General features: G+C 41.0%; 2 protein-coding genes across 2 annotated transcripts in view; one reads left to right on the top strand and one right to left on the bottom strand.

The window, feature by feature from the left end:
• T265_12580 (hypothetical protein) overlaps positions 1-5,894 on the bottom strand; it is a gene marked incomplete at both ends in the record, with an annotated part of 18,269 nt that extends 12,375 nt beyond the window's left edge. The window contains one exon of the mRNA XM_009164404.1: positions 5,574-5,894. Within this exon, the coding sequence (XP_009162668.1) occupies positions 5,574-5,894 (321 nt within the window). The remainder of the gene's footprint in view (positions 1-5,573) is intronic.
• A 9,874-nt stretch (positions 5,895-15,768) lies between these two features.
• On the top strand, positions 15,769-91,018 carry T265_00575 (hypothetical protein; the record flags this gene model as incomplete). The annotated part of the gene is made up of 6 exons (XM_009164379.1): positions 15,769-16,789; positions 74,483-74,748; positions 78,930-79,092; positions 80,977-81,381; positions 84,893-85,231; positions 89,823-91,018. 6 exons carry the CDS (start codon positions 15,914-15,916, stop codon positions 90,876-90,878), a joined length of 3,105 nt encoding a protein of 1,034 aa, XP_009162643.1.
• Between the last annotated feature and the right edge of the window lie 25,182 nt (positions 91,019-116,200).

The following is a 116,200-nucleotide window of genomic DNA, read 5'->3' as shown; positions in this document are numbered from 1 at the left end:
TTGGCGCGGTTTAACCGGAAGAGTGTCTCAGCGAGGCCATCGTTTGACATCTTGCTATGCTTAATCCACGTGCTCACTGCCTGTACAGTTTTGTCTCACTGTAGAGTCGTTGAGGGAGCTCTGGTCGATACCGTTGAGCTGCGGTAGGACTTAAAAGAAGGGGGATTAGCTTGTTTCTTATTGAATTGTGAGGGCTCGAAAAGAAATTCAAGGTGACCAGGAAGAGACTAGGATGTGACCCAACTGTGTTCTTTCCCAGTCTCCAACGTTGATTGGATCGCGCTTTGCGAGGACTAGGTGCAGTGTCTCGCCAGCAGCTGCTGCCTGACCAGTTTTCCAGAAGTGCTTTACTTGACCCTAGCCATTTACTCAACCGCCCAAGGTCACCCATGGCCAGTAATGGTTTACAGTTTCAGTTCATGCCAGCCGAACTCACCATTGAACTAGTCGTACCTCATGCCAATTTTCCCTGTTCTTTTCGGTCACAGAACCACGCTGACCTTTCACCTAATAAGCATGTCACATTAGTCGCACCGTCCTCCCCGATGTTTTGTTGCCTGCCTCAAGTGGAATGTTCCTCACAAGTTGGGAAACAACCTATTATTATTATTTATTACGAACTGTCAGTGTTTTATATCGAGAGGTAGTGAGCTGGGTTGAGCTGGATAACTGGAAGGCGCGAAGATGGTTGTTCACTGGGATCCAGCAAAGTATTCAGCTCTGGGGTTGAATGCAACTATCAAGCGGTATACTCCGCAACCCATCGCATATGTGTCACCAGAAACGCAGAGGGAGAAATGTGAAAGAACTGAACTAGTCCCTAGCGTTTTGGGATGCACCACAACAGTCTGATTTTGTTAGCATGTTTTTGAGACAGTGTAAAGCAGTTTTAGTGATGCACGACGTCTCACTGAGGAATGACTGTTTGCCAATTTGATATGGGGTGCAGACGCCAAAAGATCATATGTAGAAAAGATCTCATAAATTGAGGGGGATTTTATTTTATTTATTCTTATTGGGAAGCCGGTTGCATGAGGCTCAACGGTTGAAATTGCGACTACAAAGCGACCCAACAACGTTTACTTCCTTTGTGGGAAGTGGTAAAAAGGGACATCAATGGACAGAGAAATGTGCGGCCAAGTGACACTTCTCGGTTGCCCCGGCCGTGGAAGGATGTTCGGGTGAGGGACCTCACGTTGAAAACGACTGAGTTATAGTATTTCGACCGTACTGAATAATGCTTTGGTGGTCACGGTCAAATATTGTGCGACCGGAGTGTGCGGTTTTGGAGCCGGCCTTTTCTAATCCGTCATTCCTAGGGGGAGGAAGATCCGCTGAGTTGAGAACACCTCGTAGCTAAGGCCTTATTGCTCTTGGTCTGGTTGCTCTCCTTTCGCCTTCCTGGTATGGGTGAACTTGATGGAACTAATTTGGGTCAATCCACTGTAGCCCCCGAAATCAAAACAGCAATTAATCCCCACCAGCTTGTAAAGGTGATACTATTAGGCTGAGCCACAGGGAACTAGCCCACCGAACAAATGTTGGTGGGCACATAAGAGAGTAGTATAGCCATGCTACTATTGGCAGCTCAGCTATTTTGGAGACTTTCGTGGAGTAAAGCACTTAAGTTAACCATACATTATATTTGTGAGACAGAACTAAAGAGGATCAAGCTAGCGCTCAATGTTAATATACTGCTGAAAGAAAAAGGCACCCCAAATTACATGAGAACTCCACAACGGTTGCCTTAGATAAATTAAGCGCTGAAGGCAAAAAGAGAGATCGCCAAATCAGAATCGCTAAGCAATTATTTTCATTCCTGTCATCGGTTTGATTCCTACTAATCAGTTGCAGCCTCGCCTGAAGCCAGCGCGTAAAACAGTATGCAAAACACATGGACAAATGGGTCTTTGGCAGCAACTAGCCCAAAAGTGTATAGTAAGCGGGTGTTTGGTTGTGCGGCAGCATACAACACCATCGACTACGATGGCCCACCCATGTTATACATACGAAGAAATACCGTCTACCGAGATGAGTGTTCTTATCCGTCCATCCTTCACAATGGCGCGAACCGCGAGGTGTGCAACTTGGGCTTGAGAGAAAGACATGAAAGATCTTATGAGAGGATTCTGAGTTGTTGATTTTGTATGACTTCAAGGATGAGGTCCCCGTGATCCCGATTGCGCTTGGTGGAGGTATTGAAATTAATACAGGCCGATCAGTATAAGCATTGTTCGTGTTTTCATGCTGTCTGATTTAACGCTCAGATGTGAAAGGAACTCATAATGCTTGATGTAGCCCAGCACTAGTTCGCCTCCCCCATCCAACTGTTTCTCTGCTCACCTCTCCAAGGCTTTAAATATGAGTAGACGAACTTTGTGGTTGTACGGCAGCAGAAGATTAGTGGCAACATTCTAGTTTATGTCCATGATGAATATGATATAAGCGCTGTCGGTTGAGTAACGTCCAGTAGCGTCAGTCACCACAGCCATCGCAAAGGTGCCAAAAAATTCATTTCCAGCCGGGCTTATATACACATGAAACGCGGTGTAACAAGAAGTTTTGGTCGACAACAAGTTTCAGTGAGTTTGTTTATTTGGAACCACAGGGAGGCTTGGCAGGTGACTGGGAGCAAAACTGCTGATAGTAAGCAGATCATCACGTGCTATACCGTCAGTAAATGACAGAATATTGGCTCTCCGACCTCGAAGGAGACACAAACATAGGCTTCAAGATAGACTTCTAGTTCTTGCATTAGAATGGCCACCCAAACGAGGCTGAAGAACACGCTTCCGCTTCTCAGGAGTGAACACCACATCATTGTGGGTACATCTATGTGATATTCCCGAATGGACCTTCAACTAGTCAATTTTACCGAATTCGCTCCATATTAAGAGGCTGTAGATGTTTGAGCGCACACTGAAACGCGTACAAAGCAAGGAATGGTTTCCCAAACGTTTGCTCAACGACAGGTAGATGTTGGTCGCCCGATCGTTTGGTGTTGAGCACAATTACGGGTTCAAATAATCTCGATACAACGGGAGATTACCACATACGTTTGAAAGCGTTTTCCTGGCGTCGAAGAATGCTTCGACGTATTCAGGAAAGCCCACTTGAGTGACGCGCGAAATCACAAGCCGGAAATTATGAAATCTTGATATTCATCAACAGATGCGGTACTACATGTATAAAATACGTAATGAAAGGGGCACGAAGCTCAAATTATGGGAGCTTCCGTCTAAACTGTTGCACGAAGTAATGCGAGTCCAAGAAAGCCCCAAGAAAATGACAAATCGATATTAGTTTTCGACACACGCCCGAGCACAACACGTGGTAACGCAAAATGGTCAAAAGGCGCGCGTAAAAAATGGTTGACCGAATTGGTTCGACAAGTCAAGGGTTACGAGTTCATGAGGGATTACAAATACATATGGAGTCCATGAGGTCGACACACTAAACAGCAGCAAACAAGGGGAGTGTTCGACCGAGGAAAAAGAAGTATAGACGCAATCAGGAAAAGGGCTCCAAAGCAGGAGGTTGATGAAGACCCAAGTGCAGTGCCTATAGAGGGGATCATGAAGGATGGGATACTGTCAGATTGCTCAAGCCCACACCAAGGGAGGTTGAGAGATACAAGAGGGGTTTGAGCCGCGGACATTCTGGTCAGTACATTTTCGCCCTAACCACTGGGCCAGTCCGCCCCTGCATAGTATAGCAGTAGTTGAATTTTTCGACGAAGAGCTGCGAGATGATCTCGTCAATGAAGTTGCGGCTACATCCGAAGATTCAAATACATTCTCTTGATTAACGGTGCCACGACATCCTGATTGGTTTTTTAAGGGACTCAACTGGCGGCAGTTTTGAAAACAATCTAATTTGTGGAGCCTGGACTCGACGGGCAAAATTGGGCAGTTTAATAGCTACTTGTTCTGCGTTTCGTATTGACGAGCACTGAGACTCTAAAAATCTACGCGCCTAGTAAACGGACGAAGCAGCACAGTTCGCCACAATCTCGAAAGTAACCCTTCCAGTGTGTGTCCCGGGCGATTCATCTCTCACGGGTTAAACGGATTGATACCCACGATCCTAGGAATTGCCCCAGCTTTCCGGGTCGAGTTTGCGCTTGTCATCCAGTGACTTAAGCCAAAAAAGGCTAAAAGAAACTGCTCTTTAGGTTTTTAGAGCACGGCGGTAATGACGCCAGCACGAGGACCCAACCAAAATGGCAATAAATGTACTTAGAGCCGGGCACTCGATGCAACGTGGACAACCGACAAAAGAAGGTTATTCCGCAAGTTATCTACCTGAAACAAAGTTATTGCCTTATAAGAGTGCGCGCTCTGAGCTTGAAAATCTTTTAGCCATGTTCCTGCCGAGTGCCGGCTGGGCCACAGTTGGGAAGCATTTTGGCCACAACTTGTTGGAATAAGGCACAAGCAAATATTGGATCACCTCGGAGGTGAAGATACTCCAGTTTAAATATGCCGATCACCGAGGGACGTGTTTCAAAACCAACGGATTGAGCTCCAAGAAACACGCCCGTAGCAGCTTGTTGGACACGATCAACGAGAGCCACGTTTTATTGCATCCTGAGAGACGGCGTATTCAAGAAGGGGTCTGACAAAGGCCCCATAAAGTATCCAGCCAGCCCTTATATATTTGATTCCCATACCACGCTTCTGCGCGCTTTTTACTAGATCCCTTGTAATACGATATCGTATGTTTGCAAACTCAACCCCTTGGTCCCTATCTTACTAAATAAAAAGCTGTCTATTTCCCACTCCATATAATCGCTTGTTATCACCATAGTTGCAGCGGGTGTCAAATGTTCCTTTCTGTGTATATAATAATGCATATTATCCCACTTTATATGCCCTGAAACTCACTATGTTTTGCGAATCTCCTCCAGTCCCCTCATCTTCCCTAGCTTTGAGCTTGGGAAGTACCCGTTTTGGATGACCCAGTTAGTTGATATCCACTCCACCTGGCCTGTGATCTGAAACTCCGGGATCACCAGGTGGAGGAAGAAAACCTACAATATCATATCGGCTTTGTTCCAGCTCAGTTCCGCTGCTCGAACAGACCAAGTCTCACAGCTGGCACTGTAGCTTGAAGCACACGTCTCTTGAGATTCAGGGATATATGACTTTGACGCCATAGGTGTCTCAAATTAGCAAACACGACCCAGGGCTTACAGATTCGTCTCATCTGTCGCGCTACAATTAGAACTAATACAAATTCCAAGATAAGTGAAACGCTCCACCATTTCTAGTGCCTCTCCGTGGATTGTACGTGGCATGTCCAGTGATTGACTAATGGTACTGCTCATACAACTGAAGTACCTAGAGAAAACATCAAAGGCACTGGCATTTTAGGATATTCCAAAATTCCGCAGCATGTAGCTGTGCTATTCAGTGAGGCAACTTAAAGCTATCAGTGAACAACTGAAGAATAAACAGTTCCGTAAAATTAGATAGTCATCGAAGCTATTTTACAATGGCACCACTTGGAAAAAACGGGGAATACCTCATCCACAGTTATACAAACTTCAGATATTCATTGACAAAACTCACCGGAACAGGCTTGCGTCGAAGGATGACGAAATCTTCGGCGCGCATCATCATAAAACGAGTGAACTTGCGACATAAAAGCCGTTCGATTTCATCCGACTGTTTGATGGAAATACTCACACGAACAGAGTTGATAGAACCCTCAATCAGCACGCGTTCTTTCTCATTTCGGCTGATGACAACCGGCTGTAGGAGCAGTTCCTTGGAGGTTTTCACTTCGATCTCCGGTTTATTATGTCGTTCAACTACTTGCGAAGGAAAATTTTGCACACAGAGTGCAGCATGTAGTGTATGCCTTACGGCCGTAAGATAGGGTTTTAGGGCCTAAAACCAAATGGAACGAGTTAGAAAAATGGTGCGACACAATCATACTCACGTTTGGAAGCATGGAGTTTCATCGCCAATTCACCAAGGTCTGTTAAATTACACTAAAGTATGCACAGAATGTTTAGGAATATATATTGTGAGACGTGGTGGATGGAAAGTCCGAGGAAAGAATGACGGCAGGACCATCCGAGTCACTACCAATCGGAGTGGTATCATCAGTGAGTAGTGGGGAAGCAATGCGTCCAAGCAGGCAAACCCACCAGTTATTCCAGAGACGTTCTCTTATGTGTGCAGTCAGAAACATCAGACCCCTGAGAACAAACACAACAAACCAAGGAAATCACCTCTGTTCTTCTGGACGAGCATGAGCCAAATATAGGAGACCCCGTCTTGGAATTTCACATAGTCTTTCAGAATTTCCGCAATTCGCTTTACGCCCACCTTCCAATATACACGTTACCTGCCTCGTGGTGAGCAGGCGTCTAAGACGTCGCCGCCGTCACCCTCCTTCCAATGCTAACATCCACCAGCTACAATCCCGAGTCGTAAATGTTTGAAAATATTAAAAAGTTGAAACCTACTACTCCTTTTGATGCATCGCAATGACAGTAACACAACCCGCAACATGGCGTGGTAACGGTGACCCCAATAGTCCAGTGATATGCTCTTGAGCACCACAAACAGCACAAAGTAGTGAGCGGGATATGAGTCATCAGGATTCGCGTACCGTCCCATCGATTTGGTAGACATTATGCTGAGGGGTGACGAGTCTTGAGACTCATAAGGAAGATGTTGGCCTCTCTGCAATTCATAAAGCAACGATGGAAATGATTGAGACGTAAGTGGCCTGACATGTTCCGTCGTTTCTGCAGCATCTGCGTAGGCAAGAACACTGAATAAGCCGCTAGCCCATGATGTCGGTGGTTGAAGTTTACGAAGCTATTATTCCAACGTCCTTAACTGAAGGTGACGAAGTCTCAAAATAGCCAAATGCTTCAGGCGTACTGAGTAACTCTTGCGGGGGACAACAGATTCATCATCTTCTCATGGTCGTGCTTTCACTTAGGTAAAGGGAGGAACGTGTCCGGCATCATAGCCTGGTTGTCCGTCCAAGTGAGCTCGCTAAACCCTGACTTAGAACAGATTGCAGGAAACAGAAGGATCAACCATAAGCAATGATGGGTGAAAGAGCCTTCAAAATCCGAAGATCATGATGGCGCGCTGTCCAACAGCTCCTTGGTTGCGTGTGTACACCCTCGAGCTAAAACCTGATGGCAACCAGGACGCGACCCGTGACACATTGTGCCGTTACGGGAGCTCCTCTTCTCTAACACTGTTCCCGGGAAACCACATTTCCTACTGAATCAGTGAATTAAGTAATCGAAACGAAAATTGAGGTCCCTAATATGCGAATGAAGTGGTTCTGTCACAAATGTTTGTCTTCTTATTGCTGTCGACTAAATTGACAATAGACAGTTTGTACGACTATCGAATAGATTTCGGCTGTATTTTATAGACTCGAATGGCTCACTCTGGTATCATGCGAATCCGGGAACAGGCCCTTCTTACTGGCTCCATCACAATAAGTCAGTACATAACTCAGGCCTGCATCTTGTTGTCCATGTCATTAGTAATGGTGTCCGGGTCAATTTGAAGGACTCTACTGTGATGACCACTTATATCACTCAAAACAAGTGTCGTGAATGGTTAAATCAGGTGGCCAGCATCTTGATGCATCTTGGTAGTCCAGATTTAGAGCTCCCACGTTAACATGACTGTTGAACTTGGTAGTTGCCGTGTTACCACGGACTAAGCTGCACTCAAGATCGGACCAGGCCAGTAGGTATATTCACGGAACATAGTACATAACATTGGATCCACGTGTCACGCGACGAGATGGCCCAAGTGGTTGGAGCACGAAGGAAGGTCCATGGTTCGAACCCGACGTCTGCCTCTGGGCTTCCTCGTCTAGGCTTGGGCAACCTGGCAGTATCCCAGCCCTCGTGCTTCTTTCGGGTGGCATGGCAGCTAGGCACCGGAAGGGTGCTACAGCTGAACGCTTTCTTTTTTTCACGCGACGTCAAACAATAAAATATACAGTGTGGAAAAAGGACGGGTATAGAAGCTTTGGGACGAATATGTCACCCACGCAACTATGCCATTCTCCTACTTCTCGGAATCCCAGGAGATGAAATGAACATGTGTTAGTAAGGACTTCGCATCCCACATTTCCTATATATCCATACTTTAATTCACGTCGTCCGCGAAATGACGCTACCTTTTACCGCTTCCACCTGGTCTAGTGAATGAACCTTTTTCGAGATAGGTGAAGGTGAGCCCAGTAGTGAGAGCATGAATTTACTGACAGGAAGGTCCATGGTTCGAACCCGACGTCTGCCTCTGGGCTTCCTCGTCTAGGCTTGGGCAACCTGGCAGTATCCCAGCCCTCATGCCTCCCTCTAATGGCATGGAAGTTAGGCACCGAAAGGGTGGTACAGCTGAACGAAAGTGCGCGGACATCCTAGGAATGTGACTCAACAATCGAAGCTTGTGTGCTATGGTCAGTAAGCGGATTGCTACGTCTGTGTACTTTGCCGTTACTCATATGTTTTTCCACCATACACACGCCATACCGCCAGCTATCCAAGTTACTCATCCCACATCTGTGAAGAGCAGATGGTTCTCCGTCTGGTACGAAGCTGTATCAACCATATTTTCATTACGCGGCGATGATAAGGACCGCAATACGTCTACTATCTGCCTAACTTCCTTGTTTTCCTTGGAGAAAGGGGCTTTCGTTTCTCGAAAGGGTGTTTTGTGGAAATATCTTATCGAAAGCGATGTAACTAAAACGCATGAAAAGATCACTTTAACATCAGACACGGATATCTTAGATCAAGTATCAGTTTATGGTCGCCTATCGTGCATTTGCATATAGAGCCGTGTAAAACAGAGCCGTCCACCATAGCCATCCGTTTCCTAATTCGATATTTGTGACACACTTGGGGGAATTCATCGTAGGGAGGTCTGAAGCCAACCACAGTAATAGACTATGAGGTATGCTACACCACCTAGGCAGCAAAACGTACCCTGGACAACCTGAGTATCTGTCCAAACCTTCGGAACGCGACTTCTAAATACGAGGCAAGATTATTTGATCGACAGAACAAAACTTCGCGGCCCGCTCTTAGAAAATATAGATTACAGATCGTTGACTAGTTTGTATGGCTTAGCAGACCCTAACTCTTATGGTGTCACTGAAGAAGTAAAGATGGTAGCGCTTTTGCACACCAACAAATTGGCTACCACGAGGACACCAGCATCAGACTGAACGGTCGCGTGCATGACACCCCCTCTTCATTACCAACAAACACAGATGTGTTGAGCATTAACGTCTCCACTTCAATGGGGACCTCGAGACAGGATATGTCAATGATTGCCCATTACCAAGCATGATCTAGTCCCGCACACGCATCATCATCATCATCATCAATGACAGCAACATCAGTGTTGGCACTGATGCTTTCACTGCCGTACAACCATAAAGTTCGTTATATATATATATATATATATAATTGTATTAAAAGCCCTACAGAGAATATAAGAGGAAAAGATTGGGTGAGGGATGGGACCTGGTGCTGGCCTATGTCAAGCATACTGAGGTGCCTACACCTCCAACCGCTCAATCAGACAATCTGGAAAGAAACTGACTGCACGAACGCCACTGACATCGATTAGCCGCCATTTCTTGCAACGTCTCCAGCCAAGCACAGACGGGGTCACGGGAACCCCATCCTGGAAGACTCACCACACCAACAACACGCATCCACTCTGTTACCTTCAATGCATGGCTTCTCCTCACGATTTTCCTAATGGAAATTCATTGTACTGACGCATCAATTACATCCGTTACCGCCTTCAATACATAGCTATATACACCTCCCACCAAAAAGTTATCGGTGAACGACATTGTATTAGCTATAACCACTTTACAAGTAATCAGTTTTTGCAGCTGATGATCATGATCAGGCCCCCTAGACAGTCAGTGAGTTTCTGTCTTTCTCATGTACGGTCTCCATGAACGCCATTTGTCTTCAGTTAGATTCCATGATCGAGCGTTATCTGCTGCATCGGGATTGTTGAACTCAGACTTGTTGTTGTTTGCCGGCGTCGATGTAGCTGATCGGGATGTCCTTCGGTAGACCTAGCCAGCCACGAATATATTGCCTGATGTAGTTGTCTAATCTTTTGAGCGTGTTTCGGTGAACTTGGCCGAGCACGAGCAAATATGTCAGCCTCGGTATCAGGTATTTCCTCGTGATCTCCATTCTTTGATGCGGCTTCAACGGGGCACGCATCACCTCATCGAGCAGTTTGAGCAGGTGCCGTCGGTGGTTGAAGACCCCTTTCCCCTTGGAAGTAAAGCGAATGCCCAAATATGTTACGGTGTCTGTCGAACCCAGAAGAGTGATGAGTTCCTTGGCGAAGCAAAATGGTTCGACTAAGACTGCTGTCGCCCGATGTTTCCTGTCCCCCACAAATCGCCATCATTGTCGTCTTTTGGGCGTTTGTTTTCATGCCAGCTCTTCCCAACTCGACTGCAGCAGCTCCAAGCTTCTGTTTAAGGCGAGCCTGACTTTCTGCACACACGACCCAGTCGTCAGCGAAGGCAAACAATCCGCTGAGGTGTCATGGAACTGGTACCCCATTTGCGGCATTGACAATCTCATCAATTGCCATGATGAACAATAATGGAGAGAGTGGATCCCCTTGCCTCACACCTCTGTGGCAGTGAGCCTCGGAAATGGGGAGAACTGCTACAGGATTCTCACAGGACTGTGTGATGTATCGAACTAGAGGTGACGGTGCTCCAAATGTCTTGGCAGATCTGACGATTGTGTCATGCGAAACCGAATCAAACACTTCCGAATTATCAACAAACGCCAAGCTGACGTAAGTAGTCGCAGAAGAGTGAAGAAGCAGGGTATGTAACAGCTATATGGCTTCCAAACAGCCGTCTTGATGCAGAAATGTAAACTGAAGTGAGGGTAGTTGCAATCTACGACTCCAGCCATCAGCAAACACCTCATGAAAGCAACGAGCAAGAACGGACGACACGGAGATCGGTCTCAGTTGATCCGGTGAAGCCTAATTTGGGACCTGCGGAACTAGGGTAATACGGGCACGACATAGATGTGGGGGACAACCCCCAGATAACAAGAGTAAGTTAAAATACCCGGCGGGCACGTTAGCATTGAACCGGCGGAGAATCCTGGGTGTGAGCTTGCCCAGCCCCGGGGACGAATCGCCTATTAAATGGATCGTACGACCTACTTTCTCTCTTGTAATTGCTCGATCAAGCTCGTCGGATGTCACTACTACGCGACTTGGCCGGCTATCCAAGTGCTTTGGAGCTGAGAGCACCTGTCTCCAATACTGCTCGTCCATAATATATTGGTTGGGACAGGGGGCCAAGCACCAATTGTGTTACGCGACCATTCAAAAGGCACGGCAACTGAATACAGCCCGAACCTACGATGCCAAGTTAAGCATAGTAACTCCAATTAAGCCTACAGCAGCAACAGAAGCAGTTCGAATAAGCTCAAACGAAGCCTTCTGAATCTCTGTATGTCGATGAATGCGGAAAAACAGTTGGGTTTGTGATCGCCACAATTTCAGCCCAACCGGAGACCAGAGGGAGTATACGCGATGCAGCGACTATTCTGCTCCTGGCGTCCGGCACAGGCAACCCTCTCATGTTACCCCTCATTTTGATGTAACCCGTCAGCAGCCTGCAACGCTACACGCGCGATCCAAACCCTTCATTGTACAGTTCCAGGTTCATGCGGTTTGTTTCACTGCTATCCAGAATGTCAAGAAATGGACAGCCGGCAGAAGGGACGCCACAACAGTCACACTGAGGCCAAATACTGCTTCGAGGACATGTGGAATGTTCTCCATGGTAGACGCAGGTTCGAAAAAGACATGGAGGAAGGGATTAAAATAAGAACAAAAGCACGGCCCTTCGGGAAACCAACTTTTAACAACAGACTGTGGCTCCGTAAGGGAACCACGTCGCAAGAGACAACAGCCGTGATATACCGTCGAAATGGTAACTAACAGATAACGGATCGGCATAAATACAGTCCCAGGAATGGGCAACACGTAACAGCACCTCCATGAGTCTTCACGGTTGAGACTAGGCGGTACGTCGCAAGAGACAACAGCCGTGATATACCGTCGAAATGGGGGGTAACAGATAACGGATCGGCATAAATACAGTCCCAGGAATGGGCAACACGTAACAGCACCTCCATGAGTCTTCACGGTTGAGTTCGACTAGGCGGTCGGCTGAACAGCCTTCCCAAGTGTCAGGTGTCCGATAGCCAGCCGCCTCTAATAACCGCATATCACATAAATTGAAGAGATGCGTCACGTTCGAGCTACGGACTTAGCCAGCACATGACCTAATTTGTCGAAATGTCAGCCAAACTGGATCGAGCATCTTTAGCCCGACGCTCCTTCTCCACGAAGATTCCACCAGGATCTTATGGAACATTTGTGATGATCCTTTAAATACGGGCGTGATAATATTCCTTTGTCTGTGAAGCTACCGTGCGTTTTGACATACAATAGTGGACGGAGCAGGGGGCAAAGACAGACACAGAGCGACACAACCGTTCAGAAAACACAACACTTCGGCTCTTCACTATTTTTTATTTGAAGGATTCGCGAGCACAGTCGTACTCGCTGCCTGCTTGCGTGGATTTCTTAGCATTGGTCCTAGCGATCTTTACGGCATCAGGTGGTCGTTCGATTTCATCGGACAGGGGGCGCTGAGCGCCGCTAGCGAGGCTCGTTTCACGGATTCACGGATGGATACACAGGATCGAGGCTTTTGCCCAAGTCTCCCGGGTCGGTTTTGTTCTTGTCGGTCAGTGGCTGTCGTTCACCTGAAAGGCACAAGTGAAAAAAGGGTGTAGCACTGCTCTTTATGTTCTCAGCGCGGGGCAGTATGCTCGCCAGCGCGAGGATTCGCATAAATAAATGTCTAATAGTGCTTTAAATTGGGTTCGAGAAGGAGCGTGTACAACCGTCGGAGGAAGGTCATTCGACGAACCTACTACCCGAAATGAGAAAAAATTTTGTCTAATGAATGTGTGTGCTCTGAGCTTCAAAATTTTCTTACTATGTCCCCGCCGTGTGTTTGCTGGGTCAATGGTAAAAACCTGTTTTCTAAGCTCTGTTCAAGCAGGGCATAATTAAGCATTAGGTTCCCCTGGTCCTTTCTTGGGTTAAGCTGTCCATAAACACGAGCATGTTTGTCACGCAAGAGCGGTGTGGGAGAAATCCGTGTTGAGCTGGAGATATCAGATTGCTGGAAGTAAGGTGATNGAGCTGGAGATATCAGGTTGCTGGAAGTAAGGTGATCTAGGATAGCTTGCTTCAGAATGCGTTCCATCACGTTACATGGTACGCTAGTGAGGCTTATAGGCCTATAGCTGCCAGGCGACAGTCAGTCACCAGTTTTGTATATTGGCATGACAATCGCCTCCTTCTAAGCAGAGGGATGGCGGCCTTCGTCAAGCGACTGACGAAACACTAGGCGTAAATTATTTGCCAGCGTGGAGCACGTTTCTTTCAGGTTCCTTGAATGAACCTTTTCGGGCCCCAACGCGCAGAATGGGTTGACTTTATGCAAGAGTTGACGAACGTCCTCCACCGTGAAGACCAAGTCGGTTAGAGGCTGTTTGTAGTTTCTCCTTGACAAGAGTGGATGTGACGAGGACGCTGGGGCTGAGTATAGACAGGCATAGTGTTCTCTGTAAGCCTCGGATACCACTGTTGGGTCATTTGTCGGTTCTCCGTTTCTGTCCCTCAAGGAGAACGCGGATGGCTCGTTTCTGCGGCGATGTCTCATGTACTTGAACAGTACGTTTTTGTTTTTTCGAGCGACGTCCAGAATGGCGGCTTGTTTTTGTATGTTCCATTGGCGGATTTCCGATTTACAGCGGTTCCGCATTTTACGAAATGCCAGCTCATCTTCTGTGTCCCCCGCGGTCAACTTTCTGAAAAACAGTTGGGATTTTTTCCAGAAGTCGCCGAATCCTTTTTGGCAGCCCGCGGTTCATCCGAGTGCGCGCGGGTTTTTTTGGGACGAACGTTGCGTCCAAGCTTCTTGCCGAATTACTCCGGTCAGCGCCGACGCAGGTTTTTCATCACAGAGGACAGTCGGGATGCACAGGGCCTCATGCAAGTGTGATGCAACCGCACATGCACTCCCACGTATCGATTCGGCTCAGAAAACGCAGCGGCTGCGTATGCAGATTTCAGCGTCAGAGAAATCTGGTGTGAGCCAGGACGTGCAATTTCGTCCACCTTTCAGGAAAATCTGACTGTTTGATATCGCAAAGCTTGTTGAAAAGAATGAGGTGGCTTTTGGATATGCATTTTGGTAATAATAATGACAGTAATAATATTAAAAATTTTCACATGGCTAGTGGCATACCGTCAAGCAGTCAGAATAAAAGAATGACTGGCGGGATTTGCGAGTAATGAATATTTCACCGCTCCGTCTTTGTCATCCGGTAAGGGAATAAGCGATGAGGTTTCCATATTCACTGTATGCTGTGTTCACTTGAGGCGTGTCTCCACATGGGTATCACTTTCGTCGGTGGTTTAGGGATATCGGTGGCTGATTGGAAACTGCACTCCGGAGAAGCTGCCGGCTGAGCTTTTAAGACTACATGGGTCTACACGGGTGGGTCAGAAGTTTGGGGTTGGTTGAACTGAAGCCAAGCGAAATTTTGTAAGGCACCTTCTTCAAGGACTGTTGTGGCCCAGTGTTTGCGCAATACAGGGCGATCCCCGGCTACAATTTTTTACCTTTGAATGCATCTGCTGAAAGGTGACAGTCCGTGCCAAGTTCCCGTGTAAGGCAGTTGGCTAGTAAAGGGTGACTAGAAACCTAAATGGTCCCTTGCTTCCATTTCCGCGTAATCACCGCGTGACGAGATCCATTTTCAGTTTACGTGACTAGCCCACCAAGTAGCGATCGCTCTGATCTTTTTTGGCATGACTGGTCCGGAGAACGCTCCTGAAATGATTAGCTTGCTCTCCTCAATTCACTAGGTACGCCCTGAGGTTTTTGACGACCACACCAGACTTACACCAGGCTTGGTCAGCGTAACATTTCATTACACGACTAAAACTCTATCTAAAGCTATTTCATCCACATCTGCGGTTCATCGACAGCAGCATGCAATAACCTGGCTCATGAGTGGAAGATGGCGAACCACAGGGCTGGGGTGTATTCTGACAGAGGACTTTACACACGGATAGTGTAAGAGTGAAAAACAAAATATAACGACGCGTGGTAATTCTATATATAGATTAGACAAAAAGTTTTCTTCCATAAATTTGCACGAGCTAGAACAAAACCAATTTCGAACTTACCGCCACACTCAACCGTAGCCATCAAGTCTGAGAAAGCCTGGAAGAGTTGCCAAAAAATAACCATGATTCGGGTCTTCTTGGCCGTTCACCTCGATCATTGCCATCGCTAGCTTAATCGCATGATTTGCCTTAAGTTGCACCATCTTTTATCAAGTTACACTATTTGCGGGTTATGCCACCAGGTGTATCACATCTGTTCGCATCCCGAGAACATGGTAATAGTTTGTGACTCATACCCAGCTTTCATCTTCCGTTTTTATCCTTAAATCTGCGACATACTCGTGAAACGCATGGATTGTTGTTTGCCTGAAGCAAACCGTCAAGGTTACGACCTGCAGAGTGAAGCCCCGCTTAGATTAAGGAGATTCTTTTACAGCGTTGATGAGCGGACTTTTCGAAACATAATGAAAACTGCGGAAAACTAAGCGTTCATATATACGATTTACACTTTTCCTGCTTGGACATTCTGTATGAAATCTGACCAGTCTTGTCTCAACCCATTTTGGGAGCATCAGTTGAAGCCACGAAATTCCACATTGGGGTAACGCCAAGTTATTGAAATGTCACAAGTATGTGACTTGGTGCATGCAACGGCCTGGCTACCACTAATTCGGGCCACTGCAATAGGATGGATTCCCTTGGCACACAACCCACTGCCAAAACCCATCAGTTTGAAAGAGGGTTCACAAGTAGTGCTAACTCGTGGCATCGAGCATAAAGCAGTAATAAATGTAAGTGGACAGAGGTTCGAGGTTTCAAAGAGCAGTCTTAACCGTTACCCACATACTTTATTGGGATCTGATGAACGGGACTATTTCTTTGATGAATCAGCCGGAGAATATTATTTTGATCGTGACCCAGAAATATTTCGACATATCCTAACGTATTACCGCTGTGGCCACCTTCATTATCCCAAAAAAGAGTGTGTCATACAATATGAGGACGAGTTGGCGTATTTCCGCATAGCACCGGAGGCATTGGGAGACTGTTGTTATGAAGATTATCACGATTGCAAGCGAGAAAATTCGGAGCGTCTGTTGGAGGAAAAGTCTGTGGCGAAGGAAGCCGCAGACGTTCCCAAAAGCTTCCGAGAGCGCCTTTGGCAAGCCTTCGAAAATCCAGCCTTCTCCACTACAGCCATTGTAATTTATTATGTCACCGGCTTTTTTATCGCGGTTTCGGTCTTTGCAAACATCACTGAAACAATTCCCTGCGGACTAGAGCCAGGACTGAACAAAGCCCGCGCATGTGGTGACAAGTATAATGCTGCATTTTCCTGTTTGGATACTGCTTGTGTTATCATTTTCACCGTGGAATATTGTGCTCGCATGTATGCTGCTCCTAACCGATGGAAGTTTTTTATTACCGTAATGAGCATAATTGACGTAGTTGCAATATTGCCCTTCTATATTGGACTACTGATGCCGGACAACAAAGTAAGTCATCCATTATGATTTATGGAAGTGAGTCCCATAAAGACGAATCCAGTTTATTATAATTTCGATGCATCGAATAGGTCTCGATAGTTGTTTTTTTAAATTGTGGGGCGAGTTAGGCATAATAGCTAGATATGTATATTTTTTGCTCTGATTTGAGTTGATACACTGTGAAGAAAAACAAGCAAACGCAGGATATAAATCACAAATGTTATGGAGCTACCTGACAGAACTAGTTGGCACAGTCACCGTAGGTCATTAGACAAGCACAGCGACTGTGTTCTCTGGCTAGTCACTCAACTTCATCCCAGAAAGACATGAAGCAACAAGCGAAACCTGAATTGATGTTCCCTCTTGGCCACGGTTATGGAGATATAGTTCATAATGAGCAGAATGTAAATAATGTTTCTTGTGCAGTGTGGGGTGAAAAAAGATAGGAAGGCTCATCCGGTTACTTTTCACCTCGCTCTCCATTTTCAACAATAAGCATTCCATCGCAGCTGGATTAATGGGTTATTTTTGAGTACAGCTAATCAAGGACTTCACACGTGAACCATATGAAAGATGCAGTGGTTGTTCAGTTTGCAAAAGAAAATTGACTACAGTTCATGTTTTGCAGAAAAGTTTGGTTTAATACATTTTGAATAGGAATATGATCGGCTCTTGATAAACGAATATGAAATTAAGAATCATTTTAAAATTTCCTTCACATTTGTATGTAAAACGATATTAGTACAATAAGAGACATAAAAATCTAAATTTATCGCCCAAATTTGTGCGTTACCGAGAAAGAACTCGAATTGTTCTGGCAGCGAAAACGGAAAGTTTTGAGATCGGTTGGACCTCAAATAATTCAACAATACTGGTGCCTGTTGATAACTCAAATTAAACCGTCAATGGATTAGATATTTTCGCAGCTTTGAATGCACAAATGAGCAAATATTGACAAACACGTCATAAAAGTTAACGAGTTTTCGTATTCCTCCCGTTTATAAAGATAAAGCATCTGGAATATTAACATATATGTCAACTGCAGTCAACCTTAAGCTTAAGGGGTTTCGCCACTCCAAGACATATTTACTTTATGGGCTGTGTTTAGTCTTATTAAAGGAGTACGGTTTTTTTCAGACTCAGGATCTATACGTAAACCAAATTTTGTGTAGAAAATAGGACGAGAAGACGATATGAAACATTTGAAAAAACATCTTTTGTTAAAGGCTTATTTACTGCCCTAAAAGAGTTACAGTCAACAAAGTATAAGAAGTGCGTTGTTATCAGTCTCTGCAGACTGAGATATGAATTACACAAGGTCTGTGGTTATTGTCAGTTGAAAACTATTACAGCGTTCGTGAACATGAAAAGAAAGGTTTATTTGTTTACTTATCTTGCGATCTCTTTTGTTTTTCGCTTGCTCACTTCTCACTAAAAACAAAGCGGTTCTGCTAGGCTAAGAGTAAATTTTGAAAATAAACAAGAAAAAGACTTCACTTAAGAAATTTTGGCAAAAGGTCATTTGATAAAATGCAAAAGTGCGTCTGGTTGGAGCACTGAACCGTCACTTTTTAATAGGGCTCGCACTACTTCTCATATTGGTCGTCGCATAATAGTCGTCCATGCTTGACCGGTAATATTGTTAACTATACACTTTACAGCGATCTGCAAATATAGGCCTTGGGACTTGTTCAGGAACCAACTTCAGTTTATGCAGATTAGTTTTCGTAGCAACTATGCACAGCCCATGCTCTTCGCTGATAAAAATGGGGACAATCAGGTCTGCAGTGCACTATAATTATCATATTTTTTTAACTTCGTCTGGATCCAGATTTGTCAGCCTTTCGACAGTCGATTTATCTTCTGCAGTTACATCTGAAATATTCGTCTCCGTAATTAATTTGGAGACTAGCTTAGAAAGCAGCCTTCGATCACGTGACGTATTTATTGCTGCTCCTTATCCTATAAGCATGTTACTGGAGAAGGCCACAAAATGAATGGCACTTCGGAATATGCTTGGAGTGCTCACAACTTAAAACAGGAAATTCATAGTAAAATAGGACGCAGAAAACTTCACTGCGGTTTATCCACATAATAGCCCAATCCTAGAAAGGACTGTCCTCAGGAAGAGTTCTATACCGGCATTTTAACTGGAAGTCTTTCATATCTCTGAATTAGTGTTTACTCCAACAGTGGTTCTACGTTTTGTCCGTTTTGTTCTGTCTGTTGCGGGGAATTTTTCCTTTCCTCTGAAGTTTGCATAAAGAATTCACTAGAATAGCATTCCATTCACTTTGGGCTCATGTACGGCAAAGCCAGTGATCATGTCGGGACACAAATCGTAAAACTCGACTTCAAACTGCTACTGCGTCCATGGTGGTGCACAATAAAGCGCAAAAATTACTGTCTAACCAAATGGACTTGTTTACCATTTTTTAGTCATGTCTAGAGCGTGGAATAACGAACCACTAAGTGTCCTTGTTTTGCCAATCGATAGATAATCCACTCATGCAGCGCCAGAGATGCCAGAAACCTGTACAAGTTTTTTTATGGTCTATAAGCAGTAGGCGAGCCAGTATAATATGTCCATCATTGGGGGTTACCATGGAAGACGTTTTGGGATCCAACCACTTCCACCACTGGCACACATTTCCGCCTGTTGAAGCGTGACCGTCCACGGGAATTTAGCAAGCTATAATGGATTATTGATAGGAGGCTTACCTTGTGTGTCAGTTGCACAACGTTGGACTGCTGGCGCGTTCAGTGATGTGCAGAGCTACTGACGTCTAACGGGATCAAAACAAATGTCCGGTGCTTACCAGCTCCAGTGCCGACGGAACCCGTACGGGGATAGGAGGACTAAACAGATGACAAATGTGTAAAGAGAAATCCTTTAAAAAGTAGATAACGGACGACAGAAAAATGGTAAATGGGGCAGGATTACTCGAATTTGGATCCTTACCTTAGTGCACCAACCTCCGTGTATTAATACTCAATGATTGAGACTTCATAGCTGTGCAGTAGGGCAAAGGCTGTCGAATTTAAGCAATCAGTGGTGATGTAGTTTGTATATCAAACTTACCACCAGGACGTTGTTACTGCAGAAAAGCCCGATCGCAGAGGTATTTTTATTTTTGCAGACTGTGCTGTTTGTCAAGCAAAGCCAAAAGTCGACAAGTCTTCATTGTCTCACGTCACTTCATTGTCTACACACGTCAGTGTAACTGCATGCAATGAGAAGAAAGGGGGAGTTTACAAAGAGCTTATAACGGGATAAAAAGATAAAATGTGCTTTCTGTTAGCACTCGCAATCATCAGGCTTCCTAGATAAGAATGCGACACTTCAAGGGTCCTAAGCCTAATTGCCTCAGCAAGGAAACTTGATTGGCACGTCCTTACTCACCTCAATGTTTTGTATAGTCTACTCAGTGCATATTTATAATTTATAATTATTATCTCAACCTAAAAGCCGCTTATACTTTAAAATTCTGATAAAAAAAATGTGATTTGCTTCATTAATTTGCTTCATTGTGGTATCATTCAAAACGAACCCAGTTATCCTTTCATCATTGTGAACGAACATATGTCTTGGAACAACGGGATGTTCCATTTTATGTTATCGAGTGTATAAGGTATTAAAGCTTGCACAAATCTGTAATTGTCTGCTGCTGGAGAGATGCTTTAGTGTTTTGTTTTATGCTACGCCACGGTAACCCTAAATATTGGGTTCATATAGCTTCTTAACTGAGTGGTTACGGAGTGCACATGAATGAACTCAACTTAGTCAGGCCGGGAGAGCCTCGGATGGGCATATTCTTTGTAAACCCACCTGAGTATTTGAAAAATAAACTTTTCCACTGAGTCCGACTGCTAGGTGGAGATATTTTTTGTAAATTATGGAACCGTCATGCACAAAACATTATTCGGTAAAGAAATAAATCTCTATATATAGGGCACATGAAAGTTCGAAACTCATCAACCAATAACACGTAATGAGAAAGCTTAGAGTAAATAATATGCGTGGAAAGTTTAAAGAAGTCTAATAAATTTGGGCAACAAAGAAGATAAAAACACTTTCTACTATAAGATTGCCGTGCAAAAAACCCCAAAACCCCTACATTAGGGGTAGACCGACGACCTACATTCTGCGAAGAGCTAGTTACTTTCACCGATCTCTGAACGGTGCTTCTTATTGTATACGGTTTTCTCACCATATTTGTGCATTCTAAATGCAAAGTTTCCAACCGTGGGAAACGCATATCATGTAGTACAATTTGTTAAAACGGATGTGATCATTGATAAAACGTTCCGGTGTTTCTGACATACAAAATCACTAGTTGTCGCTGGCTTGATCTCTTACATGTGTGGTCAAATTGCCTAGTGTCATGTTGAAGTCTTGGTGCAGGTGTAATTCGAAGTGATTTTCTACTGGGAAAATCGTTAGGGCAGTTTCTACTCTTTGTACAGTCCGTTAAAAAGTTTAATTTTGCTTGTGGTTTTAACAACTGCCTCCAACAATTTCTGCGTGTGTACACTAGACAAATAAAACGGAGGCATAAACTTAGTTTTATATTTTAAGAATTGAGGGACTGATAGATAATGAGGTATTTAAAAAAGTAAATTAAGCTTGAGACGCTTTAGGCTCAAAGGGAGGGCTAAAAGATTTTAGGGACAATCCAAAACCATTTGCTACTCACGGAGGATGACATCGGTGGTCTCGTATGGGGAGTAAATTCATCGAGATTAGGTTTGACACGCTATTTGTTAAACTACCCAGGAGTCTTTGTCAGCATGAGCTGTGCTGGTCCTAAAACCCGGTGAATAATAATATGGAATCCATATAATAAATACTATTGACCTTGCTATGTGTATGCACTTTCGCATTCCTCATTGGGTTTCCAAAAATGCTGGAGTACCGTAGACGATTATATTATTGCAGTAACGTTGTCCACTACTGTTAAATCGATGTTTGTTTGCTACTTCATATTTCAATGAAGTCCAATCTGCGCACATTCTGGAGTGAGTTTTTGAGGGAAGTAGTGAGAATGAGCAGTATGGCATGACGTAAAATCAAGTTTTCTTGCAAAATATATGTTACTAAGGGGCCAAATCAGTCGCTAGTTTAGGGCTAAGCTGGTCGCTTGACACTAAATCAATCGCCAAATGTATAGCTGAAGATCTTATTTACACACCAACTTAGGCTGTGATCCGATTTCAGCGGATTTTCCCATACCAGTTTGGCATCCATCTATATATGATTTTTCACGCTTTGGAATGTCTCTCTTTTGGCCACAAATTCAAAGAGATTTTTTAAAAAAAAATGGGACACAAACTGTACATCAATTTCTGACGCAGCATCTCTGTTCTCAAGTCTGAAAAGTGATGCACAACACTATTTTAGCAAAAATTAACAGACCAAATAAAGTGGACAATGTCCGCCAAGTTAGCTGGAAAAGCCACGGGCCTACCAGGCAAGAAAAGAGAAGACGGGTATGTTCGGCTTGACAGGCGTCGATGGTACTTGTCAAGCGGTTGCTATGACGGTCGCTTTGGCGACGGGAGAGATAAATAAATCGTGCCCCAGCAACGCGACAAAGAAGTTGACAGATCGTATCTGGATGAAAAAAGTGATTTAGTCCGACGCGACTACGGCTTTTAGGAGGCTGCCTTTCTTGGAAGAATGGGTAATAACAGAACAGTACGACTCTTCATGTTCGTTTAATTAGATTGGTTTCGGTGTTTGTATTTAACGGTACCATAACCACAGGTTTTTGATTGGTACTGGATTCAGAGGTCCAGGATTATAGAGAACTATACAACGGTTATTTCTGTAAGTGGAAAATACTGATCTCCAAAGACGCAAAAGTGATAGCGAATCACAGTTATGACGGCATTTTTCTGGGGTGAGTGATACATAATTTATTAAACTCTAGCTGTAGCGAGTGTCATGAGGTCTTCCAAAGTGTCATTTGGCTGTCACAGGTTTGCAGCAGATCGCTTGATGTAAAGTGGTATACTCATTGCTATTGTGATCGACTTCATTCAGAACACGGAGACACCTACTTTAGCATAGAATCGTTTTTAGACACCTCGCCTTTAGTTCGATCAAGAGGTAAAACAGTTCCATCCGGCCATTATTAACCTCGACTGTTTTAAAACAAAATGGTTATACTGGGGAACTACGTTTATAGACGATGAATCAACTACTTAAGTGAGCTGATGAAGTTACTATGTAGTAACACCAATTTTTTGTTTGAGATGACAGGTGTTAACGGGAACTTGTTCCTTGGCATACTGTTCAACATCTCACTGCCAGTTTCACTGCTTTGTGGCTCATCAGGTGGGCGTAGTCTTCGGATATTCACTAAATCTGTGTTCTACTTGAACAGTAATTTGTAAGCAAGTTGCAAAAAACACATATGTGACTTAAATTAGTGTTAAAAGGGACGCACTTGAATACCAGCTAAATTCCTGTCTTGGTTTCCTCAAGTGAATGGTCTGCGCCGATGTCGTCTCGTGTTTCAATTGGTACGATAACCGCGATATCGGAGTTACCATGAGTTCGTTCCACTTTATTCACTTTACTCAGTCGCTATTTAGTGAGCCAGTTACAAGTAAATCCCAACCAAATCGTAGTTCAATAATCGGAAGGATTGGTAGCTTTTCTGTTTGTGGAAACAACTGTCCGGGGCATTCTACTACCTCCCTTTAGGAAACTACACACTACTACACTATGACTAATAAATATGTTCGGAAAGGCGTTGTAAATTTGCATTATTTTCCCTGATGATGGACCCGCTGCCGTACACCAAGCTGGAAGAAGAATTCGAAATAACCTATTTTATTCCATTCTAGCTGAAAAGATACATAAAGTTTTGGCGCTGCGCAAAAGCGAGCATATGCAGCTCAGTTCGCGGTCAATTTATCTGCTGAGCGTGGCAACTTTGTTGCAAAAATTCTCGTCATCAATGGAGATGACGTCACAACCAAGTCGTTGCGAGGCGAAGGTTCTAGCTAGCTTGTTTGTTCAACTATTAGCAAGTGGATTTTTCTACAGATATGCAGCTGTATGAATTTGTAATAGATGAAGATCTAGTGAAAAGCATAAAACAGTTCAAAGCTAGAAACCGTGAAGAATAGGACTTTCGCATTCGAAATCATTGCTCCTGCCTGCTATGATTTTGGAGAGTCTGGGTGGGATCAGATCGGCGCAGGAGTTAGCCAAACGCGAAGCGTAGCTGAGATTACGTAGACTCTCATCCACACAAAAAATTTGAGGGAGAGAAAGAGAGGAAAATAGAAAACATGAAGCATTTGAGTCCTCTTATTATGAGACTACAGACCACGATACGAGTATTTTCCGTGGATAAGCACAAGTTTTCGAATGATCCGGGAATCTGACCTTTTTATATCAGTTCAAACGAATACCAACTCCTCATCTACGTCTTTAGTCCTATAAGGTTGATTAGTTTTCTACTTTTTTTTAGCTTGCTTTATATTGATTTACACTGTGGATCCGAAACGGCATGCCTAAACTGAATCTAGACAGTGTCATTTGACTATTCTAATGCGTAAGCCGACCACTTAATCCCTACTGAAACAGGAAGTTGTGCGGTTCGGGCGGAAGCAAACAAACAAACCCGATAATAGAACCGTCGAATGCAATCTGAAAAAAAACAGGGATTGCGTGCACAGATGGAATGAGAAACACCGCTCGTCAACAACCAAAGCACTTTATTTTGTGAGTAAGACTACTTGAATTACAAGTTACGTGAGCTGTTTCTGGGAGTGTTTGGATCTGACGAATGTGTAAACCAAAAATGTCTGTTCCGTTTTAGATCTGTTTTAGATCTTCGGTTAGATCAAATTCAGACGACTACTGATGTTGTTCACACAGGCTATTGTGTTATAACGTGATAAACATGAGCGCATTTAATTTCGGATGTATTTGCCATACGAGTAGATGGTCTTGCTGCAGCGCTTTCGTTTAAAGGGCGTAGTAGGATGAACTTGCTGCTTTCTTGTTGTATTCCGGCCAGCTGAGCGACCTGCGACAATCTGGAATACCGGAGGGCATCTAGTGGTTTTCCATGCCTAGTAAGTCTATGCTGGTATTTTTTACTAGCTGAAGAGGGCATTAAGCATTTGTCGCCGTTTTATTATTCATTTTGGGGTTGATGCATGGCATAAGCTAGATGAGTGTAAGCAATGTGCAGGGATATTGGTCCGCAAATGTTTGCCACAACCATAGGATATGACGAATTAATATCGCCATCAATAAGGAACGTACCGATTAGATATTCGAGCTTTTCAGTTAGATCCCCAAGTTTACTGGTTGGTACCAGAATTTTTTACAACTCCGTTTTCTCCAACCGCATTCGATCAATTCTCGGCGCACGTGAATACATTCTACATTGTAGCATTTCATTTTTTGGCTTGAACATTATCGGTTTCCGTTGTATTTTCGTTTGGACATGGCAAATTTGGAAATAACGTGTAATCAGATCGATGCAATCTTTTTGCTTGATTGGGATGTTCACAGTTGGCCCATTGGACCACATATCTACCCAATGAAAGACTCTGCCATCCATCTCAGTAAACCTAATAGACCTCATTTTTGTAACTCACGTCTCGTCAAATTTTAATCCAGTGAAACAAGCGGGAATTTGTCTGAATGTCAAATTCTGGAAGGCAAAATGCCATTATGTTAAATAAGGAGTAGTTGAGCGGGGCGAAACCTTGCATACTTTACTCGTAAAGGCCAATAAACAATTACATTTTGTTACGAAGCAAAAAGTTTTGTACAGACAAACTTAAAGTACATTACCAGACAGGATTTGGTTTCCAACGAAAGGCGCTCCAACCGAAACCTCCTGATAGACACTTCACCCAGAATTTGGTAGAAAATTTTTGCCAAAATAAGTTTTTTTCGATTGACTGCCGTTTTTATTATTCTGCACTAGGCTGCTGGAAGTGTCCGAACAAAACACAGACATCCTTGGAAGCCTTTGAACCTGTGTTCTCTTGCTTACCAACCGGGTGACCCACTAGTTTGTCTTTCCTATATACTCTCTTATAAGCTGCCCAAGTTGCATGTCTACATACATGCATGGATATTTGGACCATACACTATGAACATGCTGTGTTATCTTCAATGAGTAGTCACGCGTATTATTACGGCCTTATTCTATTTTTGCACAGACGTACTTTGAGTGTTATGATATGGGTAAATTTTACTTAAAGTTTCATCACGAAAGATTACCTTCAGAACCAACTCCCTATGTTACTTTTTATTCAATCTTAACGTAAGCAGCTTTCCTTCTCTTGGCATTTTTAGGTATGTCGTTTCACTGCGCTCAGATATATAAACTTCTCTTAGATTGGAAAACTAGAAAGCTGATTTTGTCCCACAGTAGGTGGAATCTGTCGGGATTGACAAACCACAAGTTCTTGATGATGTCATGGAAGGAGACGTGTCCGCTTGAAGTGAAAAATCATCGTTCTTTAGAACAAATTCTTCCCGTAATCATAGGATACCCTTTGAAGAAATGCCCACAAAATGAGCGAAGCCTGATAACACCAGAAGAAAAGTAACAGCTGCAAATGAAGCGGTTTTCAGTAATGAAGCACTCGAATTGATCGCTCTGAGAACTAGCTATTTGGACTGCAAATGTTTGTGACGAATGCTTTGTCAGAGGTACTACATTCTGTTGAATCCATTCACCGAAGCACTGTCAAGGGACCCTCTTTTGTGAACCGATAACCGCTGATTGGCGTCAACCACAATCCAGGTTGTTTGTTCAACTTACCTCAACTTTAAGTTTTTACCGAACGGCGTGGTGCCTAAGTATGTAGAAAATGCTTCACAGTATGATAACATTAATTCACCTTTTGCCTGTATCTATATCAATAACAGGTCTACTAGCGGACTATCGCCACATCAAAAACACATTAGATTACTCAGTTATTTTCTTTTTGGTGCAAAAGGTAACACTTTCGACGGCCCAATGAGACAGAAAGATGCTCTAATCTATAAATGTCAGAGCGACTGTACTGAAACAAGAAAAAGCAATTATCACTATAAGCGACTGCATTTTAATCCAGTGAACCAAGTTACAACCAATAAACAAGGTTGACGTTACTCATCAATGGGTCTCGACGGTTTCTGACTCTGAAAGATTCAAACAAAAGGCCAAGATAAGTCAAAAACAAATTCAAAAGCGATTTCTCATATTGATTTAACTGGCAGTTTCAATGCGTTATTCTACACTTGTCTCTCCAAGTGCAAGCATAATCCACTTCCGGCGGCCTTTCCATCGATAGATCATTCCCCTGTGTGTATTATCCGATTTTGCTTCAGACGAATCAATAAAATCACATGCAACCCCATCCAATGTTTCCACTTTGTTCGTGAGGAGAATGTCTCCGACAAGTTCATTCCATTAAGATTTGAGTGGATGACATATATGCGCACTATTCAAGGAGACCATCATCGTAAGTGAAAATGAATGCGGAATTTAGAAAACAACTTGGTGAAACATACTTTTGTGTTGTATCACCGTTACTATTAAGCAACGGAGTAAATTATTTCTTTACCGGTAGCATTGGTTTTGTGATAAACCTACCAGTAACCGACGTGGCAAATTCAATTCAAGCGCGTGTCTTATTCGGCAATTATTAGCCAGCTATCAAACAGGAAAACAACTTATACGTTCATCACATCGAGGGATGAAATAAAATTTTTTTTCAGTCACTATGAGCCATTACCTTCACGTGATTCTTTCCCATTTTTGCCAATGCATGTTCCAAAAACTGAGTGGGCATTTTCGGGTAAACTGGTACTGATACCGTGGGTTCCCAACCTCTCATTGTCAGTTTCCGTACATGAATTAATTGCGAAAATATTTGGTATTTGTCTGTCCCCATGTTCATCTACTTCCTTGGTCCACAAATCTCACGTCTTTACCCATCCCCTTAAACTCAGTAGTTCGAAAACGCCAAGTTGACCAGATTCACAGTAAGGAAGCCGGTTGTTTTTGTCTGACGGGTGGTCCTTGGCATAATACAGAGCAGTCAGAACAACAAGACCTCTTAGTGCATCAAAGGTACAAGCCTTTCACAGCATCGACATAATCCCATTAAGCACGTTGCTTTTGGCCAATGACAGCAAACCTATTCAGATGAGTCATATATAGCACCACCGGCTGGCTATGTCTAGGTGGCGTTATGCTGTGGAAGTTAACCCGTTCCAATCTTTTTAGACGCTAAGAGTGTTACCTGTCTGTATACTTTGTCCTGAAGTGCTCGTGAGCTACGGTTTGGGCAACCCAGGTAATAATCGATTTTCTCAGATTAAGGAATTAGGGATCGGAACAGCAAAGTTTCTGCGGCAAATGTGTTGTGGCGTTTATATTGGAAGAACAGATGCTGATAAACGCGAAGTGTGGACAGTGCTTCGGTTGGCAGATTTTGGACTGTCAGGAAAGTTGGCATAAATAGTGTCACAGCGGAAAACATTTTTCTTAAGTCCGAGGGCTTCGGTATGGGGTAGTTTCCTAATGAATAGGCTTAGTTGGTGGCTCCAGAAATCAATATGGACGGAAGCATTTACAGCAACTAGACAACAAAGCATTCTAAAGTTTGTGGTATATTTATTCCTTCGAACATATCAGTTTGGGTATTTTATGCTTCTTATCTACCCGTAAGTGGTCTGGGTTTCTCTGCATCTGACTGTCTGAGATTTTGTTTGGATCACGAACGTCTGGCATGAGAAACATCCGCACACGAGAATTATGAAATAATGAATTATGTAGGTTTCTGATCGTCTGTAAACCGTAGGCACCGAAAATAAGGTTCCGCGAAATAGTTCAAGGCCGGCACGAATTCTGATATTTTAAAATAACGAAAGCAGTCATGTGACGGGATTGTACGGCATGCATGATTGCCTTGTTCTCGCAGTGTGGCGGCAAGCAGAGTCATTAGCAAAAATGTTGTTTGTGTGGCTTTGCCTTTCAAATCATGCAGACAAATGCGTTGAATAAGTGCGCAACAACATGTACGAGGTTATATTATTGACCTGTTTACGGAAAACACCCTATATCAAGTCTTTGTTGGTCATAGGCCATGGAATACAAAATGGCACAACCACTAACCCACCGCTAGGCACAACTACGCTCCCCAATAACACACTGATGATGTCACCTTGATTGGTGATGAAACCTTTGCAATCAAATTGCCCAGCTCAACGAACAAGCCAACGAGTACAAAATGTCCCATTAGCATAAGTCAAACTTGTCCCTATTGCGGGGCGTGAGTGGTACATTTCAACTTATGTAGGCCAAGGAGTATGGGCAAAATTCATCTTTCTCTTGATGACTCCTCTGACCTCATCGGACGAAGGCGAAAATGCCACATTACAACAAATGTCTAAGCACACATTACTACTCCTGACTAACAAGGAAACTATTTTTTCGGCCAGTTTATTCACATCGTCGAGAGAGAGGGAGGTGAACTTTTTATTACGACGAGGTTTTAGTATTTACAACTGGTATGATAGATTTTTAGAAACGTTTATCTTAACTGTGTTAGACAAAGGTATCCATGCCAAAGCAAGGAATAGCCCAACGCAATAGTTTCGAGCACGGTCGAAAAGGAATTTTGTCACAGAAAGCGACTTTAGAGCTGTGTTGCGAGTATGTTAGTTTGTTGGTGGTTCTTTCGCCGAACTTGCCAGTTGGATTGTAAACGCCTCATCCGCAATCGGGCCAACATCGTCAGTGGAAGGTTGAGTGGGTAAATTCCTCCTCTTCTATATGAGCTGCTTTCTAAACAGTATGTGGATAACTCTAAAGTGCCAGAATGGCTTGCAAGTAATTTGTTTGGTCAACTTATAATTGAATTTGTAGTATGGTTTTATTTCCTCGTATCAGGTTGGTTCGTTGGTTGCCTTCAATTCAATAGTTCTGTCTCCCCGTTGCTACTGGGCCGTTTTTTCTCGCCTCATGGTTTAGTTTTGTTCAACTTGTTGATTGCATAACCATCATTTTAGTAGTTATCTCTCTTTGATTCAATTGGTCCTCTGATTTCTTGATTTCCCAAATAATTTAGGGTTTCGCGACAATGTAATTCGTTTGTTCGTAGCGACTGGGACGATACAGATGTGCTTACTGTTTGGTTTCCGTGTGGTGTGACATGCCTTGGCAGACTCCTGTTCCCGTTTTGTCCTTCCGTGAGCAAGTAATTGGAGGTTATTAAAATTGAATTAATGTCCATCTTTGTCTTCTTGAACTGAAACATGTGATATTGTGTCACATCTTCTTCTAGCAAGTTTTTCCGTTTGTGTACTCTACTGGAATGTTTTTGTTAAGTCTGACCAATTAAGTGTTTTCCACAATTGTGACATTGAAGTTTGTAGATCACATTCGTCTTCTGAATTGCTTCCAATTTCCCTTTGCTTTATGGAGGATGTTTATAGACTTGGAGTCGATGGTTATTTCACCTTGACATAAATGTCACTCAGCCCCTTTTCTTGATGTTTTATAAATACGAAAGCGGTCTTATATGTTCCAGCTGTGTTAACGAAGTAGCCTGGCGTTGATTTCGTAAGCAACTCCGTATACAGTTCCCCGGATAGTCATTATTTTTGAGTACCTTATAAAACTGTCGTTCCTTTGTCTTTGACCCTGTTGTGATTCACTGGTTCCTGATTGGCTTGTATCGGTTCCGAACAGAACTTCTTTTGCGAGGATTCGGATGGATGTAACCATCCCAAGGGAAGATTTAGAACAAAAGTTTTGATGCTTGATTGGGCTTGAAAATTTTAAATTTGGGGGTAAATCGTTTGACGTTCTTCGTCTCTTGAACGCATGGCACGTCAGTTAGCCATGGTAAGCCACATCAGCCAAGAACGCTCTCATAATTTGCAGGAAACAAGGGAAGTTCTTGTGCAAATGCTCATTGTTCTACTATGAAATGTGTTCAAAAACCATGGCTGGATATGAACTGCTGCTCCCATGATCACATGGCTTCGGGAGGTGTGAACACTGAAGCTTTTTCCATAATTCAATAATTCGACCGGAAAATCTGATAATTATAAAGCTGCTGGCCCATATTTTAAGGCTATTTAGCCGTGAACTCTTCTACAAGAAACTTCGTGATACTTGATCCTGGTTAATGGGTTAACATATCCGGTCGAATGGTGCATTTTACCAGCGCAGAGCGCCTGATTCAGAATGGCATCCGCTATCCATCGAAGTAATTTCCTGTCGGTCCTAAGTAAACGTTTCTTAAGTGAATCGATAAACAGCGTCAGGATTGTTGGACCGAATGTTGTCCGCCAGTAGTTTTGGGTTTGAGTATACTCAAAAGCATAAATTGAAAAGCCGGTAGTCACCGAATACAGTTGATCGATGTCACTTGCTTACCGAGTGTTGTATCATCTTACTTAAATAATGAAGCCAAAAGCAGGCTTCTTCACCACTACTACTTTTTGGTGACCAGTGGTCGCACTTTTCCAGGTTGATCACCTGATACGATTGACTTTCGTGAGACTGAAATATGGTTTTTGATTTGTAACACGCTTTAAATGATTATTTAATTAATATACCAATGTCTGGGTTGCCGTGGTTGAGATGCACATCGTACGAGTGTCGCCCAAAGTGACCCGGTGGTTGGCAATAATAAAATCCTGCATTTACGCTGTGTTGTGACTCAAATACTATATCTTATGAAATACATGACCCTAAGCCTGCTCCAAACGATCGGCACCATTCTGTGTCCATATATCCTAGGCTTTGTTTTCTGAGTATCTATTAGCTATAGAGTAAGCTTAGGGATCAGTCACTTAGCTTCGTGCTGATAGCTCTGGGGTGCATATTTTTTGTGCTGCAATAAATGGAGCCATTACTAACATTTGTAAGGAACCGCTACTAAGCTCATCAAATGACGGTGCAACAAAAGTTTATTAGCATTTGAATATCCGAGATAAGACTATCTAATAGGCCGAACTAGTGGGCTTTTGGCAGCTTTTAAAGAACTTATCAATACAATGAAATCCAAAATCGCCAAAGCCAGATGATGCTAGAGGTGTTTTCACTAAAAATAAAGCATCGGTGCTGTTTCATCCACCATTTGAAAGTTAATACTTCAAACATGAATCTGTCAAGTGCACCAATAGCCTCTTGATAACTATCGTATACAAGTGTTATGTTCATCATTTTTTCACATGTGCGTTTGCTTTTTGTGAAAAGTGTCTTGCAAGTGAAATTTGTTGAAGTTTTCTCGCAAACTAACTTATTTTCTCACCACTTAGCGCGTTGTTCCGACAATATTTTCGTTAATTTGTGAATAATTGAATAAAAACTATACCAGTGAACCGACTTTTCGGCAATGGAGAATTTAATTTGGATTCCTTGGCAAAAAACAAATCCAGGTATACCCGAACAAGCTAGAATTTTCTGCAATAAGGAACAGCTAGATTCAACACTTGTTCATGGGTGTTTTACCCATTTTACTGGTTCTCGGCGCCCAACATTGAGTTCATTGATCTGATGCGCATGAGTACCTGTCTGGCCATCAATCAGTTAGAGTTCCGGTCTATCAGTCACGAACAATTTAGCATTACTCCAAACAAGTCGAAATCTGGCCACCATATTGTTGTTGGTTTAGTGTACAAAATATAAAGTGTGATTGACTTTGCGGCCCACGAATAGGCAGACTTAGTGTTGTCCAGTAATACTTGAAGTTAAATTCAGGCTACTGAGGTTTTGGCGTTGAGATTAAGGGTGGTTTTTCACGGTTGTATAATCCGCCACTGCTGTAACATCAAACATTGCCATCATGATTCATCTTCCAGGGACACAAGTCATTCACGATAGACTTCTTGAGCGACCCTGTCGAAAACTGTTTGACATTACTGACCTGAGCTTTCCAGACAAACGACAGTCTCGGCTGACTCTCTGACCCTTACTGGCATACCTCTAACTAAAGGAAATAGCGCATCCGTCACATAAAATCAGACTCCTTTTAAAAATTTGAAATAATATTTATTTTGTGCAACAGAGTGCAGTAGGGCCCAATAATCCTATTATATTCACGCTTTAAAATTGAGGTATTTTATCCCAGTTGGCATGAAATTTTGTAAAGACATGTTCAGAGGCTTAATGAACAAGTGCGTAGGTTAAGTGACGTTAACGTTCATACTGTTGAAAACGTTTGAGCACAAACCATTGAACGCGTGATTTTTCGTTGGCAAGCGCCGGTTTTATGTGTGAAAAAATCGGTTGGCGAATTTTCTGGAAGTCAGTCCGCAGTGGCAAACCAAATTAGAAACCTTGGCAAAACGCCTCTCTGAACATGAGTAGAATGGGTCACAGGATGCCCAGTTTCGGATGCTCAAATTGGGTAGCATAAAGTGGGCTCATGAATGTAAGTGGCTGAATTTCGTCGTTTGGGTTCCAGAGGTTGGACATTCAGTCGAACCCGGATGGCTACTCGGAATAGCAGATTTAAGCCTTAAGCCTTAAACATCGCAGTGATATTTCCCTAAGCCAGTGAAATGAGGTAGCAAGAATGCTGTTGACGTAATACAGTCGGGTATATCTGACTAAACCTGTCCGATAATATGCCCTATTATATACTTGACATCCTTTTCTGAAAAATACTGAGTGAAGTGTCGAAGTCCTGATAAAGGATTGGGCGAATCATCAACAAATGACATTGTGCGGGCATAGGTGTTGATTATAAAACGTCCTTTTTTACTTTGCATTCAGAAGCAGCCGGTTGTCGCAAAACGAACTACATGGTGCGTTTGGACTCAAAATTCACAAAATGAGACGGAGCACATTAGTTAAAGCAAAATTTCATAACACTGCAGCATATATTATACTCATAGGTAAAAGACAGCTTCAAGTATATGAAACGTCTGATCTAGAAGAGAAAATTTTCATTGAAAACCTACACGGTTGGTTTAAAAATAAACGGAACCTGGTAATAGGATGGAAATGTAATCTAGGTTGCTATAGGTTGAGAGTATAACACTTTCCTTATCTGTCACCCTCACTAGGCCATAAATGTAATGAGGGGTTAATTTGTTTCGCCCAAGGATCAATGTTCTATTACATAGCTGGCCGCTTTTTCGAAACAGGGGCCACGTTTCTTCCAAGTCGTTCACAGAGACATTTGTTTGTATTGCAAAATGCATTAAAATTAGAATGGGCAGATCGAAAGACTGTAAGCTAATGTTGAACTACACTAATTTGTTGTTAATAATTAAGCGAAAAACAGTTGGCACAATTCCAAGAATTAATTTCAAGTTGGTACGACTCTTTGGAATGCGGCGCATGTACTACCTAGCCATATTTTTGTTCAAAGAAGCGAACAGATTGCTTTGAAGTGTTGTGCTACGCATAACTGACTTTTATGGACGTAAGTTTATGTGACCAAAAGAAACTCCGTATAATCCGTCATGGACTAACTACCTTATCGGATACATAATTCCTTTTGACTTATTGCGCATAACCAGATGAGTGGAGATAAATCGCTTATCTCAACCTCCACGATGGTTGCTGTATTTGTTGTTGTTGTTTACTCCTTAACGCTCGACATAAAGACTCTCCATAAACAACGGTTGTGTTTGTGATAACGGTTATTTTCACAATCCGGTTAGTTAACCGCCCTCAATGATATTGTTTGCACATCACAAAACGCAGTGTTAAACACGAGCTTAGAAAGGAATCGATTTAGACTTAAGCTACATAAAAACAGGACTGTTCCTTGCCTAGTATAATATTTTACTACTTGTATATTGCGCTGTGTACGTGACTGAAGCAATGTAAATACTATGCTCAAAGGTGGTTACAATTGATTTATGGTTTAAAAATTATACAACGCAGAATAAAATGGTACTCTGGTTCAGCATATTTCTACACCACTGTTTGAAACCTAGAGAAATCTTTTCTTGGTGTGTGAAGCAAACTCAGCCTTTAGTCTTATTGATATATGTTGAAATGTGGACCAACTTATTTGTTGGTTGTCCCTAAATTGACATATCTTGAAGGATATAAACATGCTTGCTCTTTATCTGGGTACAATAACTTCAATAGATTCTTCAAAGCTTTGCAAATCCAATTTTGCCATCGTCTGAATACTTCTGACTTAATTTATTCATTGCATCCCCTACTCTGAGTCCAATTGGCTGACCTGAAAACTTCCTGTAATTCGGAAATTAGTCCAAATTATGTCAATAATATTGTTTTTACGACTGCCTCATTAGGGTGTATGTTTTTTAGCTTGCTTTTATGACTGTAGACAGTCAACTGGGATCTCACGAATGGCATTAATTGGAAAAACTTCCAATAACATTGACTGTTTTATGCTTGTCTCAAAATATTAGATGCGCTTATTCGGCCTGTATGACCGACACCAGAGAGTATTAAACTTCAAGCGCTCTCCAAAAAGAATAAGCTCACTTATTTTTCCCCTAGTGACACAAACAACAGGCACAAGTAAACATATTTAGGCGTACCAACGGGAGGATTTAATAGCAAAAGTCCGGAATTACAAGGAGAAACTATCCAAGCAATCCAAAGAAGGTAAGGTTCTGCTACGTATTATTACCAAAAAAGTAAAAACCTTAGTGTCGAGGACAGTGACATCTTGAAATAACTGTCTTACTACTCTTTGAGCACATCAAAAATGAACATACAACCCTCGAAACGGCAATTTTTTTACTTCTGGCATGGTAGAGGAGATTTTTTGGCGTGCCTAAGTAACATCTCATAAAGTGACGCCAAAGAAGCTTCCTTCTAATGATTGTTAACTTACAAGTAACAATTTGGTTTTTAGTCTTCGGAATCTTGCCAAGCAGGAAAATCCCAGATTGTGACAGGATTGCCTGTCATCTTAAGAGCAAGTGCAACAATAACGCGTTCATTATGCTGTTTATCAAAACAGAAAATAAATTCTAGGTTTGGTCGTCAGCTTAGTCTTCTACACAGCATTTGGCCCATTTTTTTTACCCATTTTTGACACGGCATGACCGGAAACACCAAAAATAAAATGATTGGCGACAACCTAAACTGAGTTTTACTGGATTCCAAATGGATACGGCTTTTCTCGTTGCTACGTTAGAATATCCTTTTTTGCACAGTTGTGTTCTTCTTGTTCTCTTATTTTGGCCTAAGCTTCTTAGCCATGCATTGTGAATTTCACCACGATTAGGAATTAAGCGTTTACTTTGTCCTGCAAAAGGATTTACGGCTGTTTATGCACATCACTTATTAAATTTTCGCTCAAAACGTGTCGGGGTAGCGTAGCAGTTGGTTAAGGAGTAGTTTCAAATAGAGATAAATCGATGAAGAACAATATAAATAGGTATTCACTTAAGTAATATTTTGCTATTTTTCTAAACGATTCCAGCAACATACTTTTTTGCTTTTATTTCATTTATTTGGCGTGAATAAAAGAGAAAATGAGCTGATTAATGTTTGGCGAAAGAAGCATCGTGTGGGATCAACGCTGAGAAGAGAAATGCTTCATTGGACTATAACTATTTTTCTGCATGATCGTATCAGATTGCACTTTATATCCGTCTTGTTTCTTAGTCGAATGCTACGTCGGTTGTCTTCGCCGATGAGCTGCGTCATCATTAAATTCACCCTTTTAAGTGACTGTTTAGCGCCATTTCAGAGGACTTCCCATAGTCAAACTAGCATTGATCTTCTCAGCAGTAAGTGACTACTATGAGGGAAGTGTGGACTGGATACGTAAGTTTTCTGTTTCAGATGACCATCGTGTAAATAGAAGCGAAAAAGATATTCTTGCTGTCGCTGTTCGATTTTGACCGTGTGTTTGTCCTAATCAATACCACCTGTGTCCTGGTAAAGGGATTTGATGCGTGACCCTATTTAGCCACAAATGTAGGGCAAGTTGGCATTCGATGCTCCAGTTAACGCTTCAATAAAGGCTTCCAAGCATAAGCTCAGAAGTATGGTATTTAAAACCAAAGCACGTATTGTACATTCTAAGGGTCTTTTTACCACCCATATATTTTATGTTTACTTTGCTGACACAGAAGAATGTACAGAGGTGCATAAATACAAGCATTATACGCAAGTTTTATGTTCTGATAGACATATTCGTATTTTTTGACTTGGCACGTATGAATTTCACCAGGCTTAGAATTTCCGCAGTTCCAGGTTGGTGATTCCCGTTTTCTGAATATCTTACAGACTGTGCTTTTTCAGTCAGTTGTACCTGGCATTAGCTATTGTCTAAATTAGACACGTGGGAATTTGATAAAAATTGTTACTTGTTATTACGGTTTTTTATTGAACAGATAGTTTAGGATTGAAATACTTCTCTACGTTTTCATACCACTCCGGTTATCTACCTCAGTAGACAAAACGACAATAAAAGTTTGCACTTATTTTGGAAGAGCACAGTCACAGACATAAGAAGTAAAAGCGAGTGATAGATGCGAAGGGCTACAGGAGAATATTAGATAAAACGCGCGAGGAATTTCGATCAAAGTCCTGCCAACAACAGTTGCATTCGGCCGAGATGTAAGATGTTTGGTTTGAGAACATGCTTTCTTCAGTCAAATTTACTCCTTAACTGGTTGGGTCATCTAAAGGTCGAATGACGATGGATAGGTTGAATGCATACTTACAAGTAGCATTTACAAAACACATTTTTTGCCGTAAAAGCTGCTCCTGACCTCAATGCGGCCTGAAATCCTTTAATATGCTAACGTTTCATCTATGAGGTTTTTGGTGTAACAGCTACGAGTAACATCGGGAGCAACTAAAGACCTGAAAATGAGCCGGTTAGCATTGCTTATTCCAGAAACGGGCACCCAGCCAAAACTATACTTTCGAAATAACAGTCCGCAGACCCTAGACTCCATGCATTAGTTAATCTCGGCCTTATTTGCCACCAACGTAAAGACGGCAAGATCAGTGGAGCAACAATTTACTGTCTGCGTTGGTTGCTTTATCAACCAATTGAATGTATTGATTTGGCATTACTGCAAGCTTATTCAGTCGATACCCGATAGCAATAGAGTACCGTCTAATTGATTCATCCACATTCATCCTCTTGGTATAGAATACATAGTGAATATTATTGTGGTCCCCAACGCAACTCTCAGGTGGCAGCTGAATACCGTGGAAATTATCACCAAGAGCACAACGAGTAATGTGGTTTTCTCACAATAGGACACGATATACTTTCACTTTCCTCACAACGCTGTTCATTCCACATGGTTTGGGAGTGGGTGTCCCAAAACTGAATTAATACTTATTGAGTGCCAGTGACTACCAATTATGTTGCACCATAAGTTATTTCTGTCCGCTCTTCGCTCGGTGCGCTGCTTTTCCATCTCATGTTAATTTTTTAAGCTCATAGCCGTTGCATATAAGTTCAGCTAGCTGGTTGATAAAAATACACTGCGACAGATTACCCAACAAACCCAGTGACACTGAAAATTCTACTGTTGCTGTTATGTTCACAGGAGTATCAAACCTATGTGCATAAAAATCTTTGTTCAACGGTGCATTCTTTGTTGGCCGCTTATTGTTAGGTAACAGAATAGAAAGAATAGGGTAAATAAGGGTTGACAGATATCAGACGAGTAGACAAGATGCCGTGTGTTTTAATCCAAGGCGGTGTCCAGATGATGCGGAATTCCGAATCGTTCTCTAACACTTTGATTGGTCTCAGATCTGATCAAAATAAGGGCCATTCGATGATTTCTCATCCAAATAAAGAGTTGACTTCGTTTCGTTTGACGGAGAATTATCCATACCCCACTAAACTGAATCGTATCAAAACGGAACAAAATTATCTTTTTCAATTGTTTTATAATTCCACATGTTCAGCAATTCAAATTTCAGCAGGTTCATCTTGGTCATCAGCTGAAAAATCCTAGGCCAGAGGGCTGTTGAGACGATCAACTGATGGTAACATTCAATGATGTTTTCCCCCGTCAAGACATAAGGTAAACTTTAAAGTTTAGCCAGGATTAGAAGTTTAGTTTCACCCATAATACCCTGTGAGTAATCACTTAATGTTGTAACTAGAGGGCAAACTGCCAATCTATGGTGTCCATCACTTAGCTACATGAAGATCCACACTGACAAGGAAGTATAGTACTCTCAACGAAGACAGTGTGAGAGGCATAGCTGAACATATACATATTGCCAAATATTCTTTTCATACAAATGTGGTAAAAGACTATCCTCAGAGCATCCCGGACTGGCAGAAAACGTCGTTAAAATGAAATAGTAATAATATGATATATGTCTCACCAGACAAATGCTACATTCGGCATAAATATAATCGGCATTTCAACTAAACACGGGTTTTGGCCGATTTAACACCTTAGAGACAACAACGTTTTTTCGGTTTTTCGTCAATTGCTTCCTCTGATAATTCCAATATAATTTGCATTTTAGTTACATGTTATTAACCGAGGCTAGGTAAAATTTATTGATGCATAGAAGCAGCTGGAAAGCCGTCTAAACTCATGGTGTTCTATACCATTACTTGTCGGAAGCACTGCATGTTCACAGTCTATTTAAATTTATCAACCGTAGATATTAGTTTCAAGCGATAATAAGTGGATTTTCGATCGTAAATTGTCCGAGAATATGACTACAGTGAACCATCGGGGTTTTATTCCCATTTATGAAGTCGAGCAAACGGTAAACAAACGAGCTCCATAAAGCGCGAAAAGTACACATTGAATGATCGTGCAAGGTGCCCGTACTGTGAAATCAATAACATATTTTCATCTATGACCTCATCTGAATCTCATATGTTGGACACGCCCATACGTCCTCACATTGTGGACGCATTCTCATTGCTACAAATCAAGTGACTTTCCTACTGAGGACGACCGACTGCATAATTTACACGGACTCCAGCTAAAATGTCACGAATATTATTCATTACGCTCGCACAAGGACTAACTCGATGATTCTCTGTATTGTTGGGGCGCTCTCCATAGTTCGGATTATTTCTGAGAAACAGCTGAGTCAATTCTAAATTTTGCTGTTCGGAAGTTCTGAAATGTTCCGTGACGGTGGTTAATCGATAAAATGAGAATTTAACATCAAAGCCCTGACATTTCTATCAGGCTTTCTGGAATGCGAGCGTCAGTTGGACAGCTGATCTGTCAGCACCGAGCATGAGGACATTTTTTGAAATAGTAGTTTTCATCTTTCTGCGTAAACAGTAAGGCGTCTATATCTACAAAGGTGATCTATCATTCTTGCCGATAAAACGTGTTAGACTACTTGCAGCGTTCCTCTACAGGCTTTCTGGAATGCGAGCGTCAGTTGGACAGCTGATCTGTCAGCACCGAGCATGAGGACATTTTTTGAAATAGTAGTTTTCATCTTTCTGCGTAAACAGTAAGGCGTCTATATCTACAAAGGTGGTCTATCATTCTTGCCGATAAAACGTATTAGACTACTTGCAGACGTTCCTCTACCACAATCACTGTGCATTTATTCAATGTATAGGTGACTGACAAAGAGCACCAGCCTACTAATTTTTACGTTACCCTTTTGTAAGATAAACACAACTTAGGAGGGGCGTAAGTTTTAGTTAAACTCTGTCACACACACAACAACTTGATATGCCAGAAAGATGAATGGAACTATTGTTTGCTCCACCCCTTATTTGCACACATCCAAAAGTGTCTTTTGTCTCAGTAGTGATAGAACACAATATTCAGGAAATGAAGGTAGATTTTGAAACCTTGTTGGCGGCGCAGGCTCATTCTGAGTTGCGAACATTTGACAGTATTTTTTGTTTACCACTTCATTGATTTCCTTAGTGCCTGGTTCAGGCAAACTTTAAACACTATTTTCGGTGTTTTCATAAATATTTGGGATACTGTAGCTAGGCAACTGAGTCCCCAAACAAATGTTTAAAAATGCTTTGCATAATGATTTGATATTCTGAGGTTAGGCAACACTTTACGCGCAGTGAATTGGGGGCTAGAAATAACGACCAATATTTGACCCGATTGGTCGCGGTTTATGCAGTTTTGTGTCACCTTATTCAATTGTGTGCCGTATGCATATGACGATACGGAATAACTATATCAACGGATTGGACAGGAGTTCAAAAATCACGAAAAGTATAAAGCTTGGAATTGATGTTTCAAGAAACGGAAAAGTTCCACGTACACTGCTTTTACCCCAAGGAGCTGGATTGGAAGGGGAGAACCAAGACCAAAAAAGCACCCTGCTGAAAGGGTTTGGGTCTTCGGCCACCTTTCATTTGGAATAAATAAGACAAGATCGTCTCAGAATTATGTTTATTTACATTTATTTAACATGTTTTATCAACGCAGAAGTATTTTTCACCAAGATGGTTTGTTCGGTTTACAACGTCTGTTGCCCTCGTTATTCTTGATGTGAAACAAAAAAGGTCTGCAAGAAAAGTGGCTTCCTCACCGACCTTCTAGTCTCTGACCAACAGCGCTACTACAGATGGAACCTATAGTTTACTGTCGGTGTTTCAGTGCTGCTTCCTAAGCGGGAGCCAATTCTTGAAGAATTTCACGCACGCCATCGCTTTATGATGGAATGACTTATCCCGCATGGTCTGCTGCAGTGACAATGACTGCGTGGCTGTGAGTGATAAGACAGATGTTTGAATACGTGCAACGTTGCCATAGGCATCATACAAAACGGTCATCCCGACAGACTATTCACAGACTATAAATAACAAACTAGTCCTTCATAGCAATAAATTCTGTAATAAAGCGTGCTCACAGCGTTTTTGTTTATAGTTTACCTGTGCATTTTTTTGTCTTTCCTCTCCCTGGATTTAGCCTAAGATAAACGGATTTATTTATTATATTTTCCGAGGGACTTCCGTTTTTCGAACAATTAGAGTGACTGTTTCAATGTGTTGCTTTGCTCTAGCCTATTAATTGTGCACTTATTGTACGTTGTGTCATTGAGAGGAGGTAAAAATTAATAATCATGGACAAAATCTAAGACTACGGCGCTCCTATTCAGCATATGCACTGAGAAGCCCCTTGAGATTCTACCGAAGTAAAATGTTGATGCACACTAAATTCACCGAGAATCACTTTCTGCTTCATTACTTGTAGGATGAAATTTATTCCATTCAATACATACATATGATCGATTCAAAAATTAAATTCATACAATGTGTTATTTCTAACGATACCTTGGTATGCCTTAAAAATAACGGCTGGATTCCAGCAGGCAGCTAGATTTTCGACCAATAGCGTGCCACCTCATTGGATTGATTACTCCTACACAATGTTTTCCTTGCTTCTGCGGTGGGTCGTTTCCCATATGACGTCTCACCTTCCGTCTCTTTCCCAACAAGCACGTGTTCTCTCCAGTTGATACGGAGCGTCTAAAACCCACATCACATATTCTGTCTAAGTAAACTTGCAGTATGTTAGCGACTGATTCAAGGTAAACAACGCAAACGGACGAGCGTTATCCCACTGATAAATTGTTTGTTCTTACCTTTCTAAAACTTTCTTAGGGAACACCACGTAACGAGGCTGGTTAGTCAGTAGAGGATTACTTTGTAAGCCACTGCTTATTGCTACATCATACATAATTACAATCAGATCAAAGACTAGAATTTTTGACCAAACATAATTACCTCTCCAGTCAGCCATTCCTACGCCTTCGAGCAAGCACCGAGGGTAAGAAGCTACTCACAACACGCGTCTTCTGTCTTGAGCCAGTACTGTTCATTCTTATTTCATAGCAAATGTCTTTCTATGGATTTGTCCTGTCTGTCCATCATGTTATCAGCGCATATAACGTCAAATGATTGTGATAAAATCTTCAATCTTTAATTGAAATGAGCTCCAGTTGGTTGGCTCTAATCTGCCAAGGAACGTAACGTACACTCGGTTTCTGTTCTTATGATTGTTTGGTGCTGGCAAAATTTACGAATCTTTACTTTCTTATTTACTCCAAGGAATGCAAACCCTAAAAATTTAATTGCCATTGATAAAATGAAAACCACGGACTGGATCTCGTTGTTTCTGCTTGCTAACTGCCCCTACAGACGGAAGAAGATAGAACAGTTGCATTCTCATACATGACATGCCTTCAACTAACCTCCAAATGTGCTATATGTGCCACCTAAGCGCTAAAGTCAGAACAAACATCAAAACAATACAAACACGCTACAATGATCCACAGATTTTGAGCCTTTCCTGTGAATCAGAACATTATACTACGAACAAAGGATCCGGCTTGATAGCATAAGAGAGTACTCACAAAAAGCAATGTTACCTGTATTGACTATCATGAGGCACAGGAACTAGGCTGTGATCAACGTGCTAATTTTCCCTTGGCGGAACAAGCCTACCTTTCGTAGTGGACGTTAAGCACAAAGGTACATGAATAGGGTGCCTATGATTTCCAGAATTGCTTTCGAGCTTCCAACTATTTATCTTCTTTCACATGAAGATCTTGAATCTTTCAATAAGATTGATTAAGTTCTCTGGAAGATTCCGCTGGAATCCTAAAACATTTTGACAGGAGTCAAGTGACTGGCAAGTGTGTTTTTACACCTTCATACAGGAATTCCTCTCCGTTCTGAGATCAAAATTGCTGAAGTTTAGTTGAAAAAGTGAAGATATCTAACAAAGTGAATAGCTTTCAACTGTAAAGAATAAGCCTCGTTGGACCGGCTATTAGTTATAGCATAGTATGTATAACAATTGTGACCGGAAAGAGAACCCTTCAGTGAGCTGTGGCCAGTGTGCGTGCAACAACGCTACTTGCTTCCAATCGTGGTGTTACTACGCACATGTAAAATTGTTCTAGACTCAAGCGGCGGAATATACCAGTGGTTGTCATGAGAACGAAGAAGGTAGCGAACAAAGCTTGTTTTCTGTGATTGTTCATCCTGGCTAATACATCGCAAATTTATGTTAGCAGAAATCACGTGGAAAAGGTCAAGAAAGGGGCTACATACACTTTAGAGAAATAGGAATCAAAGGAAGGGTGTTGGGGAAGCGATAGGTCAATGGGTCAAGGAATCAGGTAAGTGACGTCAATGTCAGACAGACTTGTGGGACCGGATGTTTCGTATGCCAGTTCAAGTTCAGAAGTCGCACAAGTTTCTTTTGGATGCAAAGTTGTGGATCCAGCAGTCGGATTCCAATTGCCTCTACAATCGATAGTAGTTTGGATCGTACTAGTCGTGATCGGTTCAGAGATACCCGGTAAATGATGGTGAAGGCTTGCTCCTTGTCTATGACATGACAAATTTCGGACAAATGTGATGCAATCGCGCTTGAGCCTGGTTACTTCCCACCAACACTCAGAGATACGAGATTGTGTTCTCGTATTCTGTCCAACAAATGCCTTGTTGCACGACCAACGTATGATGCTCGGCACGAGCGTACAATTGAGTACACACAAAAGCTGGCGGTAGAACGTGTTCTAGCATCAGAGAGACATAGCCTGTTACCGATATAAGAGTGAATCACTTAGGTGTCGTTGTTAAACACAAAATTGCTTTATGGTCAAGATGACATCAGTACCACGAAAGGTGGTTTATTCCCCTGAAAGCTTCAAGGTCATTTAGGTGTATCTGTAGTCACAACTAGTAGTTATAGCTGTAAGACCTTACCACTTAAAATTACAGACTCGTTTCTGATTTAAGCTTATTCTACATAGAAAAAAGGGTGTCCTATGTCAATTTTGTGTCACATTTGCGTTTAAAAGGCAGGAAGTGGGGTCTAGCGGCAAGAACATTCTACTTCCAAACCTGATCAGTTATCATCAGTCTATGTATCCTAAAAGGATTACTAAAATCTTATTTATCACACCGGATCTTTTTGTAAGCAATGCTGCTCCCTTCTGACGTATCAGATTTGGCAAGAGGCGGTCATCATTATCATCACCCTCGACAACATGACATCGGTAGCAATAGACCAGAATAATTTGGGCGCAGCTGTTCTGAGTCTTCGTTAGAAGCGAATTTCAATTACATCAGCATCGTATGCGTTGGTGTCGATTTTTTAAAATACATTTTCGTCACTTCTGGCATCGTCCCGGCAATCAAGATTTTTGGCAATAGGCCAAGCACTAAATACGATTATTTGAATCCTATTTGATTGTAGAATTTAGGAAAAAACTGTCTACTAAAAAAGAACAGGCATCCACGTGTGCAGTAGTTAAGTAACATACGTGACTATAAACAAAGATCAAGTCCCAAAGTGAAAGTAGCGTTTTGGCCTGCTTATGACAGCGACGACAGCAATGTGGACCACGGGAACATCAATGTAGCTGAACAGTTAGGAACCACACGAATTTGTACATGTGAATACAAGTTCGAATACCTTTCTGCCGAGCCTCAATGTTACACATAATTTGACCTAATAAATTTTAGCTTACTCAGGAGAATAAATCTATCAAGCTCGTGCACATATAGTGCATCACTAGGTCTCATTTAGTGGCACTTAAGTCATCCTCAATTAATGTCATCTACACCTTTATAAACCCGGTAGATACATACTCGAACGCACCATAGACCACATGAGAGGTGGGTAAACTGAGAAAACAGTACTGTATAAAATCATGCGCGGGATATCGTGGCGGGATGGTCTCGACAGACTACACGACTTAAAGTGTTAGGGAAACTCTTGATAGACCACAACCAGTTTCACCATACTTGTCGTTCTCATAAGGTGAGCTCAGTATACAAGTTTCTACAGGCCTTATATTCCACTTGAACACGAGACTGTACACACTTGGTGGGATGAACTCGCTTAAAAATTTGTTGTTGGAATAAAACGCGAAGTCGATGGGAACTGCACCTACCTATATGAGTCTCAGATGGGTGAATCCGGTCGTGGGACATCAGAAAGGTCCGTATCAGAAATATAGTTCAGTATTTTCACTAGCATTCACATTAAAACGTGGGTCGGGTTTTGTGCAGATTGGTGCAAATTGGTATACTTCACTGGATGTTCGCCTCTGTGCGCAACCAGGCCAAGCTTTGCTTGTCCTAACGAACGAAGGATAAGGAGAATAACAGCATTTGGATCATGAATATTGTCTAATCAGCTTTCATCAAGGAGCATAAGCTCACCATTTTTGGGTCGCTGTTTTATCCATGTTTCGGATATTGGGCTCCTGATTGAGGTAACCAAAAATTAGTCACAGCGGAAGTGTTGTGGGGGAACGAAAATCATTGTCAAACAGTGGTGAGCGAGCAACGTTTAATATTCAGAACAGATATAAAGTTGAAGCAGTAAAGTATCCATTCGTTTTTGCTGACAGAGTCTTCATTTAAGCCAAGCAGCAAGATCTGATCAACAGTATGAAACGATCACTCGTAATCGATCTATTTTCGAAAGCTTTTCGAAAGCTTTCTAGTTTACGACGTGGACTTTGTTGATACTACAGTGCGTGTTAATCAGCTGGTTTTTGATCTACTCGTCAAGACTGGTGACAATTCAGAAGTGTCATCATCCTTCGAGGAGGAGATGTGCACACTGATTATGTCTCCAATGTTGACAGACCGTCTGCATGTCAGCTGTGAAGCTCGGCGAACAGATTGTCAGTCGCCTGATCAACTACTAACCAGTGCACTCGAGCTGCCAATTTTCAAAAGCATTACCAACGGTAGTAAATGTTACTAGCTTATTTAATAGATTGGTGGAATCAAAGTGCTAGTATGGCAATTTGTATACCTCCTTTGTTCCACCCGTTTGTATGGTACCTAATATTGACACGGTCGCCAATTTGTTACCATTCAGTATCTCAACCCTTTTCCTCTGACAGTGACGGTTGCCGCCAACTTTAGTTCAGCCTAATGAAAGTATGCTCGAGTCCTCGCACTCATGCAAGTGGTACCGCACCCTAGCTCAACAGTAAGACCGTCTATAGGCACTTAGCATTATGCTCTCACGTTCAAGGAATCTGAATGTGTAGGTCGGTACACTTCATTTCCTCGATGATGCAACTTGTTCTGCAAAATCACAGTTTGTTCGGCTTCTCAGATTGCATTTGTGGAGTTACTTGATCTGATATTCCTATAAACAGTTTTGTGATGTGCTTGCGTTAGCTTTAGTGCACTTACGTTACCATTTTATGCTGCATTTACTTAGCCGTAAACCGATACAACCATTCGGTAAGCATGGAGAGCACGAAAGAAAATTAGCCATTCTGGAAAGCATCAGCTAAATTTCTGGCCCCTTCAGGACCCTTCCTTATATCTATTCAATGGCTATTTGGGTTTACTTTGCCTCATATACAATTCGCGGGCAAAATTAAAAGCTCCATCTACCGGTTTACTTCAGCCGTGCTTTGGAATAGTGAATATCATTCGCTGTTGGTACCAGGGGTTTGAGATCAAAAACGGTTTTGTCCTCCCAGTTGTCTAGGGTCCATCTCATGGTAACTTACTAGTATGTTTTTCAAACAACAGGTCTGTTGCTGTTAGCTAGAACATGGAAATGAAACGGGTTACCATGCTTCAGGTCTTAGGGGAATCGGGCCGCTTTAGCATAGCTTTGTTCAAACATCGTAAACTTAACTTTGTTAGTATAGCTGTGATATTCCGTTCTCCGAAACACTAGGTGTTTGGCCCTCACTGCAGTTAACATCTGGAGTAGTGAAATTTGCATTTGAGTTACCAGCATCCCGGTGCAATGACACCGAAGATTATAAGCAGTAGCATCGCATATCCTCTTGTTAGACATCAGCAACAATCCCAAGAGACATGTGAGGCGAACAGGTTGAAGCTACTCACTCGAACTACTTCCCGGCCCAACTTGAGCCATTAAACTTTATGCAATCACATTTCGCAGTAAATATGTTGTATTGCATGTAAGTTTGCGTTTGGTGACAAGAATTTCTGAGTAAACGATGGGGTATAGCTTTCTATTTCTGGAATGCTTCCTTCAAACGCACACTATCAGTAAAAAAATCGATCAAAAGACCCATAACTTTTTGACGCTTGTAAATATTTACTAGGTTATTTGTTAGAATGCCGTGTTCTTCATAGGCGCCGGAAGAAAAACGTGGATCATTTGAGGTACAAGCATAGACCAAGGTACGCCTTAGGCATTGTGGGGTAAAACAGAACTTCATGTGACCCAGAACCGAATATCATCCATTCTTAGTGCACTTTTGCATTTGTTATGTGTGACTGGGTGCCAAAATCTTTAGGGGCTCGAGCACCATCACGTAAACTCTCTTCAATGGTGCTGGAGATGCAAACTTAAAATTGTTTTTTTTTGAGAATATAGAAACAGTGTAAAATCACCAATTCAGTACTACGCCTTAGGCATTGTGGGGTAAAACAGAACTTCATGTGACCCAGAACCGAATATCATCCATTCTTAGTGCACTTTTGCATTTGTTATGTGTGACTGGGTGCCAAAATCTTTAGGGGCTCGAGCACCATCACGTAAACTCTCTTCAATGGTGCTGGAGATGCAAACTTAAAATTGTTTTTTTTTTGAGAATATAGAAACAGTGTAAAATCACCACATTCAGTACTGTTCTAAGAAAAATGATTCACCATTGTCGGTCAAGATATACCCTGTTGATGCTTTTTGGTTCAAAAACAGGTAACATATCTGTGCAGATGAAGTCTATAAGCCTTTTTTAAGAAAAACAATTAAAAAACCTAGGGGACAGTTGTATGAAAGGTAGTCTACTCAGGTAGAAATTCTTAGGCCAATTGTTTGATACTTTCGTGGTAGACTCTGCGTTTGTTTTGAGCTTCCCTAAAAGTATCTAACTTTGCATAACAAGATAAGTAAAGATGCACCAGATGGTAAGGCGTAGCGAGAATTGTACTATTTTTTAAACATGATTTTTGTGCGTCTCAAAATAGCCTGACACTGCAGCACATCAGCGTGTCTCCCTTCTGAAACATGTCAGTACCTATAACGTTGCTCGTCACATGGCGGCTTTAAAATTTCTGTGACTTATTAACGTCCCCAGAGTCCTTCATGCCAAGTTGTCAAGGGATAAAGTTCTGTCGCAAGGCAGTCCCCTGGTCCCTCAGGTCATGTGTTGACATATTCTTGGCACAATCAGTCTTACAAAAGCCTTCTTACCAAATGCATATACAAAAAGAATGCCCATACTCCATTTTTATTCAGCTTATTTTTTATTAAATAACGGAGAGCCTTCAAAATCTCGGTCTTTCAAATCATGCTGATGAAAACCTTGTCGATATGTAAAACGCATAATAAACCATCCATTATCTTAAAATACAATGTTGATGTTGAATAAACTGACCACGATTATATCATCTATTGATATGTGCCTTGCGCCCATAAAATGCAAAGTTTAGAAGTTCAGCTCGGTTGCTTTATTGGCTCTGATGGAGGTACATCAGTGAAAAAAAATGAAAGGTTGGAGTCACGTCTGTAAATTTGCCTTGTGGAGTCAAAGAGGTACAGCAATGGGTCACAAGAATCGAGTCTACCAGGCTAAAGTAAGAGATGTATTGTTGTATGGTTTTTGGGAATGACTTCTGCAGATGATATCGGCAAATGGCAGCGAGTTAATAAGAAGAACCGTTTTGGTTGGGTATCAGGTACTTCGTTCGCGGAGGCTCTGGAATCCGATATGCATACCAAATCACCTTGCATGAGAAAAACAAATGGTGACGGGTGTAGGTTCAAGCCATGTAAGATTATATTTAAGTGCGAATCAGTTTATCAAACGAATTGCAAAACAGTGCTGTGAGAATACGAGATCATAATTCGGTGCCATATTTTGCTATCAAAATGACACTGTTCGTTTCACGTTTTTGAATGGATGAGCAAGCAACTAAACTTAAAGCAAATTAAATTAAATTCTCCTTTGGGTTGTTATGACTTTTACTATAGGTGAAGAAATACGAGTGAAACATTAAGACGACTTAGAGATAGAAAGGCTCATTTCCCAGAGAGTTGTTCTTTGCGGCAAATTAGACGGCACTTACCGCATTAGTATTCTAGTGCCCTAAGTTACCGAAGAATATTAGCAGTGTGCAACGCGTTTGAACTAGTTATAGCTTACGGAAGTTTCATGTATTGTAGGTATTTAAATAAAACGAAAATGGTACAAAACTGGGATATATTTGTCTATTGCATTACAGCTTCGTGAAAATTCACTGATGAACTTATGTCGCTTTAAGTAAATTAACTGAATGATTTGTAACCGAATAGCTGCAAAGTCGCGCAGAGGAAAAGTTCACCTTGCTTATTGTGGATCTGGAGATCACTCTGCAGGAAAACTATTGTGTCAGCTGTCTTAATTAGTTAAGAGATGGGAGGCGTTCTGCGTTTCTGCAGATACAAATAACTAAACACCAACCAACTTCTGAAGGCTGGTGCGAAAACATGTAGGTCATCAATATGGGTATTACTGTAGGGTCGTTACACTGAGAGATTCGCCTGATTTATTCTGGTCGAATTGCCCCGAAACCTGTCATTCACTTTGGATTCTTTAGATTTTGTGGTCCGCGATGATTGATGCTACCTTTACGTGAGTGGAGATAAAAATTCGTTTCCCATACTCACTTTTGTCTCTCAAAGATAGCAATCGACATGCTTGTTCAATATGCTGAAGGTAAGACTGTTAGAAATAGATGAGGCACAAATAAGAGCTATTGGACAATTGTGCTGTAGGATAATCAGTTTCAGCAATGAGCATTGGGTCGTTCGGTGAAATTTTAATATAAGTGAAGGATTTGGAGCTAAGTGTATAATTCCAACATCGACCAAGTGTCTTCATCACTACACGAAATATTATGTTGGAAAGGAAACGACGCAGTGAATCTGATATGAGAAGTTTGATAAACTTTATTTCACTACTCTTGAAAGGCTTTCTACTTAAAAAGCACCACTAGGTCCATGTTTCTTTTAACCAACGCTCTCCTCGTGAGAGAAGATAGTAATTCCGGATCCTTTCAGTCACTCAAGGATGCGTCATCTGACTGTTCTTTTTTATCATAGTTTGATTGAATGGTGTTCATATGTATCACTGTGCTCACCCAACAAATGTTTCTCGAGAAACAAAGAAGACATTACTGAATACATTTTCAACAGAAAGTTGACACAGTTTGCGTGCTGCATAGAGTGGTAAAGAATATCAATACGTTATTGGCCACGAGGGACTACATCGAGCCTCTAGTAACAGCTACTTTATTGAGCTTAAATGAGTTAAAGGAGAAGTCATATTTTTGCTTGCACAGTGCCTAGGTTTACACAGGCGAGCACCAACAAACTGGGTGGCTGAATGGGGAATAATTAATCATCTACTGGCGTTTTATATGGAAGGAATGCATAAGTAAAGTGCTTATTTTTTATTATTGTTATCTTGTGTCTTTCTTGGAAGCATGTAGAAATAAATCTTTGGGAGCAGGTTGGACAGAAGCGATCATTTATCTTGATCAGTATATTAAGTGCCTATCTTTCTTGCTGTTCCTGCTAGGTAACCAACAGGATTTTGTTCTCGTCTGAGTAAAACGAACCTAGCGGAATGGATGTATGGGTTGTTCTGCATCCCCAGACTGAACGCTTCCATCTTCACTGGCCCTCATATTATTTTATTAAGCAAAACATCCAATAACGATATGGACCCTTTCCAATGTGAATTTCATGTTTATGTGCACAGTGTTGAAAATGTTCTGAATTCCATTCTCTTTGTAACTGGTTTCGTCCAGATAAAAGATATTGCCTGTATGTTTGTGCCGATTACAACCTACAGAATAAGATACCCTCAGAACCTACATATAAACATAAGAGCGAGTAATTGGCCGAGTGACTAACCCACTGCTGCAACATCATTCTAGCGGCCTAATAATAATAATGGTCAAATAGAAATTTTGCATTCCACAAAAGCATCAGAAGCGGTTTATGTAGACCTGATTATGTATCCCCACATCTGTCTGATATTTGTGCATATATTTGTGAATGTACCCGACTGTCTGTCCTCGGGTGTTTCTGGAATGTTGAACATCATAAATTGAGTAGATTTGTCAGGTTTGATGGTGTACATGCTTTCGAGGCCCAATTGGCCGTATCAAACAGCAACTAATGAGTGGAATAAGCTGGGTATTTAATCCAGTGGCAGATGAAGGACTGCATGGTTAATTGCGAGAACAGATGCAAGTCGAATTTATCGAGTCATCAATGTGTAAGTGCCTTGTCTACACATTAGACGTACACTTCAGTCGAAGGCATCAGATTTTGCCCGTAGAAGTTGGCAGCATATGGACAGATGACAATGACCTTTGAAACAAGTTTTACCGGGTAGCGGGTTGACGACACCAATCATTGGTATTCAAGCAATGAAGGGCCAAGAAATAGCAAGCCAGTGGCGTATTCGTCGGTTTTCCAATGATTTGATTCCAGGCTAGGACGGTGAGAAGCTAAGGTTGCTTCATGGACATAGCACGGAGAGATCAGATCTAAAAGTAAGACAAATCCACGAAAAAAATATAAATCAGCATTCTGTTTGGCAAAATGTTACTTCAAACTGGCAACTTTCTCAGAATAAACTGACTTAAGAGTAACATGTATCGACGGTACGTATCAGAAAGCTTTCATCAAAAGACAGACCCAAGTGGAAGTCGGAATGTCAGTGCCTCTTCCGGTAGGGCAAACTTCCTGTCAATGGTTGACACTGAAAACGCTCGATCTAATCATCGGACGTTGGCGAATTTCTGTCCGAGCTTATGGATTACATTTTCTACCAGAATTTTCATCAGCAGTAGGACCAGCCTAATTAATACTTCAACACGTGCTACAGCTGCGTATGTTCCACCGCTAACTGAGGGCGCTTCAACTTCGAGTTATTTTTAGCTTTCATACAAGTTTGTTTTTTGCATGGCATTCTGTACAGTACATGAATAGACAATCTTACGTGCTCTAGATCTGGACATCGTTTGAAGAACTGCTTTCGTATGAACCGGTTAATCAACCACACATGGGGTATTGGCCGAAAAAATGTCAACCAACTGTGTACACGTAGAGTCGGACTAAACGAGTCCGCTGGGATCTCAGCCACTGTCTATCTGTGTACTTTACTTCATCAGTTCACCAGAAAATTGACACCAACCTGCCAAGCCTGAAAATGTGTGCGTAAAAAATTGGGCGCAGTTTGTGCTTTGAGTGACCGATTCAACCCAGATTGCCATGCGATTTTCATCTTGTTACCAAACGTCAGTTTGTCATACAATAACCTACACCATGTAGAATATAAGCAATCACGTGGGCAGCTAAAATTTAGATTGTAAACGCTTTCCAAAATTTACCCATTGGTTTGACCGAAACTTCAGCTTAAAAAAACCGGATCCATCCTACTTTTAAAATTTATCGTCGGATTTCGGCGAATCACAGTGGTTTCAACTCCTCACTCGTGTATCTGTCAAAATCTCAGCGTTACTTTCTTAATTAGCCGCTATTTAAAACTTATGGTACTGTAGGTTTGCCTGTTGACATTCAAAAGTAAGGACAAACTCTCCTATTTTGATCAACCTGGTTACCACATACCAACAGTGTGTACTAAAAATCTTTACCAAGCAATTTCTTGCCGCAGAACAAGCTTTTTTCGGTTGGCCTGAATGGTCCAAATAGTTGTATCTTTAGTTAGCCCCGCAGTTTATTTAAAACGATATTACATATGATGGTCGGTTTTGATCACTTGGCTTCATGCTGTTGTTTGTAAGAACAAATAGTATGACTGTGCAGCTCAACAAATTGTGCTTTCATTGCTCTCCTTTTCTAGGTGTAATCTAAATGAATTCAGCTTAACCTGGTTAATGCTATCTCAGCTACCAGAAATAAATGACTTCAGTCAGTGGACCAGTATTAGTTGGTTATTAACGAGTCTTTCTCTGATGTGTACGCTTAAACAACCCAAAGTACGGATGAACCGACAACATAAGCATCACCAACACCACCGATAATAAATGTGACAACTATTTGATGCAAAACTGAAAGTTGACTAAGTTTGCTACTGTATTAAGGCTCTATTAAAAGTAAAATCTTCTTTCGGTGTTGAGTGACGGCGTGTCAGAAGCTTCTAGGACGGGAAGCTGTACAGAGAGTTCTACAAGAATGAGCCTAGAATAGTTCTGGGTTATAATCCACTCCATGTCTATTGCATAGAAAGGATATGTTCACGGATGGTTGCGCAGTCTTAAAATCATCGTTTCTTATACGGAAATAAATGAGAGGAATATACAGGAGAAAAACAGACAAAACCATTTTGTTACAAGCCTGCAAATGTGAGTGCGCACAGTTTAGCGGCATTCTTTTTATTCCATAGAATAACTGCTGGCAGTGTGATCCATGAAAGAACACCTCAGGAAACCGATCCAGTGGAATAAGCTCTTGTTTGAGTAAGTATACCGATAAAATTTACTTTGAAGTACAACAAAAAATTTTCTTCTTTGGCATGCTTGTTTCCCCAGAATTACTCCTTGGAGTACAATCACCTAATGTTCCATCATCAGCTCAGCTTCAAATTTGATTACCAAATTTGTTCCCAAGAGTTAAATTAGGACATTTACAAAACTGATTTCAAAAGTTGTAATAACAACTCCGTAACAAAAGAAACCAGTTTTATTAAGTACTTCGGCGTTGTCCACCACAATCTGAAAAACCTTATCCAGTCTTAGAGAAAGAGCATGCGCACGAGCGCTAGACCGGCTCCGCACTTTCATCACCCATAATCGGTACGAGTAATCTTTGTAGTACAAATGCCCACAGCCTACGTTTTACCCAGTCAAACTATTGATTTCTTGTAAGCAAAAATTTTCCGTACGTTTTATTCCATAGTACTTGTCCTTCAAGTCTCCGTTTTAAGCTCGGTGGGAAATACATTCAAATTATTTGACGAATTTCCCCGTACTTGTCAAAAGAGCTATCAAGTCAAGTGGTTTATAAACCTGTTACTCGGAAAAATCGACGTGATTGGACACGCTTTGTGAATGTCTAGGCAGGTGTGTTTCTCTCTCCCACTCGAGCCAGATGGTCCACGCAGTTTAGCACTGCCAATGTGACTTATCTCTTCCATGTATCCTTAGCCCAGTCGAGCGTCTAAGTGAAGGGTTTTGTATATACATCTTATCATTAGCTGCATATGTGCACACTAAATTGGAAGAAAGCGCTAAATAATGGTAAAATAGGGAAAGAAAAAGCAACATCTTCCGGTTTACTGAGCATTCATGATAACAGTAACATTTTCAGGCCCGTGAGAATAAATATTGCAAGTAGATGTTTTTTTCTGAACAACAGCGTATATCAAAAGAAACAATTAGGCGTATTCATCATGGCATGGCTGGGTGCTGCCAGGCAGTGCATAATTTTTGTTTCAGACTATTCGAAAATTCTCAGGATAATGTTTTAAACAGTGAAATTCTTATGCTTATAACGGTATAAAATACACAGATTGGTGAATGCAGTGAACTTCTACATCCAACATTCCATTTACACTTGGTTATAGGGTCCCTGGGTAATGCGCTTGAAAATAAAACCATTTCTTGAATATTTTCTCTGAACTAGGGAAGAGGAAATAACGAGGTATGCCCTATTCAACTGATTTACGATAAAACCGTGCGAAAATAGGTATGTACGTGAGGAGATCGTATCAGATACACAGCTGTATATGGGGTATAACACAGCTCAAACGGTTTGTAGTTAGCTTAATTGGTCTAAACTTGCAACAGACAGAATGAAAGCCACGTCGCAAATCCTCATTTCAGACAGCTGCTCTGCTAAGCCTGCCCTCCACAACAAGACAAATCACTACATAGCATCACTACCTGACAAGTTGGTTAAGTCTCTTGAAGTTGCGCTGGAACAGACAGGGGCAGGACAGATTAGAGCTTAGGCGAACGCACTGCGGATTAGTTATCTTATCGTCTGATTAAGTGACCGGACAAAATATTTAACACCAAGCCTATCTCGTCAGTCGCAAAACAGTGCTAACTGCGATTCATACCAAGACATTTGGAGCTCATTTCCGTCATGTCAGCCTGAAACTGCAAGTGGTCAGCAGTGCGATGTTGCCTGAATGGCTTTAACTTAGTTGGTGAGTCGACACAAAAGCGTGTGAACTCACAGGATTAACTGCACCAAGGCTGGAATTCTACTGTTCAAAGGAGCAATCTGAACACAAATTTTACAAATCCCACAACCACCTACAACTGAACGGTAAACCTAGATACCATCTGTCAAACTGTCTTAGGTTAATGGAAAGGTGTGACAGTTTTCGGACTTGATTGACTTCTTCCGACTGCATCATTTATATAAATATATATATATATACATTGAAAACAGACTGTTTTTAATACTGCTGCAGGTGTGACTTAGACCGAGTATTCCCAAAGTGCCCTTTCACTGTCTCACTTAAACCCACGCAATATCTTCAGGATTTTTATGGCTTGCACGTCCATTTTCTGTTTGACTACCGCAGTTATCATTGTAATGAAAATTTGTTTAACTAAGTGTTGACACAACAGGTATCAGATGAGAGGGTACAACTGATAAAGTACCACGCAAATTTTTCCGTAACCTCAGTTTGGACCTGGCTTTCACCAGAAGACTTCGTTTTTATGTATGATTAACGTATAAACTAATTGTAAAAAAGGTATGCAGTATTTAGCGCCATGAGTTGTGATTTTCAAACACACGACTAAGTCCTCTCGAGAGTGGCATTTTCCATCCCTATTTTTAGGTTACGAGAGCTTGGAAACGAATAAGTATGCCAAAAAGTATTTCCTTAGCAGGCACTTTTTGAGCGATCTCAAAGTATGTCACCTTGCCGAAAATTTTCTGTCTTAAATTCGGCTCAATAGGAATACACCTGTGTAATACTCTTGATTCGGCACTGTGTTCTGTTTGAAGATGATTGGCTAACGTTCCACATCAAAATATGAACTGAGGGTATCCTTTCGTTACCCAGAACACTCTGCTGTGCTCTCATAATGCTGGCAAGTAGGGTTAGTACCGATGATAATTCCTAAGAGAAATAAACTGACACCAAATTACTTCTCTAATAAGTGACAAAACGTATTGATGGTTAACAGGACTAAACGAATGCATGTAGATGACCGTTTTATTGGGTTTTCCATTGAAGCTTGATGAGCAACAGCTATAATTCAGGAGGTTTTATTCAAATTCAATTTACTTTATGCAAATATACTTCAGAGCGATTAGATCAGTGCTTGTTGATGGTACAAATTTAGTATCCAGAGGACCAGTGCATACATTATGCTCAAAGAATCTCGGTCACGTTTTAAGAAGCACATCTGAATCTTTATCTAACATCAACGTCACAGTATGAAATTGCGCATGTTCACAGATCCATTAAATCTAACAAGAAAAGTACAGGTTATTATCTCTTAAACCGCAAAACATTGGTTTAAACAGTAGTAGTGATAAAAGTAAAGCGCAAGGGCCTGCCGGATTATATTGAAATATAGCATCAATTCATCTTTCACTTGTAACTGGCTCTATTCGTTGTCCACAAAGTCCACATCACAAATTCTTCTTTCACCCACCGTCTAGAGATTCACAAAAAGGCTACAAACCGTAACCAGAAGCAGCTGCGTCTTTTGCGCTAGTAAATAAATCCACTTGTCTACGATGATTTAAGTTCCTTTTTGTGAGTCCTGGTAGATGGAAAGGTAATACATTTCTCCCAATCGCCTGAAGTAATCAATTACCTTGCATGGAATAATTCACCAGTTTCGAGGTTTTCCGGCTGCACTATCCCTTATGAACAGTCAATCAAGTAGATCAAAACAATAAGATAAAGTAGGAAATCAATTTGTTTTTAGATATTCAACGATGAATCACGCAAAATATGTGCTGGATTTTCAGGTTTCGTCTTCTCACCACTGCTGTCCGAACAGTCCACTTACCGTCCTGGCATGATTAATCTGCTTCTACACTGTCACTTACTTATTTAGTATTTACAAATACTTATAATATTCGTATCAATTTAAGGTGGCATTTTTTCACTACCCTTGCGATTTCACCTTAGGGTATACAACGAAGAATATGGGAGGATTAGATTGATGACCGTAATACCATTTGGATGTTCCCCAATGAATAAACCTGAGGTGATCTAACGTTGACTGGTAGCGCGCGTATGTGACGTAGTTGGCTGTTGTGCTTGCACAGTTAAGGCTACAGATAATGAGGTGTTGTTTTGTTATGTGAACGTGAAATGTTTTTCCACAAAAGTATGTGCATTGATCTGTGGTTTATTTTAAGCCTCAAGTATGCATTGTCCACCAAACCTGGAAGATTCCGTCGTGATGTTGGAAAGTTCGCGGGCATTGTTGGATGTTACTGAACCCTTCTGTTAATTACATTTTCATGTGCTACTCGGAACAAATATGCGATATTTTATTTGAATTCTTCAATAAGCACCCTATTATGGCGAAACATTAAACGAAACATCAAAGCGAGACATCATTAAACGCAGTGTAGACAGTCCACAGCCTGATCCTGTGCTTTGGTCTTCGACAATGTCAACGATTATACATAAAAATGTTTTCCATATGGAGCTGCTGACAGGATAAGGTCAGACAGGCATATAAGTAAGAGTATATCGACAGCCTCACGTCATTTCCGTCCATTCTGATAAAGTTTGGTATTCGGGCACGACATAATTGCTCGCTTCGCATGCTTGCAGGGCTTGTGCAGTTGTGCTACATTATAGCCCGTTTTGTCTTTCACACAGTCGCGACTGACAACACACACCTAGATGACAAATAATTTGTGAACCGCCAACATATTACCTTCCTCGTTCAGAAGTGCGTTCAGAAGTGAGCGTGAATTATGTTGCTTCGTGAAACTTGAGTGAATTGAAATGTTAACGAATTCACGCAAATAGTAGGATCCTATCTTGGAAGGGTCATTGCCAAGACAAAGTTGTGAAATTGCATGTTTTGGGAAAAAGCAATCCTAGGTAAAATTTGGGTGGATAACAGATTGAACTAGAAGTTCATTGATGTCCCTTTGAGATGCCATAAATTTGTACAAAACTCCTGTAGAGATACTACTCGCCGAGGCGGTGGAGCTCATTCGACGTTGTGTTTTTCCAATTTTGTCTTGCTAAATAAGAAACGAGCCAAAAAGTTGATGCACACCGTCGGAAGTAAGTGTGGCCACCATGTCCGCTCAGTAGATCATGATGATTTTCATTTTCTTGGCAGTCAAATTCACAATAAAGCCCCTTGCATGGGCAGTGCATTGCCAATGCACCAAAATGCAATAATTAAGGAAAACCTAATTAACTTTTTTCAACCTTGATCTATTTTGCAAAATGTTTTAGGCTTGAACGTTGCACTGGATATGTTAAACCAAAACTGTTGCCTATACCCTTCACTCAATTTGGGTAGGCTGTTACTTGGACCAGCCATTTATTGCGCTTTCAACTGGCAAATATGTGCTCGAACCCAGGGGGAGCGCAACCGTTGCATTTTGTTTTGAAACTCATAGATTGCTTTGGGATCCATGCTGTAATGTGTGATGCTGTTGAAGCTGCTTCCTTGGTGAAATTGCAGTGAAATAAATTTCACTTTGGGCGATGTGCACGTAGTTGTAAATTTAATTGATGTCAATAGAAGACAACTGAATCCCAGACGAAGAATAGCATAAACGTGAGATGCTGCTGAGATTCATTTGACTTCTACATGTACGCCAAAATAACTTGTAAGTGACTGCAAGTTGCGTGTCACTTGATGCACAAGAATGACAAAAACCTTGCATCTGTCCAAAAAAGACCAAGACCAGATTTTGACTGTGGTAGAGCTTTCAAGATCCTTATGGACGACACGTTCCGACATGTTCATTTTAATTTCGTCTCATTGAAAAGATTTCTGTAAGTAAATGTGCATAATTCCCACACACGTGTGGATGTGCTGAGTACAAATCCCCGCCATTTGAATATAATACAGTTTTCTGCAATTTTACTTGTGCTTTAGTTCAGCGACCCATGCGGTAGCTTAATGCGATCAATTTGTTCTCAGAATTTACCCCTCTTAAGGTACACAACTGCAGGATACCGGGAAGCACCGTTCCTACTTTTGACCCCAGTCAGCCGGGGGCATAGCTTGGTTTGCTTGTCTGGCACTTGTCAGTATAGGAGATATTCATCGCGTCTTTTAATTACTTCGTTCTGAACTTTGACACAATGAGGCCGCAAGTTGATTTTTGCACAAACTACTAAATTTTTTCTTGAAATTACCTTAGATATTCAAAGTGAGCGACACAGAAAATGGAACTTTGGTTATTTGTGATGGATTAACCGTCTTGAGGGAGATTTTGGGATGAACCATGGGTGAAATTGCATGTTTCCCATCGAATGAGTTTTTCTTTTAGTTGGTACTTTCTGTGAGACTGTTTGAGGGTGTGTTCAAATATAAATAATATACAGGAATGTCTGCTTACCTTGAATCGACTAGTAACGATCTCAAGCTTGATGTGTCTTATTCACTTCGGTTGAGTCAACCGCCAATTCAGCCAAGCTAAACACCGCCTCGAAAATCTCAATAGTTTCTAATTACAAATTGCGGACTCGTCGTGAACGCTTTTCCTGCCCCTCTAAATTTGAACATATGTGTATACCTGTTTGATACTTATTTTTAAATGTTTATTGCCAAGTAAATTGTTGATTCGAGGGACTCTGCTGCTTTAAGCACATGGTGTAAAGCTTTACATACTAGAAGGTAACCGGTCAAAGTTAGTTCTGAGTATTGTGGAGAATGGACACAAAATGCCCGAGGGAAATAAAAGTTACAAATTGCCCTGAAATGATGCTGATTAAAACGCAGTTTTGCGAAGAAATATGGTTTTAATCTCACGGAACTATTTATCGAGCATCTCTACGTCCAGTAATGTGTGATTTATATGGTTAGGGAACGTAAACAATGAGACTAATATGAGCAAATGTAGAAACGCGTGGGGCTGCGTGAGGCCTTCCGTTGGATTGTGAAAGTGCCCCTCAACTGAAAATCTTGAACGCAGTCGAATCATCTAGTATTTCAGTCGGTGCGGATGACTTTCCCTCCAAAGACTGCTAAATAGATTAAACCTGAAACCGCACTTCATGTGGCCTTGAATTCGGGTAGCATGGTTCAGATTATAGCGAATATTCCAAAGGCTCTAAATTAGACCATCTCACAATATGCCTAGATATGATCCATATGTCCTTTAAATCATTTGAATATGTGTTTATGGATGCAAGAAAGCTTGTTGGTCACGCGTCATCTGTTAATTTCTCATGTAGTCGTATTAGTCCAAATCCTTAAAATGTGGATGTCTCTGCGGCATTATAAACACGGAAAGCAACTTAAATTTTTTGCAAAGAGTAGAGTGGCATGACGCACGCTTAGTGTATAAGCTTAACCAAAAGACCAGAACGTTAGAACTTGTTTCAATGTGGGAAAAGAGGACAAACAAAAAAGCCTTTTGTCTCTTTTCTGGCACTGTCTCGGTTGAACTAACCCGAGTTTCTGTTGACCTGATTTTTTGAAATGCAAACAAAAGCAGTGACAATAGACTGGGAACGTGCATGATGTGGTTTAAACAAGCTGATGAATTTTCTTCATCTCCATACTGGCGATTCGAACCTCAAGATAGGCAACACCAATAAAAACGCCCAAACAGATTGATTTCAATGCTGGTTTTTCATTTTTTATTCGGCCTTTATTCGAGGGGAAACAGTAATGTTTTTAAATGTAAAAGTAATATTTGTGGAACTAAGGTTCCCGTCGTCTCTGACGCAAACGTTTTGTGACCCTGTGAACTTTTTAAAAAAAATCGGTTTTTTAGCTCATTACGTCACAGAAAATGTTCTTCACGAGACGTCTGTATAACTTAGGGTTAGTTGAACACTGCTTTTCGGTGACGTACATAGCTTATTAGATGTAGCTCATGCTAATTTACAGTTTCTTGAAATCTAGGTATTTTTGAACATGTTATTTATATGAAAGTAGAGATCTGATAGCTGAGACTACCCACAGTGTTGTTCCACAACAAGAATATCAGCAATTTAGCAACTTGCTAAATTCTATCACACCTTTTGAATATAACGGCAAACAATGAGTGCTACTGATTCAACAGTTCATAAGCTACGATATTCCACAAAGCACTTAGGGAATCGTTCTTCTAACTTTTGGAGAAAGCGTTTTCATATGGTCTATTTTAAGTCAATGGAGGATCAGGTGTTTTGAAAAAAATGAAGGCCCTCTTTCTGTCTTTACCGAACAATTGGCCGATCGATTGCATTGAACGAAACACAAACAAAACTAAACTGTACTTGGGTAAATTTGCGGTATACAATGAAGGCGTTTGATGCCAAGTCTTTGGAAATGTATCTGTTTTATTTGGTTCTTTAGAGACGGGTTCAAAACCAACCAAAAACATCAAATATATGATTATGTCATACTGTGCACATTCAACAACTATAAACATATTCGTGAATGTAGATGCGAAATTTTTCTTTCAAAAGTTAGACCACTGAATTCTAAGTACACAAATTTGTCTCACTTTTTACTCATGCAAGTGGGTTCATTTATCATCACTAAGTATGATCCGTCTACTCTTACCCCGCGTAAATTTGCGCCATCAGGAGATTTTTTATTCGAAAAAGTGAATATATCCTCCATGTGGCTTTTTCGAATGAAGAGATATGCTGATCGTATCACATGCTTTTTGGTTGCATCGAATTTATTATGCCACAAGTGTCGACTGTAGTCACCTTATATTTGTTCAGGAGGCTCTAGAATTCCAGGAAGACCGTGCAACGAGCCGTTGTAATTCTTCATATGGTCATATCCACGTTACGCCTGTTTTTCACGCAGGTGTATTTTCATTAGACAAGACTAACTGAACACATTCAGAATTAATTGCTACTACGTGGTACAAATACAACCTAAATACCATCCAGAGAGATGATGGTGCACGCACAGAGTTTCCTGGAAAGGCAATTCATGCAAAATCACGTCAAAATGACCTCCGGCTGTCAATGCTGGTCGAGCACTTGTGTCTCTAGGTTGATGAGGGATGAAAAACGTCCTCTAAATTTTCACTTTGAATGATTTTGTTTTGCTTTTTCATCGGAAAGCTTGCCTTATACGCTGGGTTTCAATAAGGATAAATGATGTTTACCGTTATTACGTTTTGGTATTCACGAAATGGCTTCGTCGGTTTTCTTTCATCTTGTAAGTTGAACCCATTTTTGTAGTCAATTGTTCAGTTGAATTAACTTGCCGCTTCTGTGATTCTTGAAAGTTCTTGTTGTAAATGGTGTCACATCTTACATATAGCATCAGCGGTAGAAGTACGCTAGGGCTGTCTAACGAATGTCTGGAACTTTTGGTGAAAACTTCCACACCTCGGATCGGATGTTTACATTTGCCAAAATACTACAGCCAAGCGTCGAGTGAAGCTTTACCAGACATCACTGCGTTTTTTGGTTCCTTTACGGCATATTGCAAACTTTTAAAACTGTGTGGCGTGATATTTCACGTGCTTGCATTTTTTGGTTAATGTCAACCTCCCCACGTGGCAAGCTGCAAGTCGTTTGAAGCTATGTAGTCTTCCTTGCTTATCTGAGTTTTTTGTCTCTGGTCGAAACTAACTATATATATTAATCGGTTCACCTGACTTCTTTTCAGCGTTCCTTGGTGTAAGCAGACGACAACCTTACTTGGCCAGACGGCTGATTAATTTTCCTCGCATACCTGGCTTTCTTTATGGTGCACCTTTTCAAAATATTTTCACGTGTAGTTAAAAAATCGTCTGCATGTTCACGTAATTACGCTCGCTTAAAAGCGTTAAATACTTGGTTTCGGTTTCACATTTTCTTCGTATCCGCTACCACAAGGTATCTTTTCTGGCCTAAATACTCCCACACCCAAGTTGACTTTTTCAGGTCACCCTACTGTGAAAGTTCGTCCAAGAAAGGAAAACGTTTCCCATCAGGTGTATGTCACTAAATCCATGACAACAACTGACTCAACTACCTGCGTGTAGTTTTTAAGATTGACATTAACTTGTCGCCTCCTAAAAACTTTTTTTCGGCAAAAATTTTAACGTCTATTTAAAGATATGTCCCATCCAGCTTAGTCAGACCATTCATCAGCCGAAGCTTGCAGCTGCACTATGGGTGATATCCAACACCGACATGCTAGTTCTCCCATATAAAAAATTTAATAACTCCTTTTCAAAAACATCAATAATAAAGATTTCTGAAGATTCCATCTTAAACCTAAACAAATTTCTGGCGTCAAACCTTACCTCATTTACGTTGTTCATAATTCAAAGATGACCAGTAATATTGAGTCTTTCTGGTCCAGATACTGATGAAAACTTGACAGAAATTTCTGGAACATTATGGTCAAGTATTGCCGTTTGGTGTGGTCACAAAAACGGCTACTCCTCAATGGCGTTATTTGATTAGTTGGCCTAGAGTATTCGTTACGAAAAGTTAATTATTGTTTGATAACTCAGTCGTACTGTTAAGTTTATCAAAAATTAAGCTAATGGATCTGTAGTCTCTAGAACGCCACACTGCGCGTCGTGTGAAGATTTTTAGAGGCGAATGAACACAGAGTCAACTGAAGGCTTAGGTCAGTTGATACCTGTTATCCTTCCATTTAGCTGTTTTAGAATCCTACCATATGTTTGAATGTCCTGAGGCGTTAGCCTATCCACCAAATTTTGTTCATCAAATGCATCGGCTGACGCAAGCAACCTCTGTGGCGTCCAACCATATTTATTGGAACCATGAGGAGATCGATACAACTAGGCAACTGGCAGACAAATAGCAAAATAAAATATTGGTGCAACTTCGATTTGGATACTATTAGCCATTAAGAATGTCATTTGTTACCAGTCCGTTTTTACGAGCGTCGTCCAAAAAATGAAAAATATGTGAAAACCATCAGGCATAGAAAATGACCATTTCTAAGAAGTATAGAACACACTTTTTCAAGTGCCATCTTAAGATGCCGCCGGTGTGAAAATTCCGTTTATCTCAGCTGTTAAACTGTTCCGACAACTACCTGACAAGCAGTAAGTACTCATTTCGTTCCAGCTGAATTCACCTGGTTTCCGAATTATCGTGACAATATCCAACCCAAAATCGTTAGCTAATACCGTTAAAAGATCCCACGATAAATATTTCAGGGCATGCCAAAAAGAAATTTGTTCCAAAATATGAAGAGCGTTTTAGCAGCATAGCTTGAGCATATGTACTTAATAAAATTGGCCACATTCGCTCAGTTAAGTTCTTTCACTACTGAAAAATTTTTATAGGTGTCCCGAGATGAACCTAGACATGAAATTGTGCACCACATCAAACCTCTTCTATAATTTGAACTAAAATTTAATTTGATCGAAAAACTTCGGGAACTCCTTGTCATTTCATCAGATATTACCTGATAGCAACTTTCACTGGATCGCGCGAAACTTTAGCGAATGACATTTTTTCGAATTCTATTAGGTCAGAAAAATTGATTCAGAAAGTGGACCCATCAGTAGCGACAATCAATGAGGATGAGTAAACAACGATGTTGTAAGCTAAGTATACATGCTGACGGTCACATAATGATGTCATTATTTTGTTCACAATACAGTATTTTTTTCACTGTCCGGTTAGAGTGGACGGAACCTCGAGAGAGTACTACGTGCGACTAGTAATGTAAAAACTTTCTCTCAGATTTGTGTTCACACCAGATTTTGCGCCGATTCAATAAATCAGTCTGCAGATAATCACGCCAGAATTGTAAACTCAAATTATAGTTTCTGATACACAGTGCGTCAACTCTAAGCCCCGTAATTTACACTACGCTGTTGTTGACATAAAGCCCATCATATGCTTTTCAATGGTTTTGAATGTCTACAAAATTTACACTAAAACTGTGTGATCTACTCGAGCAGATTATCACCATCCAGCTTCCTTTCTATTACGAGTTTTGTATGTGTTCTGGAATCTTACCTTGTGATTGCTATTTGACTTGTTTAACGATTTCTTGTTTTCTATATTATAGTCAAGGATATTGAGGGTGAAAACTATCTTGTCGTAATTTTCAGATAAATGTTTTAAACGTCCCAGAAGCTCGACACAAACGCGAGTACAGAAGAGCCAGCGGTATCCCATCAGGTTTTAAATTTTCAATCCAGCTGCTAAATCTTGGACGGCTGAATTTCACTTAAGGTAATTCAAAGGCTTTATATACACATTCTTTATGCAGGCGGCCAAAATACAGATAAACTATGACAATAAATTGAATCCCACTTTCTTTATTAAATGGCTACATTTGGATCGATCTAACCACATACTTGGATTGGCTAACTAAGAACACCGCATATTTCAGTAAATTGAAGTTACCCGCAGCTGTTCGTTGATTTGTGCGCAAATGCTGATCATGCACAGAAACAAATCTAAAGGTTTCTGAAGATTTTTTGTACAAAGGTGTTGTTCTGAACAATTGCAGTTGCTTGGAGTTTGTTTAAGTAGTTGATTACATAAAAACTGTTATAACTTGTCTCATTATTGATACCATATGTGAACAAATGCTCTCTTCAACCTACGGAATTCCTAGACGTTCCCTACACCAAATCCGTAATCATTATGTCGACCGAAGCGATGAACAGCACTTAGGTGAACGCGCTAATAAAGAGGAAATTGTGACATTTGTTTCACTTTGAATCGTTTTGTTTTGAGCGAACGACGCGATGTAAGTTGTGTGATGTGAAATTTTGGTCTTGCGTTGAAAAATGGTTAAAGCACTTTAAAATGGCCAGTTCTCCCCCAACAGATTTGTTGCGTTTTATTTTACCGACAATTCGATTGATTGGACAGCGGACGCACTTCAGCTATTTGCACACGAAATCTTACAGTAAAGATTAAGCTTTATTTAGTGAGGCGATCCCCTGTCAATTTCAATGTAAGCTAATAAGAGAAAGTGCGAACTTACAGATATATATCCTGTACGGAGTGACTTATTTGTGACCGTTACGTTACCGATAGAGGTTACAAAGCACTCAAAAATAAACTGACCAACGTACCGGTCAAGCCAACGACCATCCGGCTGCTCTATATAGGACAGTATACTATTTTTGCAGTGTCGGTATAGATTGGTAGTGCTGAAAAGTAAGTATTCGAATCTCCGCGACTCATATTAAGGCTTTACGACATGGAACTTCACCAACATTTTTTACTCCTTTCAACCATTTGGGTGAACTCGACTTGCACTTGTGATTTTGAAAGAAGTATTGTGATAATGGCGTTGCAGTTACTGTAGTTTCATACAGAATAAAGTTGATAGCACTATTGGCATCGCCAAATGCACATCAATTCTTCGTAGGATATTTTTAAAAGACCATTAAGGCTAAATCTTCATGGCGTAAAAATAATCCGTTGAACAGTTTCCCAACTCTGTCTATCACCTTATTGGTATAATGTTTTACTTTGTCCTGAGCTTACATAAACGGGGGGGGGGGAAAACATAAGAGTGATAAAAGTTGGTTAACTAAACATTTTTACTGAACAACCAGGCTTCTCTCTCGATGTGTAATCTTTGAAAGCTTATGAAACTGCAAGCATTAGTTCCGGAAATGGTATACCTCTTGCTAGTTTGAGGTGTCAGTTTGTCTCTAAGTATCCGGCGTATGTAAAAACATTTTGCGGCTGATCGCTATCTGCCGCAAGATGTGTCTACCTGGGTTGACTTAAGGCAAAGAAAAAGAAATTTAGATGATGTGAAAAGCAGTAGGCGTTTCTCGAAGTACCGTTCAGTAAGGAACTTCACGACCACTTCTTTGAGCTCTCAATTCCTAACTCACTTTTTCACCTGTGGTGGAGGACGGAATGCAAACGTTTCGTTTAAAAGTACTTTAGTGTTTCATGTTACTGCTATTTCACCCGGTTTAAAACATCTAATAAGTCCGTTTTGATGGCGTCCAACACACTTTTTCCTGAGTGTGCACTGGAGAAATTTCACTCATTTGCATGGAAACAAACATAGTTTACCTCTGAGGGCTTACTAGATAATGCCTGCTAATCGATCCTTCGTGTAGGTATTAACTACTTTCAAAATCTGTGAAATTATTTAGTTGCCAACACAAACTGGAGAAAATCAATCAAGAATAACGGTCTATAAGCAAGAAACTACATATTGGCGGACTCGCTTTTTATTTGGGTCACGATTAAGAGTGGTGGGATATCTTGAACTACGTGATACAATATTTTGCCCGGCAAAAATGTTGCCACTAGTATTTCTTCTTTGGAGCTCGTTAACCGGACACTTTAAGTGATGTTCGAACAACTATTTGAGCTTCAAGTCAGCATTGCATGAGCTCACGAAGCTAGCTCTAATTCTAGTCGTGTCCCAATTTCTTGTTTAAACACGGCAACCGTTTGAGAGAATCTCGCGGGTTCCTCATAACTGATGTCATACAACGGGAAAATAACAACGGGCTTTGAAATAGCTTCATACATTTGATTACGCGGCGTTTTGACAATCCAGTGAATACCGGGTAATGTTGCAGCTCAACGTATAAGTTACGATTCGCGCCAGATTTCAAGTTTGTCGCGTTTATAAGCTATTAAATATGGCTTATCAAATCTCGCGCCTGTTTGAAGTGAGATCGTAGCCCTCTGAGGTGCAGTGTAGGCAAGTTTAAAAACCATATCACTCCACTTTTCGGAAAGTTGCGGAAATGTGTTTACTATAGCTTGCAAAATGTAACATATACCGCCTGTCTTGAAGAGTTGCTGAAAACCCTTCATCAGGCCACTAGAGGTTCAGCTGGAATTCAGTTGGTTTCAGTAGAAACCAATTTTTTTGCAAAGGGTTAGGTTTTGCGCAACATATGATACTTTTGTTCTGGTAGTTAACCGTGTGCAAACTACTGGCCAATGGTTGTGAAAATGTCGGAGGAGATGCAGATAAAACTATTGGATTATGTAGAATCTGGTTGCATTCTCAAGAGATTAGGGGATCAGTTTTTCCTGTAAAGGTGTTCTCATCATCTCAACGTGACGTCAGTCAGGAAATATTTGACATTCTGCGATAGTTTACAACTCCGGAGCTACAGTTTCACGATGAAAAATCTAAATTACCTAAGGGGGTGATTTATTGTCATAAAAATTTGGCTGGTCTTGAAAAATCGCATCGAACCTAATAACATCTGTTCCATTACCCCTATAACAAGTTCTGCACACCGCAACATCAGGCAGAACACATATGTTCAAATGCAGCAGCCTGAGTTTTCCAAAACACGAGGAAACATGAGTGTGAATATGATCGAGCCTACGCTTCAAAATAGCTGGTACGCGTCGCGTATAGATGCAAGCCTTAATATACTACGCACTTAACCCTGTAGTTATTTTGGTCTTGGTTAAATAACATCGGGTTTACACTTTCATGACCTCAATTTTGGCTGCTTTCGGATAATTCCTGTGGTCAAAATTCACAAAGACCATAGAAGTCTTGCAATGGCTCTCCTTGGTAAACTGGTGACCTCTTATATAGCGCAGTGGGTTTTTAGCCTCCCGTGGAAAGGCGAATCGTTTAAATTGTTCATCAAATTTCATAATAAGTTTCTATATCCAACCTGCCGCAATCTCCTACATGAAGGAATTTGTCCAGGTGTTCTTATATTTTCAACAGCTAACACAGACGTTCACCTACAATTGAAAATTTCCTGGTTTTCTAAGTAGAATCATTCGCGAAATACAGCCTTTCTTCACCTAGAATTTGCTCAGCCGGATGAAACATACGCTAATCGCCTTCTTAAATGAGTGCCTTAGTGACGGTAGGTATCACTGATGCACCAATCGAATGTATGATTTTCAGTGCTCACATATATTTTCAATGCTTCGCGGCGGTTTCGACTTGGAAAATCATTTTCTTCTGCGGTATGTGCATGGGCAAATAATCACCATGTAGGCTCGTAGAAGTAACCCAAACTGAGGGTAGATGAGTTTTTGCCAGATATTTGGCTTGTGTCAGTGCGCTGATGTTTACACATGCATTTACCTTTAACGTACAGTTAGAGAGCTTTACGTAGAACGTTCATTTTTTCAAATACCAATTACCAATACAGTTTTCCGCAAAAGGCTTATTGCCTCGGTTGGGTGAATGATCCAAACAACCCACGCAGAGGACAGAATGTATAATCCATTAGAGTGATTTTATCTATTTCCACATAAAACCTGCATTTTTGTTTATGATGTTGCCTCGTCACTGAAGCGTCATGTATGACTGTCGTTATTCGCTGTTTAAGCACACCCAACTGGTGATCGTACCACCTAACCCGATAAATTGTAATCCCTATTTTCAGCCTACGAGATATCGATCGCGGTTGCCACAACTTTAGGATACTGTCTGGTCACGTGTTCAAGCATGTTGCGACCCATCTGAACAATAGCCCACAGTTGCTTGGGTAACTTGTAACAAAACTTGTACCCCCATCTATATAGGTTTTTCAGATTTTGTGATTCACTTGCTTTTAGACGCCTATAAGCTCCAGCGTAGTCCGTTATTTCTAGACAGTGGTGCGTCTAAACGCCGCATTTTCAAAAGACATCGAACTCAAGAAAAACTCCAGTGGAAGTAAGCAGTCAAGTGCAGTTTGGACATCATTTCTGTTCTTTTATTCCGCGGTGTCCGAAACTGTAAGTTACCAAATAAAACGCAAGATCCATTTGAATCATAATCTAGTATCCACATGACATGATTGTTTGGCTCGACAGCAAGCGTTCCAAATGAATAACTAGACTTCCCATTTCACTCAGAAGCAGCCTTTTACCATTTTGATGCGTCCATAGGTAGTTCTTATCTTTGATGTGTGCACCACTGTGATCGATCATGTGACCAGCAGTTCTGGCCCAGGATGTCAACAGCTGTTCTACTCTCACTTACAGTTGTTCTCTTGTGAACCAACTGGGCGAACTAGATCAGACAGAAATAATTTGTCAGTGCTGATCAAAGGAGCGACAAAGTACTATTGCGACACTGACAGGTAAATAACAAGCATTGCTCCTAACGTCTAGCACTTTACGCGATATACTGCGCTGAATCGGGACCTAAGTGTGACGTAAACAACTACGTATATGCACCGAGCTAAGCCAAGTCATATCAAAACGTTCCAAAAATAGAATGTTTGCTACTTTGGAAGATCTGAGGGATATCCGTATGAATGCGTATGGAGTAGCAACTTATCAAGTGTAGAAGATAAAATCAATGTCGCCATCATTTTTATATGGATGATGCGGTAAATTCACCCAAACCACTCATTCATTTGCTAACTGTTTCCTAACTTCTTCATTAGTTTTCATCATAGGTATTGGAGAATAAGCACTCATTTTCTTGGACGAGTGTGTAATCATCCATCATGTTCTTAATTCTGAAATAAAAGTGGAATTCAATGTAACCTTCTGACAGATTTTTAATCCACCGAAAAAAAGGTTTTACAACACCTTTCTGATAATGTGCCACACTGAAATTACTCACAAAATCCGATTAATTTTGAAATAACTCCTGATAGATTCTTGTTATGGTGTCTGTGACAGCAGATATTCATGAAATATTACAACAATATACACAATTTTTTGTGTACATTGTGGTCCGCTTTAGACTACTAGTAAGCAGTGTATTTCGTATTGTGACATTTGGTCGACCTAATAACGTTCATTCACGACTTTATTCCTGCAAGACTTGGTGCAGCTCGCCATCTCTGTATGTCCAATACCATGGAATAATCCTATTTCGGTCAGTTTTTGTACATGGAATCGTTAAGAACGTGCTTTCAAAATAGTGTTCCAATGGACCACAAACAAACAATGTAACGATCTAAGTTTCGTCCTGTCACTGAAATCAGTTTGAAAAGCCTAAAAGCACTGTACACTTGTTTCATCGTTACCGTGAATGACGGGTAGGGTGCACACTACGAAACCCCATGGAGTTTCGAACGCGTGATCTCTAGGTTGGTAGTTTAAAGACTTAATCATCCTGCCACCAGCGGCCAATTAACAACGTGATTAATTGGCATTGTGGCCACTCAACCTTCAGCTACGGAAGCCACATCACTTTGTCGCATGGTTACTGACTCTTCATATGACGACTTTTCGGGCAGAGATTTTATTCACCTCGTAAAATTATTCTTCCTATGAGTTACTTATAGACTGTTAGGGATATGACGAGGTTCCAAAATTTCCCACAGAGGTTTCATTCTGTTCAAGTGGGAGCTAATCACATTGCTAATCAGCCGCTCATGGTCATAAGCCTAAGGTGTTAGCCACAGGCCGAAGGGTCGAGGGTTTGATATTCCTGGCTTTTTGCGAAATACACACTGTTGATTAGACAGTTGTAAAACGTTGTTTGCTTTTCAAAAAGATTGGCTTCAGTATTCCAACGTAATCTTTATTGAGCATTATCAAATTTCCCCATCGCCATCAATGTCATGACAGATTTAAATTTATGCGCTGACTTAAGTAGGTCCTCTGATGTCACGAATTTGTTGGTTCAAATTGAAAATAACGTTGAATAGAGGACGATGGCTTGGTCACTTAACACGCCGATCGTTAGACTCAATCATTCATCTGTCCTAGTTTACTCGAGTTTGCTTTGTAGCAATTCTGTGCACAATTCTGTGGACCAAAACAGTATTAAATATTGGCTTCCTCACATTTTGGATGCATAATAAAGGAAGTCGATTACTCTATCTAGAAAACTCAGATTACTTCGAAACCTAATCTTCACCAGCTTGTCCCTTCTGCATGCTACCACTGAGAACATACACAGCAATTTTACGTGTCGGTGTCACGCAAACGTACTTTTTGCATCTGCTGAAAGTGGGAATGTATACTGCACTAAAAATGCGATTCAATAAAATCCCTGTTTTGCAAATCTTGGATACCAACTAGCAAACGAAAAAATACATCCTTGACTCTCCATGGAAAATAAAGTATACCAAAGAATGATGGACATTTCGAACTATTGTTTTTTTGGGGGGGGGGGTCGCCGCCTCTTTTTGACAAATTAGAAATCAATAAGCACTTTTCTCCCCTGTCTGGAAACCAGAGAAGCATGTCGAAGGGCCAGTTATCTTAGAGTGAGTTATTTATGTTATCTAGGTCGCCAACTTCATTTCCGGCAAATATATCAAACTGACCTAATTAAACCCTACTACATAATAGCAAAGCCTAAGTTTTATAAGCTGAAATTATTGAATTCGTCAGCACCCAGCAAATGGTGTAATTTTGCTTGGTTTTATTCTTGAACGTAACCCCAATTTGTAGATAAAGAAGAACAAATACCCTGGAAATTAAACAGTATTTATCACTGCATGCCTTCTTTACAATTTGCTTAGCGTTCTACGCAGCGTTTTGATGGAATGAAGGAATGAGGTTAAATCTTCTCTAGAGTCCACAATGCCCTCGTTCTTCACGGTTTGACGTACACTGTAGAGATTTGTTTGACAGACATTATGCTAAACATTAACATACGGGACGTAGCACGTCTAACATGTGAACGATCACTTTGTTTGTTTGTTCTAAACTCAGGTCCTAAACAAAGCTCCCACTTATAAACCTTTATTTCCTTTTACCAGGAAATTACATACCCATCTGATATGTCAATGGTTTAAAAAAATGAAGTCTATGGCACCAACTCTAGTTGGATTCGAGCGCAGCTTTTCTCGATGTTATAGGCCATAAAACCTTGAAGAATTCTTATAGATTGTGCCAGAACAGTTCAGCCGACAGTATTCTCCTAAACACCTCCGAACCCTCAATACCATTCGATGTCAGCTTCGTTGACAACCAAGTTGTGATCTACATTCTGCTTAGTCTATATGTGAAATGTGGTCATTGGGTCGCCGGGTTCGCTAACTTTCTTGAGTGTGGGGTTTGCTTAACCTATTAGGCATAACGTTATACAAAGTCATATGATGTCCACCAATGGTCGATTGAAGTAAGGAGAAAAACCTGTGATCGTAGGGAAATGCCACAGATTTATCGTGAAAGTAAGGAAACTTCCGGGTAGTTGTTTGTACCATGGCAACGTAAAGATAGCATTACAAATTTTCATCATGATTACGCTGGTTTGAGTGGTATGCTGCATGCGAGATTTCCTCTATGGCGAACAGCGCTCATAGGAGATCTAAATGGCTTAGATCGATTCCTGTTGGCTGTTCCAATGTACAGTAAGTCTGGTTAATGCCTGTTCTACTTCTCAGGCAATGAAGCTACCTACCTATCAAGAGGTAGCGGCTTGAGGTGTAACGTATTCTGAATCGCATTCGTGAAATTTTCCTGTTCTCTAGATCATTCTCCAACCACACTAGTTTGGGTGATGTTTTAACTCGAAGCCAGAAGCTTGCTTAGGCAACGTGGAAAAATGGGTCATGCAGAGTTTGTTTTCAGTAGCGTATATATGTATACATACACATGCGTCTCAAAGCCTAGGCTTGCTGAACAAGAGAGAAATATTCGTTTATTCACATAAATACACATACATGATTCCCAACTGTTTCAAGCTGGTCTCATTTCAACTCCACGGAAAATCTGATTACTTCTAAGATTCTGAATCCCATAAGTATGTCCTTTAAACTTTCGTTTTCTCAAAATTGAGATGTATTCTCAACACTAATTATCGTTTTTTATTGTTTGTTTACCCACTCAGAGCGTTTCTGGGGTCTTCACAACTTTGCGAGTTTTTCGTGTGTTTCGTGTGTTCAAATTCTCGCGACACAGTGTTGGACTACGGATATTGGGCTACACGCTGAAATCGTGCGCTTCCGAACTGGGCTTTCTGTTATTCAGTCTGACAATGGTCATCATTATTTTTGCAACGGTTATGTATTACGCAGAGAAATCTGTAGTGGACACAACCTTTTCAAGCATCCCGGCCGCATTTTGGTACACGATTGTTACCATGACGACGCTTGGGTAAGTGGGATGACATTGTGTTTTCAATGACCCTATGATCAGATGTGCGTTTTTAAACCATACCGTAAAATTTACCACTCTTGAGAATGGCTTGAAGTTTGTTTGATTTCCTGGATTTTTCGAATGGATAGCCAGCTTGTGGGTATCCACCGATAGGAAGTGATCCGTGAGGGCTTCGTTTGAAACTTTACGTAACCAAACGGCCAACAGCGTTTTAACGGGCATTGACGGACGAGGATAGCTGTTGGCCAACATTATGCAAATCTTGTTTTTGTCACTGGTTACATCAGTTTGTTCGTTCCACTGAAAAATAATGGGGGGTTATTGTTTATCTTTATGAGTTCGTGGACGAAGAGCACCTGCCCCATCTGCTCGTAGACACTGATGCTTGGTTGATCGCATTCGATTGATGGGCGCATGGTAGAGTTTGCTTCGAACCTTGTCACAGTTTTTTCTCTCCCAAGAAACAGAACAACAAGACTATTTGGAATAGTTTGACATGGGAGCAATTCACTTTATTACTTCACAGCTTATTGGAAACAGGCCACCAGGTCAAACTTACTTTATTGTTTACAATCCCGTTTATGTCACCCGTAACAAAAAAAATATCGTGAGGTAAATACAGCTAAGGTTGGTACTATCAGGCTTCTCAATGCGACTGAATGCGCGACGGAATGGCCAGAAAAGAACAACCACCAATCCCACCTCTTATATATTTTTCGCCCTTACGACCACTTTCTTGCGATTAACACTTCCACATTCAACTATGGTTTCTGTTCGTCCATTAACTTGCAAACATAAAATTCATTTGAGGCTCATCAAAAAGATATATACGCAACGAAATTTTTAAGGTTCACTTATCGCGATGACTGCCTTATAAGTTGCTTGTGCTGTACCTCTTGGCAAACGGTATCTCAGCCTTCCACATTTTCATGGTTAGGCACTGATCCAATTTTTTAAATCAAAACGTTTATGGTGCTCTACTGTGAGTTCTCCTATTCGGCCATTCAGACTGTCAGTGGTTAGGCCAGCCTGGAAATCTAACAAATATATCAGTCCCAAAGGATCTGTTCAACCAACGCCTGTAATAAATCGCATCCATATGTTAGAGGGACTAGGAGGACAGTAGAACGTGCCTGCTCAATTTTAAGGTAACCCGCATGGTTTCGTCGAACAAGACAACCCTTAAATAACCAAGGTCGATAGAAATGACTCGTTCCTGATAGCTGTAACTTAGTTGTGACTGGCGCACCATACAGAAGGAGTAGTAAAGATCAGCTCTTATTGCAATTGACTGAAGCTCACTAGAACCGAGCGTGTGTGCTCCTGGTTATATCGAACAAGGTAAATTCGGTGTCCACCGTTGAGAAGAAACCCGGAAAAGTGCGCCAGAACAAGAAGAAGAATTCAGAGGACAGTGATGCTGCCATATAACTTTGCTGCAGATTAATGTAAGGAGGTGACGGGGGAATCCAAAAACATTGGTCATGTTTTCCACAGCGTATGTAATAAAAGTGATTTCTAATTCAACTGTAACAACTTTTGATCCCCAATCAAATCTTTTCCTGCTTCAGCTATTAGCGCACTCGCGGACAGCAGCTTGGTAAGAGGTGGTGACAATTGGTTGTGTAAACGTTATGTGCGAATGGGTACGCTGCCGAAAACAGGAGAATCATTATGACGTCATGGGCTTTGAATTTAGACTCAACATCGATGGTAGGTGACTGGTGCGAGCCCTCGAAATGCAGCTACCCTTTCCGCTAACCCAAGTCACAAGACTGCTTGTGTCTGCACTGTCCACTATGACGCCAAGTTTTACGCTTGTTCTTGGTCGTCCCTTCCGCCTGCATTATAGTTCTAATCGCACCTTGGTGATGATGACAGTGAACTCTGGCTTCGGGCCAAAATTTCACGAACACAACCACCTACCCACCCACTTTTTCACCTAACCACCCCATTATACCCTCAAAGCTTTAACCACACACATAGCCGAGCTTGAAACCGGTAGGTAAGTTCGTTCATCCAATGAAGTGCAACTGACACATCTGCATGCCTGTATCAATGCTGTGGGATGCTCTGATAACTAAGCGAACAGCTGAGACTGCGCAGAAGGGCTGGTGCAAGTTATGGGTAATTAAGGCCAACTACTGGCCGGGAAGCCGTGCCTTCGGAACCAAGATCTGGTGATTCGCACTACCGGTTGCCTTTAAAAAGCATAGAAAAGTGCACAGTGCTGTACAACCGTAAAACAGTGGATTGGCTTCACTTGGAAGATATCTCGTTTATATAATTAGAGAATGTTCTACTTAGACGGAGAACGAGTGTTTGGATCGTATTCCTTCAAAAGAAACGCAGATGTCCAGTATCCAAAAAACAACAGAAAACTTCAGACAAGCATCAGAATGTATTCTAATCAGAAAAAAACAAAAGCGGTCGTAGAACCTCACAAATCGTAAGTTTATAACCTTACAATGGGGCACACCTTTTTCTTAAACATTCCAGGGAATACACCAATTGAAAAGTTATCGGATTTGTAAGGATACATGTGGCCGTCATTCCCAGTAAATGGTTTTGTAGTAGAAAACAGTCTCCGTATGAGGCTAGCCGTAACCCTGGTTTAGCAGTGCTAACAAAGTGTCAGTGCGGTATTCAACGCATTTAATGAGTGGCGCGATGTGGACATAGTATCGGACTGTCCAACTTTATCGACTTTCAGTTTCTTAGAGTACGTGCAATTTACCTAGTCTGTTATAATAAGGGTACGGTCAAGTTCTTTATAACTTTGCAACCGAACTCCCTAGCTCACTGAACATAAAAACAAACTCAGAAACTACATCCTTTACGGTTTCGCGGAAGAAGGACTAGGAAATCATACTTGTATTACTTGTGCATTCTAGCTTTTCACTCTCCTGGTATCGCGCCAAGTCACTTACTGCATCATTGTATTCATTGATTTACAAAGTGCTTGAAGCATTCAAACAACTCAAATTTTCTTAGCAAAATAACTGAGTTTTTTATTGGGTGTCCGAAGTCGTGTTTATGGTTATAGAGAAAAACTCAAATATAGACGTGGATCACTAGGACACAATCCGCAAAAACTTCACAACAATGGGAATTCATAACTTATTTCTAACGATTGAAAACCAAAACTGCACGAAACTGCCAATGAAACTCGCAGGGGCTACTGAAACCCTTCAAGGCGTGAGGACTATATTATCTAATCGTCGGACCATAGATTTTCATTTGAATTGATCTAAAATGTAGATTGGTATATAAGTTACGAGTAAAATGCATTCAGAGGGTGACGGGCATCGTGTTTGGCTAGTTTTTCAACATTCAACAGTTTTGTGACTCAATGCAGCCCGAATATAAATTTTCCCTTTCCTGGATTTTTATAGTCTTCGAAAGTGACTAGTCGCTTAAGGCGTACATATTCTTCGTGGATCACTGTGTAGTTCTTTCATTGGCTTCCCCAGATTGACAGAGAGCATGATAATGTCTTTGTAATCCGCCCGAACGACTGACTAGTAGGATACCTAAGGTGAATGAAGCAACTTACATTACACGAGTAAATTTCCCTACTGATTATCGTGCATATTTTGCAGTGGTACACTATATATTTTGCACGTACCTACTACCGATCACTGTGGTAGCAAATCGGTCGAAAAATGCTTTTTATGCCATTTTAGAATATTATATTATGTAACCCATGATCTGAGGCCTCGTCTTCCAGAAAGGTTGTGGATCTGATAATACGAGATTCTTATTTCGTGATTAAACAGAACACGTGATTCTGGATGTGCTTGCTGGTGTAACTAGCTGCTAACTCACCGATAAAATCTGATAACAGATGAGGCACCAACCCATGGCTTGCTGCGTAGCATACTTTCTCCGACTACTGACAACTAAGCTCATAAATCATCTTGACAGCTCAGAAGCAGTATGGCTGTTTGACGAAAAACAAGACCGGTGGGCTTGTATGGATTGTTAGGTTGTCTGTTGATCATTTGTACACCTTATTGCACTGGTGACCGCCCAACCTATAGGTATGTTTGTAAAGCCTTGCCAAAAACGGAAGACAGATTGGTTCTGCCTGCATAGACTTACCATATTCACGTTAACCGACAGATTCATAACATTTTCCGAAAACATTCATTCTCACTGGCAATTTCCGTTCACAGCTATGGGGACATGGTACCAGAAACCATCGTGGGCAAAATAGTCGGCGGAATGTGCTCACTATCTGGCGTGCTTGTCATAGCTCTCCCGGTTCCGGTTATCGTGTCCAACTTCTCGCGCATCTACAATCAGAGTCAACGGTCTGACAAACGACAGGCCCAGAAAGTAGGTTTTCCAGAAATTCGTTCAGGCAATCTCCGAATAATCCTCCATATGTGAATTTACAGCAATGTATGGCTTTATTTGCAGTTTACACAGGCCATAAAATTTTTTTCGGAACAAATTTAATCAAAAAGCTAGGCATTTCGAAGTGACTACTAACAAATATATTGGAAGTAACGTTCTGTAAATCAGCTGCATTGTATAAACATCCATGGCCAGGAATTACAATGGATGCTGTAATAAAATATCCACATCTTTTTACATCAGATTTCAGCTGATGAGAAAGCTCAAGTAGTGGTTGATGCCTCGATAAACAGCACACTCCGGTCTAATCGGGCCACACGGAGCAACAGCCAATAATATGAATCCAAGAATTTGTGATATGTACGTGTCATTTTGATGACATTTTAGGTGTGAACTGAAAATGACCATCTCTCCAGTGCCGCTTAAATCCTGCTATGGAAACAGAGCAGGATGATACAGTTGCACTCCTGGGCTTTCCAATGACAACCGCGTTAACCACACCGTCCTCCGTTACGAACTACATGAACGCAGCTATCAAGCGAATCTGCCACTAGAAATTGTTGACTGAGGAAAAAGTTGTTCCTCACGTTATCGCAATATTTCACAAAATCCACTCCAATCGACCATTTCGAATCGACCTGCGGATTCAGGCGCGGAAAGCGCTTGTGTACTGAAACCAAACTTTACATCCCAAAATTACTCCAGATGCTAAGAATGGATGTAAAATATCTGTGGTCGCCTGACACATTTTTGGATGCTGTTTATGGCAGCATCTCTGCAACTCTCAAAATAATCGTCATGCCATTTCAAGGACCCAAGCTTCGCACCGCGAAAGCTTTAACGGCGAAACGCCCTAAACATACACCATGTGCATCAGTGCAAATTGTGACTAAACTCTCACCAGCATAACAGATACACTGTTTCATCCTTTTTGTTACATCACGGTTCTGTTTATTAGTGCTTCACATTTTGCTTTTACTGCAGTCAGTTTTCAACTGTATGTCTATTCCCGATTCATTTTAACTTGATCATCCTTATTGTGGATTAATTGATTTCATATCACACGACCATATGAAGATCTGTGAGCCCATTCTGCTGTCTACTCGTTATAAACATCATCAAAGAAGTAACTGGCGGTCCTCGATCGGGATTTCCCCGATCAACCTGACTATGACCTTTCTAACCAGGACCTAATCACTTTTCACTACTTATTTATAGATTGTTCTGAGCTTAATTATTTCGCGTTTTCTAGGAAAACACAGAAACCACGTGTGGGCTTCAACGACCTAGATACACATTTATGGTTACTTTTCAGTATTTGCGCCCACCCATTTTAGTGCCTGTCTGTTTTGAAGCTAGTCCATGGGCAACGGGTCTTTATGGTAAGACTAATGTATATCGAGGGAGCCACATGCTTGTCACAGGAGTGTGTTTTGGCCAATATGCATGGTGGATTGTTTCAATAGTCTGATGCAAAAGGGAGCTGAACAAACTGACACACATACGCACGAAAACCAAGTCAGACCAACTTATTTTGTACGGATGGAAGAATGTTTCGAATTGCAGACAATTTGTTCAATAGGTTCTTTAGTTGCCACTTCGAAAACATTAAAACCGATGACGATTACGAGAACTAAAGTGTTTATTCTCTTTTCTTATATTAGACGTGACTCCCAGCCTCAATAAGGCTGTTAATACCAATCGATTATAACCGGAATTCCCCATGTATTATTAACGAGAACTCTATTATTCAAAATTAACTGCTAAACCATTTTTATGATACCAATCCAAATTATTTTATCTAATTTGGACAAAGTACGTTTTGATTTGTAAAATAATCCTTGTTTCAAAACTCTGTTGTAGAGAGCTCGGCAAGCAAGGATTCGCCTAGCGCAAATGATGGCAGCCGTTAGCGCGGGCGAGGAAAAATCAGAGGACAGTGAAAATGAAGGAGGGCTTTATGGAACAGCCGAGTTTCAAAACGATAAAGAAGCCATGGTTGCTCGCGGAACTAAAAAGTCAAGCAGCTTTGGTGAGGTACAAGCGCTCGTTCAGACAGAGCAAATCGGATGGGACTATCCGTTAATAGATGCGGACTCCGAGCAGTTCCTTAACACTACTCAGTGGCGACCAGGGCGTGAAAGAAGCAACATGTGGACCGGGGAGGTCTCCGTTACCGTTCCCAAAGTTCCAAATACTGATGACAAACCGGGAATCAAGACGCAGCCGAAAACGGCAGGGTCTGTGAAGTCCAAACAGCAGCAAAAGGTGTGCTTCAATTAATCATTGAGTAAACATATCTCACATATTCTGGTAGTGTTTGTGGCTGAAAAAAAGAAGCAAGGAAAACATACAAAAAATGAAAAAAAAATAAAATGTAGTGTACGGTCACGATCTGCACGCTTTGCCAATACCAACGGTTTTCCGATTTTCAAAATGACCCGGCTTTAGCCTATGGAAAAAAGATTTGAATTATTTGATTCACCTATTCAAGGATGAATACAATATGTTGTGGGCACTGTTTCATTCAAAGAAGGCATCGATCAACCAATTAATTTAACCCTAACGGTACGGTTTTAAAGGCTCCACATGCTCCTGTTATGATGAGGCGCATGACAGTACGGATTCCTATACAAATTACGTGCAACATGAGTAAGCGATAGTTATCAGTTGCATTTTGAAAATCGCTCGATTGATGTGTTTTGAGTTTCATTTTGTGCTTGCTTCCCAACGTCAACAACTAGCACGTAGAATGTCGAAGATTAATGCACGGCGCCCACTGGTCGGAGAGACAGACATCATCGAACTTCGTGAGCTCAAATAATCCAAAAACAAATTTTCGTCAATTGAGTTTTTAATATGCTACCGTTCAGCTGTTAACTGCTAGCTTTACTTAATGAGACGACGAACTAAAGTGAACTGCGCTTTGGTTTGTACGTCGAAGCATGTTCGGATTCAAAAAGTCCGACATACTTAAACCACTAAGTGAAATGAACTGCAAGTTAATGCATCAAAAGGCATCAAAAGGATTTGAGTGTCCAAGTTCTTGGAAATCCACCATGACCTCGTGAATGATTCCCACTAAGCGTTGATGAGAATTTCTTTGTGCAGAAGAATTCATGTGCCAGCTTTGTGGGCTTATGATGCTTCGTTTCTCAGCATGGACCACATTTGAGGAACAAATACTAAAGACAGAAGCATGAGATACGTTAGCTGATACATGTCACCTACCTACCTACACATCAGCCTACTTGTCTACCTACTACTCATCTACAAGCCAGTTTGTTCTGCATACCAAGGATTCACGTATACTTCTGGGGCCTTCTGAGAAACTGCTTGTTTGTTGTTTAAAGCCTGGACGCTTGGGCGATCCGGCTTTGGCAAAGAGAACCAATACCAACGGTTTTCCGATTTTCAAAATGACCCGGCTTTAGCCTATGGAAAAAAGATTTGAATTATTTGATTCACCTATTCAAGGATGATAACGGGAATACAATATGTTGTGGGCACTGTTTCATTCAAAGAAGGCATCGATCAACCAATTAATTTGACCCTAACGGTACGGTTTTAAAGGCTCCACATGCTCCTGTTATGATGAGGCGCATGACAGTACGGATTCCTATACAAATTACGTGCAACATGAGTAAGCGATAGTTATCAGTTGCATTTTGAAAATCGCTCGATTGATGTGTTTTGAGTTTCATTTTGTGCTTGCTTCCCAACGTCAACAACTAGCACGTAGAATGTCGAAGATTAATGCACGGCGCCCACTGGTCGGAGAGACAGACATCATCGAACTTCGTGAGCTCAAATAATCCAAAAACAAATTTTCGTCAATTGAGTTTTTAATATGCTACCGTTCAGCTGTTAACTGCTAGCTTTACTTAATGAGACGACGAACTAAAGTGAACTGCGCTTTGGTTTGTACGTCGAAGCATGTTCGGATTCAAAAAGTCCGACATACTTAAACCACTAAGTGAAATGAACTGCAAGTTAATGCATCAAAAGGCATCAAAAGGATTTGAGTGTCCAAGTTCTTGGAAATCCACCATGACCTCGTGAATGATTCCCACTAAGCGTTGATGAGAATTTCTTTGTGCAGAAGAATTCATGTGCCAGCTTTGTGGGCTTATGATGCTTCGTTTCTCAGCATGGACCACATTTGAGGAACAAATACTAAAGACAGAAGCATGAGATACGTTAGCTGATACATGTCACCTACCTACCTACACATCAGCCTACTTGTCTACCTACTACTCATCTACAAGCCAGTTTGTTCTGCATACCAAGGATTCACGTATACTTCTGGGGCCTTCTGAGAAACTGCTTGTTTGTTGTTTAAAGCCTGGACGCTTGGGCGATCCGGCTTTGGCTTCAACGAACCAACTGTACGTGGTTTTTCCCAGATCGTTTTCCTTCTCAATAACAGTCACTTAATAGAGAAAATGATGCAAACTATTATCACGGGCGGTTAGGAAAACGTCAAATGCGTTTCATTATAATCGATTGGTCCTGATGGACTAAACGAACTGATAGATACCCATCACTACATGCTACCAACATCTTGCCGTTGAAGTCGCACAAATCGGTAGTTGTAAGTTGAAGCAGCTTCTTATTTGACTTTTTTAACTGTTTAACTTAAAACTCGGGTTACCAAAAGCGGAGGCCATTTGTTCCGATGTAACGGTGCACGAATGGACTTGGAAGCTCGTGGTTTCGCATGACTTCCGCTACCAAATTCGGGCAATAGCAATTCTTCAGAAAAAGCATCCTTCACCACAGATGATATCATCGCCTTTGTTTCAGGCACCACTTATTGCGCTAACCAGGGTTATCAACACTTGTCAGCATTTTCCCAAACCATTCATATTAGTTGAGCTGCTTGTTGTCCGTAATCTGCGTCTATGCCTGACCATCTTTATGCGATTTCATAGGCTATGAACAGATAGGCCTTCCGGAACCAACGAACACAGCTTGAAACCGTAAAGTTAACAATAAAATTTTGAAATGAAAATGATGTCCTAAAAACGTAGACTATAGGTTTTGGTAACTGGGACAGAAAGCCATCATCAAGATACTGATGTGCTCTGTTAAAAAGTTACACTAGACTCTCCATACATGAAACGAAAAAAGTAGCTGTTTTAATGCAACCAGGCCAAAAAATGAGTCCTAGAATCAATTTGCATAAGTGTATTAATTACGAAGAATAGGTAATAGGGTAAAGTCAGACAAACAAGCAAAGAGAACAGCTGAGTAACAGTCAAAGGGTAAGATTGGCAAAATAAAGAACGCCATCCGACAGATCGTACTGAACCGTGAAAAGTCACCGAAAACACGTCACAGTAACTATCCGCAATGTTTGAAGATCTTGCACACGTAAGCACCATTCGATTCGTTCCCCTGGATTATTTTTCATTGTACCATTCTGCTACATTCTATTGGTTCGTTTTTATGATGACAATGAAAGTTAACGAAGCAATAACTGGCCGCCGCATGCAGCGTGGCTTTTTTGAAAACCACCAGAACATTTTCTACAGAACCAAGATGACTGAATGTCTTTCACAGAGAATTGTGGTCTGTTTGGCACAAAGCACTATATATATCCAGATGGACATCTCTTGGTCTCAGAATGTGGCTGAGATTCCAATAATACGCAGCATACATAAAACAAAACACTTGCGCAACTACAACAGCTACAAAAACAACGTTGTTTTGCATTTTGTTACGATAATGAGATGACAGAATTCTCTCCCACTATTATTCATTTCTTCGATGATAGAATGACCAGGAAATATTCGGACAACAAGACAGCCTCTTTCCCACAACTCAATTACATCGGACACATTCCTTGGGGAATTTTTCATCCAAACTACTTCAACCAAGGATGATGGGAGAGGCACTCTCGGTGGTCATTCAACCGGCAAGTCAGAGCAGCCCGGGATCGGCAGGATCCATGATAGACTTGAACACGAGTGTTCCTCAGCAGTCACCTGGCAGACAACAACTAAGATTACACAGCAAAACCGTTTCGGAGTCGAGTCATAAAAAGCCATTGACCTATGACGATGTGATGCAATTACAACAACGGCATTTACTTGAGTGTTTGTACATTGTCACGGTAAGTCTATCAGCTTGTGCTGCATTCTGTGTAGGTAGTTTGTGCCTCTGCATGCTTAGGTTTCTGTAGAACCCAGCAGACCATTCAAAAGCCTGGTGGGATCCGACACAAGCACCTAAGCAAAAAGGAATTGAAAATTGGCAACAATAAATAGTAGAATTCGCCTACAAGCAAAACATTTCCACTTACGCTGACAGTGAAAATACACCAGGATATCGTAATAAAATTGTTTCCATTGCCATTATTATCAAGAGTACTAAGGAGGTGACGTTATTCTTGTGTGATATGATAAAAGAAAAACTCTCCTACAACATAGCTGTGTTCATTCCTCTGCACGAGTAACTAAAACTTTCCCTAGCACCTTCAAAACTGAACCTAAATTCTTTAACGGTACATATATACCTCAGTTCCTATCTTGCTACGCTAGGTAACACAACAGAATACAGACGTGGCAACATTGTGACGTGAAAAATCTATTCACTGTGTAGATTACATGATACTGGGTTATTTCGGAATACCTCCGTAACATTTTACTGTTACCCAGGTTTGATTTCCCAATTTTCTGATGACAGTAAAGATGTTTTTCCGCTTGGGTTTTTGAATTAAATTATTCCAAATAGCGACATTCTGCCTGGTCACTCACTTGCCACAGTTTGTTTAGTTTTTATCAGGATCGTGCCAAGTCAAAACATCAACTGAAAGATTTTTTAACAAAAGTGGTCATTTATCCTGTGCAACATTTTCGGTGACGCCACGTTCCCTGGCAGATGACGAAACAAAGGACACAATTAGCTCACCCTATTGTGCGTTGGATTTTGTTTAACTTAGAAAGTCGTGTAACGAATTCATGTTGCTGAGTCCTCGTAAATAAGACTGTGTCCTCTGCTTGTTGAGGTTAGCTTGTTTCTTTAAAATGAAAAGTATCATGGTGTTTCCACTTTCTAGCGAAGAAACTCGCCTTTGAGGAGGAAGCTGTAAGAGGTAGAGCTTGTATACTATATGTAACGTATTCTCAGCTACCTTTCATAGGCTACACGAAGGACCGATCCATTCAACTTCGAAAGCTGATAGTGCGAGTGGCTGCAGATGTTTTCGCATTACAACCCTACCAAGGAAACGAGAACTGGGTGACGTCACTTGAAACTGCACAGTAATCTAGGTTGGAGGGACAGAAGTCTTGTTAGCGTGAACGTTTTGGAGTGCTTCTGACCTTCAATTTATGAGTAAATGTTGTCCGCACTAACGAGGGCGCAGAAGGTCTTCAAATAACTGGACAATAAATGCAATTTACTGGATGTTCGTTTAAGTATCCGTGAGATTATACAAATCACTTTCATCACTATTCCGTTCTTGGACCATGCAAGTACATTGTGAGATCAATATTGTTCGCGTCCAATGGGTGTCTTCTATTTACTGAGCCAGTTAAGTGCCACTCATGATGCTCGCATAAAATGATCTGACATCAACAGGAATAACACAACTTTTTTCTCACAACTGATACCTAATGCTCAAAACTGATGATTGTAAACACCGGTATTTGAAAGGCAATATACGCTGTTGGTAACAAAAAGGAAGTTGATTAGAGTACAGTTTACGGGTTGATTGGCTTCAAGCTATATTAACCAGGTGGCCACTTTCACGGTCATTCAACGAAATATCGGAGGTTAATCAAGATAAATATCATGTGCGTAAAACGCGTTTTAACTGCCATTCGGTACAGGCTGGCTAGTGGTTGGTCTTCTAATAAGTCGTCAGATAGCACTGGTATGAACAACATTGATCCTCTCGTAAAGCAGCATTCTTCTAATAAACACCACTACGGTTTACATTGGTCCCTCAGAGTACATGGCTTACCGTGGTTAAATACCCACCAGGTTGCCAATAAAATGTGCATTAATTAGCAAATCAATACAAGTGCTGCATTGTTTGAGAGAAAACCTCAAAATCATTGAAAATCTCGTGAGAACTTTATTTGTCGTCAGGGTCCCGGAATGTTAGGTGAGCTGGTGAGCTTTGAAGTCAAGTTCTTCGTTCTTGTAAGGTCAAGCCCGCCTATTTATGGAACAACCATTATCCTGTTGGTTTCAGGCTACAAAACAAAGCGGCGAATAAAATGGTGAAAACTATATTTACGCGGATACGGATGATAGAAATTTGGGGAACGTTCTTCCTTGATCCATGCCTATTACATATCGCTAGCAAAGACGGGAGAGTGGCAGACACCAATATAGCCGACACGGAAAAAATCGGAGGGAGCACGTTCGGAAGACGTTACAAAGAAATGGTCGTGGATCAGACGGAAATGTGTCCAAAGCAACAAATGGACGAGTGTTCATGTAGTAATATCAGACATGCGGAGGCCTAACAAACGTGAAATTTAAGTAAAATTTGACTAAATAGACAGAGGAATAAGTGTGTCATACTGTTCCCCAGTTCATAATATTTATAAGACTAAATGTCGCGTAGCATGAAATATGCTATATACCATTGTCTCAGCCACTTGTTTAAATCTGCCCACGCGGTGAAACAGAACTGTGAAACTTTGATTGGCGCGGTCCCCGCAATCAATGACGTTCTCAAAGGACTAGGATTTCCAGGTGCAGTCGAGAAGATTGCCTTTTCTACTTCAGCGATCACTGTGCAAGTAGCGCAATTACTGTGGCTGAATGCTGTCCCAACTGATGCTGAGGACACGAAGTGCGTGGACAAGATACTTTTGTTGGGTACTAATACTTTGTAAGATTGCATGTATCAGTACCCCGGGTTCACCGTAGCTAATCTTGCACAAAGCCCCGGTTACTAAATACTGTGGAACTGAAAAAATATTTTTACTCAACCGGTATTCGAAGTGCCACAGTTCTTCGCCTCATACGTTATCGCTTATTCTGCTACCATAATTATTAGGAACAGGGGCGGGGTTGATAATGTTGTTACTTGTAAACCGAGTCACGTCCGCCACAAGGGGTAGACAGATTGCAACTTCCTTTTGTTCCCTGTATGTAGGAAATGAAGTCGACTTCACCGTTTCGCCCTCACGTCTGCTACTTGTGTGTTAGGCCATCTGACGCACACAGCTGTGCCGGTACTTTTGCTCAACAAAAATCAGACAAAGCTCAAGTTCAATCCAGACTAGTGATAGAATGAACAGATAGGACCAGATTCGCGTTTGATTCGACGAGATTCGATGGAGCATAAATCTGTTAGATCCGTTCGACAGTGAATGTATCGTGAAAAATGTGTTCCAGCTAAAAATTCATTGCTAAAACAGACGAGAGATGATCAGTATACGCACGTAATAAGTCAAATTATCGGTTTGTATTCGCCGGAATTCACGCCTTTGTGTTAGTATCACGTTATGCTGGTTTGACCAACTCACATGCATTTGAACGTTTTCTTTTGATAACCAAGAGAATGGCACTCAAACTCAAGTATAAAAAGGCGAATCCAAATGGTTTTGTCGAACTATAATCTGCTATGAATTGTGTGGATCAGCCGCACTGCTTAATCCCGTAGTTGACCAATAGGCAATTGTGAAAGATCAGTGGGAGAGTTCTTGTGGAATGGAGTAAATGACAGAGGAAATGTTCCCGTACGCGACCTATAATAATGTATAAATGAAGCATCAAATCTTACCTCTGTCATACAACTGATGTGCTTTTGTAGCCAACTAACTTGAGCAAGATCAGTCGGGATTCCATAGTAATATTAGAAGATGAGCAAGACAGTTTGATACATTTCCCAACTCTGAAGTATGGTACATTAACTGCATGCAGTGTTCTTGTACGAGAGCAACTATCACGCCTACATTTTGACAAGACACCTTGCGCAGTGCCTCAGTTGTGAACATATATGGAACAGGCAGGGTTCCTTGCTAAAAATAAAAATTGTCCATGTAATCTTGTAGTTTGTTGCAGATTGCGTGGTTTCCAGCAGTGTTTCTCCAAAAAGCAAACTGCTAGTATCACCAGTTGTGGATATCTTGACGGAAGATGGTCACACAGAGGGACGCTAGTCACCTGAGTGACGCCAGATCTTATAGTTATAGTTGTCGCCGTTTTTCATGTATTCAACGGCAATATAGAGTTCTGATGATGTAAAATGCCTAATTGTAGCCACAAAATTCCTGATTTTGAAATGCATCCAAGCCGAACACCTCGGACTGCCACTTCGTTCTAAGTTTTATCTGGCAATCCTTTCTTTTTCGAGGTAGGTGAGATTTTCTTATAGCTAATCAAACCTATTTCTGCCGGGGAGAGAGTAAATTCATTAGTATATTTCCCAGCTTTTGTACTACTTGTTTTTCAGGCAAGAACACCGAGCGCTCTAGTGCTGACAACAGACAAGCATTCGACGCACGATAAACACTTCTTACACTTGGACTCATTGCATTTATTGCGGAACAAACGAGCAGCCACAGAACCAGCGACAAAACTCACTCGACTATTACGTCTCCGGTCAACTGACCCGCGAAGCAGTGCGGATGAGAGTGGACACTGTAGTGCTGGGAATCAGCAGGATGTACAGCCGCCGTCCTAGCAAATCAGTAAATTCATTAGTATATTTCCCAGCTTTTGTACTACTTGTTTTTCAGGCAAGAACACCGAGCGCTCTAGTGCTGACAACAGACAAGCATTCGACGCACGATAAACACTTCTTACACTTGGACTCATTGCATTTATTGCGGAACAAACGAGCAGCCACAGAACCAGCGACAAAACTCACTCGACTATTACGTCTCCGGTCAACTGACCCGCGAAGCAGTGCGGATGAGAGTGGACACTGTAGTGCTGGGAATCAGCAGGATGTACAGCCGCCGTCCTCTCCAGCAAATCAGCGGCCACGCGCACATAGACACGGTCTTCCACTTCATCGTTTGCTTAGAAAGCGTAATCAGCATTCTGTTGCCTCACCGGTAAAGGATAATTCGTCTCATCAGACTGCCGACGCAGGCCGTCGCTCTGATGCTCATTTTTTAGTCCATCAAGATAAAAAGGGACAATCGAGCGCAATTCAGAATCGTAATTCGTTACCATGTCCAGAATTAGATGGATCTACTTTTCAAACAAAAATGCCCAACACCTCTAGCAACATAAAAAGACGTAGTGACTGTGAGTCAATAGAAATCAAGCCGTTGCTGAGTTCTCCCATGTTATGGCATGACTTCGAAATCAATGAAAAGGACACCATAAACAACAGGTCTATTCCTCCGAGTCCAAGCTGGCCTGGACAGGAGAGCTACATAAAATTACACGAAAAACCCTCTTATTTTAGAACCTTATCCAAAGAACTCCGCTGCAGAGATGATGATGGTAGAGATCGACTGCGAAAGGACAATTCTGCCAATCTGGATGTTCACACAGGGAGAATGAATATGGCTAGTGGCGCTAAGGAACACCAAATTTTAGATATTGATGGTTCTGATGAATGTGCGTCAGCTGTGTCAGGGCCGTTGTATCGTCAGGCGAATAAGAACAACCTATCCACCGTTAGTGGTGGAACCGAAAGATGTCAAAGTTTACCAGTCGAGCTGGAAAACAAACCAAAAGAAGCGAGGTTGTCCAACTTTTCAGGTCAAACACAAACATCCAGTGCGAATGATTCTGGAAAGAAGACAGCTACAGAACGGGGAGAAATGGTGAGATTTTGAATGTTTCATTATTTCATCATGATTATTTGAGGTTGACGTTTTGTTTATCTAACGCTTCAGTTGTTTATTTATTCCCTGTGAGTACTTACAGGGATGTCCAAGCTAGTTTGTGTCCTCCTGGCTATCAGCCTACAACCAGGATGATGATTTTCATCTGTTACATGACGAAACACAGTGCGATCAAAGAGAATACAGAGACTGAACTGTACTCAGGTGGCGAAAAATACCCACTCGAAAATTAAATTAGTGTCAATCTGGGACTCATGTGGATCCCAATAGAAGTCACTGGTGCTACATTTTGTGTAGTTCATCGATGTCCATGCAGCATTCATAGCTTCTTTCTTGCAAGGTTATGTAATGGATAGAGGTTCAAGAGAACCTCTAGCGCCCACGGCATTCGTAGCTTGGACGCAAAGCGTGGTGGAAATTTTTAACGTTGTTTGCAGTTTTGTACAAAGGCCCTTAAATGTCCTACTTACTCACTTCTAGCGCGGAACTTATGTAGCGCGTTTTTGAGGCATATAATAAACGTCAGTTCACGCTGGTGTTTGCTAATATTCCTACACGGCACACTCAATTTTGATGAGTTGGCGTTATAAAATATGAATTTCGCGTGTGTTGATTATAGCAATGGGCAACGTGGCTTTAGTAGCGTCATTTTTAGTAGTTCACTATCTGCATACTTCTCTGGTTTGTTGATACATTTTGATTAGCGTATCGCTGAGCTTAATCAAAGTGATTAGTACAGTGATTATTTACGTTGAGCGGTTTCCTTCAGAATACCCCGGTTGATACAAAGCTTATACATCACACCAAACCTTTGAAATAGTTCGCTAAATTCTAGCATACATTCAACAGTCGCAGTTTAAATTATCATCTCATCTAATTCTAAGCATCATATTTGTCTGTCTACCACGTAGCTGATATTCAGCTAATTGAATTTGTGACCGGACGTATTGGTTAATTTAGTGTGGCTTAGCTAAGGCACACAAGAGATGTCGCTGTTTCTGTTCAACGCTGTACACAGTATATTGGAGAATATTCTTCAAAATGAAACAGATTGGATTGCCACAGAAAATAGTTTGTGCCTCAGACAATTTGGTTGATCGAAGTTTGCACATGCGCGCGTTAGAATGCATCAATATTTCAGATATTCAGGTGTCTTGAGAATTCCGATGCATTGATTTAACTATATAGATCTGGCAGTATACCGATGCAGTTTATCAAATAACCAGTGCCACATCCATAGCAACTGTATGTCGGATTTTGTAGATAGTTTTGACAAAAGTGCTCTCTCATATACACCGCCCAATTATCTGTGAGGTTTGTCAAGTGACCGACCGGAAACCACGCGTATAAGTCACTATTATCCGCAACTATTCGACGGTCCATTTTCAAAAGTAAACCCCAACACCCTAACTGATATTCTTACTGTCGTCAAAAGGAGAAAAATATTTAATTGAGACCGCAGGAAGATCAGTATTAAAATATGAACACGGAACGAAAGATAAGGAAGCAAGCCCAGAAAAGATATGCTACACTTATTCTTCTAGTGTCTGCAAACTTGAGTACTTTTTGCACAGTAAGTGAAGCCTAATATATCTGAAATCGCAACCAAATCTTTTGAAACGAAGACAATTGGGAATGCTTCATGGGTTGAATGGCATGTCGAGGGGATCAGCGACATATTTAGACGAATTTTCAATTCGTCATTAGGAGTGTAATTTCTCATCTATTAAGATCATATAAGAATGCACATCAGTTTAGTTTAGTTTAGTCTTGTATATATTTGTAATGTACCGCTCATAAGGTTGCTGAACATCCGTCACAAACGGTAGATTTAGCTGGGTTCCAGGTGAGTCTCTCAAACAAAGACAATTTGTTTGCAAATGAGTGTATATTCGCTAGTTAAGTTTTGCTTTAATAAAGCCAGTATTACATAATTAGTCCCAAGCTATTCTATAACTTTATATATATATATATACTGTTGTCGCCCCAAATGATTCCTCGGTAAACTGTTGCTCGGAACTTCCTTGTGTGGATATTGACATTAACTAGTATGTTTTCTTCTGTTAGGATTTATTACGTGGATATCTGTAAATATCAGATGACTTGTCGCCCGGCGGGGGAGGCCAGTATGCGCCGGAAACATTTGCACTGGTATTTGCTTTTTCATGAAAACCATCACTGATATAAATATTTTGTATCTATAAAGTGGTTTAAGGCTGCAAGCTACTAACTATGTTTGACTGTGTGATCACCCAAACAGCATTCAACACAATTCAATTACGGAATTCAATGAGCGTAATAACACGCTGACTACATGTTTGAGTGACGACTACCTAGCTCGAAGTTTCACGCAACTTCGGCATTATTCCTCCTGGATGGATACTAACAGTTTTTCGATAGTATCAGGAGGCCAGTTTTATCATTCTCCACAGCAAAATACTTGGATAGTCTTCTAATGTTTGGTGCTAGTTTCACTTCAACGTCACAAAGTAGGCAATGATTTCTGATAAGTCATTAATTGTGCTATCTACTCGCAATAAGTTGGATACAAAAATGATTTTTTGTCTCCCCAGTGGAGATTCTCAGCGTGTAAAACAATACATAAGTTGCTGTACACATGAGTAAGTGGTCTTCAAATTGAAAAGATTCTACACTAGTGAACAAATTTACGGGACCACACGTTCTTTGATAACCCTATATCTGAATGATGTACAGGGATGAACTGCTCCATGTGAGTTCAAGTGGCTCGTTAATGACTCAAGAAAAGCAAGCCGGTTTCATAAAAACCCTTTGTCATGTAATCTCCAATTATCAGAGTGCTTCCATAACATTTCTAATGAACATTAATTTGTTCGTAGCTTGGACGCAAAGCGTGGTGGAAATTTTGAACGTTGTTTGCAGTTTTGTACAAAGGCCCTTAAATGTCCTACTTACTCACTTCTAGCGCGGAACTTATGTAGCGCGTTTTTGAGGCATATAATAAACGTCAGTTCACGCTGGTGTTTGCTAATATTCCTACACGGCACACTCAATTTTGATGAGTTGGCGTTATAAAATATGAATTTCGCGTGTGTTGATTATAGCAATGGGCAACGTGGCTTTAGTAGCGTCATTTTTAGTAGTTCACTATCTGCATACTTCTCTGGTTTGTTGATACATTTTGATTAGCGTATCGCTGAGCTTAATCAAAGTGATTAGTACAGTGATTATTTACGTTGAGCGGTTTCCTTCAGAATACCCCGGTTGATACAAAGCTTATACATCACACCAAACCTTTGAAATAGTTCGCTAAATTCTAGCATACATTCAACAGTCGCAGTTTAAATTATCATCTCATCTAATTCTAAGCATCATATTTGTCTGTCTACCACGTAGCTGATATTCAGCTAATTGAATTTGTGACCGGACGTATTGGTTAATTTAGTGTGGCTTAGCTAAGGCACACAAGAGATGTCGCTGTTTCTGTTCAACGCTGTACACAGTATATTGGAGAATATTCTTCAAAATGAAACAGACTGGATTGCCACAGAAAATAGTTTGTGCCTCAGACAATTTGGTTGATCGAAGTTTGCACATGCGCGCGTTAGAATGCATCAATATTTCAGATATTCAGGTGTCTTGAGAATTCCGATGCATTGATTTAACTATATAGATCTGGCAGTATACCGATGCAGTTTATCAAATAACCAGTGCCACATCCATAGCAACTGTATGTCGGATTTTGTAGATAGTTTTGACAAAAGTGCTCTCTCATATACACCGCCCAATTATCTGTGAGGTTTGTCAAGTGACCGACCGGAAACCACGCGTATAAGTCACTATTATCCGCAACTATTCGACGGTCCATTTTCAAAAGTAAACCCCAACACCCTAACTGATATTCTTACTGTCGTCAAAAGGAGAAAAATATTTAATTGAGACCGCAGGAAGATCAGTATTAAAATATGAACACGGAACGAAAGATAAGGAAGCAAGCCCAGAAAAGATATGCTACACTTATTCTTCTAGTGTCTGCAAACTTGAGTACTTTTTGCACAGTAAGTGAAGCCTAATATATCTGAAATCGCAACCAAATCTTTTGAAACGAAGACAATTGGGAATGCTTCATGGGTTGAATGGCATGTCGAGGGGATCAGCGACATATTTAGACGAATTTTCAATTCGTCATTAGGAGTGTAATTTCTCATCTATTAAGATCATATAAGAATGCACATCAGTTTAGTTTAGTTTAGTCTTGTATATATTTGTAATGTACCGCTCATAAGGTTGCTGAACATCCGTCACAAACGGTAGATTTAGCTGGGTTCCAGGTGAGTCTCTCAAACAAAGACATTTGCAAATGAAATGAGTGTATATTCGCTAGTTAAGTTTTGCTTTAATAAAGCCAGTATTACATAATTAGTCCCAAGCTATTCTATAACTTTATATATATATATACTGTTGTCGCCCCAAATGATTCCTCGGTAAACTGTTGCTCGGAACTTCCTTGTGTGGATATTGACATTAACTAGTATGTTTTCTTCTGTTAGGATTTATTACGTGGATATCTGTAAATATCAGATGACTTGTCGCCCGGCGGGGGAGGCCAGTATGCGCCGGAAACATTTGCACTGGTATTTGCTTTTTCATGAAAACCATCACTGATATAAATATTTTGTATCTATAAAGTGGTTTAAGGCTGCAAGCTACTAACTATGTTTGACTGTGTGATCACCCAAACAGCATTCAACACAATTCAATTACGGAATTCAATGAGCGTAATAACACGCTGACTACATGTTTGAGTGACGACTACCTAGCTCGAAGTTTCACGCAACTTCGGCATTATTCCTCCTGGATGGATACTAACAGTTTTCGATAGTATCAGGAGGCCAGTTTTATCATTCTCCACAGCAAAATACTTGGATAGTCTTCTAATGTTTGGTGCTAGTTTCACTTCAACGTCACAAAGTAGGCAATGATTTCTGATAAGTCATTAATTGTGCTATCTACTCGCAATAAGTTGGATACAAAAATGATTTTTTGTCTCCCCAGTGGAGATTCTCAGCGTGTAAAACAATACATAAGTTGCTGTACACATGAGTAAGTGGTCTTCAAATTGAAAAGATTCTACACTAGTGAACAAATTTACGGGACCACACGTTCTTTGATAACCCTATATCTGAATGATGTACAGGGATGAACTGCTCCATGTGAGTTCAAGTGGCTCGTTAATGACTCAAGAAAAGCAAGCCGGTTTCATAAAAACCCTTTGTCATGTAATCTCCAATTATCAGAGTGCTTCCATAACATTTCTAATGAACATTAATTTGTTTCGTATGACTAACCAAAGACAGCTTAAAAGCATTTGTTTATACACAATCAACAGGTTGTTAGGAAACATCTCCCGATTTGACCGTTTATTTAACAAACCAGTTTACAAGAACAATGTGGCTACAGCGACCAATTGAATTTTTAAGTTCGGGATCATAAATTTCAGCAGGTTTCTGGACAGTTCCAGTCCCATTCGCTTGTTTCTATCCCAAAATTGTTTGTTAGATTACGACGTGGAAACAACTCAAATGCTACCATTTCTGAGTGACATTTATCTTCAAGCTGCGAAGAAAAAGTATTACACCAAAGTGGTAATTTTAACATGTATTGTGAACGCTAAAAAAGTGAGATCTTGCATCCCTGGGATTTAGCTGTTCCTGTACCCGGGGCGTGATTTGCTTACTCTCAAAAATTTGACTACATTCATGATTCTACCATAATGAAATACACCCACAATCAAACAAAATTTTGACCCAAACATTTTGGAAAATGTAAATCTTACTGAGCTACCCGATGTGAGAACAACAGACAGAAAGGTCGAATAAAATGAGATTTAATTAGTGATCTTAAGTGACTGGTGATGAATCTTGGCTACAAGGGGCAACTGGTGCTCATTCAAGGCCGTCCAAGGCCTACAAGCGCAAATAAGGAAATAAGATTTTGATATACGGACTGCGTCTACAGCTTTCCTCAAACTCATTCTACTTTCACGTGAAAATGAGGACGTGGTGGGTTCCTCAAAACGCGGACCGCGTTGACAAGACCCATTCCCATCCCATAGAGACAACCTTTGATAACCATTCACAGAACCACCAATCCTTGATAAACGGGAGGTCACTTATTTCAAAAGCATCTTTTTCACGCTATATGCATCGCGCATACATACGTCACGAAAGTGATGTATGTGAGCGACGATCATCACTGCTTTAAAGGGCGTCACTCGAGCTGATTATTCGTACACAAACTGTTTACATCTAAGATTTCCACTAAATCCAGCTGAAAACTGAAACAGTTGTGTGTCTTGTATTGTTTCCGTGTCAGGAAACTGCGTGCAGCCATTCTCAGACCAAGTGCTGTGGGATGTTCATACCTTGGTTGTGGTACGTGATTCTCCTTGTGCTCGGTTGGTAACTTTGCTGGACATGGTAAGGAAGCGGTTCCAACGGCGAACAAACTATGTCCTGCTGGTGGGACTGCCCAGTCCAAGGCTGCTTGTCGTCGTGCGTTTGGTTTGGGTTGGGTGAGGTTCATAAGAGACCTTGGGTCATCCTGCTGATCAGTATGACGTTCGGATGTGTTTATCATGTTGCAGTTCCAAGTTGTACACAACTTGCTCTTGCTCATTTTCAGTGTTGATATGGATATTCATAATTAGTCCACAAATTTCCCACTTCGCCAGTTTTCATTACGTTGTTCCTCCTAGTTTTTTAATAGCACCGCGTTGACTGCGGTTACATTGACGTTGCTCTTAAGTGAGGTATAATCGTTTCAATTGATAGTTGATTTGGTTAGCGTATCAACTATTCGTGCTTTTGCCACTAATCACAAAGTTAATATGCGGTGATCTGGTCCTGAATATAATGCGATATAATCGGGTCGCTTGATACAGATCCATTGAATAGAAAAGGTTACGTATGCATCCTTTGGGAGCAATAGTCCTGGGATTTAAATACATTACAAATGGGCTAGCAATACCAGTTACAACAACTTCTACACCAGTTTGGTTGATGGAGGTACGGATTTACCTGTAAGGAATGGCGTGTGCACAATTGTGCTTTCTTACAGCTTATCAAGCATTTTGTTCAGCAAGTCTCTTACAGCCAAATCCTAGTGTCATTTGTGGGAACTAAAAGCCTCACCTTTTAAAGTTCCCCGTTGTCCAGAGTTTCTTACGACTGTTGAGTCAAAGGCATTCAGCACTTTTCACAATCATTCTACATGACGTAAACGACATTGGTTCATTTCATCCTACGCTACTAGCCCACAAGGTGACACACTTTGAATCAAATGAACGGAATCTTAGTTGAGGTAAAGTAGGATATACAATCTTGTCCACTGCATCCATTCTGGTAGATTGACAGTGGTTTTGGAAAAAACCTCCCTGGTTTCCGTGCGCAATGGCTACAGGCAGCGTGAAGACAAACCACCTCAACCTGGAGATTGGTCAAATTGACAAGCCGTAAAAATAGCACAAAATTTCCGTATTCAAAATAGCTTTTACGCAAAGGAACCTATGAGGCAAATAATAGACAACAATCTTGTGTTAAGCTGTTAATTACTTTCCATTTGCGTAGTCTGCAAGATAAGGTGTGTTGAGAGATGAATTTGTAGCCTTTTGGTGTGCGCAATAACTTCAGCTGTACACAGCAATATGAAGCGTTTTTATTCTGTGCAAACGTCGTTCGGAGTATACGGTGAATCAATTTGTAATGGGGCGAAAATTTGCCGTCTACAGTGCGCTATAGAAAGTCTGACTGCACTTTCACAATTCCGTAAGTTTAGTAACCACATGAGATTATAGGTCAAACAGATAAGTGAGGGCCTTGAAGCCAAAGTCTACTCACGGCTGAAGAAACATTCTTTATTTAATTAGAAAATATTGACTTTCTCGAGGTGGTTCACAGTCGATACACTGTCAAAATTCACCAAATTAAGACTGCGTGAAAGTAGTTATTTTTTCCGTGTAAATTATCACAACTTCTATTTGAACAAAAACGAAAACAACATTCCAGTCCTTAGGAAGTTTTGTACACTGAATTATCGTTTCTGCTGCTAAAACAAGCACAATGCACATATCATCTTCCACCTATCCAATGTGGGTCAGTAAGAGGCTCAGATTAGTAATGATATTTTGCTCAAAAAGACCCACTAACATTAATCTACCAGTAAATGTATGGCTGGTTTATTTCTTAGTTTGCGAATGTTTCATGAGTGTGTGACACGGTTTTGATAGCGAAAATTGATGAGCGTCCACTGTCACACTAGAATCAGGGAAAATATGTAAGTTGGACAGTGACAAACAGCTTGATCAGTGCAAATCCCTGAACGCTGAATCCCTCAGTGTAATTTAGTGTTCCATATCTATTCAGCTTACTTTATCCGGCCTCTTCTGCCGAAATTGTTAGCCACGATCAACTATTTACACAAGCTACCCAGTGACCCCAATGAGGACGCAAATAATCAGTTCGTCGATTAATTTTCTCAATCTTAATCAGGCTCGCTAAAGATCAATTCGTTAACCTTTCAATCTGATTTCAGGCAAGAATTCTGCTGAAATTCATTCACATCATTGCTTGTAGCACAAGATTTTCGTATTCAGAAGACGACGTGTAAGAAGCTAAGATGATATACAATGGTAGCCTCTCACATATATTCAAAGGCTGACGTCTGTTACTTGTCGAATAAATTTCACCGACAAACCTCCGTTCGGCTAATCACCCTTCATGATAACACAAGATTTCCTTTAAGCTATTGTTATCGAACAAATTGCTTTAGAATACGGCTCTTATTTATGATGAAAAAGTAGGGAAATCGATGGAAGCAAGTATTGCAATGAAGTGGCTTCAAAGATACCTACTTCTGCAACAAATATCCAGATTAAAAGATTCACCTTCAAGACTTTGGGGGACCAAGTGCTCTCAGTAAAGGACGTGCCAGCTTTCTCATGAATCATCGGGCGCTCTTAATTCATACGGTCCCCGAAGTTTTTCATTGGGAATTTTCAAGTTATATGATATTCCAAAACATTATTGCGTACTTGTTCTCCTGTTTTGCCCTTGTAACAAATGTAAGGTTGCCACTGTTTTCCGAAATATTTTTAATTAATTTGAATTGCTTCTCTTTTCAAGTAAAACGCGTTTGTCGGGTTACTACAACTTAATAGAGCATTGATACCTTGCATGTAATGAACAATACCCACAAAATTGAACGAAATCGGCACTTAGTTTAACATTCCTTTTTCGTTGATTCCAAACGCCACCAGTAAAAATAATGAGGTTTAAAACCTGTCTATTTTCTTAAACTTGCAGTCTTGTCTACCTTATCGTAAGCCGGTTCTTTCTGGAAAGTGAGCAATTCACTTCACATAATCTCTCTGTCATAAATTGTTCCTGAAGTTAATCCTCACATCAAACGATCAGCATGAATACAAGCAACCTATACAGACTTCATGATGGCGAATTTGTTTGAACGGCCATTCAAATGGCCGTGGAAAAACAGAGAAGCCCTCATCTTGTCTTTGGAATACCCAACTGACACTGAAAATTTCTGAAAGTGCACCAAACGAGGTAGAATTTTGTACGTTATGCAAAATATTCTGTAGGTTTCAAGCATACGGTCACATTCCACTGGATTTCACCTTGAGGTTCGTGTTGACAGCTGACACGTACTGTCTGTGGGTGGCAACTGGGAGCAAGCATGCTGGCCTACGTTAGTAACTGAAAAATGAATGGGCCTGTCGTTACTTCTACACAACAACAAATGACGGGAAAAACATTTCCCGATTTCTCAAAATACAAAATTTGCATTTAACCTGGCAGTGATAAGACAAGGAATTGCTAACTTTTTTCCATATTGTTGCCTACGCAAACATAAAGAATCGTTGTCCACCAGATCAGAACTGAAAATGATCGTTAAAAAATTGGCTTACGAACTGAGAACACTAGTATTTATGTTACGAAACGTCACGGCATGTTTTACCTGGTTCACATATCGGATTACGAGTCTCAATAATGAGGAAACCTGCAAACTTATGCAAAATTTTACACTTGAAAATAACCATACCAGATTATCTAGTGCTATCCCCAGTTAAGTCTATCAAATCAGGTTCCAAACTGTGTCGTGCGGTTGGAATTCACCCTCAGTTGTTGCCAGGCTAGTCAATTGTTTGATTAGTATTCAAGCATGGTATATTTGGCCGGTACTAGCTAACATGTTAGCAACTGAAGAAGCACAACTATTTTATCACACTGAAGCAGTGCAAAGGTGTCAAAAAAACCTACGTTAGAGATCCAGTGGAATCGGTCTTGGTTTCTTATAATCCCTGATGGCTGGAGCTGAATGGGTCAACCCAAACCTGCTGACCTAACCCTGCGGGAATTCATCGAAATGAAGTCCCTTTGTTTCCAACATCGAGGATAACGTAATCGGCAAACTAGCAGAGGAAGACGTGCTGAGGTTGACTTTGGTTGATTTTACTGATTTTGTTAGACGCTGACGACAGGGCATTCACTTAGAAACTGGTTGAATGCCTTTTTGAGTTTTTAGACGCGGAATGACTTTTCTTTCTACTACACGTAGTTTTCCTCAGCTGAACTGGCACACCCTGCCCTTTCAATACGAATGTATTCTGAGCAATTGCAGTACTACTAACAAAAAGGAAGATGTCTACTTTCAGGACATTAGTGGAACAACTTATCCGTCACACATCCAGCGGAGTAATCCTTTTTTCAGCGCAAAAGCTTCGTTTGTTCATCTGACACACTGCCTATAAGCTTACTGAAAAATTTTCATGTCACAAACGAGAGAACCGGCCATATTTGTCGTTAACATCATTGTGATTTTCAGATGTGTATCTAGATGAAAGCTTACCTTTACTCTGAACTCAGGATGTGTAGTTGAATCGGTGTTGCACCAGCGTTGGCGAGGCGTCTTCTCAAAGTTAAAGTGCAATAACGCACCCATCCAAACAATGGTCGATTTTGTCTTTCCTATGTTCATCATGGGAAGGCGGTTATGTTTGCAAACATTATATATTTTCTAGACAAACTTCGTGATTCTGTAACTTGTGAGACGTAGATGAACTGTTTTTTTATTATCTCTTACTCTGATCCACTTACGTGCTCCAATGAATGACAGTACATGACTACAAGCCAGCAGACTTACTGGAATCACAGCTTGACCTACCACTATAGACATAATCTACGTCTAAGTCTATCCATGTGTTTTCCTGTTTTTGTGCCGCGCAGATGGATTCAAACGTGCTTATGCTCCAAATGAATTATATGTTTCGTTTGCGTACTATCCGATCTCGGGATAAATTATCCAGGGCACCTTAATTATGCCAACTTAACCCTCTCCACAGAAGCGATCCTGCCACGCCTACCCGTGTTAGAGACGATAACGTTTTCACCAAACAAAATTTCGTGTGTTGTGTGTGAATACATTAAATGCATGCTACTCTTTCTCGTTATTGATCAATTTTTTCTACACACCCAGCATGTTATAGGTAGCTTTCAGTTAGCCTGCCTAACAACCCATTGAGAAGACAGTGTTAGATTTCTGTTTTTGAAACTTTGTCAGTTTTAAACACAAATTTTACTGTTTTCTGAACTTAACTGTTTCCTGTAGAGCTGGGGACAACCACCAACTAAGTATATTTACTACTATTGATACCGTTTCGGTACGCGAACCACACCAGCAGCAAACCAAAAAATAAAGTATCATACAGAGTTGTTTTGTTGTAGCCGTCAGTCATACGGACTTAATTTCTTTGGATTTGAAGGGAGTCTTTACAGAAGAAGGCTATACCAAACGATTTTTTTGTTGTCAAAGTAGTGAAGTGGAACCTTTTGGTTAGAAAATACGTTATATAGGAATGTTTCTGGGATGCGATAAATGCAACTCGAGTTGCTAGGGCCGTATTTTTAACAGCTGATGGTAACACTCGACAATCTAAACTAGCGGACAAGAACTTCCAACTGACATCCCACACTGATGCTGTGTGCTTATCGAATAAAATCCCGTTCATCATAAAAATCGCCTAGTCTGAGGACGTACTCGTTTGACCTGAAAAAGCTTTTCTGTCAGAAGCAAAATGTCGCATGACAGTCACTCAAACGAGTGGCTTTGAAGCATTTCGGAAACTGGAAGCTTTAACTTCGTTTGCTTAATGTTATATTTCGCAGTTAGAACCAAACAAGAGGTCACTAATTCGTGAAGACGACTGCATTATGCACATGGACAAAAGAAGTCGTTATCCTTTTGATTTAGTGCATTGTTTTGTCAAGTAGGCTCTATTATCTCAGCTGTGTTAAAATACTTTAATTAAACTAGAACAACTGTGCGTAAATTACCACTTAGTGTCGAAAGCTCTCCAAACGGAACACATTTTGCCCTTTATTTTTTGCAATTACATAAGGGTTGCAGTATTCGACAACCGTTTGTTTAATACGATATCCACGTTTGTTTTAATAGAGTAACGTAGGTGGCCCACTTGGAACCAGTGGTATACTTTTGCGACAGAGAGATATGAAGCAGCCAAAGTCTCCACAACCAAGGAAACAGTCGGACAACGGACCATGAGCAATGCTCTACCATACCGTTCTTCAGTGAGTTTATGAATTTCTGATGTGTCAATGGTTGTTAGTAGTAAGTACTACAACCTGTTCTTATGGCGCTTTTTCAGCTTCTAAGTGAAGGCAAGCCACCGATATTTTACTGCAATGACATTATAGCTTTACAGCGAAAACCTATCGTGGTAACTTTTGACAGTTTCCACTTGGGACTCGAACCATCGTACATAGATGTGCGCACAATTTTTCATTCGTCACCTGACCGTGGGTAATACTTCCTATACGGGATGACAAAATGATAATGCGTGCATTGTTCGTCGAATTAACCAGCGCTATCTAGGGAGTATTCGGTTCAACAATCTAGATATTCCAGATTTATACATTTTCTAATAGTTTTGTTGCCTGGTGAAACATCAAGGAGGAGGTGCTCCTGTTAGCCGAAGTGACCCAATACAACTACACAATTTTTGCTGACAAATCACTCCTCACCTACATTACTTTAAGGGCCGTAGGTTGTCTGTAAGCTAACGCAAACAACAACGTAAAGGAGCTTCGGATATCACAGAACAAAATTTTTACCGGATTGATCCGATAAGCGTGCCCTTGTAGAAGTTATAGTTTCTAGTTGTTGCTCTTTAACATCTTGTAAAATAATGAGATTTTTTTTGTCTAAACACACGTAAGGGTGACAGAAGGAGTGACGATAAGAATGAAGCCAGTAGACCCGTTTTGTTAGCAGTTTTTTTGGGTTCCGACCTCGTGAATATATAGGAAAGTGATATGATAATGGCAATGCGCAAGTATAATCATGAAAAATGAATACGTCATTCAACTGTGACAACAAACTAAGAGTTTGCAGTGTAATACAAATCCACAGATCACATAAAGTTTTCCTGTTTCCAAAGACTACGCCTGTGTGCTTAAATCGGAACGGCACGTTGTTGGTAGAAAGGGTTTCGCAAAAAGAAAACTCGGTGAAGCTCGTTTGTCTCACTGTGTCTTGTTTCATGAATTTGGTGTCATACTTCACTTTTTGCAGTAGTACGCAACAAATTCCACGCAAAAGGAAGACAGGCACGCTGAAGGACTAATCGTTTAACAATGCATTTGCCAGAGACGAAGGGGCAATTTTAGCTTCTTCGTTTCCTTCGGAATTTCGGTAGAAATATTTCTGCCTCAACCTTCACGTTGATAAGTTTGGTTGAAGCGAACTACAAAACAAACAGCTATACTATCCGTCAAAATGTCTGCCAAGAATTCGCGAATAAATCACAGCCTTCACGTTCCTTACAGTCACCCCCCACCAAGGCTTTTGAAACTAGCCTACACAAGCGTGCAACTGACATGCAGAAAAAACACATATGGAATTGAACTACCAAAGATAGCGAATTACCTAAAACCAATAAAAATTCGGACTATTAAAACGTAGGCCAAAAGTTAAGCGAATGCGGGAAGAAAGCGCTGTGAAAGACTTCCTGGTTAATTTAATCTACGGTTGGTTTCCAACCCTTATGATCAGTATTTTAGTCCGGTGTATTTGGTGCAGCAAAAATTTCCCACACTTCTGTCAACGCCACTACTTGCAAAAGGATCCGGTAGAATTCTTGGAGACGCCTAACTGTTCGATTGCGAGCTGCGATTTGTACAGCAAGACTGTTTTAGACTATCGACGGGAAAATAGGAACTAGTGCACGACTTTCTGTAATTTTCTTTATGGTGGACTAATTTGTCAACTAACGACTATTCCCCTGGAGGATTAGCAAAATCTATGCTGTTCTGGTGATGTTTTCGAAGCTTCATAGAATAGAGAGTTAGGAGAGCAGGATTATATGATTAGTTGGGACTTGTTTCTTTTAAACAACTTGTAAAGCGATCAACAGCTATTCTATATCACACCCAGTATGTTGCTTTAGCACGATTCAGGTTTCAGTAACTGCTTATGAGCTAATTCATCCGGCATTTAAGGTCGTTTCTGGAAAGTATTAGGTTGTTTTATCGATCCAGAAAAAGACTTTACAACTAAGAACCATATAGGTTTACCAAAATTAGTTTGGCTAACCTGATGACCAAAGTAGTAAGAAGAATCCTGAATAAGCATGAAACAGCTAGTTGCGGCAATGGTTGGAAGGATTCTAAAAAGTGCACACCCCCCGTGCATATTGCAAGGTAATTCAGACAACTTGGTGATGAAATGCAGGGAAAACAGTCGCGGTTCCTGAGGAAGCTTGCAGAATTTAACATACATAGTGGGAGGTGCCAACTCTACTTGGTTCATAAGAAGCAATGCAAAATGTTATACTGATGAAATAAAGCCGATAGAAAGCATGATAAAGAGCAATTTCAGATTGGAACTTGAAGGCCTTCTTTCACAATGTCTTTTTAAAGGGTTACACAGAATACTGACCTATACCAAACAAGTACACGTGACCCTACTTGCATTGTGCACTATGTAGAATGCCAAAATCTCCGCCCGATAAACGGAACTCATCAACTCCAACGGCCTCCATAATGGAGTCTGCATAGTTGGTTAAAATTTTCCATTGGGACAGTGTGCGCCACCATTTTGTAAATATGTACCGTTACTGATCATTCAAATTTTTAAGTTTTCTATCATCTATCCAATTCCAGTCAATGATTTTCCTTCCTTTTCAGGCCTACGTTAGAAACGGAGTGAAATTAACAGCCTCTTTTAATCAGTTTAAGAAAGCCTCCCACGTTTCGAGTAGCTGGTATCTCTGACAAACAAGCACCCTCACCTCCAGTAAAATTCGAATCGAAGGCGTCTCACCACCCACAACACCCAATGAAGGACTACACATTCCTAAGAAACTCATCTTTAGAAAAATCACGCGAAAACCACTCAAATGTTGATCGGTGTTTATAACGAACGCAGGATAATAAATTCTCTGACCTTAGGAGTCAGCTTCCGACCATCTCACTGTGAATACATCCACAAACCGAAGTTAATCCGTAACCTTCGTGAACTACCTCAAATACTTCCCGGATAATTTGGACCAGAATCCCGCCAATATATTAGTCTTTCTGCTATTGTGAACGCGGTGATTCTTACGAATACTGCTGCTTTACAAGCTCTCTGGTGATGAACAGATTACGAACCACATAACCCTGCATTTTCTCACATCTCCTTCTTCCAAACAAATGAACAGAAGTTGACACATCTTCCCATATCAAGGTATCCTCTACTTGTGCATTTGTGAAGTCAGTCATCGCACTGAATTACATAAGATATTTATATATTTATATCGATACTTTTAGCTGGTTCTGTCGTGCTTTGTGTCTCTGATGACCGTACTGACCTCTTGACTCTCGGGAGCCGATTTCCTTCCCGTCAATTGGTTGATTTACATTACAATGCAGATGCGAGAAATTTTACCCCAAGGTAACATCAGCCTCTAACTTGTTAAGGTCCAAATGTGATTTGCCTCCTTAGATTTATGTACCATACCTAGGCATGGGCCTGTCAGACGACAAAACTCATTCACCCATTTTCTAGTGATAACCCATCTTTTCACTCTTTTGATCCCTCCTCCGGGTACCCGTTCTCGTTCTCTCAAACATTTTCCCAATTGGGGCATTTGTTAGAAAATAATTATTGCGAAAACTTTTCAAGTGATACGTATTTTAACTGACATCCGTGTACATGATCGGATCTTAAAAAAGACCAATGTTATGAACTGCTTCACGGAAGATTTATTAGTAGCACACTTAACTCTTCCTAGTGTGATATTAATTCCGAGATCCTCATACACAGTAATATGGAAATGACGGTCTTTGTGCGACATCTCGACGGAAATATGGTTAAAGGAGAACAGATTTTTATGGTAGAGAGCAGATATCTTCGTGCATGAAGTACCAAAGATGACTAAAGTTTTGCCGTCAAGCTTGTGTAAAGTGCTATGAAAAGAGGAAATTGAAACGAACCAATGCATTTACATTTACTACTGATACGACCTGGCGAAGGAAACTTTTATTTAGATACTCTGTAGATATATTTAGGGTAGGGGCAATCTCAGGACTGGCCAGATCAACCGATAAAATTGAATCCGCTTAAGGAGTGGCAAAGGTATTCCACTGACAAGGTCATATCACGACAGTCGAAGAAAAGAGGCAACCATTGAACGAAGACATTGGAACACGTGATTGGTATAGGGGCAACTAATAGGTTGTCGGAATATGATGGACGAAATCTTGGATGAAATATTTCGTACTCATTCTGAATTTTTGGCCACCAGACGATTTGTTTTCGGCCTGTTGAAAACGTATAATTAGGCTAGCGTGCGCACGTGAATCAACTGGCATCCAAGTGAAGTCTTATCAAATGTCCTTTTGCTTCCTTGAATCAGTGTAGATCCAAAAGTACAACACGCTTGGTTATTTCACCTCAAGCAGAGCGGTCAGCGTTTTCTCACATTATTCAGAGAATGGAACACAACTATGCAAACTCAGTCTCTGTGTGTCAGAAAACAGATCAAATTATTTTCTAAGTTATCCGATCTACTTTGCACGCTTCGTAGATACCATATCAATAAGTGCAGTAATGATGGAGTTGGATCGTGAAAAACTTAGTCCCACGAGACCTACCTTCGCTATTGGTTTTCGCTAGGTGAAAGTCCAGTGATAAGCGCGTTTTTCGTTGATAGGCCTTTCTATGTTGTGGATAACTGGGCCGTGAGTCCATACGACAAAATGCCTTTAAACTCAACGTGAAATATGGTATAATTTTCCAGGATGTCAGTATTCCCAAAATCCATTCGATTATGGAATTATTGTCAATTTGATTTTGATGTTTTGCACCATTTACTGTCATCTTGGACAACTTGTCAAAAAACTGCGTTCTTCTGTTGGCTAGTTGCACTTTGTATGTGCTAAAGCATTTGCTTTCCTCCAAAGTTATCCAAAATATTGAATTGCCTTTACTCCAGCTACGTATTTCCTTTTAGATCAGACGTTAAAAGCGCTCCATCTAGAGTCCGGCCCACTTTCAGTGCTGGGAGTGGTTGGTTTGACATCGTAGCGGGGTATTCGTGTCCTCATTCTCCGGTTAAACAGGTGACCGGCTGATCGCGGTTAATTAGGTATCTCTTCAGACATGAGCAAAAACAGCGAATTTTACATCTTTCAAGACCAAAGATGATTAATTCGTGGCATGTAGGGTTCAGGTGACGATTTTTGGCCAACAAACTGATAAAACTCAATGCTTCATATGGTAGGCTGGTCGGAAGCAGTTGTATCTTTGGTGTAATTGCTGCCTTTAGGGATAAAATAACCGATGGACACACAAATTTGGTCAACAAGTTAAAATGCAAAGCCTGAATTGATGACCAGTGGTTTCAGTGGTCCAGCATTTGTTCCAAAAATGCGCATGTTACACATCTAAGCGTATTCTGTCTTCTCCGTACCGAAAGTTTTGTACGAACCCACCGATGAAACATTGTAAACTCCTAAAATGCGGAAGGATTTTGAGGTCTCAAATTATATTCCTATATGCGAGAGTAACGTCTCGTTAGAAATTCGGGGTAGCAGTGTGCAGCTGCTTACCTTTCGTTGAGAGCCATCAGCTGTTTAAAACGCAAGAGCCTACTTTTGATGCTAATGTGATTAGTAACCGAACATTGTAACATTCAGCCAAAACAGAAGTCTGTCAACATCTGATCACATGACGTGAATCATTTATGATAAATGACAGTATACTCTTTTTAAATTTAAATTGTTCATATTGCTCAGTAGTGATGTACAGTCAAATGACACACTATTCTGCCTACAATTCAACTTGCTCGAGGTTGATTCACTGAGGGCATTCGCGAGATTCGCACTGGTGATGGTTTCTAGCAGGAACGAAACTGCTCCATGCAGCCTTTCAGTGTTTCAACGTGGAAAATTTCTAAATTTAGGTAAAAAAAAACCAGTTTAAATAAACTAATAACCAAGAAACAAAAGATTTCTGGCAATCCAGGCTGAATGCTTTTGAGGTTGCTGCTTCCGGAAACCACACTTTGGGTCTTGACTCGTACCAAGCTGAATTTAGGTGTTTTCATGAACATGGACAGTGTTTCTTACCAAAAAAGGAGCAGAAATGGCATTTGGCGTAGTAAGCAACATCAATCGACGAGTCACAAAATTTGGTATGTGGTTACCTTCTCCTCGAATAATTTGAATGGCATTAATATAATTTAATCAGAGATCCACTATTTTATGCGTCAACATATACCCAATTATTTCGACAAATACATTCACTTCCGCATCACTTTGGTTTTGACGGGAGATTTGCCTTGAAGCCGGGGATTTTCCGAGTCGTGACTGGAGACTGGATTTCAAAGCAGATTACTAACAGATGAGTACTTTGTGCACATATCCTGCTAGTCATTATGCCCCTAATTAGAAAAGTTATTAAACAAGCTGAACTGCAAATAATATCTCCGCGCTCATTTTCGTAACCTGCGCCTTCCAGACCGATAAGCATGGTAAATGATGTGCAGTTCCGGTGGCATTCAAATTGTGCTCCCAATTGACACAGACTATCATGCACTGCAAAGCCTTAAGTGCTTTATTGCAAGCGTTTTAGCCGTTCATTCCATCTGTAACTGTAAGTGCTAATTAGGATTTCATCTGGAATGGCTGTCCAAAATACTGCGTAGATTTTTTCTAGAGTTATCGCTAAAATGCACAACTGACATCTCGGTACAAATCTGACGTGACCTAAAAGCATCAAACCCTTCGGTTTTGAGGTGCACAGGTTGATTTACCCAAAGTTTTCCCCACAATTCGGCGCAATGTCGATGGTCTACTTGGGGAATGCCATTGTTTTCGGAGAGATGTTGTAAACCCTCTAGTAGAGACTAAGTGCATAGAGTTTAATGGTAGGCTACTGGAACTCCCGATGTTGGCACAAGGCAGTGATACTATGTACCATCCGGTACTAACTAAAGACATCGTTCGCTTGCCAAACGAAGCGTAGCCTCTTGGTGTCTTTTCGAGTCACTATTTCATCCGCCTATTTTTCTACCCATACATCTATCCTCAAATGCGTCTGGTGATCAACCATTTGATACTCGTAGACACAAGACCTTGAAAAACGTAAATCATCTACCCAGATTACTCCTACCCTGATTCAAACTCGAGATCAAATTATTACAAAAATATTTCCGCGGAAAATTTGCTTCTGAAGTTCACATAGGATAAAATATCTCCAAGAAAAAAGGGGGTGGCTGTACACAGTATAAACCTTGCTTTAAAAACAAACTCAGTGTGTATTGCTCACTAGAAAAAGAAGGACACCGTCATAGTTGGTATGCTTCCTTCCGTATTTTCATGTACACTTCAGTCCCTGAAATTTAATTAGCCAGAGTTTGCTTGAAAGAAATGCCACTCACAAAATTCAGTTTACGAACCCAAAAACCGCGCCTTCCAGAACACAGGTGTTGTCCACGTTTGCATGCGTAACTTAGTGTGCCCCATTCTCCACAATTTAAAGCACTCCCTTCTTGTTAACAAAACATACGTCCTATTGGTAGATGAGAGTAATTACGAATACCTGGAAATTTTATTGCTATTAAAGTATATCACTAAATACTTGAATCACGTTTAGCCAAATCGAAAGTTGGGTTATCATCTATTCGCCCGTCAAACTCATGGGCAGTTCATACCCATCATTTGCGACAGGATGACTACCTAAACTGGCGATATGATAGGGAATATTCATCGGTGGATTTATTGGGTGTGTGGGGCGGAATAGGAGCAATAACAGAACATGGGGACCGAATAATCTTGGTGTGAGCACATAAAGAACTGTATAGAGTAAGTGTATCCTGAAATATAGTACACTGAATGTTTATACGTGACACACTACTCATAGGTTTCACCCTTTTTGGGGTTCATCAAAAACATAAACGAGGGGTTCAGCTGGGCTCCACGTGGGTTTGCCGTTCAAACCTAATTGGTATGCAAATAATACTGGATGATAATGATACTGAGTGTTGTTTTGGTGCCAAAAGATAGCCAATAAACACATCGGAGATACAAACATTTCGAAATATTACCAACTGAAGGATATAGAACATCTTGAACCAAAGTCTGAACTGGAAACCTCGGACAATTCAGTCGAACCGTATCTATCTAGGTCTGTGTGATGTCGGTCATACTTAACGCTGAGGATAGATGCATTGTTTGGCTGGCGAGCGAGAATGTGTAGATATAGCTGTTTGTTATGATGTGCTCTCAAATGATATTGAAAACATTTAAATGCAGGCACTTTGAGTGCGGTGAAATAACAGAAAGTCTAGACAAAATATTGCTCGCACGTGATCGGTTCACGTTCGCATGTCTAAGATGTGTGGCAAGGTAATTAGTGGTTCACCGTTTTTGAAAGTGATGGGAAATGAATGAAGGATGAAAACTCTCACCTAGTAGTATGAGCTTGATTTTGTGACTTACGAAATGCCATTTTTATTTAGGTACATTAAAAAATCTCGGTTGCGCACTATCGAAGTTTTTTCTCAGCAAGCGACAAATGCACACTGTGAAGGAGACCATTTTCTCTTGATTTTAAGATATTTCCGGCTGATTTCCAGCTTTCTGCTGCCGAAATAGGTATCATTGTTGTTCAGTGTTCGATAGACAGATTTCTAGTTCACTTCATTCAACCGGTGCTGAATGGTTGCTCAGTTGTTCCCCGAACTTGGCATCTGGAATGCAAAAACGCCTTATCACCAGTTGGGGTGACACAATCAGTGCGTTGTTGGGGAGCGAAGTAGAGCATAGCAACGGGTCAGTGTTTGTGTCAACCACTATTCCACTACGCTACGTAAGAACGCACTGATGATATCATCTCGAGTGGTCGTAAAGTGTTTGCAATCAATCTGCCCAACAGAGCAAACAAACTAACGATCATATTCACATGTGCTTAGCAATTCAAACCAGGGTGATGAGTGAAACATTATCAAGCAACCTCAGGTTTCAGTTTTGCTTGGTTTAGGAAAGCCAACAAATTAAAGCTGTTTTACTTATTCTATGGTTTGTTTGGTAAATGAAGATCCCGAGAAACGTTATGTCCTTGATGTTTAGCAACTCTTTTTACCCATAACATAAAGCTGCATCTTTTCTTGTGTACCGCCACGTCCTTTGATACGCACCGTTTTAATTTTCCACGAACACGGCCGAAATTGCGGGGCCACATTTGAATTACAGAACCAACAGCTCTCTAGTAGAATGATTCCAGCGATACTCTGGGGTGTACGAAGCTTCAGAAAATCTCCGTCTCGTTTCAGTGTGAGAGACAATTTTCACCCGCTGCCATCGGCTGTTTGCACGCTACTGAACTCCGAGTACTGATAGACCAGCTCTTCCGTATCTTCATCTTCAACGGCGGTTGAGGCCCAAAAGTGCTGCAGGTTTCAAAGACACCTTATGGACTCCTGTTACCCGGTAAAGTGTCTTTCAAAAAGTCGATTCCTGTAGACAGTATTGGATTGGTAGATACTGTTTCATTACAAAATGTCGGTAACTGGCCTGCGATAAGTAACCAACTGCCTAAAGTTCGCCTGTAGAATGAAGAACTTTTCAGGGAGCCACGAAATTAAGGTCATTTGGAGTTAGACTCAAATCCAGAGGAAGCACCGGTATTTCAAATGAACAAAGCTGAAAAATTATAAATTTGTCTCTGCTTCTGTAGGGAATGCTCATACACTGAAGATTGTTAGATACTGGATTTATCGCAGAGCAATTATTTAAGTTATTGTTGAAACGGAGGTCACACTGGCGGGGGCGGGTTTGAATGACGGATTCCAAAAAAGAACCAATAGTTGAGGCTACTTCATCGAAATTTTGAGTGTTACTTAGTAATGTGAGAAAAAATGCCATATAATTCTAAAGTGCTGCTTGGAAGACGTGCTTGCTTGGACATCAGCAGTAATAGGAGAGGAAGCTGAGATTCGACCAAAAATTGTGTCATGGTGAGGAGTTCGTAATTCAGCGCTCCCTATGACTCTCAGTAAAGCCTTAACAACTGTACTGTATAATTTTGACCTTTCAGTACAGATGGGCATCACTTATAGGACAAATCAACAATAAAGAAACAATGAAGATTAGACAATTTATCCAAAATACGTGATTTATAAGCGATAAGGAACGTGTTGTTAATAAAAAAACCTGCAGTATCCCATGATGGGTATACTCATAAAAAGTCATCAGACGCGAACTTTCACTTAGAATTCATGTCAGGCACATGGGAGAGGTTTTTAGGTGAGCCAATCTATGGACAGTCCACTGGAAAAGAAATCAAGTTAAATCCTCTAACTTCTTGTGGAATATTGGTGATTATTTGGACAAGGAAAAATGCACACATAGGTGGTGAATAGGACAATGGAAATCAAGCCGTGCACTCATACAAAATCCTCTTTGATGTATTGTGCGAATCATTTGCGTAGAATTTACAGGAAAATGAGGGTAAAGGAAAAGTAAGCGCAAAATATAGCGCGACTAAAAGTTGCTTAATCTGGCCACGTGTTCAATGAGCCCTAACGACAGATATCAATTGCAGAAGGATATATAGCACGTCGCTAAGGGAAAAGGTACTTGTAACTGGGTGAAACAGATTTATTTGTCACGCCAGCGGTGTACAGTTCCCAACAGTGAGCTTCCAATGAGCACCGTAATGATGATGACGTCGTATCATTTGGTGTGGTGCTCCTCAAAGCTTGCCAAATAATACCGATTGGTAAGCAAGCAGGACAGGTAACACCAGTTGCATTGGTTGAGTGAGATCTTTTAACTATCAACTATTTCGCAAGGTTGCTGGACGTTTGATAACTTTATAACAAACCAACAAATCTTGCCTAGTGTGATGATGAGGGGCTGAGCCAAAGCATATTTTGGTATTGAACGTACATCCTAAAACGTGTGCTTGATTGGGAAGAGAAAATGTACCTCCCTGCACCTCACTGTAATCAAGCAAACACAATTCAAACCAGTTGGTCCATGAAATGAAAATGATCAAACCCTTGATTTGATGTCTTGGCATCATGGGACAGCCAGGCCAGTCGGGACGTAAAGTGATATTATTAGTGCTCAACCCGTGTTTTTATGCTTCTTTCGCAGTTATTCATTCTGCTCAAACGCACATCAATTGAAGCGCCAAATCAGCATTGTGAGCATAAACGTTTCCGCCCAAGCCATTCATCTGCTTTTTAATTGCCTCGCGCCCACTTACTTTAAATAAGATCACTTTGGCTTTTAATTTGTCTATTGTCATTTAGTCCTCCGCCTTTAAATCCCGTGATTTGTCGTACTTGAAGAAGGAAAAGATAAGCAGTTCAATCAATTGAACTAATCATACTTCTACCCAACACCATAAAAATCTTCAGATGCTTCTTTTATTTGCTTCCAACTACTGCGTTAACTCTGATGATAAATAAAAGAGAAGTAGGGATCGACAAGGTCTCGATATTTTTAAATAATAGTGAAGCATGTGACCAGTCAAAGTTTCCAGGATTGTAATGAGAGTTAATCATTTATCAAAGTATTTATTGATATGCAGAAAACACGACAGTAGCTCTGTTGAAAAGATCTTTTCAAAAGATTTTTGTGGTGGGGATATTCTCAAGGTAAATATGTCCTAGAAAAGGAACTTTTTGCAAAAGCTGAGCAAAGAAGACTTCCAGAATCCCATATTAGTTGTTTTATCTCAAGAGCAGAAGTCTCCCGGTTGCAACATAATATGTCGCTGCCCTAGATTTGCAATTGAAAGATACACAGAACCTGAAGCAAACTCGCGATTGCAGCTCCCTTATCCCACAAAATATTCCGAATACGTTTGACTCGATTTGGCTCCATCGAACAATGTGAAAATTCGGCAGTATATATAAGACACGAGCCTTAAGATTTTTTTTATCTGCTTCTGAAATTAGAATTTGTGGAATATCAGGTCAAGTGCCCACAGACATTTGTATGAAGCGTAAGTCCTATTTGGACAAATTGAAGTAAACATCACAGTTCACTCGTCCATTCGACCCTCAGAAGACGTTTTTGACATATTTATTTAACTTACATTGCATGAAGAAAGGTTTGGCAACGCAGGACTGCTCAACTTCTCCGAGGTCTCGGCAACAAACATGAATACTGACATGAGTGTCATTTGTGAGCGGAAATTACGGGTAGGGCTGGTATAAATGGCTGGATTGCGTCACCAATAGGGTCCCAAAAAGTCGAATGTCCCTGTGTGACCGCACTTCGCGGGATTAGACTCTTCTTTATGACCTGGTGAGTACCATGACTTTCGTGGTAACTCATGGTTATTCAGGTAAAACTTCCAACTATACCTGTGTAGTCAGGTGGTTTTGTGGATAACCATAACGGCTGGTTATGCCACAAATCACATTTGAAATAGAATTCTTCTTCGGCGTAAATTGTTTTTCTAGAACAACGTTAAACATATGACCTGAATCTGTCGATCAAAGTTTGACGGCTTGTTCTGCCTCCTATTTTACCAGAAAAGCCGCGTTAAGGATGGAACGACTTGCGTCGCTGACCTCTTTGTATCCTTCTTGGAGGACAACTTTCTGATTATATGATGTCCAAAATCATGCAGTTTTACTCGGCTGTATAACTGAACAACAGGCACAGCGACACGATATTTTTTGCTCCGAACATATATATATATATATATATATGGTGCCTAATAACAGACGAACAATT

The sequence above is a fragment of the Opisthorchis viverrini genome (genome assembly GCF_000715545.1).
Source record: "Opisthorchis viverrini unplaced genomic scaffold opera_v5_5, whole genome shotgun sequence".
Taxonomy (NCBI): Eukaryota; Metazoa; Platyhelminthes; class Trematoda; order Opisthorchiida; family Opisthorchiidae; genus Opisthorchis; species Opisthorchis viverrini.
The sequence above is the reverse complement of the archived record's forward strand: the minus strand, read 5'-3'. Positions and strand labels throughout refer to the sequence as shown.